Genomic DNA, 144,179 nt, shown 5'->3' with positions numbered 1-144,179 from the left:
TTCTAATGAATTTTTAAAAATAGAACCATACATTCCTTGAATTGAGGCTGTTTCATCCAGTTTCCTGTTTCCAGATAAATAACAGTCTGGGGGTAAGGGTGCTTAGAGATCTTCAGGGAAGGAGACTGCCCTGCCTAGAAGAGAATCATAGAATGTTGGAGACAGAGGAAAGCTTAGAATGGAGGATTTTAGGATACAGAATTATAGAGTGTTCACAGAATCATAGAATATTAAGGAAAGAGACTGCCCATCTAGAAGAGACAGAGTTTTAGAATGGAGAATTTTAGGGCACAGAATCATAGAGTGTTCAAGGAATCATAGATTATGGGGAAGGGAGAACATCCACCTAGAAGAGACAGATGGAATCTTAGAACAGAGCAGTTTAGGACACAGAATCATAGAGTATTCATGGAATCATAAAATGTAGGGAAGGAGATTGCCACACCAAGAAGAGAATCATAGAATGTTGGAGATAGAAGGAGCCTTAGAATGGAGGATTTTAGGGCACAGAATCATAGAGTGTTCGTGGAATCATAGAATACAGGGGAGGGAGATTGACCTACCTAGAAGAGAATCATAGAATATTAGAGACAGATTAGAATGGAGAATTTTAGGAAATAGAATAATAGAAAGTTCATGGAATCATAGAGTGTGGAGGAAGGAGACTGCTCTACTCAGAAGAGAATCACAGAAAGGTGGTGCTAGAACAAACCTTAGAATGGAGAATAGAATATTTGAGCTGGATTATCTATTCCAACCCTCTCATTTAACAGATGAGCAAAGTGAAGTTGAAAGAAAGCAAGTGACCCTCACAAGGTCTTACAGTTAGTGGAAGAAGCTAGTCAAGACTCTAGACTATCCATCTTGTGTTCTTTCTAGTACATACTTCCTGTCACAGACCTTCTGCTCGAAGGTTTCTAGTGATGACAGATTCACTATTTCCATTCTACTTTGGAACAATTCTAATTGCTAGGAAATTTGTCTCTTACTTCTAGACTAAATAAGCCTCTCTGAAAACTCCACTGGTTACTGCTGATTTTGTCTTTTGGGGCCAAGTAGAATAAGTCTATAATAAATCCTTCTATATGGAAGGAAATTGTTATGTCCTAACTAAGTCTCATCTCCAGTTCCATTAAAGGAGGCTATTAAAGAGAGCTCCCATGTCCTAGTTCCCTTTCCCCACCTGCTTCTTGTTTCATTGTCTTGGTGGTAGTTTGAAAGTCATTGGACAGTCAGGCCACTAGCTAGGATATCTAGGATGAGGGAGCAGAACTAGTGGGTATCAATCTGAGTCCTACATGCTTACTTGGCCTTCATTTTTCATCTCCTAACTTTTTCTGTAGACTCTGGAACCAGATGCCTGAGCTAGATTGGGGGAATTTTTTCCATCTCAGACCTACCTCACTGTTTCTGCAGAAGCAGATTTCCTGGGAGTCCCTGGTTTTGGGGGAAGGGTATCGTTCAGAAGCACCATAGAGGTGAGGTGGAAGAGGCTTCTGTCACTGGTCTCCAGTCTGTTTTCTCCCTGGGCTAAGCAGGTTAGCTCATTCTACATTCTGGCCCCTATTCTTCCATACTTCCCCAGACTTAACTGGTTAGGGCTGCTAGTTTCCCTAGTTAGGGATCCAGCAGAGGATAGTGTCCCAGGAGGAAGCATAGCATGACAGGCCTAGATTAGTATGCTGTGGTGGGGGGATAACTTCTAGGCTTTCTTATTAATGGCAGGCTATTATGGGTCTGGAGAGAGCCGGATAAAACTTGTTCTTTTCAGTCACCAACGACTACAGATATTAAAAAATCTGACTTTTTTTTTTTAAATCTGCAGTTAATGGCCAATTGGTTGTACATTACTAAACAGTCAGCTGGAGAGCAGCCAGAAGGGGAAGGCAGGGGAACAGCTGAACCAAGATTCATGACGAGAACACAATGTTCCTAAGAAAACAGTTGACCCTTGGAGTTCTTGGGGGGGGGGGAGCTGAAGAAGCGAGGGGTGGGATTGAATTGAAGCAGGCTCCATAATTCCATTCTCCCCGTGCCTGAGCTCTGTCCTGCTCATTCCTGACGAATCCCAACACCTTTGGAGTGACACACTAAGATGGAGATGTGAGTCTGGTAGTAGAACACTCTAAGAAGAAAGTTCAGGTGTCTCTCTTCTCTCTTAAAGCTTCCGTGGATGGGTGATGACACGTCTGACTGGGAGACTAGGACAATAACAATAGCGCATGTTCGTATAGCACTTTAAAGTTTTCAAAACACTTTCTTCACGACATTGGGGGGAATAAGGGAAATAAGAATTTATATAATGCCTGTTATGTGCCAGGCACTGTGCTAAATACTTTTACAAATATGTCTCATTTGATCCTCACAATGACCCTGTGAGGTAGGTGCTATTATTATTCCCATTTCACAGTTGAGTAAACTGAGGCAGACAGGTCAAATGACTTGCCCAGGATCTCACAAGTAATAAGTGTCTGAGACTGCATTTAAACTCATCTTCTTTCTTGACTCCAGGCTCTACTCTACCCACTGCAATACTTAGTTGAGGAAACTGAAGCAAACTGAGTGATTTGCCTAGGGTCACACAGCTAGTGAATTCTGAGGTTGGATTTATACTTAAGTCTTCCTGACTCCAGGTCTACAATTCTAGTAACTTTAGCTGCCTCTATAACAACCCTAGGAGATAGGTAGTAGAAGTTTTATTATTATTATTTTACTGGTGTGGAAACTGAGACTCAGAGACTCACTCAAGGTTACATACCTAAAGAACATTGGCTTGGAATTTGAACTCGGGTCTCCTTACTCCAAAACTAGCGATGTTGACTTTTTGCTGTACTTTCTCATGTGCCTGGCCAGAGATGGAGATGGATGCAGATGTGGAGATGAATCCAGATGTGTGGACCCATTTCCATACCTCCATGGCTCTTAGAAATAGCCGTTTCCTTATAGTTGGATTACTCCCTGGGGTTGGGCATCATAGGACTTGTAATCCCCAAAAAACATGGCCCTCAGTCATCATCTGGGGTTCCAGAAGAAATCCTCTACCTGCAATCGTCACATCTTCCCCCCTTAGAACTGAACCATGCTTATAATGCTGACCCACAGACCTTTCCACCTTATCTCACTCTTCTTGAATAAAATCAACAAGATGATATTTAACAGGCTGAAATGTAAAGATTCATCTTTGGGTTCAAAAACTCAATTGTACCAGGAAAAAATTGAAAGAGGCTTTGGTTACTTGTGTTTTAGAAGAAAAAATGGATTTTAGTAGACTAAAAACCTGAAGAAGAGTTTAAAATATTATGTGACGCTGCAACTGTCAAGTGTCCATATTATGGGAAGTAAAAACATTATTTTACAGTGTGATCAGGCCACATTTAGAATGTTCTACTCAATTTGGACATTCTCCTTCAGAAACCACAGCCTCATCTTTTCAGGCCCCAGCCTCTCTTCTCCTTTGGGTGCTCTCCCATTAACAAGGGTAGTGAAAAGAACAGTGAAAGCCCAAACCAAATCTGAGAACTAGAAAATGAGTCATGAAACTAAAAGTGAAAGGTCTTTATATGAAGGAATAGTGAAGGAACTGAGGTTTGGGCTATTGGGACTTATGACCCACTGGGGCAACTGTGTAGAAAAGAGATTAAATAGATTTGGTGTGGTTATATAATTGGGAACTGTGACCAATGGATAGGAATTAGAGTAAAGCAGATTTCAGTTGACTTTAAGGAAAGACTTTCTAACAATATGAGTTGCTTCACAATGGAATGAGCTCTTTCTAAGGCAACGAGCAGAAAATGTGTAAGCAGTCAGCCAGTCGTCAACTATTTATTAAACACAGGCCAGGCATTGTGCTTTGCACTGGGGATACAAAGACAAAAAAAACAAAAACACATTGCTGCCCTCAAGGAGCATACAGTCTGATGGAGGAACCAACATGCCACCGAATATATGCAAACAAGATACATGCAGGATAAATTGGAGATCATCTCAGAAGGAAGGCACCAGCACGAAGAGAGATCAAGAAAGGTTTCTTGTAGAAGAGGGAATTTTAGTTGTGACGTGAAGGAAGCAAGAGAAATCAGGAGGCAGAGAGAGATGAGGAGGGTAAACATTTTAGGCTTGGGAGAGAGTCAGTGAAAATGCCAGGAGTCCAGAGATGGGATAGCTTGGCTGAGTGAGTAATAGTTAGGAGGGCAGTGTCACAGGATTACAAGAGTATGTTGGGGTAAGAAAGGTGTAAAAAGACTGGAAAGGTAAAAAGGGACCAGATAATGAAGGGCTTTAAATGCCAAACAGAGGATATTTTTTATTTGATCCTGGAGGTGATAAGGAGCCACTGGGTTTGACCAAATAGGAGGATGAAATGGTCAAACCTGTAGTTTAGGAAGATCAGTTTGATAGCTGAATAAAGTATGGACTGGAATGGGGACACATTTGGGGCAGGGAGACCACCAGCAGATAATTGTAACAGTATTTCATGAGGTGAGACCCTGCACCAGAGTGGTAGCAATGTCAGAGGAGAGAAGGGGGAATATATGGAGTCACATAGGTAAAATCAATAGGACTTGGCAACCCATTGGATATGGAGGGTGAGGGAGCGAGAAATTGAGGATAGCATCTAGGTTTTGATTCTGAGTAAGTAGAAGGATGGTGGTGTCTTCAACCGTAATAGAAGATAGTAGGGTTTAGGGGGAAAGATAGTTCAGTAGACTTGTTGAATTTAAGATGTCTACAAGACATCCAGGTAAATATAGGCAGTTGGACATGCAAGTCTAGTAAAGAGAGAGATTAGGGTTGTAGAAGCAGATCTAAGAATTATCAACATATAGATGATAATTGAATCCACGTGAACCGATGAGATTATGATCACCATGTCTGTATCCCAAAGAGATTAAAGAAAAAAAAGGAAAGGGAAAAGGATCTATTTGTGCAAAAAAAAGCAGCTCTTTTTGTGGTGGCAAAGAACTGGGAATTTAGGGGATGCCCATCAATTGAGGAATAGCAAAACAAGTTGTGGTATATGATTGTGATGGAATACTACTGTGCTATAAGAAATGATGAGCAGGTAGATTTCAGAAAAAAACCCATAAAGACTTACATGAACTGATGCTGAGTGAAGTGAGCAGAACCAGGAGATCATGTACACAGTAACAGCAATACTGTGCGATGATCAACTCTGAATGACCTTTAGCTCTTCTCAGCAAAACAGTGATCCAAGACAATTCCAAAGGACTCATGATGAAACATGCTATCCATGTCCAGAGAAAGAACTAATGGAAGAAGAATTTTGGAAGCAAAATCAGTGATGTTCTCATTGGGGTGTATTACAGACCACCTGCACAGAAAGAAGAATGAATGAGATATTCGAGAAACAGATCACAGTCTTAGCACAAAGGTTTGATATAATGGTGATGAGGCATATCAGTTATCCTGACCCTGGCTGGAGCTGGCTTTATCTTCCACAAGCAGAGCATCTATTAATTTATTGGCTTGCCTTAATAACAGTTTCATCCTTCAAAAGGAGGTAGACTTTGCCAGCATGTTGGGTTGTGGGCCTTGGAGCCCCAATACCTAAATGCAGCCATTGAAAAGTTAATACATACAGAAGAGAAATTTAGCTCCTCCTGGGGAACAGTTCACTGACATGAATCCACTTTTTATTTTTTTACTAAAAAGGATTCTAGGACAGGAAAAAAATGTACTGAAACTGGAACAGGAAGAATAAAGGATAGAAATCACTGAACTTTTCCTGTGAGAGTGAGAGTGATACAACACTAGATTTTGTTGTTGAAGGGTTATGGATTTAGAATAGGAAGGAATGGGCTCTTATTTTGCTGTTATCTCCCTCCATCTGCTGGCTCCTCTCTACTAATACTGGAAGGTAGGGGATGGATGTTTATAACTCATAATACCCTTCTCATGTATTGTCATCACTCCTTAGGGCAGGCCTGCACAAACTGGGGCTGCCAAAGGATTTCAGATGTTTTCCTCTAAATTTTTCATGGGCTGCCCGAAATCCATTGTTGGGTAGTAGGTCATCTTCACAATGGGATTTAAATACTTAATCAAACAAGCCCCTTGATTTTGCTATTTCCAAGCTATCTCTGCTGCCTAAGTTTTTCTCCCTCGTATCTCTACTTCCTGTCTTCCCAGCTTCCTTCAAGACTCACCTAAAGTCCCACCTTCTACAAGAAGTATTTCCCCATCCTCCTTAACTTAAGGCCCTTTCCCTCTGTAGATTCTGTCTCTGTCTCTGTCTCTGTCTCTGTCTCTCTCTCTCTACATATATATATATATATATATACACACACACACACACATATATGTATATACACATACATACATATAAACAAAAATATCAATATATATACACACATATGCATATGTTTGTTGGGTCATTTTTCAGGGTCTGACTCTTTGTGACCCCATTTGGTGTTTTCTTAGCAAAGATACTGGAGCAGTTTGCCATTTCCTTTTCCAGCTAATTTTACACATGAGGAACTGTGACAAAGAGGGTTCAGTGACTTGCCCAGGATCCCACAGGTAGTAAGTGTCTGACGCCAAATTTGAACTTGAGTCTTCCTGACTCCAGGCCCAGTGCTCTAGCCACTGTGCCACCTAGCTGCCCTATATGCATATGTATATGTATGTATAAGTCTATGTTTATATATGCACATATGTGTTGCTTGTACACCATTGTTGCTATGTTGTCTCCTCCATTAATCTGTAAAAACCTGTGAACAAGGACGGATTTATGCCTTTCTTTATATCCACAGTGCTTGGCATAGCTTCTGCACATGAAAAGCACTTAGGAAACACCTGTTGACCTGACAAGGTCTCCAAGCTGCCCTTCTTGTTCAGAGGAAAGGACAAAGTAGCTGCTACACTTTCAGTGTCTCCCCTTCAGGAGCCCAGTTACCAAGAATGTCTTTGAAACAGGAAAACTTGTACTCACTTTCTAAGACATTGTCACTGCTTGCTCTCCCATCTGTCTCACAGCTCCATGCATTTCCCCCACAATAGAACAAATGCTTGCCCTGCCAACTGATTGTGGAAGATCCCTCATTTAGAATCACAGAACCTGAATGCTGACAGCAATGCAGAGGAGACATCCAGGCCATCTCCCTGTCCTCTAGCAAAATCATCATTCAAGACAGAGGAGATTTTCGCTTCTGTTCTTAGATCCCCTCAATGAAAGATGGTGCTGCAGCTTCCTTCAGTTATCCCTTTTCAAGACTAAGTACCCTCATGGTCAGGAAGATTTTCCTTTATATGCAATCAAAAGCCCTCTTGTTCTTCCCTCCTTAGACATAAAGAAGAAAAGTGGCTAGTTATCCTTTTTGGCATGAGAGCCCTTCTAAGCCTGGAAGGTTAGATCTATTTTCTTCTTCTTCTCAAGTAAGAGTCACCATAATTATTATCCTTGATTTTTAAAGAGGCTTCACTTTTCACAGAAGAACAAAATTTTAGGCACTTTTGAGAACTTAAAATGCTAACACAGGTAAAAGAACTATCATGCATGAATCATGAGCCTGAGAAAAAATGTACTATAGCTTACAGTTTTCCTCAGGTTCCACTCACAATGTCTGAGCTTCCATTCTAGAACAATTTTGACATGGGAATCACTTGAGATTAATCTTTCCTTGAGCATTATCTTTATTACATGAGTTGGGCTAGGTACTCTTTAAGGACCCTTCCAGCCCCAGATCTATGATCCTATGGATCTTTCCCATCTTTGAAATAGAAAGATTGCCCTCCAGAATGCTGAGGAAAGGGTTGAAGATGGAACCTTAGAGGACACTGGCTAAGTCTAAGAGTAAGAAGGGTCACTGAGGAAAACAAGGAATCATCTAAAGAAGGAGGAATGCCTTCATTCAGAAACAGAGAGAGACACAGAGATGGATGAGGACGTATAGCAAAATTGCCAATCGAGAAGTGGTGCTGCTTCAAGGAGTGTAACCTCTTGCATCAAAAAGTAATGTCATCTGTGGACTCAAGGAAGGACTTTCAGTAACCAGGGGAGGTGAGTTACCTTTTTGTTACATGTGTTTCCTCATGCTACATATGTATGCCTCACCACTATATACAAACATAGTACTCTATATTTGAGCCCACTTTTTCCCATTGACCTATGTGTTCTTGTGGGTTAATATGCACCAGACTTTGGTGGGCAATGTTTTCTATCCAGTGTTCTTACTATGCCACTTTAGAAAATGTTCTTTGCTAAAAGTTAATTGATATCTACTAGCTGATTGAAATGAAAAGCATTCCAATGGGGGCTCATAAGCAATAACTAGAAAATCTCCAACCCCTCAGGTTTACCCTGGATTCCCAAGGAGAGTATTAGTCAGGTATCCTCTGGTAATTGAGTTTATCAAAACAAGTGGGAGTTCAAAAAATAATCCTAGATAGGGTTCTACACTGTGTTTCAAAGGGTAGTGAGGACTCTGTCTCTTTTCTGTCAGGGGTGGGGAACCTGTGGGCTCGAAGCCACAGGTGGCCCTCTAGGTCCTCAAGTGCAGCCCTTTGACTGAGTCCAAATCTCACAGAACAAATCCTTTTGTTAAGGGGATCCTTTTATTGAGGGGATTTGTTGTGTGAAGTGTGAATTCAGTCAAAGAGCTGCACTAGCAGCTTGCTTTGGGCAGGCGCCTAGGCTACTTTGGGAGGCTGAAAAGTGATAGGGAAAGAAGGGAGGCAGAATTTGGAGGCAAAGAATTGTCTGTGGTTTAGAGACAGCAGAAGTCAATGCTGAGTCTATCTTACTGGTTAGGAGTTACTATCTCCATATATTCTGGAGCTGTTGACTTTGATGAAATACTTTGTTCTGTTGTTGTTGTTGGTTTTTTGTTTTGTTTTGTTTTCATAAGTAAGTAAGGATTCAAGGGTGATTATCTCTGGGATAACTCCAAGTTCCAGAAAGGGCTTCCCACATTGAAATCCAAAGCTGAGAACATCCAACTGCTATAGCAGGTTACATTGCTAGGATGGACAGTTGCTACAAGAAACAGACAGCCTTCAGTTTATAGAGATGGACCCTGGTTTATTCACATGTTAGATCATATTGTCCAAATGGGAAGTGAGATACATAAATAGCTTCAAGCTTGAATTATGTGAAATAGTACCACAAGGTTAATATGTGTGTTAAAGGTTAGTTTGTAACTGGGGAGATTTCATGAACTGATACCAAGGGATTTTACAATTTACACAATAAAAACATAAAAACAACAACTTTGTAAGACAAGAACTCTAATCAATGCAATGACCAGCCATGACTCCAAAGGACTGATGATGAAAGATGCAGCACACTTCCTAAGAGAGGGGTAATGGGCTCAAGAAGCAAAATAAAACATATTTTAAACATATATGAGGTTTACTTTTCTTGACTGTTCGTATTGTTACAAGAGTTTTCCTTTTTTTTTCCAAGGGAAAGGTAGTTGGAATAAGACTGACAAAAAACGTAAAATTTTTAAAAGATCATTGAAACATTTTTTTTGTAATGCATAGAAAAGAACAGAAGGAATCACAGACTAGTAGAACAACTTTGAAAACATGTTGAATTTTTTGTATAATTTTGAAAAAAGCAAGCTGTAAATAATAGCAATTTGTAGCTTAATGTTCTTTTTCTGTTCTATCTACATTTTCTGTACTATGTACTAATCATTTTATTTGATATTAAGTTTAGAACAAATTTCTTAAAATAAAAGTTAGTTTGTACTATGACCTTAGTCTAAAAATGTCACTATAACTATACAAAGACTGAAGCTATATAAAACTTTCATAGAAGCATGATTTATAATAGCAAAAAAAAAATGAAACTACATTTTCCCACTGATTAGAGAATGGTTAAAACTGTAGAATATTAAAATAATGAAACATTACTGTAATGTAAGAAATTATAATATGAAGAGTAGTGTTGCATAATGGATCTGGAGCAAGGAACTTCCTTGAAGTAAAAAACACTGGGTTTAAGTCCTGACACATATTGGCTGTATGACCCTGGGCCAATTACTTAATCTCTCAGTATCCCAGACAAATCTCTAAGGCTTTAAAATGCAGAACAGGTGGAGATCTGTGTGGGTAAAGGGAGTTTCCTACATTAATAAAGTCACAGTTGTGGTTCCTCCAATTCCCCACAACATACCCCATATGAAGGATACAAAAAATATGGGAAAATATATATGAAATGGTACAGAAAGACTAAAGTAGAAATATAATACACACACTGACAATATAAGCAATATACATATATTATAAATACTATTTATGTATATTTATATAACAATGATCAACATCTAGAAGGCTACAAAGAAATATAATACAGAAAGAAAAAAGATATTATCCTATCCTTTTAGCTCAGGAGCCCCCACCAGTGTACTTCCCGTTAACAATCAGCCAGTAACTAAATTAGCTTTTAGTCCAGGCATTTACTATGATGATAGAGTAAAAACGGTTGGTACAAATCATTCCCCTAAAAAGTTGAGGGCTTACTCTCCCACAAATACACATAGCATTCATGGGAAAAGTAAGCATAAACTTAGCCTACTATGGTAGCGAAACACAGGTGTAGGATATTCATGTGGCAAAATATTAATCCATAATTCCTGACACTCATGGCAGTCCTTTTTGTCTTTCTTGTAGAGTCCTCAAGTAGCTTCTTTTGGGTGCTTTTAGGGTCTGCTTCCTTCTTGAGTCAATAACCAGCACTCTTCTCTGCTGCAAGGAGTCATGCTCCTTGGAGCTGCTTCCTCCTTTGGGTGACTCTCCATGTGTGTACATAGGCATGTCTGTTCCTTGATAGATGCATTTTCATTGTTGGGTGAATAGGTGGGAAGGGAATAGACAAAATCCCCTTCCCCTTTGTTGACCTCTGGTATAGCTGTCTCTACAAAATGGTCCCAAGCCTGTAATTAATTCTTAAATTCTCACTATACAGCTATTTAAAGCTCCTAGAAATACAGTTAGATTGTGTTCTCTTCCTGACCCAAAGAGGTTCATAAATTACAACAGGATCACAAGACATAGATACTTCTTATTTACACATTAAAACCTCAGTATGTGTGAGTATATCAACTGAGAAGGAGAGAAAAAGCCCTTCCCTCACAGTAGAATGCTCCGCCTAGGAACTAGTGGACTCCTACCCCGTCATAGTCTTTAAGCAAAGGCTATATGTTGGTTCTATTGTAGAGGGAATTTTTTTCAGGTACTGTTTGGTCTAGATGGCTCTGGGGTTGATCCAACTCTGTGATTTCAAGATTCTGTGATGGTTGTATAGATGTAGATGCCAGTTATATATAAAATACTATGCATATATCAGAGTATCATCTTTGAGTCAACAGGTTTGGAAACTTTTTATAGCAAGCCTGACTGGTATTAATGTGTCTCTTTTTCACAGAAATATGTCAGTAACATTTCAGAGTTGTCATCCCTCCCTTCCACCAAAGCAATCATCATGTATTCATACTACAACAACAACAAAAAGTCCTAAATGAGAATATCATACCATATGGACTAATTAAATATGGACTAATTAACACATACTACATAAGGCCCTAATTATTTACAAGGAAATTTTTACCCCGCTTATTTTCCTGCCATGCTGCCATATTCAGCTACTCCCACCCTCTCCACCTTAAATTTTTTATATAACTTATCCCCAGTATAAATAATGCTTGCTGATGGTTTTAGATAAATGCTTTTTATCAATTTAAGGAAAAATCCTTAAAAAAAATCCTTTCAGTACTTTCAAATTTTTTTTTAATAGAAATGAGTGTTGAACTTTATCAAAAGCTTTTTCTGCATTTATTGATATAATCATGATTTTCAAAAAACTTTTATTATTGATATAATCAATTATGTTAACAGTTTTTGGTATGTTAAACCATAATTACATTCCTCACATAAATCCTGCTTGGTCATAATCTTTGTAATATATTGTTACAATCTTTTTGTTACTATTTTATTTAGGATTTTTGCATCCATATTCATTTATGAAATTGATCTGTAATTTTCTTTTTCTGCTTCTGCTCTTCCTGGTTTAGGTATCAATATCATATTTGTTTCATAAAAGGAGTTTGGTATCCTCCCTTCTTTGCTTAGTATTCCAAATAATTTATTTAATGTTGGAATTAACTTATATTTAAGTGTTTGTTCAAATTTACTTGTAAACCATCTGATCCTGGTGCTTTTTTTTTTTTGGAAGCTCATTTATGACCTGTTCAGTTTCTTTTTCTAAAATAGGTCTATTTAAATATTCTATTTCTTCATCTGCAATCTGCAATCATCTAGGCAATTTATACATTTGTAAATATTCATCCATTTCATTTAAATTGTTAAATTTACTGGCATGTAATTGGGCAAAATAACTTTATAATTGTTTTAATTTCATCTTAGTGGTATATTCACCTTTTTTATTTTTTATTCTAATGATTTGGTTTTCTTCTTTCTTTTTTTTAAAATCAAATTAACCAATTGTTTATATATTTTATTTGATTTTTTCCCCATAAAATCAACTCCTAGTTTTATTTATTAATTCAATGTTTTTTTACATCCAATTTTATTACTCTCACTTTTAATTTTTAGGATCTCCAATTTAATGTTATATTGAAGATTTTTAATTCATTCTTTTTCTAGTGCATAGGCAATTCATTAGTTAGCTCTTTCTGTATTTTATTGATGTAAGTATGATCACTGTTTTTGCTGTATCCCATAGGTTTTGATATGTTGTTTCATTATTGTCATTCTCTTTAATGAAATTATTGATTGTTTCTACGATTTGTTCTTTAACCCACTCATTCTTTAAGACTAGGTTGTTTGATCTCCAATTAGTTTTTAATCTATGTTTCCACGGTCCCTTATTAAATATAATTTTTATTGTATAGTGATCTGAAAAGGATACTTTTAATATTTCAGCAAACCTGGACTAGTTCTCAGGAGACCTAATCAGTAGCACCTGTGATGGTTTCCAGACTTCTCAATCCACAAACACCAAAGACAACTTAAAAGGTCAGTAGGAAAGTCTGTCGGACCTTAGTGAGAGAGAAGTTCCATCTGGCCCCAGTCCTGCCACAGCTATGGGGCAATGGCCGCTTCCTGAGCCCTCTGCTCACACACTGAGGGGAAATCAAGTGGCTAATCAGAGGGGGATTGCAGGGATCTCTCTGCTGGTGTGGGATTCTCTTGCTTTGCCCATGCTTGGATCTGGGTCATTGTTTTGGGTGGAGGTCCTGGGTTGAGTAAGAGTGCTGGCGTTGTAGAGCTCATAGTGCTTGTAGAGGGGGAATCCTCCTCACAGTTCCAAGGCAGAAAAGAGTGTTTGTGGTCACTAACAGACCAGAGTACAAGCCAGGAAAGGAGTAAACACTTCGCCTTTGATCATACCATCTTGGAAGAACTGAAAATTTACAGGTCCCTAGAAGTATCTCTGAAAACAGTTGCATAAAACCCCCAAAACTGAAGCAGTATATTCTTCACACTAGAAGCAGACCCTTACCTTAATGAAGAGTTTATAACTCAAGAAACTGGCCAGAATCAGGAGCAAACAGTGCAAAAAAAAAAGTCAGACTATAGAATCTTTCTTTGATGACAAAGAAGATCAAAACATACAATCAGAAGAAGATAACAAAGTCAAAGCTCCTACACCCAAAGCTTCCCAGAAAAATATGAATCAATCCCAGGCCTTGGAAGAGCTCAAAAAGAATTTTGATAAGCAAGTAAGAGAAGTAGAGGGAAAACTGGGAAGAAAAATGAGAGTGATGCAAGAAAATCATGAAAAACAAGTCAACAGCTTGCTAAAGGAGACCCCAAAAAATACTAAGGAAAATAATACCTTAAAAAATAGACTAACCTAAATGGAAAAAGAGGTCCAAAAAGCCAATGAGGAGAAGAATGCCTTAAAAAGCAGAACTGGCCAAATGGAAAAGGAAGTCCAAAAGCTCACTGAAGAAAATACTTCCTTAAAAATTAGAATGGAGCAAATGGAAGCTAATGACTTTATGAGAAATCAAGACATTGTAAAACAAAACAAAAGAATGAAAAAATAGAAGACAATTGGAAATATCTCATTGGAAAAAACAATTGACCTGGAAAACATATCCAGGAGAGATAATTTTGAAATTATTGGACTACCTGAAAGTCAGGATCAAAAAAAGAGCCTAGACAGCCTCTTTCAAGAAATTAACAAGGAAAACTGCTCTGATATTCTAGAACCAGAGGGTAAAATAGAAATTGGAAGAATCCACCAATCACCTCCTGAAAGAGATCTCCAAAGGAAAACTCCTAGGAACATTATAGCCAAATTCCAGAGTTCCCAGGTCAAGAAGAAAATATTGCAAATAGCTAAAAATGTACATGCTGTAGTGTTAGATGCATATAGGTTCAATATTGATATTATTTCATTGTCTATGGTACATTTTATCAAAATATAGTTACCCTATTTATCTCCTTTAATTAAATCTATTTTAGCCATAACTTTGTCTGAGATTATAGTTGCTGCCCCTGCCTTTTTTGCATCAGTTGAAGCATAATAAATTCCACTCCAACCCTCCATTTTAACTCTGTGTGCATCATTCTTAAATGTGTTTCTTATAAACAACATATTGTTGGATTCTGATTTTTAATCCTTTCTGCTATCCATTTTCATTTTTATGGTTGAGTTCATGCCACTTACATTCAAAGACAATAATTACTATTTGTGAATTTCCATTCATCTTATTTTTACTCACTATTTTCCTTCTCAGCCTTTTTACCCTATCCCTGTTATCTTATCATCTTCCCTTACCTTCTTGTTCCTTATTTTCCTCCCACCCTCCTCATCTTAATCTATATACCCTTCTAAAAGTCCCTCCCCCAGCTTGTCCTCCAGTTTTCTACACTTCTCCAGATGTACACATTGTTTCCTCTTCAACCCAGATGAGAATAAAGTTCCAACATTACCAGCCCTCCATCCCCACCTCTTTCCTCTGTATTAATTCTTCCTTTCATGCCCCATTTTTATGAGATAATTGCTCCTTTTTACTTTTTCCTACTCAATTTTGTTTTTTTAAAGAATCACCTAATCATATCCAACTCAGCCCCAACCTTTCTTTCAAATTACCTTAGTAATGATAACAGTTTTAAGAATACTGATAACGTTTTCACATATAATAAATATTTTGACCTTAATGAGTGCCTTATAATTAGTCTTTAATGTTCTCCTTATATCTATTCTGAACCTTTTATATATAATTTTCTATTAAGTTCTAGTCTTTTTGTTACAAATACCTGAAAGTCTTTCAGTTCATCAGATATCGAGTTTTTTTTTCATTCAGGATTATACTCAACTTTGCTGAGTAAGTTATTCTCAGATGCAACCCCAGTCCTTTTGCTCTTCAAAATATAGTGTTCCAAGACTTGTACTTTTTTAGTGTTGAAGCTGCTAGGTCTTGTGAAATCCTGACTGTATTTCTGCAGTATTTAAATTGTTTTTTTTTTCTTATTGCTTGCAATACTTTCTGCTTAACCTGAGAGTTTTGAAACTTAGCTATGACATTCCTGTAAGTTTTCCTCTTGGGATCTCTTTCAGGTAGTGAATGGTAGATTTTTTTTCTGTTTCTACTTTACCTTCTTGTTCTAAAACTTCAGGGCAATTTTCCTTAATAATTTCTTGCAATTTTATATCCAGATTCATTACTTTCATATAGTCTGACAATTGTTATATTGTCTCTCGTTGATCTGTTCTCCAGGTCAGTTGCTTTTCTAATGAGACGTTTCAGATTCTCTTCTATTTTTTCTAGTTTTACTGTTTCTTGATGTCTTATAACATCATGTGATTCCACTTGTTCAATTTTAGTTTTCAAGGAGTTATTTTTTCCATATTATTTTGTACCTCTTTTTTTCAATTGGTTAACTTTCTTTTCATAATTTTCTTGTATTGTTTTTATTTTTTTCCTAATTTTTCCTCAATTTTTCTTATTTGATTTTTTAAAATTCCTTTTTCAGTTCTTCCAAGGGCTCTTTTTAGTCTCTGTGACCATTTATGTAACTCATTTTTATTTTTATTATGTTTTATTTTATTTTTAGCAGTTTATTAATTTAATCAAAATTTAATCCTGAGTTGTGGGTAATGTTGCCATAGGCTTCAGGTCCTCCTTATTGTTATTTTCTGAATTCTGTCCAGGGGCTCAACCTCAGGGACTCCTCTCATACTCTAAGCCACAATTAGAGTCAGCCATGATGTCCCAAAAATGTTCTTGCTCTCTGCAGTATTGCACTCACTGGGCATGTGCTCAATCCTCCCCAGCCACAGCCACAGACAAACTTGCCTCCTCACAGTAGAGAAATGAAAGACTATATTTGTGGAATTTTAATACATAAGAAGCTATGGCCTTTTAGCTAGACCTCTATGCTGCTATAGCTCAGTTCTCATGGTCCTGGGGAGCGTGGTGGCTGGCTGCTCCAGACATGGAGAAGGGCTTCCGTGGCTGGCTCTGTAGCAAGCTAGAGGACAGCTCAACCTAAAGTATTGTTGAACTGCTCGAGTCTGACATCTCTGACAGCCTCTCCACCAAGAATCCCACACAGGGGTAAGAAACCTCTGCTGTCTAACTGCCCCATTTCCCCTAGGCCCTTGATCTCTTCTAGAGTGGGCCAGTAGCATTACTCTTTATGTGCCATTTCAAATTTCTAAAGAGTACATGGGAACAATACCTGGACCAGTGATACCTTCCTTGTTCTTCTGAGTAAACTTAGCTTTCCCTACATATTCCTTCTAGCATTTGACTATCTTCTTATTTTGGTGGCTTAATCTGGAGTCCCATGGTGGCAAGGAGAGAAGGAGATGGGGGTGGATGAGTGGGTGGGGAAACAGTATGCCAAAGAGTTTTTCTTCTCTGCCGCAAAGTGAAAACATCTGGAGTGAAACAAAAATGATGATAATGGTTTTCTGACAGTAGCTTGAATCATGCTTCAGTGCCTTATTTAGTTATATTCTTCAAACCCAGGATAGTATGTGACTCAGATGAATCTGTAGGGAAAAGGAAGCAAAGGGAGACCAAGTTCATTAAGAGAATTGGGGTGAGAGGTAGGATAGAGGATCAAACATGTAGGAAAGGAACAACCATCATATTTCACAGAGAGTAGATTTAAGGGATTAGATCTGGTAGATAAAATGCCAAAAGAACTATGAACTGAGGTTTGCAATATTGTACAGGAGTTAGTAACAAAAAAAAAATCCCAAAGAAAAAGAAGAGCAAGAAAACAAAATGGTTGTCTGATGAGACTTTGCAAATAGCTGAGAAAAGAAGGAAAGCAAAAGGGAAAGGAGAAAGGGAAATACAAACCCAACTGAATGCAGTATTCCAGAGAATAGCAAGGAGAGAAAATAACCAGAAAGGAACAAGATTTTCTTAAATGAGCAATGCAAAGAAATAGAAGAAAACAATAGAGTGGGGAAATGAAGATCTCTTCTAGAAAATTACAGATATCAAGTGAACATTTCATGCAAAAATGGGCATTATAAAAGAGAAAAATAGTAGGGACTTAACAGAAGTAGAAGAGATTGAGATATAGCAAGAACAAACAGAACTATATAAGAAAGATGTTAACATCATTGATAACCATGATGGTGTGGTTACTGATCTAAAGTCATACATTCTGGAGAATGAGTCAAGTGGGACTTAGGAAGCATTGCTATCAATAAGGCTAGCGGAGATGATGGGATTCCAGCAGAGCTATTTAAAATTCTAAAAGGTGATGTTGTTAAAGTGCTGCACTCAAAGATCAGTTTATGCCCCAAATCTAAAGAAGGGCAATGACAAAGGGTGTTCAGTAACCAAACAATTATGCTCATCTCATATATCAGCAAAGTTATGCTTAACATTCTACAAACTAGGCTTCAGCTACATGAGAACTGAGAATTATCAGAAGTGCAGGCAGAGGAATTAGAAATCAAATTGCCAACATTCAGTAGATTATGGAGAAAGCAAGAGAGTGCCAGAAAAACATCTACTTCTGATTCTTTGACTACACTACAGCTTCTGATTGTGTGGATCGCAACAAAATGTGGCAAGTTCTCAAAGAGACAGGAGTACAACAAGGCTGAATATTGTCACCTTATTTGTTTAAGTTATATGCAGAGTATATCATGCAAAATACCAGATTGGATGAATCAAAAGCTGGAATTAAGGTTGCTGGGACAGATAGAAATGATCTCAGATATTCAGATGATACTACTCTGATGGCAGAAAATGAAGAAGAATTAAGAAGCCTCTTGATGAGGATTGAAGAGGAGAGTACAAAAGCTGGCTTAAAGCTTAACATTAAAAAAACTGAGATCATGGCAACTCATCCTATCACTCCTGCAAAACTGAGGGAGAAGAAATGGAAGCAATGTCAGATTTTTATATTCTTGGGTTCAAAGATCACTGCAGATAATGAATGCCCTCATGAAATTAAAAGATGCTTACTCCTTGAAAGGAAAGCTATGGCAAATCTGGACAGCATACTAAAAAACAGAGAAATCACCTTGCCAACAAATGTCCTTATAGTTAAAGCTATGATTTTTCCAGTAGCAATGTATGGTTGTGAGAGTAGAACTATAAGAGAAGCTGATAGCTGCAGAATATATGCCATGAGAAAAGACTTTTAAGAGCCCCTTGGGCAGCAAAGAGCTTAAATCAGCCCATAGTTAAAGAAATTAATTCAGACTATTCATTGGGAGGACAAATACTGAAGCTGAAGCTCAAATACTTCGGCCACATAATGAGAAGATAGGACTTATTGGAAAAGACCCTGATATTGGGAAAGGTTGAAGGCAAAAGGATAAGGGGACAGCAGAGGATGAAATAGACAAATAGTCATGGAAGCAACAATCATGAACTTGGATTGACTTTAAAAGATAGTGGAGGATAGAAAGGCCTGGCATGCTATGGTCCATGGGATCAAGAAGTGTTGGATATGTTTGAACAACTGAACAACAAAAACTATAAATATTTGAAGGACCAGATAAATATAAATCTAGCCTAATACCCCTTTTGGAGATAGGTGATAAAGAAGCAAATGCCCAGTCATGGCTGTTCTGCTCCCTTCAGGGTAAAAATTCCATTCTTTCTTAGAGATGAGAGGGAAGATTCTAGAGATATCTATGTAACACATGAACAAAGTCTATATATGGAGGAGCCATAATGATCTCAAAGGAGATGAGATAATGAATGTAAAGGACTTTGTGAACTTTAAAGTACATGTAAAAGTCAGTTATTATTAGCTTATTACAATCACCAGGCCTCCAGCCTTTTATGGCACCCCTGAACTCAGGCACTATTTATGGAACAATACAGGGGTATGCTGGTAAAGGTTTAACAACTGAGCTCTCCATTAAAAAAAAAGTGTACACATACACTTTTAAATTTAATCTATTAATATTCATGTAAATCTAGACAATCAGTAAAACAATAAATTAAGCCCCAACTTTTAGCAATTGTGACTTCTGAGATATAAATGCTGACACTGAAAATTTAACAACGGGCTCTAGGTGTAGACTAGGAACCAGAGCATGAGAACATCACCTGTGATGTTGATTTAAAGTACCCCGAATGAATGTGAACAGCAAAAGAATAACTATCCCATGGGAAAACTTACGAGTGACCATGGGTCATCTCTGGCATTATGCCTTCTTTGTTCTATTTCTATATAATGCCTAGTCTGGCCTGAGGGTGGATATGGGTATCCACCATTCTCTCCGGGACTGGCCAGTGAGTAAACTCCCCCAGTTAACCTAAAAACCCTAATAAATCTACACATATAAAACCATGCTGGTGCGGTCTGCCTTATTTCTTCTGTATTTCAGTATTGTCCTCAGAGAATCTGCTACTATATAATTGGCATAATTAGGGTAGCTCTCTTATACCCACAAGCCTGTTAGACTTGGCTCTTATCATACTCCTGTTATGTATTTAGATAATGCATGGGGACACATGGAGCCTATTTAATCACTCATTCCCATTTACATACACCATGTAACATCAAAAGGTGCTCTAGGACAACTGCTAAACTCTCCCTGGCTCAGAGAGCCGGTGATTCAGCCCTTTTGTGGGTGGTATTGCTTTTGTCTTGTTTGCCTAAAGATTGATGTGTGTGTTATTTAATCAGATTAATGCATTAGCCCTATTGTATGTGAACTAGTTTGACTGATACAGCCCCAGGCCCTCAGAATATATACAGTCTAAGACTAATAAACCCAGAGATTAGTCATTACTCTGCATGCTACTTTACATTTTTGCTTGAGGATGCAGTTAAATTTAATTTCCTTGCGCCTCTGCTCCTTATTCCTCACTTAATAGGTAGATTAGAAAATTACCTCATTTCACTAATCTGACTATATTCCTGACTATGAATGACAGGGCAATCTCCTATTGGTGGCAGCTGGTTTTTTTCCTCCTAAAATGCGATAAAAGCTTGAATACTGAGGGACTTTGGAACTTCAAAAAGAATGTGAAAACTGCTACATGGTTCCATCTCAGGAAGTCACACCCCCCCCCCCCCCCCCCCCCCCGCAAACCCCACACCCCCCGTTTTCTATCCTCAAGCAAGAACAAAAAGTGCCACAAACCAAGACTGTTCCTTTTGGCATCTATTTTCCTCCTGTCTTTGTGAGTGTAAAGAATGTTTGTTATCTGCTGTCTCTATGCTTCTGCTCTTCATCTGAACTCTCTTGCACTATATTTTTGTAACAATGACTACTCTGGCCCCCACTCCTTAGGTGCTAGGTTTGTCACATTTCACTTCTCTCTCAAGGTTCTCTAATACCTTTAAGAGAGTTGAAGGGGGTCTAGTATTTTCATTTGGCTCAAGCTTCTACCTATTGGGTTTAGCCAGTTGGCAACCTGATAGTGGATTTCTAGCACCCCAGTTCCATTTAACCATGCAACAATCAGGTTAATTTATAGTTACAAAGGAATATTTACTTCAACAGTATAGCAAGAACAGACACGTATTCCCTTCAAACACCTCCAAAAATATCCTATACCCCTTTAGTCTCTGGGAAATTGAGGGGAATTAGGTTCACAGTTTAACTCAGTTTATATATAGAATTTAGTCGTACCATATTCCTAGTCCAAAGGGCCCCTACACCCACACTGAACTTTATTCCAGGCACTCTGATTTCTCAGGACTTCCCTACAGGCATGACAGCAACATGGAGCCTGGAATCCTGCTTCTAGGGTCACCTTGGCTTCAGTTTCAGAGTCTGGAGACTCCCCTCCTGGCCACTCAAACTGAAGAGGACAAACAAGACCCACCCCAGGCCCATTTTTTGGAGCCATGGGACCTAAGGGAAATGGAAAAGTTGAGGGCAAACAAGCAGTTTACCCTTGGATACCACCGGAAAGATAGAGAGTGACTATGCCTTTCTCAGTTAGATTTAATGAAGCTGTTAGTTCTAGCTATATAGCCAATGGAAATAATCTGAGTTGGGGTGCAGTACTGAATTCAAAGGAAGTATCCTTCTTCACAGAAACTGATGAATCCGTGGATGCAAGCATGGGAGAGAATATTTGGGGTATAGATGGCATGCTCATTAAATTTATAGTTGGCACAAAGGTAGGAGGGATAGGTAACATCCTGAATGACCAAGTCATCATCCAAAAGAATATTGGGGGGGGCAGCTAGGTGGCACAGTGGATAGAGTCAGGAGGACCTGAATTCAAATTTGAACTCAGACACTTGACACTTACTAGCTGTGTGACCATGGGCAAGTCAGTTAACCCTGATTGCCTCATCAAAAAACAAAACAAAACAAACAACAAACAACAAAAGAATATTGGCAGGCTTAGAGCATTGGACTAAATCTATGATGGTATGATTCAATAGGGATAAATGTAAATAAATTCTTACACTTGGTTACAAAAAAGCCACCTCCATAAACATAGGATGGGAGAGGCACAGAGAGACAGCAATTGCTCTGAAAAGGATTTGAGGCTTTTAGTGGATTGCAGGCTCAATATTCCACCGGACGGCAGTAAGATATAGCAGCCAGGAAAAGCTAATGAAATCTTGGGCTATATTAGAAGAGACAGCTGCCAGTAATAGGTAGGTAATGAGAGGCTTGCTTCAAGAGAGACAGTGGGTGCCCCCTCCTTGGACTATACTTGTATAATTCACATACAGTACAGTTGACTGCTTGTCAGGTGTGTTATAGGTACTCCTTTTGTATGGTTTGTACTTTGTACTATATGGTCACAGAGAATCCTTCCAAATCTCAAATCTTATGCTTCTATGATTCTGTGAATTCAGAAGATTTACAAAGACTGATGAGGAAGCATATGTCTCCTATCTTGCCAGGGAGATGGTGTACAATAGCTACAAAATGTAACCTATTCTGTCACATATGCAAAAATCTTTGTTTTGCTCAACTGAAAATTTTTTTAAAGGAGACTGCAAACAAAGGGTAGGAGGAGTCTTAGGGAAGTGACAAGGACATATGAAGGAAAAAGCATCAATAAAACATGTTTTTGTGTGTGTGTGAAAAAAGGACAAATCGTGAAGAATGAGAGGTGTTGTGAGATGAACAAATGGTTCATTTTCAGGAAAAAAAAGTGATTTTCAGAAACAGTAGATCAATGAATTCAACAACAAAGCTGTACAATGGATTATTAGATAGATGATTTGTAAGCCCTTAGAAAAGGAAGCAGTGATCACTACTAGTTAACATAAATATTCATGAAGAACAACTTATGCTGTGGAAGAAACAGGTATGGAGTTTCTTCAGGACATGTCTACTAAGTGATCTTAATATACAAGGTGTCCCAAAAGTAATAGTGCAGTTTTATACATTAACACTATCCTCCTGACATTTGTTCTAATTAAGTATTCCAGGAAGTTTGTCAGAATGGCCCAAATCTTGAAACAGTATAGCCAGCTCTGATAACAATCCCAAAGAAGGTACTCGGGCTTGGTTTGTGGATAAATATTTATATCACTTTTTAAAAAGATTAATAATTAGGTTTTTTTCTAAATTTGATTTCCAAATTCTCTCCCTTTCTTCAGCTCCTCCCTCTCCCATTCAGAAGGCAAGCAACATGATATCTATTATACGTGTGAAGTTATGTAAAACATTTCTATATTAACCATGCTGCAAAAAAAAGGGGAGGCAGAAGTGAAGAGTTATGTTTCAAACTGCACTCAAAGTTCATCAGTTCTCTCTCTAGAGGTGGATAGCATTTTTCATCATGAATCCTTTGAAATTGTCTTGGGTCATTGCATTGTTCAGAGTAGCTAAGTCTTTCACAGTTGATCATTGTTTCAAAATTGTATTACCATGTACTATGTTCTGGTTCTGCTGACTTCACTTAGCATCAGTTCATATAGGGGATAAATAATTTAAACTTATATAGAAAACCCTTGGGGCAGCTAGGTGGTACATTAGATAGAGCACCAGCCCTGCAGTGAAGAAGACACGAGTTCAAATGCAGCCTCAGATATATAGCATTTACTGGCTGTGTGACTCTGGGCAAGTCACTTAACCCCAACTGCCTGAAAGAAAGGAAGAAAGAAAGAAAGAAAGAAAGAAAGAAAGAAAGAAAGAAAGAAAGAAAGAAAGAAAGAAAGAAAGAAAGAAAGAAAACCCCTGTGGGAAGCCTCCATGACTTTCTAGATTTGATAAGACCCTTCATCATGAATCTCCTGGCTATGGGCTGTGTAGCAATGCTAATAGAATGTTAGTAGTAAAAAGATGAGACTTTGCTTTCATGGGAAGCTTGGGGACCAGTAAAAGAACTTTCCCTTTCCCCAATTCTATACAGCCTACTCTTCTTCTCTTATTCAATTCTGGGCCCAACTTGTCCATCTGTGTCCCAGTTCATATCAATACATATTGATATCTCATTTTATGTTATTAAGATCTGTATTCTAAGGTCCTTTTGAACTATACCATTCTACATTTAAGTAGTGCTTCTGAAGGAACCAAAGGGATCTCGACCCTGAACTTTCCCATGCAACCCAGTCCTTGGAGGTGGCCTGATGCATCTGGTTTATCCCAGTGTACCTAGATACTCAAAAATCCTTTTCACTGCCCTTTCACTATGGCTCTCCGACCACTTAATTCCCTTCCATTGTCTGCACCTTGCCCACCACTCCTTAATTCCATCTAGATCTTCTGTCTTTTCTTGTATGTAAGTACCAATCTTAACCCCATTAAACTAGGAACTCTGCAGGATCCTATTGGCAATACAAAAGCAAAGATTCACTTGGAATCTTGCCCTCCTAACCAACATTATAATAAAATCTCGCTACTCTAACTGAAAGAAGGCTTGAGTGGTCAAAGTCTTTCGAGGCAGATCCCCTGTACCTTTGCATTTTGAGGTTCCCAGCACCCCAAACTGCAACACTTCCAGCTCATTAGAATCCACTCTTGCATTTTATATTCCGTGTCCTAATATTTTGTTCTACTAATCTATGTTTCAAGCCAGTTTTCAGGTCTTAAATTCCACATTCTAATAATCTATCTTCTAAGGATGCTTTGAGGTATTATTATTAGAATATTCTATGTTCTAACAGTAGCACTTCCAGCTCAAATATTTTGTCCTAACATCTTATGTTCTAATATTCTAGAGCTTGTTACAGCTTGAACATTATGTATTCTAATAATTTATATTTTGAGGTCCTTCCAATTCCAACATTCTAGTATTCTATTTTCTAAGGGTGCTCTCAGCTGTTATAGTCTCTCTTCAAATATTCTATTTTCTAAGGCTGCTTCCAGTTCTCACATTCTAAATTCTAACAATCTGCGTTCTAAAGGTGCTCCTAGTTTTAAGAGTACCTTTCCCACTCTATATTCTGTTTTCTAAGGCTGTTCCCAGCTCTAGAACCTTCAGAAATTAATTGTTGCATTAGGAAAAGAAATGGAGTTTAGAGGGAATCTAGAAGAGCAGCAGTCGTGGTAGATCACTATTTTATTTACTTTGTTTCCCTGATACTCATTGCAGGAGAAGGGAACAAAGATAACGAAGTTGTAACACATTACCCAGCCAAGGCTTAGTTGGGTACCTTGAGGGGGGTGGGGGAGGAGGAAGGGGCGGACAAAACTCAGTACGCATGCGCGACACTCCCGACGAAATCTGGTACGCATGCGCAGCGCACCTGCGCTGCCGCTGGCTCTTCTCTCCTTCCGGGCGGGTACTGGTTTCCGGCTCTCCGCTTCCAGCTAGCGCGCCTGCGCCCTAAAGTCTCATCGCCTTTTCCCGCCTTCATTCCCAGTTCCGGGGGGCTCCGGAACTGAAGTTGTTGTGGTTTAGGTCCCCGCTCGGAAGAGACGGAGGGGAGACCCTCGCGCGCAGCGCAAGATGTCGTGGTCCGGGAATAAGGTAGAGTGAGTCCGGGGCCTGGAGAGACCCTTGGCCGCGACGCTCACTCAGGGCTGCGGCGGACGCGAACAGGGGGCGGGCGGGAGGGTCAGGATGCTCCCAGCGCTGGAGCGTCCCTTCTGACCAGGGTCCCGGGAACGTCTGTTCATCTACCCCAGAGCACAGTCCTAGGCTCCGGGGTGGGGGTGGAGGGATGTGCTAGGCAGTGGAAAGTTCTGGCCTCAGTGTCCCATCTTTCTAATGAGGTGGGGCTAGAGCCGGGGCTCCTAGTCCGTTTTGTGACTAGGACCACCTTCTCACTCATTCATTCAGTCAACAAGCGTTTATGAAGAGCCTACTATGTGACGTGCCAGGCTTTGTACACAAAGAGAGGCTCAAGAATGGCCTGCCCCGAGGGAGCTCACTCTCTAACTGTGTAGACCACAGGCAAACAACTCTACATAACGGCCTAAAATGGAGACAATCAATAGGATGTGTTTAAATGCACCAAATAAGTAGAATTACAAAGAAAGCCAGTTATCTTGAAATGTAGCACATTAAAATGTATTGGAAATAAAATACATTTTATTGAAATAGAATTTGAAATGCAATTATATCGAAATATGAAGTGTGTTCTGTTGAAATAGAATTGAAATGATTATATTGAAATATAAGTGAAATATGTTAAATATATTCTGTTGAAATATGATTATACTGAAGCATATTGAAAGAGAATTGAAATAGGTTATGTAATTATTATATTGAAATGTAAAGTATTTAATATAAAAAACAAGATCACAGACTCCTGCTTTAGAATCCCCAGAAGATGATCCCTAAGGCCCCTTCCAGCTCTCACTTCATGCAGCTCACAGTCTGATGGTCTGTGCTAAACCCAGCGTTTCTTCTGCCTGCAGGAGGAATGTGGCCAGATTTTCTGATAGAGGAAGGTCCTGGGGGATGCTTAGTTTACATTAGAAAAGATGGAAGAGGTAGGGGTAGGGGAGGCGGGGAGAGAAACATAACCTAATTGCTTTAAAGTACAGCCAAAAACTCCCAGGATTTGGAGTCAGAAAATCTGTCTTTGAAAGGTAACTCTGCCACTAGCCAGTGTGACTTTGTTCAAATCACGTCACCTCTCTTGGCCTTAGTTTCCTCATCTGTAAAAATGAGGAGGTTGACCTAGGTCACATGCTTCCATTTTGAAATCTTGTGATCCAAATAGGTCTCCGGAACAGTAGGGATCAGAATTGTTCTCTTTGGCATCAAAGGACAGAACCAGGTCTAAAGAATGTAAACTGCTGAGAGGTAGATTTTGACATGAGATAAGGAAAAACTTCCTGATAAAAATGGAATGGGGTGCCTTAGTGATAATGAATTCCCCCTCATTGAAAGTTAAACCACCAAGTGAAGGCTGAATAACAATCACTTTGGGGGGATATTGTGAAGATGATTTGTGTATGATTTGGTTTAGATAGTTTCTGACATCCCTTCCAACCCTGAATCTTACTGATTCTACCCAAGACCATAGTATTTTTTTCTCCTTTTTTGGTTCAGAATTAGCTGTTTACCATTCCATATGCTCTAAATGTATCTTGAATGTACCTAGTTATTTACCTTTTTTTCTCCATTAGAATGTGAGTTTCTTGAGAGTGAGAAACTACCTTTTCCCTTGTAGAAAGCGAGTGCTTTTAATAAAATGCTCATTGATTAATGGTGTTTAGAATGGGTGTCAGTAGGAAAGTCTAGATGCCTTTTCACATGATATTCCCATAGAAAAAATGGAATGGGAAAAAAAATTATCTCAGAACCTACTTTTTGTTTTTTTAAAATAAGAAATACAAGAGTATATCCACTTAATGCAGCATTTTCTGCCAAGGGACCCAGGAGAAACTCATGCTCTATACCTTTTGTCTAAAAGCTCTAATAATGACTCAGAGGGCTTGAGTGGATGGCACTTGTCAGTCCCTTCAGAGTCACTTTGCCACTGTAGTTGGGTTTATACAGTCTCAGAAACATAGAATGTTGCAGTTGGAAGGGACTTTTTAGTTTCCGAGTCCCACTCATTTTCCCCCTTTGATGAGACACTTAGGGTTCATTCATTAAACATTTATTAAATTCTTACAGTGTGCAAATCACTGGCTTGGAGCTGGTATGCAAAGATGGCTGTCTAGATTGTCAAGGAACTGATGGTCTAATGGATGAGGGGAGAGGAAACGAATACAAATAATCATGTGTTGTCAGTCCTATTCAGCCCTCACTTCTCTTCCTTCACAAGGGGGCAGCTAGGTGGTGAAGTGGATAGAGCACTGGGCTGGGAATCAGGAAGACTCATCTTCCTGAGTTCAAATCTGGCCTCAGACACTTACTAGCTGGGTGACCCCTGGTGTCCTCATCTGTAAAATGAGCTGGAACAGGAAAGAGGAAACCACTCCAGGATCTTTGCCAAGAAAACCCCAAAAGGGGTCACAAAAAGTTGGACACAATTAAACAACAATTTCTGTCCTGACCTCCAATCTCACGTATTAAACTGCCTCTTGGAAATCTCGAACTCGATGTAGCTTAGGTATCTTAAATTCAACATGTTCAAAATTGAACGCATTAGCTTTCCCTCAGAACCTATCCCTCTTCCAAACTTTTCTATCACTATCTTTCAGTCACTCAGCTCAGTCACAACTTTAGTTCAGGCCTTCATCACCTGCTGGACTATTTTAATAGCTTCCTAATTGGTCTGTACGTTAAGTCTCCACATATCTGCAAAGCAATTTTCCTAAGGTGGTCTGACCGCTTTACCCATATGAATGAAATCTTAGATCTGGAGTCCTAAAATTAGAATTTTAAAAAAGATGACTTTTTAGATAGATTTCTGAAAATGTCAGGATTATTATGGCTTCTCTGTGATAAAGATAAAAATATCAAGAGTTTGTGTCTTTGTGTTCATTGTCTTTAGAATGGCATTACAGGTTTGGGAGTGAAATAAGCAATATGCAGATTTCTTTTAATGGGCTTAGTTGTATGCAGCTGGACATTTCTAATACCTTTTGGTATTTTCCCACCAGGCAGCTGTAGTGCTGTGCCTAGATGTGAGCTTTAACATGATCAACTCGTTTCCTGGTGAGGAGTCTTCATTTGAACAAGCCAAGAAGGTGATGACCGTGTTTTTGCAGCGACAGGTAACTATAGCATTGTTTTCTACACTGGTACACATACTTAGAATACCAGATAAACACAGAAATATTGTTAAGGGGTCAGTTATGGAGAAGGCTAAGTCCACCTTACTTTAACTTTTTCAAAATGATTTTGAAATTAATTATCTTACATAATCCTCCTAACAGCCCTGTGAGGTAGTAAGCAGACTGAATTACGGACATAGTTTTAGCTTTTTTACCCCTTTGAAATCCAAATAAAACAACTTTAGTAATTAAATGGTTGAGGGAATTTTTTTTAGGTTCTGGCTATGGTGGTTTTTTTTATTTTTTGTTTTCACATCCCTTCTGAATACTAGTTCATAGTGAGAATTATAGGATCTGGGTAATTTGAAAACTACTCAATGTGTTTTTTCTTAGACTTGTACTGATGTTTAGGTTGGAGCCAAAATTAACTTATAATCTCAGTGGAATAAAGATATTGCCATCTAGCCTAATACTCTGCTGCCAGCATAGGACTTTGAGACCTTGCTGTAGGAACGGATGTGGTTATCGTCCCCTCTGACATCAACCCTAAAGGTTAGGTTGAGCACATATTAAAAACTGCATTTTACAAATCTACTGTATAATTTAGTGCCGTAATTTTTTTTTCTTCAGGTGTTTGCTGAGAGCAAAGATGAAATTGCTTTAGTTCTTTTTGGTACGGATACCACTAAGAATGACCTTGCCACTGAGGATCAGTATCAGAATATTACTGTGCACAGACACCTAATGCTACCAGATTTTGAATTGTTGGAAGACATTCAAAATTCAATTCAGCCAGGCTCTAGACAAGCTGACTGTATCCTTTTTTCGCCCACAAGAGGACTTTGCTGTAATCTTCAAGAGTAGAAAGCTGGGGGGGTGAGGTGGTTGCTGTTGAAGTCGTGGCTCAGTGTGAAGGGGCTTTTGGTTTTGAGGACAGTGCTGGTAATGGAAAGGGTCCAATGGAGAGAGCTCACTTTGGAGTCCCAGGAGGACCAGGGTGCACATTCCAGTGTTGGTTCCACTGCGTGTGTAATCCTGGCACTTAGGAGTACAGATCAGAATTGGAAGGGACCTCAGAGGAAATCCAGTCTGACCCCCACATTTTATAGATGAGGAACATCAGATGCCAGAAATGCCAAGTGTCTCACAGAAGGAGAATTTAAGCTCAACTTCTGACTTCAAAGCAGTGATCTTTACATGATGCTATGAAGAACTAGACTTGTGGGTCTTAGTTTCCTCAAAAATAAGGATTTTTGAACTGGAGACCTGAGTTCTCTTCTTGTTCTGGGTATACAATCCTGCATTGTTTATAATATTTGTCTCCTCACGTGCTAATAATACATAGGTTGGGAAATTAAGAGGCACAGGGGAAGGACCAAGGCAGTGAGAGAAGGCTGAAGGGAGAGAAAAGGATGTATTTTGGAGGTATCTCCTGTTAGATCTCTCCTAGGCTTTTTCTAATGAGTATGGCCCTTATTGCAGTAAAGAGTAACTCTGATGCCGTATTTTATATTTTCCTGGGTCTTCGACTGGTTATCTTATAAGAGCATCTTTTGTTAATTCCAAAAACACAATTGCTTTTGTGTTTCCTAAACCATCAGCAAGAGGAATTGTAGTACAGTGGATAAAGAGCTGCCTCCCTGTCCTCTCAGAATCATGAAGAACTGAGTCCAAGTCCCAGCTCTAACCTATACTAGCTCATGCCCCTGGGAAAGTTACTTGACTTTTCAGTGCCCCCAGGACACTCTAAAACTATAAATCACAGAATGGTTGAAGATCTGCCTAGGTAAAGGAAATTTCCTCACTGGGAGTATCTGCTGCTAATGAAATCACAAGTCTAAACCAGAAAACCTCTTCTCAGTAATGTTATGCTTCATCACTGGGAGGTGCTGTTGCACTGTTAGTGATAAGCAAGGACTGCTGCTGTCTGGTAATAATGTTCTTATTCGGTAGAATCTGCAGTATTCAGGAAAGAGAAGTTCTTTAAACTTAGGTTGTTTCCATAGTTTTCCACTTGGTGAGTAAAATAGATCAGATCAGCATCAGACTTACATAACCTTGAGAAGTTTTCCTGTGATCTTTGAAAAAGAAAGTATATTATTAGACCTCAATAGAAAGGCATGTAGACATAATGCAAAGCACATTTGGATCCACTGATCATCAAATCATAACTTCTAAAACACTATTCTTAGGTAAAATCCAGGGTTTGCTGCCTGTTGTAATGGGGATTTGTTGGCCCCTCCAAACTAGTGTTGATAAATACCGTAATCCATCCAGCTCTGTATACATTTTGTACATCCCCGCAATAGAATGTGATCTCCTTAAGGCATAGTAGAGACTGTTTCCCTTCTATCTGTGGATCCTCAGTACTTGCCTGGCTCGTGGGCGCTTAGTAAGAGCTTGTTAATTGACTGATGTCATTTTCAAAAGGATATTTCCTAAAAAGATGAGCATCTAGGTAGAGCGGTGGATATAGTGCTGGGCCTTGGGTCAGGAAGACCTGAGTTCAAATCCTGCCTCAGACACTAGCAGTGTGACCCTGGGCAAGTCACCTAATCTTATTGGCCTTAGTTGCCTTATCTGTACAATGGAGATAGTGATAACATTTACTTTCCAAGGTTGTGAGGATCAAATGAGCTAATATTTGTGAAATAATTAGCATAGTGCCTAGCACATAGTGCTTTATAAATGTTAGCTATTATTATTATGTTGTCATCATCAACATGCTAGTTTTGTTAACAACTAATTGTAAATGAGCCATCTATAAATGGTTTTTTGGGGAGGACCTTTTGGTCTCAGTTTACTCCTTCTAGGCTTTAAAGGGGTCTTTCTTTTACTGTTTTGGAATGTGGCTTACAAGTCCATGTGTATGTACCCTGCCCATATATTTAGCCTTTTTTTTTCCCAGGCTCTTTTAAAAAGTGTTGTTGTTTTTTTTAAAGACTGTTCTCATATGGCTGCCTTCCTGTCCTTTTAACAACCATTTCTGAAACCTTTTCCAATTGTTTTTCTATGGAAGTGTGGCAAACTGGATTGTGTGCAGTATTTCAGCTTTGGAAACACTGCAGTTTTGAATAAAGGATTTTCTGTTTTATTGAATTGAACTGGATGTGTTATGTTGTGAAAGAGGCTGCCCTACGTGACTGTCATAGCAAAACTCATTTCAAAGCCAGGGGTCTGTAAGTGGTAGCACTTTGACATTGGACCATGAATAGTGAGGTAGTGAAGTGGACAGAACTTCAATCACTTAACAGGTGTGTGACATTGGGAAAGCTATTCAACCTCTCCCAGCCTCAGTTTCCTTATCTGTAAAATGGGGATAATAATAGTATCGCCCTCACAATGTTGTTGTGAGGATCAATTGACAAATGTAAGGAACTTTTTAAACCTAGCTTAAGCACTATGTAAATGTAAGCTATAACTATATAACTCAGGCTGGGAAATTACTGGGAAATGGTTGTATATTTTCAGGTTAAAGCAATTGCTTGGTAATGCCTCTTTCCCTTAACTAAATTAGTCCTTGATGCTCTCGTTGTGTGCATGGATGTGATACAAAAGGAAACCATGTAAGTATTGCATCCAAGGAGAATTGGGAAAATCATCGGCAAGTATTTTAAGTCTTTTATAGCAGCGTGGCACTTAATTCTTTGTTAACCAAGGAGCATGACTGGGTTAGCTCTTGGTAAAGTTCACCAAAACTCCATTGGCTACTTCATTACAAGGTGTATTCAGTATTTAATTTGTTAAGGTTAGAGGACTCCAGAGCCAAGGAGAGTATCCCAGACACATGAAACTTTTGGCTTAACTGTTGCCTTCTAGCTTAACACATTATTGTTAACAAGCCGTATCAGTAAATGTTGTGATTCAGGTACACACCAGAGGATGGTAGTGTGATGTGTAGGAAAGAAGATGGTATTGAGACTGGGGAGATTTCACCTCTACCACTTGATATCTCAGGGTCTAAGTTTCTTTATTAATAAAATGAGGAGGTTGATATCTCTTGCAGATTTAAAGTTTCATAGCCCATGTTCACTGTGGCCAAATCCATTTCATGCCTTGAGACGTTGATGAATTGATTTTTTTTTTTTGCTTTTTGCTTTTTGGTGAGGTGATCCGGGTTAAGTGACTTGCCCAGGGTCACACAGCTAGTAAGTGTTAAGTGTCTGAGACACTGAATTTGAACTCGGGTCCTCCTGACTCTAAGGCCAGAGCTGTATTCACTGTACCACCTAGCTGCCCCGATGAATCGATTTTTGCAATTAATTCTAAGGGATACCATTATTTTCATTCTTTACCTGGCCACAGAAACTCTTATTTCCATAGAAAGACAAAATGGAAGATTTTCTTTCCTACCTGGATACTGTGTAACTTTAGTTGGAAGCACCAGAAATAGGTTTACAGAATGGATTCACTTCTGACACATATTCCTGGGGAACTGTGGCTTTTGGGAGGAAGCTAAGAGATCTCAGTCACATTGACTATATCTCTTATTAAGTGGAAATTGGAACAGTATTTAAGGCATATAATCTCTTCTTAGACACCCAGGAACTTCCTCCGGTTTGTCAGAAAGGATACTTTACTGGGGATTCACTTAAGAACCACTGTTATATACCTTTAAAAATCATCAGAACTATTAAAACCATATTAATTTACTTTTGATTTACTTCTTTGGTCTCTTAGTGGCACAATTTCTCCCAGTCACTTTCCTAATAACATAAGTAATGTTTTCCTAATAAAATAATTTTCTCTTTTCTAGTGGAAAGAAGTTTGAGAGGAAACATATTGAAGTGTTCACTGATCTGAGTAGCCCCTTCAGCAAAGACCAGCTGGACATTATCGTCAGTAACTTGAAGCAGTCTGACATCTCCCTTCAGTTCTTGTAAGAGCGTGAGTCTAACATATCAAGCTAAAACTTGTCCTTGGAGAAGTCTCATGATATAGGAATAAGATGGTAAATCCAAGGAATATAAATCCTTCCCATAGTCCTCCATTCCATTCATCCACTCCTGCTGCTTCTGTATGAGGAGCTGGCATGTGACATATTTACCATCCTTTGGAATAAGCCAAGAGCCAGACGAGATCTTGTGAGAGACTGTCTAGTCCATCTTCCTTATTTCATGTAAGCATGTCGTGCGGAGAGATTAACTCTCTTTTGGAAACATTTCTCAGGAATGCTGTTTAAGAAAGAAAATTTCCAGACATGTTGAAGCCATGGAAAAACAGGTTTTGGAGAATTTTTTCCAATGAAAAACAATAAAGGAGGCTATGGGATGGTTCTGGAGAGAAAGAGACATTTTGGGGGAAAATTGTAATGCCTCTAATATTTTTTAAAATTTTGTTTCTAGTTCTAAAGTTTAGGAAAATAAAAATGTATTGTATGATTTGCTTTACTAATATAGTTATACTATCATTTCAGAGAAATAAATGAAGACGTAAGAGGGAAAAAAAAAGACAACAAGTAAATTAAGAGGAAAAATATTTTTCTCCTACCCCTCAGTTTTGAGGAGGCATTCAAATGATGCCTCAAAGCAGTAGTACTCAAAGTGTGGTCTTTGGACTCCTGAAGGTCCCTGAGACCTCTCATGGATTCCAGATGGTAAAAACTATTTTCATAATAATAGCAAAATGTTCCTTGCCTATTAAAATTTTTTCCCTTTTCCTACTGCATAACCATGAGGTTGGATTTTCTTTATATACTTCAGTCATAGCAATATATTGCAACAAATTGAATGCACAAGTAGCTTCGAGAATCTAGCTCCTTTCTGTTAAGCCAGATATTAAAGAAATTTGGAAAAATATGAAAAATAATTCTATTTTCATTGTTTTTTGTTTTAGAAAGTTATTTTTTTTGAAAAAAGTGTCATTTATGTTTGCATGTAATGGATTTGTTATTCTAAAATTTATTAATATTTTAAAGTTTTATCAATTTTAATTTCTGATATGCTAAATGCCAATAACTGTCACCAACATGAACAAGAGCTCTTTGGGGTCTGCTATAATTTTTGAGAGTATAAAGGGGCCCTCAATGATTTTTAAGAGCGTAAAAGGCTCTTGAAACCAAAAACTTTGAGAACTGTTGTCTTAGAGCAGGCCTGTACAACCTGCCGCCTGCGGGCTCCTTGCTTGTGGCTTGCCAAAGTGGCTCGTGGGCCGCAGGTTGTGCAGGCCTGCCTTTGAGGAACAAAAGAGATTTCTGTCTCAGGCATCTATAATCTCTTGTATCATAATAATTATAATGATTAAAACTCACATTTGTATGGTGTAGTGCTTTAACAAAAAATTATTTTATAATACTCTTCTGTTAAATAACTTACTTATTCTTGACCTTTCTGGTGAAAAGAGGTCCAAGAGATTGGATTGTTGGAATCTCCTGGAGACCCCTGCATTTGTGGAGAAGTGCTCTCCACCTATAGTGGTATGGTAACCTCCTCAGTGGCTGCCCTGTGTGACTGAGGGCTTATCTTCTATAGCTTTCTTAAGAGTAGTGAGGATAGTCTTATTCTTATAGGTTTGTAAAATAATAGTTGGAAAAAACTCTTCGAGAATTTATTGCAGAGAAATGAAGTGCTGTTGAAATAACATTTTTCTTTTCATTGAGTACAAATTTGCCTGGCATTTCAAGGACTCCACTTGGCTTCTCTTTCCTGTTGGTGATCTGAGAGTGCTTTTAAGGAGTCTAAACCTTCTGTCAAAATCATCTTTATTTTAAAAAAAATTTATTTAAACATTTATCGAGTACTTATTACTTGCATAGTACATCTAATTAAGGTGACCAAAAAAACTCTATTACATGTAGGCTTTAGTTTTATCGGAGAGGCAATAAAAGTTTACACTTATTTAGAGTATTAAAGCTTACAAAACATTTTCCTCACAGTAACTCTGTTCAGTATTACAGAATCTGAGAGTTGGGAGGCAACTCAAAGGCCATATTATCCAACTGTAACTGACCAACAATCTCTTTACAACATCCCTAGCAACTGGTCATTTAAATGTTTATTTTATTTTACTTTGTTTTAAAAATTTTTAAATAAATATTTTTATTTAGACTATAACAATCTTCAATGAACATTTCCATTTGCAAAGGACAGATAAGGAGGATTTCATATAAAACTATGAATGTACTAAGTACAGCTTATTTTTTTAAAGAACCTATGAGAGTATGCCATAAATGTGGCAGGCCTGTGCTTCATTCATTCTTTTCTCTCCTTTTGCTATTTCGTCTGAAGCACAATGTAACGTTTTTGGGGGAATTTAATTTAATTTTGAAACAACAGGTATTTCCCAAAAAAAATCCCCCCACAAATTCTGTACAAAGTATATTCTCTCAAAAAGAAAGTTATTGATTATTAACAGAAAAGAGGCCTGTGTCCTGTAACTTTTGACCATGTTTTATTGATATTAACTTTGGTGTTTGACTAGAGTTTTGTTGACTTCATTTGCTATTTCTGTTTACATCGTTGTGGTCATTTTACTTATATTTTTTTTCTTGCTTTAGTTTCTACCCATAACTAATAAGAATAATGATGTAACTTTATTTTTTTTTAATTTTTAAAATTTTTTTATTAATAAATTTATTTATTTTTAGTTTTCAACGTTTACTTCCACAAGATTTTGAGTTCCAAATTTTCACCCCATCTCACCCCTCCCCCCACTCCAAGATGGTATTCATTCTGAATACCCCTTCCCCTAGTCTGCCCTCTCTTCTATCTCTTCCCCCCCTTCTCTTATCCCCTTTCCCTTCTAATTTCTCATAGGGCAGGATAGATTTCTGTACCCCATTTCCTGTATTTATTTCCCAGTTGCATGTGAAAACATTTTTTTTTAAACATGTGTTTTTGAAACTTTGGGTTCCAAATTTTCTCCCTTCCTCCCTCCCCACCCACCCTCATTGAAAAGGCGAGCAACTCAATATAGGTTATATACATGTGCAGTTATACAAAACACTTCCATAGCAGACATGCTGTGAAAAACTAACTCTATTTCCCTTAATCCTATCCTGCCCCCCCCATTTATTCTAGTCTTTCTTTTGACCCTGTTCCTCCTCAGAAGTATTTGCTTCTGATTACTCCCTTTCCCAGTCTGCCCTCTCTATCATCCCACTACTCTCTTGTCCCCCCCAACCTGTTTTTCTGTAGGGTAAGATAGATTTCCATACCCACTTGAGTGTGTATGTTATTGCCTCCTTAAGTCAAATCCTATGAGAATAAGATTCACTCATTCCCTTTCACCTTCTCGTTTCCCCTCCACTATAAGAGCCTTTTCTTTTTTGTTTTTTTTTTTTGTGAGATAATTTACTCCCTTCTACCTCTCCCTTTCTCCTTCTCCTAGTATAATTCTCTCTCACCCCTTAATTTTATTCTCCAGATGTGACCCCTTCATCTTCAACTCACCTTGTGCCCTGTATCTATTTATCTATATATCTATATCTATGTATGTATACACATACATACATATAATTTTTTCCCTCCAACTACCCTAATACTGACAAAGGTCTCATGAGTTACAAATATCATCTTTCCATGCAGGAATGTAAACAGGTCAACCTTAATAAGTCTCTTATGATATCTCTTTCCTGTTTACCTCTTCATGTTCCACTTGAGTCTTGTATTGGAAAGTCAGATTTTCTATTCAGCTCTGATCTTTTCATCAAGAATGCTTGAAAGTCCTCTATTTCACTGAATTACCATTTTTCACCCTGAAGGATTATACTCAGTTTTGCTGGGTAGGTGATTCTTGGTTGTAATACTATCTCCTTGGCCCTCCGGAATATCATACTTCATGCCCTCCAGTCCCTTAATGGAGAAGCTGCTAAATCTTGTGTTATCCTGATTGTGTTTCCATAATACTTGAATTGTTTCTTTCTGTCTGCTTGTAATATTTTCTCCTTGACCTGGGAACTCTGGAATTTGGCTACAATATTCCTAGGAGTTTTCCTTTGGGGATCTCTTTCAGGAGGAGATGGGTGGATTCTTTCAATTTGTATTTTGTCCTCTGGTTCTAAAATATGAGGGCAGTTTTCCTTGATAATTTCTTGGAAGATGATGTCTAGGCTCTTTTTTTGATCATGGCTTTCAGATAGTCCAATAATTTTTAAATTCTCTCTCCTGGATCTATTTTCCAGGTCAGTTGTTTTTCCAATGAGATATTTCACATTGTTTTCTAATTTTTCATTCTTTTGGATTTGTTTTACAGTGTCTTAATGTCTCATAAAGTCACTAGCTTCCAATTGCTGTATTCTAATATTTAAGGAATCTTCAGTAAGCTTTTGGACTTCCTTTTCCATTTGGCCAGTTTTGCTTTTTAGGACATTCTTCTCCTCATTGACTTTTTGGACCTCTTTTGCCATTTGGGTTAGGCTATTTTTTAAGGTGTTATTTTCTTCAGTATTTTTTTGGGTCTCCTTTAGCAGGCTGTTGATTTGTTTTTCATGATTTTCTTGCATCACTCTCATTTCTCTTCCCAGTTTTTCCTCTACTTCTCTTACTTGCTTCTCAGAATCCCTTCTGAGCTCCTCCAAGGCCTGGGACTGATTCATATTTTTCTTGGAAGTTTTGGATGTAGGAGCTTTGACTTTGTTGTCTTCTTCTGGTTGTATGTTTTGATCTTCTTTGTCACCAAAGTAAGATAATATAGTCTGACTCTTTTTACACTGCATACTCATGATCCCAGCCAATTACTTGAGTTATAAACTCTTTGTTAAAATAAGAGTCTGCTTCCAGTGTGGAGAATGTACTGTCCTAAGCTTCAGGGGGTTTGTACAGCTGTTTTCAGGGATACTTCTAGGTAAATTTTCATTTCTTCCAAGGTGTTATGATAAGGGGCAAGGTGTTTCCTCTCCACCGCCACAACAAGCTCCACCACGCCAGCACTCCTCCTCGCCCCAGGACCACCCCTCAGAACTGTGACCCAGATCCAAGCACGGGCAAAGCAAGACAGTCCTGCCTCAGCACTGGCAAAGAGATCCTTGCAATCCCCCTCTGATCAACCACTCGATTCCCCCTCAGTCTGTGGGCCAGAAGCTTAGGAGGCAGCCACCGCCCTAGGGCTGCACTCTGGCTTCTCTCTCTCACCGCAGTCACAGACTTTTCCCACTGACCTTCTAAGTTGTCTTTGAAGTTCATGGGTTGAGAAGTTTGGAAACCACCACAACTGCCTGCAATTCAGTTCTCTGAGGCCTGTTCCAGGTTTGCTGAGGCCTGTGGGCCCAAGTCGAACTGCACTCCTCTCCCTGCCTGGCGTGATATACCTTTCTGATCAATCATCCAGGTTGTCTTGAGCTGGAAATTTGTTTCACTCTGTCTTTTTGTGGGTTCTGCTGCTTTAGAATTTGTTTAAAGTCATTTTTTACAGGATTTTGGAGGGGTTTGGGGGAGAACTCAAGCAAGTCACTGCTTTCACTCTGCCATCTTGGCTCTGCCCCTCTGCAACTTTAAAAATACTGTGCTGGATGTCTAGTTCATGTGAGCTGATTTGAAAGGTTGATGGTAAAATGTGTGTGGGAGGTACATGTTTGGGCTTATTGAGAGATCACTAACCCCAGCCCCAGCAAATCCAGGTCTAACTTTGGTTTCATTTGATTTATATACGTGGACTAAAATTGCTGTTCAAGAATAGAATTGTATATTGTCTATTGATAGAAATGAGCCTGTTTTTATGCAGGAGTTCTGTTTTTATGGATATAACAGTAATCAATACTGTTATTTGCCTTACAGTCTTCCTTTTCCAGTTGACGGAGAAGATGGGGCTGGGGATACAGGTGACAGAAGTTTTCACTCTGAGAGTCACAAACCATCTGTTCTGCAGAAAGGACTCACTGACCAGCAGAGAGAAGGTGTTTGCGTGGTGAAGGATATGATGGTGTCACTGGATGAGGAAGATGGTCTAAATGAGATTTACTCCTTCAGGTAAGGGAAGGAAGAGCCTTGATGGCAAGTACTTAAGATCTGGATTTGTCTCCATGACTTTTTTTTGTCATTATTTGAGCCATAAGTTTTATTTCCTGATCTTTTCAAAAAAAAAAGAGGTATTATATGCTTTCAAATTTGTGAGAAACTTCTGGATGGCGAGAATAGATCCTCTGTTTCTTTGGATCATCTGTTTTAATTGAGTTTGGAGATGTGTGGGTATCATAGCTTTAATGAATCAGACCATGAGGCAAAAAGATATTGTCTCCCTTTCCTTCCTATTTACCTCCAGTGCTTGTCTTAGTCCTTTCTCTTTGGTGTGCTCACCTAAAATGACTGTGGATATGGAAAGTGGTACCAAATATTAGATCCTATATGCTTTTCTAATACAATCCTCACATATTAAATGTCACATCTTTTTGTCAATTGATGTAGTGATTTGAATGTTTGCAGGCTCCATAATAGTGTTTTTTTAAACTTTTATGGTTTTTAGACTACTTTGGGCAGGTAAAAGATCTGGTAGAACCACCTCCAACTCTACTTTCATCCATAATTGCAAAGAAGCATAACTAATGGTAAGCATAATACTGCTTTTGCTGAAAGACATTTCATTGAGTGACAGCATAAGAAAATTGTAAATATCCAAAACAAAGATTTTGACACATACCAAAATAATTTTCAAAGACCTAGAATCAGTGGTGTGATGGCAACTGTGCACTTAGCACAGTCCCTGGCACATAGAACACACTTAATAAATGTTTATTGAATTTCATTGAACAAATTTCTCTCTGAAGAAAGTTGGATGTGTAGGACACACACACAATGTACGTATTGTTGAAATTTTCTCTATCACATTCTTAATTCTAGACCATCAACAAAACAATAAATCAAGTCCAGATTTGTAGTATTTGCCAATTTCCAAGATGTAAATGCTCTCACTGAAAATTTAACAGTTGGCTTCCACAAGTGGGATTGAACTGGTTCCAACATACCCCTCACTGGAATTCTCTAAGATCTACTGTTGTTTTTTTTTTTTTAATAAAGAAAAGGAAATTCCCCCAAATGAAAAAATTTTCTGAACCTTTGTTGTTAAATCTTTTTAAGTTATTTTAAAATGCATGCTACTAATGGTATCAAACCTGATTTAAAAAAAAAAAGTCTTACTTTCTGATTGCTTTTATTCAGTCAATCAACAAGCTCTATTACTTAAAGCTCTACTACATGCCAAGCTCTGGGCAAAGTGCTGGTGCTGTAGATACAAAGAATGCAATGATCTCTGCCGTCAAGGAGCTTATGTTCTGAAACTAACAAAACTACAGATGTCTTACTTAGCCTGCAGTAGGTCATTTGTTATCTAGAAGTGTTTTGTAATGAGGAGCACAATATTGTGCCTTGTGCATATCACCCTAAGAAAGGCAGGGAGGCTAAAGAGAGAGTTTCTATTAGGGTTGTGACTCCCTAGGATCTACTGGTAGTCCATGCCACAGTGGGGATTCTAGACTCAAGCCCTTCTGTGCTAATCCACTGACTGTTAATACATATTTTCCTTCCCCTGTTTCCCCACCAGTCCGTCCTGGAGACCTCTACATCAGTCAAGAGCTTAGGCTTAACTCCATATGAAAAACATTTGCAAGAGTTTTAATTCTAGTGTCACTCTGGGGTCTCAGGTCTGCTATGGCATAAGTATCCCCAAGGGTTTTGATCTTAGAGTCAGCCCCAGGAAATAGCTCTGATGTGGCTCTAGAATGGAATCTCCTTTCCTCAGGTTATTGACAGGACTGAGAACCTGCTGTCCAGGGTGCCAGCCATTTGCCTGTTTGTTTTACATGTCAGATAGTTCTTCATTCCCTCTCTAGATAAATAGCTTACGTCATTTCACCTCTTTCTGTGTCAGTTTTCAGTTTTAACACTGTGTGTATTTGGCCATTTATTCCCTCGTCTCATCACTTATTGAGGGAGCTGCACAGATAGAGATCTTGTCACTAGCTCTCCTGTGTCTTATGAAATTACTGGATAAAGGCCCCCATGGTAGAATGCAGCTAATTCCTTCCTTTTTGGGGAAATTGAGTGGCCCCTTTTCTTGTTTTGTTTTTCCATGGTTTAGTAAATAACTTGTAACTCTTGCCTGATAGAATTATAAATATTCTTGTCTTGTACCCCAAGGCCACATGTGCATTACTACTCATCCCATCCCATCCCATTTCCTCTCCCCCGCCCCCTTATTTAACTGCACACAGGCAGTAAAACATCAGACTTTTTATTTACAAGACTTTGAGTTAATTGAATCATAGGGTTATGCTACTTTTATGGGTAGAGGGGCAGTACCCAATGCTTTAATTATGTAAAGATTGGTTGGAGGCAGCTATTTTAGTACAATATCCCCACAACATATCCTATTTGTTTTCTGGGACCTTTCTTTCCTTCCTCATTCCACCACATCATGTCTCTGTTTTAACTCACATGTAATCATGTGAAGAAAAATTATAGGAAAGGGCTGGATCAGGGAAGAGAGAGTGAGGTCAGTCAAGACATTCAGTTCCTTCTCCCCCTAAGCCAATCTCTCTCATTTCCTGGCTCTTTCCCACCCAGTGGCTATTGTTTTCCTGCTTCCTCCTGCTATTCTTCTGTTTATTACAAACAAAATACACTACTTATTCTCAGTGCATTTTCCAGAATAAGTTAAATTACTTTGTTTGCTTTCAAGTATCACATGGTTGTCTTTATTACTCTTTTTTTTTCTCCCCATCACTTAGTGAGAGTCTAAGGCAGCTGTGTGTCTTTAAGAAAATTGAAAAGAGACCCATGCCCTGGCCTTGCCAACTGACCATTGGCTCTAATCTGTCTATAAGGATTGTGGCCTACAAGTCAGTAAGTAACAGAAATAGAATGTTCAAAGAAATGATACTGTGCTTATCCTATGGTAGATGTAACTATTCATGTATACTTAATTGGCTATTCACATGTGAATTATTTCTTCCTTTGCTGACTCTACTCTTGCTGCCTCACTTTTGGACATCTCTTTATTAAAAATATTGAGGGTGGGCGTTCTCTCTGTAGCTGTTGGGTAAAAGACTTGGTGGGGAAGGGCTCACGTTTGTTCAAGTGAAGTTTGTGTTGAGAATAACACAATAATGTAACAATGCATAATAAATATAATATAATATAAATAATAATAAATAAACAATAAAATAGCAGTCCTTTTTTGGCTATTCACATTCTTTCTATATCTGTGTAGATAATTTAGACCTGCTGAGGGTCCCAGAATTGAGAGCAGTGAAGGACCTCAGAGACCATGTAGTTCATCAATCTTTTCATTTCTCAAATGAGAAAACTGAGGCTTCATGGAGTTTACTGACTTTCCCCATGGTTACGTGGGGAGTAAATAAGAGAACTAAGATTTGAACCCAAGACTTTTGATGCCAAACCCAGCTTTATTTGGGGAACATCAAGGTCAGCGTGGCTGGTGGGTAGAATTTGTAAAGAAGAGCAGCGGAAAATAATGTTGGGGAGTTATTGATGTATTCCTTACTTCAGGGCAGGGCTTTTTCTTCCTTTTTATTTTTTTTTGGGGGGGGGCAATAATTAAAATCATGCAACTAATAAAGTTTACATGTGTCTTGGAAAGTTATTGGTATGATACTTAGCAGAAAATCTTATCAATTTATTTTGGCTTCTCAGCAAGAAGAGTTTTTCCATGGTTTAATAAATAACTTGTAACTCTTGCTTGATAGAATTATAAATATTCTTGTCTTGTACCCCAAGGCCACATGTGCATTACTACTCATCCCATCCCATCCCATTTCCTCTCCCCCGCCCCCTTATTTAACTGCACACAGGCAGTAAAACATCAGACCTTTTATTTACAAGACTTTGAGTTAATTGAATCATAGGGTTATGCTACTTTTATGGGTAGAGTCCTTTGGACTTGGACAAATTTAACAGAAAATAAAGAAAAAGTAATAATAATAATTGCTAGCACTTCTAGAGCGATTAAAGCTTTACATCGATTATCTCATTTGATCCCCACAGTAATCCAGTGAGGCAGGTGTTATTGTCAGTGCCATTTTACAAATAAAGAAACAGGTTGAGAGAGGTTCAATGACTTGCCCAGGGTCACATAGCCAAGACAGGATTCAAGCTAAGCCTTCATGGCTTTTAAGTGTAGTGTGCTTTGTCCACTGTACCGTAGAGTCTCCTTAACAAGACCAAATGGACAGATCCAATGATTTTTGGTTTTTTCTTGCTGAAGATGAGAGGAAGAAGGTGGATATCTCCTTACATTGCTTAGTAAAAGAAAAAGGAACTTCTTAACCAAAAGTAAAAACCTGTGTGTATCTGTTAGTGTACCTATATACATATGTATATGTATATATCTTAGCTGAATTTAAGTATATTTTAATTAATATTCCTATCTAGCTTCTTACTGATAAAAATGATCTTATCTGCTAGTGCTTTTTTTGTGTTTATCTTAGAAAGGGGGAAAGGACATTGGTGAAACAGTTCCCTCAACTGATTGTCTTCGAGAGCAAGAAAGCTATTGGCATCTGTCACCACAACGTGATTTTCTTAAAAGAACTGACAATTTAATATGAAAGGAGAAAAGAAAGTCATAACTTGTGCTGTTTCACTGTCTGTTTTAAAGAAAGGCATGATGGATCTAGAATATGATGGGAGATAGCCTGTTCCTAGAGAAAACAATAGATTTACTTGAAACATTTCTTTCCTTATTAATTACACAGGTTTAATTTTTCATATATCAAAGTGCCTTGCCTCCATAACGTAATGTTGCAAATTTTGGAAATTTAGAAAACTTTGGAGACTGGTTGAATGAGAGTGTCAACTCAGCAAGCATTGATCAGACATTTGTTATGCGCCAGGCAGGGCCGCTGAGGGGCACAGTGAATAGAGCACTGAGCCTCGAGTCAGGACGACTCATCTTACTGATTTCAAATCTGGCCTCAGACACTTATTAGCTGTGTGACCTTGGGCAAGTAACTTAACCCTGTTTGCCTCAGTTACTCATCTGTAAAATGAGCTGGAGAAGGAAATGGCAAACCACTCCAGTGTCTTTGCCAAGAAAATCCCAAAATGGGGTCATGAAGAGTCATGACTGAAACAACTGAACAGCAACAAAATGTGCCAGATACTGCACTAAGCACTGGAGATACAAAGAAAGGCAAAAATAGTCCTTGCCCTTGAGGAGATCACAATCTAATGGAGGAGACAACATGTAGAAAACTATGTACAAACAAGGCATGCATGGATAACTGGCAGGTAATCTCAAAAGGGAGGCACTAGCATGAAGTGGAATTGGGAAAGGATTCTTGCTTGAAACCTGAAGGAAGCCAGGAAGTCTAGGAGACCGAGGCAGGGAGGAAGAGTATTCTAGGCTTGAGGTAGAGCCATTAAAGGTAAAGGTAGTTGGGAGAGGTAGTGTCGTGTGTGAGGAGCAGTGAGGAGGCTGGCGTAGTTGGATCTCAGAGTACTTAGAGGCGAGTTAAATCTAAGAAGCCAGGAAAAATAGGAAGAAGTCAGGATATGAAGGGTTTTAAAAGCCATAGGAGTTTATGTTCGATGCTAGAGATCATAGAGAGTCACTGGCCTTTATTGAGTAGGGGAGTGACATGATCAGATCTGCAGTTTAAGAAGATCACTTTGATAGTTTAGCTTATTGGAAGATAGACCGGAGTGGGGAGACACGAGGCAGGAAAACCCACCAGAAGGGTATTGCAATAGTTCAAGCATGAGATGATGAGAGCCTTTACTAGGGTGATAGCAGTATGAGAGGAGAGAAGGGGGAAAATAAAAGAGTCATTGCAATGATAGAATCCACAGGACTTGGCAACAGAACAGCTGTGGTGAGGGAGAGAGAGTGAAGAGCTGATGATACCTAAGTTGCAAGCCTGGGTAACTGGGAGAATGGTAATGCCCTTGACAAATAATATAAAAGTTATTAGGAAGAGGGCAGGTTTTGGGGAGAAAGATAATGAGATCAGGTTTGGACACATTGAGTTTGAGGTATCTAAAGCACACCTATTTGAAATATCCAAGAGAAGTTGGTGATGTGAGAATGGAAGTCAGGAAAGAGGTTAGGGCTGAATAAATAGATCTGAAAATCATCTCCACAGCATGGGAGCTGATGAGATCACCAAGCAAAATAATACAGAAGGTGAAGCGAATAGGACCCAGGACAGAGCCTTTGGGGGAAACTCATGGTTAGTGGTCATGACCTGGGTGACAGAGAACAAGGGGTCAGACAGGTAGGAGAGAACAGTGTCAAAAAAAACCTAGCGAGAAGAGAGCTTCAGGAAGAAGGCAGTGATCCACTGTGTCACAAGCTTACAGGAGAGGTCAGGAAAGATGAAAATTGAAAAAGAGGCCATCAGATTTAGCAATTAAGAGATCGTTGGTAACTGTGGAGAGAGAAGATTCAATTGAATGATGAAGTCGGAAACCACATTGTACAGGGTTAAGAGCATAAGCGGAAAGGAATTTGGATGGAGGCAGTGATTGTAAGGGAGGAGAGTTATGGGATGATAATGGAGGTAGTTGGATCAAGTGAAGTTTTTTTGAGGATGGGGAAGACATGGACGTGTTTGTAGGCAGCAGGAAAGCAGACAGTGTAGGGATAAAAAGTAGTGAGAGTAATAATGGTAAAGGGACACAATATGGTGGAGAAAATGGGATAGAATTGGGATCTCTTTTGCATGTAGAATGGTGTACCAGTGATTAAAAATAGAAAGTAAAGTCAGAAGTAGTAGCAAGTTTGGGGAAAAGAATAGTATAGATTCATCAGATTTAGGAATTCCAGAGTTTGGGGAAGCAAGAAAATAAGTCACATTTAAAAGAGATATTAATGTATTGGCACATTGTAAAATCTGCAAATTGTTGATACAGTGAGAGGGCTCCTCTGAATTCACCTGCTTTTCTGCCTTTTAAATCTCAGCTATAATATTGCTCTAATGTAAATTTCTGTCTGTGGTTATTTGGAAGTTTTGAAATGACTCTGATACATATTTAAACATGTTTTCTGATTGGAAGAAATTTATTTCTTTATATTGAGAAATCAAACATACTTGTTGAAAAATGTTTCCTTAAGTCAGTCACCTAGGTTGATGTATCTTCATTTGCAATCTTGATGGTTAAATTGTTTCTGCCCTTTCACATAAGTGGCTCAACACAGGCTAGTCTCTTAGTCTTCTTACTTTCTGCACTATCATAATAGAAAGGCTGCTTGATTTTATAAAGTCCTTTTGAGCTAGGCTGTAGCTTGGCTCTTAAGTGAAGTAATTTCTGTTTTGAAGCAAAGTCTGATCCATAATAATTTCCTTACAAACTTAGAATGTTTTTTTTATTTGTTCTAAGCCCTCCTGTTTCTATTTTTTTAATGTTTTGTTTGTTTTTAATATCCAAAGAAAGATTTCCAGAGTGCAGAAGTCTTAGTAATCTTTATGTCAGTTCATGTAGAGGCTTTATTTTTTGAGTATTTCTGAGGATCAACGACACAGGCTCTGTTCCAGTCTCTCCTTACTGACTTGTTGAATAGAAAGTGGCTGTCCCCCTTAAGGGCCCTAGACCTGGAAGTAAAGTATACCTATTGATAATTACACATTCAGCACCATTGGAGAGCACTGAAAAGGCAGAAGAGGTATGCTCTACCCACATATATTGTAATTGTCAGTGCCTTTGTACTGGCTTTCCCTCATGCCTAGGATGCACATGTACCTCACTTCCTCTACTTTTTAAAATCTCTTATTTTCTTTAGAACTCTGCTCAGAGGTAATCTTCTACCTGAAACCTTAACTGTTTGCTCAGACTGCTGGTGACCTCCTTCCTCCCATTAAGTTACCTTATATGTGTTTTGCATATCTTTATTTTTTTCATAAAAGTTGGCTTTCCTGGTAGACTGTAAGTTCCTTAAGGGCAAGAGCTGTTTCATTTTTTGACTATATAATCCCTAGTCCCTAGCACAGAGTTTGACTCAAACGAGGCCCTTCATAAATACCTGTTGGTTGATTGATGATAGAATGAATTTTAGTTGCCTCTGACACCTCCTCTCTTACATGTGTCAGTAAATGAAATAGCAAAGACTTGGTCTGACCATTTCTGGAAGAGCTGCCTTTGACCCAGAGATCCCAGTGCTAGATGTGTACCTCAAAAGCGTGAAAGGGAAAAAGATGCCATATATGTAGCAAAATATTCAGAGCAGTACTTTTTGTAGTAGCAAAGAACTAAAACAGAGCAAATGCCCATTGATTGGGGAATGGCTAAATACATTGTATTATGAGTGTAATGGAACAAGATAAAGAATTTGAAGAAGCAAAGGAAAATTTATATGAACTGGTACAGAGGAAAGGGAGTACCAGTCAGGAAACCATTATACACAGTAACTACAGTGGTGTACAGAGAAAGAATAACAACCACAAAAAAAAACCCCAATGAAATTAGTTACTGCATAATTATAATAATCAGCCTTGACCCCAGAAAAGAGTTGAGAAAATATACCTCACTCTTTTCTTGTCAGCGGTGGTAAAGCTTATGGCCGTAGAACATTGTATATACTATCAGACATGCTTATATGCATTTGTTATTTGTTACATAAATTTGTTGAATCAACTTTTTTTATCCTTTGTTAGCTCATTGGGTAGGAGAGGGAGAAGAATATATTTGGAATCATGATGTAAAAACAAAATGTGTCACTTAAAAAGATAAAATACTAAACAAAAACAAACAAAAACCAGAAACAGGTTACTTGAGAAGTTATTTTGGATTGTGTTTGGGAACCAAAGAGAAGGCTCTAGACATGCTTCTTATAAGGATCGAAACTGCTAGATTTTGAAGACTTAATAAATCCTCACTCATTTCTGCTTTTCTTTTGGAAATAAGGTTACTCAGGAGAAAGTAAAAAAACATTGGACAGTGGTAGATGCTAGAACTCTAAGGAAAGAAGATATTCAAAAGGAAACAGTTTACTGCTTAAATGATGATGATGAGACTGAAGTCCAGAAAGAAGACACTATCCAAGGTATGTGGCTGCTGCCTTTTCCCTCATCATGCCAAGTTGGATCAATATTTTTCAACTCTGCCTAAAGCAGGTTTTATTCAGTGGGGTGTGAGGCAGGTTAGGATTTATATTATGAGAAGTGAATGACTTGAAATGCAGCATTGCATCCTTCAGTGGGCTTTTAAAGCAGTCTGCTCCTCTGAGTTATGAGGGTGTAGAAATTTGAAATGAGAGCTTACCAGGCCATTCAGCCCATCCCTTAGGTCCTGGATTGCATGACTTGAAGTATATTCTGATGTTCTATTTTCCTGACTTTACATGCCCAAGGAATGGATTTCATACTCAGTTTATTTTAAATTTTGAGACTCACTAGCTAAGAGAATGCTTGCATTCATGAGACTTACATAGCTTTTGGCTTAACTTTCTTTTTCTCTTCTATGGTGAATGTTTCTTGTAAGTAGTTTTCTGTGGTTTCACTTCCTGTCACATTGCTTCCTAAGTTAGTTTGAGGGACAATGAAAATCATTTACTTTGATTTAGTGTTTTATATTTGCTAGGATCCTCAGAATCATATTTATCAGTCCCCATTTGGTGTTATATATCCATCTAATGGAGAGTAACTCTGACCTAACCCTTGCCTTAGAGACCAAGAAAGTCAGGATGACATTTAAGTGCTAAAATTGCTAGATCCTAAATGAATGCTTAAGACAGAGATATGGTTTTTAGATCAGTTGTCACTCTACATTGTACAAAATTCCATATTTGTTTATAAACTAAAAAAAAACAAAAAAAAATTTATCTGTGCTCCTAGGGACCTGTGTCATTGACTTTTTCTTCCTCCTGCCTGGCCATAGAGCCCAATTTTGCCATTCTACAACTATCTATTGCTGACTAATGTTTCCTCATGTGGGGTCCAACAGCAGAAAGTCCCATTGCAACTCTCTTTCTTACCATTTTATTGCTGTCAACTGTCATATCTCTGTCCCCACCCCCCAAACCTCCTAACTTCAGATGGAGAGAATGGAGGGTAGGTGAGTCCATGCAGAGGACAAATAAGTATATATTTTTGAGGGTGTCCTTTACTCCTTGACATGTGGAATACACCCCCCCCCCAAAAAAAGATATAGAGCTACTTATTTGATCTTTAAGTAGGTTAGCCAAAAATTGTAAGATGATCCTTATTTGAATGTTTGGGTTCCTGTTAAAGTTAGAGATTAACTGATGACACGTGGAAAAATTAGAAAACCATTTTGCTTAGACATTAGTATCATGAGTTATGTTTCTTAGCTAGATTTTTGAGTTTTTTTAGATTTTAGTCCTTAGTTTTGTTAGGTTACTAAAGACATTTCATGGAGCCAGGAACTTCTTTTTAATTAAAAAAATATGACAGCAATAAGAGAGTGATAATAGCAGTCACTGTGATAATACACTCTACCTCTAGACATCGAGTTATCTTGTTTCTTATTATTGAGCTATTCCTGCTGTTCATTTCTCCATCCAAAGCCAAAAGCCTCTTATTATGGTGACTCTGCTCTCTTCCACCAGTAGTGATAAAAGAAGGGCAATAACTAGAAATCATAAGCCTGTTTTTATGAAGCTGACATAAGTAATTAAAAAGAAAAAAAAAGTATGTATCCTCACTCCAGGAAAAAAAAAAGAGTGTAGATTATCAGTTGAATTGTTGAAAAAAGAAGGTTTTAGATTTTTTTCTTTCAGGTATCTGGCAATCTATAGTATTTGTTTTTAAAACATTATTCTATAAATTTCGTACAGACATCTTCTGTGATATGTATCTCCTGATTTATGTAGAATTGTATTTCTGTTACTTTGTTTATAAATCATACTTGTCCTGTAGTCAGCTGAGGCTTATCTTTGAAGTATAACTTCACGTATTTTTTGCTTCTTTGCTTTTCTTTCGGTCTGGTAGTCATTAGGGTAACTAACCATATTATAGAAGGTGCTACTCAAGAAGTAGGACTGGTTTTTTTAATGGTCTGTAGAATATGTATGCTGTTTGTGGTGAGTATATATGTGTTTTCTTTTTTTCTTAGTCATAGGGGAAAGTAAATTGATTTAAATTCCAGAAAGCAGAATATAGAGGCTAGCTCTGGGGTATGTAAACTTTTGTTAATATATGCATAGAACTAAATTCAGTTTTGAAAACTGTAGCGTCATATGCCTACCAGACGCTCTTTTCTTCTTCTCCAGGGTTCCGCTATGGGAGTGATATTGTTCCTTTCTCTAAAGTGGATGAGGAGCAAATGAAGTACAAAACAGAAGGAAAATGCTTCTCTGTTTTGGGATTCTGTAGGTCTTCTCAGGTGCAGTATTTTTCCCACATTTGTGTGCAAAGCAAGTATAAGCTGTTTTCCTAACTACTCATCGAGAGGTTATACCTTGATACATGGGCACTTTAGTCTTCCTCTAATGCCTCATTGGGGCATAGAAATGACCCTGGATTCTTTTGTCCTATCAAACTGGAGAGTCAGATTACAAACCCTTCTACATGGCACAAGTGATTCCGTCTTATCTTCCTCTGCACATTGTCCCTTCTGCCATTCCCACTCTTTCTCTAATCTTTAGTCTTTCCCTTTCTGATAACATATGCTCAATTCAAAGACCAGAGAGCCCACTGGGTCATGAATTGTAGAATTAAGCCAGCCCATACTTACTCTTTATCCCTCTAACACAGAGTTACAAGATATGAAGTTGGTCCAGGAATAACATGTTTTTAGGCAGCCTCTGTTGGTACAGAGATTGGTATCCTCGACATATGAGGAAGGCCCCTAATATATTTGGTGGGTTCCTTGTGGTGAACTTATAGACAGGAGGAGGTGCTAATATGCATCAGTAGTGGGAGTTCCTTACCTGCTACCCCCAGAGGGACCTGACAGATATATCCATGGAATTAATAACCAGATAAGCACTAAAGAGATGTGTGATTAATAAATTTATTCATAAGTGTAAGTATTCCTTTTCCTTATATACCCTAGCTAAAACCCATAACCTTTGAACATGAAAAAAATTAGTTTGGCTTAAAAAATATCCAAAAGTTAGTAAGCATTTTAGGAAAATTCAAAGTTCTGCGTAAACCTACATGGTTTACTTAGACAAATAGCCATCAGATACATCATTGCAATTATGTTTCAGTGAGGACTAGGGAGTATTTTATTGATCTGGAAGAGTCTTGTGTGTGTATCTGCAAGCCTGATTTGCACAGAAATATGAGTTCTGCTGAAGTGTGTATAATATCCTGATGGTGAGAAAGTTTGCAGTGAACCAGATCCAGCACCATTCAGTGTTCTTTTCCTTGGAGATCATTAGAAACCTAACCCAAATACGTGACTTATTCTTCCAGCAAGAACAGACACATTTTGTGTGTGTATTGGTGATTCCCAGATCTGTCTTTGAAACTCTCTAGATTGTGTTCAGTTAGTTCAAGGGATATTGTGAAACTCTGAAAGCAAAATTAATTTTATTTCACTTTCACATATATATTTATATACATAAATATGTATATATATGTAAAAGTAAAATAAAATATATATTTTAAAATATATAAATTTTAAATATATAAATAAAATATACATATGCTACCATTTTTATTAGGATATTAGGGTTGCAAAATCAAATGGCAAAAGAACCAACCCTAATTAACTCAGTTAGTTGAGAATTTCTTATCTTTGAACTAGTTGAAATAAAATTCACTTTTAAACTACTTAGGAAGAAAAAGTTTGCCAGGCAAACAAATAACATAGGCATTTGATTGGGCAGAATATTTAACCATCTTGAAATGTCTTTAAGTCCCTTAATAGCATATGGAGATGTACTCTATTGATTATAAATGAGTCCTATCAAAATCCTATCAAAGAAAAGATCTGTATTTGGCAGTACTTCAGCATTTAGTTTTAACTGTCGTGAGTACACTAGACAACAGCATTGCCCAATATGCTTCCAGGTTTAATTTATGAATGTAGAGCCTGGGAAAAGAAGAGGAGACAGAGGATGGAATATTGAGTAAGACCTGGGAAGTAGTTTTGTTGCCTCCATATCTTTTTCTTTTCTCTCTTCTTCTCCATCAATCGCTATTTCAACCATTGCTCTAACCATCTAGTGGGGTTTGATAATTCAGAGCAAGGCTTCATCTTCTTCCAGTCACGCTTCCTTATCACCCCCATTACTGAGAAATGTTCTTTGTTGACCATTACCACTTCAGGAATCTCCCTCATTCAGTCCAAATTTATCACCCAGTTAAGATTTTGGTGGTTGTTATCTACCAACTGCCACAACATTTTCTTTCCTTCTTCAGTGAGTTGAGTGCCTGGCTCACAGTCTTTATCTGTACCTCAACTCCTTATCTTATCCTAGGGGATTTTAATGTACATGTTAATATTCCTTCAAATACTCTAACTTCCCAGTTCCTCAGCCTGTTCCCAGAACCTGTACCTCCATCTCAGCTACAGACAGATGGTGATACCCTTAATTTTTGCCCACATCCAAAGGTGTTCTTCCATGTTCATGAATTCTGAAATTCCTTTATCTTTATTAGTTAAAGATTTATTAAATACCCACTATGTGCAAAGGCACTGTGTTAAGCATTGAGGATACAGAAAAAGATAAAAGACAGTCCCTGTCATTAAGGAATTCAATCTAATATGGGACTTAACATGCAAACAACTATGTACAAACAAACTATATACAGGATAAATATGAAATAATTAACAGAGAAAAGACAGTATAATTAAGAGGGATTGGGAAAGACTTTCTATGGAAGGTAGGATTTTAGCTGTGACTTGAAGGAAGCCAGGGAGCATAGATGAGGAAGGAAAGCATTCCAGGCATAGAAGAAGGCCAAGGAAAATACCTGGAGTGAAATTACATGTAATGTCTTGTTCAAGGAATAGCAAGGAAGCCAGTGTCCCTTAGAAGCCTATGTAGTGGGGAGTAAGATGTAAAAAGACTGGAAAAGTGGGGTAAGGAGGCTAGATTTTGAAGGGCTTTGAATATCAGAGGATTTTGTATGTGATCCTGGAGGTGATAGGGAGTCACTGGAATTTACTGAGTAGTGTGAGGAGGTGGAGGTGAGATGGCTGAACTTGGACTTTAGGAATATCACTTTGGCACAGCTGAAGGAAAGATGGACTAGAGTGGGGAGTTATGGCAGGCAGACCAACCAGCAGACTATTGTAATAGTCTCGGTGTGAAGAGAGAAGAGGTCTTATTCAAGAAATGTTGCAAAGGTGAAATGAATAGGCCTTGGCTTCTAATTGGATATGGGGGGAGAGGTAATGAAGAGTTGAGGATGATACCTAGGTTGTGAACCTGGGGGACTGGGAGGATGGTGGCTCCCTTAGTAGTAATAGGGAAGTTTGGAAGGTGGGAGAATTTTGGGGGAAAAATAATGAATTCAGTTTTGGACATGTTGAGTTTAAGATATCTACAGGCCATCCAGTTCAATATGTGTAATAGTTGGAGATGTAAGACTTAAGTCAGTGGATAGATTAGGCCTGAATAAGTGGATTTGAGAATCATCAGCATGAAGATGATAATTAAATCTGTGGGAGCTTACTGAGATCACCAAGTGAAGTAGTATAGAGGGAGAAAAGAAGGGGACCCAGTAGAGAGAGCCCACAGGCTGTGGATGTGTCCTGGGTGAAGATCAGGCAAAGGAGAGTGAGGAGTGGTCAGATAGGTAGGAGGAGAAGCAGGAGAGAGCAGTGTCAAGAAAACCGAGAGAGAAGAGAGTCTCAGATTGGAGAGAGTGATCAACGGTGTCACAGGCTGTAGAGAGATCAGTGAGAATGAGGACTGAGAAGAGGCCATTGCATTTGACAATTAAGAGATCATTAGTAACTTTGGAGAGGAGCAGTTTCAGTAGAATATTGAAGTCAATATTCTACTGAATATTGTGCACACATTGCGCACAATATTCTACTAAATATTGCGGGCTAGAGAGTATAGGAAGAGGAGAGGAAATAGAGGCATCTATTGTATATAGCCTTCTTAAGGAGTTTAGCAATACAAGGCACAAAAGATGTGGGAAAATAATGGGAATGGAAGGATCAAGTGAGAGTTTTTTGAGGATGATGGAGACATGGGCATGTTTTTATATAGTAGGGAAGCTGCCAGTAGACAGGGAGAGATTGAAAATAAGAGAGAGCGGGCATGGGCAGTTTGCTGGAGGAAACAGATAGAATGAGGTCGCTTGGCAAGAATGGGTTCTCTTTGGCAAGAAAGGCCACCTTTTCATGTGAGACAATGATGCAGGAGACAGTGACAGAATGAGGTGAGAAGGGGAGAAGGGGAGGCCTCAAGTTGAATGGTCTCAATTTTTTTGGTAAAATATGAGGCAAGATTCTTAGCAGAAAGGGTGGAAGTAGGGGGCAGCTAGGTGGCACGGTAGATAGAACACCAGCCCTGGATTCAAGAGAACCTGAGTTCAGATCCAGCCCCACATACATAACACTTAATAGCTGTGTGACCCTGGGCAAGTCACTTAACCCCATTGCGTAGCCAAAAAAAAAAAAAAAAAAGGGTGGAAGGAAGAGGAGCCATGGGAGATTGGAGGAGGGATTGAAAAAGTTTGGAAGGAGCCATTGTGGAGAGTGGAAGAAGAGGGCACTTTTGGCAATCTGATCATCATCTCTTGTTATTCTACCTTTCCCGCTGCCTTACAACCCCTAACTAGTTTGTCTGAATCTTTAAAAATCTTGACGTAAACGTACCATGCCCTAAAGCAATTATCCTGTATCCTGTAGGGTTATTTGACCTGCCTACTGTGAAGGGGTTATTGGGTAACACAGTGTTGGGAGTCAGTCGTATTGTTACCACAAATGTTGGGATGTGTGCATTGATGTCAGACTAGGACTTCATGGCCGTGTCACAGAGGTAGGAGGAAACACTCTGATAGAGTTTTACTGAGAGATTCAATCAGAAGTTACCTCAGAAGATGCCTCCAAGTATGAGATGGAAGCTGATTGCAAATAACGCAACTGTGGGAAGGCAGTTTTAGTTCATAGATTGGTGGCTCAATTCTAGCTTTTCTGGGTACCTACCTTTCAACAGATGTGGATTTCCAAACAAGATTGTGAAGGAGGAGGAAAACAATGTGTAGAAAAGAAATGCCCTTGAAGCCAGTACTGAAAAAACTGTACCCTTCTCTATAATCCCTTAATGTTTCATAGCTTTAGTATTCTCAGGAATAAAAATGAATGGCTTTTGTAGAATGTTTATACATTATTGCATACTTCAGTTTCCATTTAACAAATTTTAAAACCTTTAACTGGCCATATAACTTAAAATGAGTTTTTGCCTTCTTTATAAAGTTATTACTTTAATGCTATAAGCAATTTATATGCTTATATAATGCTATAAGCATTTTATAATTTTGTATAAATATCTATTTTCTTTAAATGTTTTTCTTCCAATAAATTACTTTCAACCCTCTGATTAGTTTACTGATTTTTAAATCATTGGTAGAATTGATTTTTACTGACTATTAAAACTTACTCCCTATACCTTTAGCTCATAGTTGCAGAACTAAATAATAAAGGTTTCTATCCATTAAATAAAAAATAAAACACACACACACACACACACCCCTACCTCACCTTTCCTGCCACACTCCCAGAAAGAGTCACGTAGACATCTTACTTATTTCTCAGCCCTTTCAAGGATTATGAAAACTGTTGCCTTCTAACCCCACTATTCAAATGAAAATGATCTCTCTAAGGTTATCAACAATCTTTTAGCTGCTAAGCCAGTGGCTTTTTCTTAGTCCTCATCTTCCTTTAGCTTCTTTTTAGCTTTGACACTGTTGACCACCCCATCTCCTAGACCCTCTCTTTTTTCCTTTTCTTTGGCGACACTGCTTCCTCTTGGTTCTCCTACTTGTCTGATGACCCTTCAGTATCCCTTGCTGGATTATCATCCATCTGACACCTTGGCTTATGTATTTCCTAGGATTCTATCCTTGACCCTCTTTCCTCCTCTGGTCTCCTTTGCTTCTGTGAGATTAAGCATCATCTCTATGTAGATGATCTTTGGATTTATATATCCATTTCTTTCTATCCTGAACTCCAGCCCTCCATCATTATTAAATATCTTCTGGATGTCCTGGATATTATTTTTTTGGTTAACATTCTATTTGATGGAAGTAATGTGAATAGAATTTCTTGGTGACATACCCAGTATGGTTAATGTACAAGGTCTCTATTTCATTTGCTTTAGATCAAAACCACATTTCCCCCAACTTTGTCCTTGCAGGTACACAGGAAATTCTTCATGGGAAACCAAGTTCTAAAAGTGTTCGCTGCAAAAGATGATGAGGTGAGATAACCTTAAATCTTTGGACCATAAAATAAATTTAGGTGTCATTTTGTGAAAATGATGTCCTAATTAAAAAAAAAAAACAACTCTGTCTTTCCTAATACCTTTGGGAAATCTGTATGACCTTTGATTATCAAAATGGCAAAATTATAAATGGCTTCTGTTATGGCATCAGCACAGACACTGAACATACAGAATCATAGATTTGTCAGAGTTAGAATGAAGAAGTTGGCATAATCTCTTATGTCTTTCTAGTTCTTAATAGTTTATTATTCTGAAAAGAATGAGCGTTTCTAGGGGAAATGCTAAAAGCAACTATATTTCTTTTTAAAAATTTATTTATGAATACAGAGTTTTAGGTCTCTATTTGGATGATTAAGCACTTTAAGGTTTACAAAGCACTATTGCAAGTACAATTGCTTAGTTTGCATAGTACACCTACTCTGTGCCTGGTACATAGTAGACATTTAATAAATATTGATTGATTGATTACTAGTATTATCATCCACAATTTATACTGAGAAAAGTAACTCAAAGGGGCCACTTGATTTGTCCAATAAGACTATAAAACTGAGATGTTAGAATTGGGAATTGAAGCAAGAATTTTTTTTCTTGCTCTGCTTCCAGGGATCTTTTACCTACATAATGCCACTAGAAAAAGCTTTGGGGAAATGTAGTGTTTTCCTTTCCTTGAAGCATAGCAATGTAGTGGACAGAACCTTAGACTTAGAAAGATCAGGGTTTGGATCCTGCTGCAAACCATGGAGTACGCATATAATCTCTCTGACTCTTGGTTGTCTTCACTCGTTGAACTGGAGTAAAAGTACTTTTACTATCTTGGCCAATGGGTATAGTGTGGGAAAGGGAGTTTTGAAAACTTTGAAGTGCTTTGTGCCTGTAGGCAAGTCATTAGTTTCTTTGGGACTCATTTCCCTCATTTATAAAATGTTGTGGTTGCACTTCATGACCTCTGAGGTCCCTTCCAGATCTCTGTCTATGGTCCTGGGAGAATTTTCATGTTAGTCACTTCCAGAGAGTCTTCTGTCAGAGTAGGAGTTCTGTGATTCTGTGATGTACTAGGATTAGGTTAAAATGATTCAGACCAAGATTTAAAGGGGTATTATAATGATGGAAAAGGAAATTTGGTCCATAAAGAAAAAAATTTCTAAAGGTATAATTTCAGAAATTGCCCTTCCCTCAGGATCCTGCCCTTGAGTCTCGATTCTTGTGTGACTTTGGGCAAATAGCTTCTCTTCTTTTGATCTCATTTTTTTCATGTGCAGAATGTCAGTGTTCTCTTAGATGGCCTATGAAGTCCCTTCCAACTCCCACTCCTTTGGCATTGGCACAGGCCAATAAAAGGCAACACAGGGTAGTTCTGAGACTGTTTCCTTTTGCTATTTCTTATTTTTTGATGCTGATGTGAGAATGAGAAGACGTAAAGTGACAAACCTTATATCTTGGGACAAGTGCTCAAGAACTTGTGGTTCTCTCTTCCCAGGCAGCAGCAGTGGCACTCTCCTCCTTGATTCATGCATTGGATGAATTAGACATGGTAGCCATCATCCGGTATGCCTATGACAGAAGATCTAATCCCCAGGTTGGCGTAGCTTTTCCTTTTATCAAGCAAGCTTATGAGGTAATAGTTAAATTAATACTCTGGCCAATGCTATTCTGTCTTGACCTCCTAAAGAGAAAAAATTTGTATATAGTACTTAAGATATAAAGTGTATTTTTAGAAATTAAATTGGATCAATGAAGTTAGTAACACTTCATTATGTTTCCTGTTTATGCTGTAATTTCTCTGTGAAATAGGGAAAATACTGTATTCCTGATAGTACATCATAAAAATTTTACAAAGATGTATCTGAAAGTTTTGTGGGCTAATTAAGTGTCTTCAGTTCTTTTTTTTAACCAATAGTTATCAAGAATTCATATTTTTTTCTCCCTCCCCTTCCCCATCCACTGAAAAAAGGATAGAAAGAAATACAAGACCCCCTGTATCACATAAACATAGTCAAGCAAAACAAATTCCCACATTAGTCATGTCCAAGAAAATGTTTATTTTGCCTGTTAGTTTATCATCTCTGACATGAGGTGGGCAGCATTCTCATCAGTCCTTGGGAATTAGGGCTGATCCTTTTTACAATATTGATGTTAAAGTATGAATTATTTTTTTCTGATTTTGCTTACTTTACTTTGTACCAGTTCATACAACTCTTTCTGTTTCTTCTTGAAATTGTCTTTTTCTTCTTTTCATAAAGCACAGTAGAATTCCATTACATTCATATACCAAAGTTTATTAAGCTGTTTGCCAATAGAGGAGCACCCTTTTATTTTACATTTTTTTTGTCACCATAAAAAGTGCTGTAAATATTTTTGTCCACGTAGGACTTTTACCTTTTTCTTTGATCACTTTAGGAAATTAGCCTAGCAGTGATATTGCTAGGTCAAAGGGCATGTACTATTTAGTAAGTTTCGGGCATGATTCCAAATTATTTTTCAGAATGGTTGGATCCTTTTACAGTTGTACCAGCAATGCATCAAATTATCTGTTTTCCCACTGTCCATCTCACATTTGTCTTTTTTTTTTTTTTTTGGTCATTTTTGCTAATCAAATAGGCATGAGGTAGAACTTCTGAATTGCTTTAATTTGCATTTCTTTTATTATTAGCGATTTGGAGCATTTTTTGTCATATAGCTATAGATAGCTTGGCAGTTCTTAAGAACTGCCTATTCTTATCTTTAGACCATTTAGCAATTGGAGACTGGCTCTTCTTCTTATAAATTTTGAATCATTCCCTATATATCTTGGAAATGAGACTGTTAGCAGACAAATTTGCCCCAAAGATTTTTTTCCTCTGTTAACTCTTTCACTTTTATTCTGTATTGGATTTGTTTGTGAAAAAGTCTTAGTTGTATGTAATCATTAGCATTGGTCTCTTACTTGCCAAATCTGATGGTCTCTTCTCAGGCCTCATCTTTCTTGACTGCTCAGAAGCCTTGGATACTGTCAGTCACCCTCTTCCCTTATGTACTCTCTCCAGATTTTTGTGACTCTGTTCCCTTCCTCCCACCTGTTGGACCATTATTTCTCTGTCTCTTTTGCTACATCTTCCTCCAGGTCACACCCACTAACTTTCCTGGGCTCTCTTCTCTTTATCTACCTAGAGAGAAGTTAGGTCTAAGAATTAACTCCCATGGATTCAATTATCATCTCTATTCAGATGATTCTCAGATCTATTTATCCATCCCTGACCTCTCTCCTGGCCTCCAGGCTCACATTTCCAGCTGCCTTTTGGACATCTGGATGTCCTGTAGGCATCTCAAACTGAGTACCAAAATTGAACTCAGTGCTTTTCCTCACAGTACCACTGTCCTGCTAGTCAGACTAACCCATGCTCACAACTTAGTCTGCATATTCAATTCATTCCCATTTACCCCACATGTCCAGTCTGCCTCCTTCTGTCCTGAAGTACCCTGCTGGGTTCTGGGGAAAGTGCAAAGTTAGATAAGTTACAATCCTTACCCCCGTGGACCTTACTGTCTGGTTAGGAGAAAAGTTAACATATATCAATAATTGTAAGTAAAAGCAAACACATAATCAGTGTGTTAGAGATACAAAATAATAGGCTATATGAGGTGCCAATAGTAACAATAATAATGATAGTAGCTAGCATTTATATAGCACTTACTAAGTGCCAGGCACTGTGCCAGTTAAACTCCTTTGATCCTCACGATAACCCTGGGAGGTGAGGCTATTATTTTCCATATTACAGATGAGGAAACTGAAGCAAAGAGAGGTTAATTGACTTGTCCAGGATCACAGAGCTTGTGACTTGCCCAGGGTCACCATAGCTAGTAAGTGTATGAGGCCACATTTGAACTCAGGTTTTCCTGACTCCAGGCCCAGCACTCCACTAGGCCACTAGCTGCCTTTTCCTTTTAAAAAGGAAGTAGTTCAAAGCTCATAAAAGACTGTAGTTATGAAGAGCTAATGACAGAAGGCAATAAATACACACATCTGGTATTCCATAGTGGCGATTTCTCCTATACTTCCATACAGACACCTGCATCATCATCATCATCATCATCATCATCATCATCATCATAGCTAACTACTATGTGTAAGGCACAGTGCTATGAACTTTACAATCATAATCTCATTTGGTCCTCACAACAACTCTGGGAGGTAGATGTTATTAATATTCCCATTTTATAGATGTTAACAGGCAAAGAGAAGTTAAGTGACTTTCCCAGGGTCACTCAGCCAGTAAGCGGCTGAGGCCAGATTTGATTAAATTCTTCCTTACTCCAGGTAAGGAAGTTATAGTTGAACTCCAGTCTTCCTGACTCCAGGCCCAGTGCTCTGTGCATTGTGCGGCCACCTCGATATGCAAAGGCAGGAGGAGGTAGTGTTTGAAGTGGGCTTTCAGGGAATTCAGCAGCAAAATAAGGAAGGAGGAGTGTATTCCTGGAACAGGAAACAGCATAATCACTTATCTATGAGGACAGAACCTGTCTTACTCTTCTCCCACTTTTTCTTTTCCTCCTTGCTCCTGGTTTATACCTAACGTTAATACTTCACTGCCATCCTTTTAGCTCCCTGGTTGCCACTAATAAACTACCTGAAGGGTTTGAAAAAGCTAATAAATTTCCCAAAGTGAACAGTTAATTAATAGGTAACAGTTTCAGACTTTTGTGTATTTATAGAGTACTTTTGTAGTTGGCCTTGCATTGCTTTATGTTTTGTTGTAAATCTTTTCTCCTTGAGCTCCTAAGTAGCCTTGCAATCCACACACTTGGAGTAAGTGACCTTGCCTCTTAGTTCAGTGTCAAGATTGAGATCTATCAGGAATTCCCTCTTCTCTCCTCAGAATTTCTCAGTATTGTTATCTGTTATGTCCTGTATTCTTCCTGTCTGAGAAGTATCCTTACTCCTCAATAAGGTCTGTTCCTTGCTTGTTCCCTTGATCCCATCCTCTTTCATCCTATCCAGGGCCTTTTTCAACTGTCATTTCCTCTCATTCATTTTCATTTTATCCTTCTCTTGGCTCCTTTCTATCTTCTGACAAACATTTTTAGGTTTTTCCCAATTTAAAAAAAAAACCTTCCCTCCTTCACTCTTCTGTGTCAGTATGCTGCCACATCTCTCTGTCATTTTACCTCTTAACTTTGTAACAGGTGTGTATAGAATGTCTCCGATTTGTGGTCAAGCACAAAACAGACCCTGTTTTCAAGGAGATGACAATCTAATGAGGGAGACAACACGTAAATATCTTACAGACAGGATGAATTGAGGGAAGGTTCAGGGGGAAGGCATTAAGATTAAGGAGGTCTTGGAAAGGCAGAAGCCTGCACAAGATGGGACTTTAGCTGAATCTTGAAGGAAGCTTGGGAAGCTAAGAGGCTGAGATGAGGAAGGAGAGGGTTCCAGTCATTTGGGAGACCCCTAGTGAAAATGCAGGAACTTGGAGATGGAGGATCAAGTGTGAGGAAGAGCAAGTAGCCCCGGGTCACTGGTTTCAGAGCACATGGAGAGGAAGAGGGTGTAAGGAAACTGGAAAGAGGTAAGGGATCAGATTATTGAGGGCTTTAAAAAGCAGAGGATTTTATATTTGATCTTAGAGGTATAAATGAATAGAGGGTGATACAGTCAGACTTGTGCTGAAGAAGGTAGATAAGTTTGAAAGCTAAGTTAAAGATGGACCAGAGGGGGGAAGGAAGGAAGCAAGCAAGAAAATAAGCATTTATTAATTGCCTACTATGTATTGGGCACTGGGCTAAAAGCTTTACAAGTATTATCTCATTTGATCCTCACAGTTATATGTGAGGTAGATTCTCTTGTTGTCCTTATTTTACAGTTGAAGAAACTGAATAGAAGTTTCACACGTGTTTTTTGAGTTGAGTATTAGGGTCATAAGAGAACAGGTAATATTATTCAATTTTACAAATAGAAATGATGACTGGTCAGTCAGAATGAGATATATTGTATGCTTTATTATTTTTACAGTCTGTTTGCTAAAGCACTCTCATGTTTGAAATACTACCTGGGCTATCTTACATTTCATGCAGATGACACTTTGCTGTCCTCTCAAGGAAGCCCCTTCTGGCCATTGGAAGGTCATGGTGCCCAGGATTCCAGCCATGAGGACTTTCCTGACTCTCAAGTGTGTTGTGAGAGTCCAATTGTCATGTTTTTGAAGTATTTCTGTGATATTATTTTTTAAAAAAAAATTCATTCAGCATTCAGCAAGAGTACAATACTTTGCTTGGCGTGTCCTGTATGTGTAGCAGCCTGGTTTGCTCTGTCTGTGTGTTGCAATGCTTTTACAGTATGAGTGAGGGTTAGCAACACTCTTCCCCACCAGCTAGTTGCTTCTTCTCATCCCTTTTCTTTCTATTACAGTGCTTGGTATATATACAGCTGCCCTACATGGAAGACTTAAGACAATACCTGTTTTCCTCCTTGAGAAAAAATAAGAAGTATACTCCTACGGGTATGTGAGTTTCTCCTTTCATTCATTAAATAACTCTAAACACCAAGTGTTTTTAGGAAATCTTAGGAAAACTTGTTTGTATGTAGGCTTACTGCTTTGAAGTGAGAGGTTAAGAATCACACAGGTCTCTAGAGATTACACTTTTCATTTGCCTCTAAATGTGGATTTCTCTAGGTCAGGAGGAAGCATGGTAAAAGGCAGCGTGTATAGAATGCTGTACCTGGAGTAAGGAAGAATTTAATCAAGTCTGGCCTCAGCCGCTTACTGGCTGAGTGACCCTGGGAAAGTCACTTAACTTCTCTTTGCCTGTTAACTTCTATAAAATGGGAATATTAGTAACATCTACCTCCCAGAGTTGTTGTGAGGACCAAATGAGATTATGATTGTAAAGTTCATAGCACTGTGCCTTACACATAGTAGTTAGCTATGCTGATGCTGATGATGATGATGATGATGATGATGATGATGATGATGATGATGCAGGTGTCTGTATGGAAGTATAGGAGAAATCGCCACTATGGAATACCAGATGTGTGTATTTATTGCCTTCTGTCATTAGCTCTTCATAACTACAGTCTTTTATGAGCTTTGAACTACTTCCTTTTTAAAAGGAAAAGGCAGCTAATGGCCTAGTGGAGTGCTGGGCCTGGAGTCAGGAAAACCTGAGTTCAAATGTGGCCTCATACACTTACTAGCTATGTGACCCTGGGCAAGTCACTTAACCCTGTCAACCTCAGTTTCCTTGTCTGTGAAATAGGGATAATAATGGCACCTACCTTACAAGGTTATTGTGAAGATCAAATGAGAAATATTTATAAAGTGCTTAGTTTAGTGCCTGACCTGTAATAGGTGCTATAGAAATGCTTTCCCTAGAAGGAGAATTTTGTAGAGAGAGCATTTAAATGGATTTCAGTTTATTCATTGCCACAACCCTTTTGGTGTCCCAGTATCTGAAGCATCCAGGATCATTTGACCTGTCGATCTTTTGTCCTATGAATTGACTTCTTTTTTTCTCTTCCTTTTATGAAAACTGAATTATTAAGGCCACTTGGCATTTATTAAGAATGACTAAGTATGAATATATAGTGCCTAGCAAGGTGGCAGGACCTTATGGTAAAAGAAGTGAGACAAAGTGAAAGGAATGTTCTATATGAAAATAGAAATATTGTTTACCACCAAGTTCTCTTTATCTCTGAGTCCTTGGCATAGTGGTAGCGCTGTCATTTAAAAGATTAAACATTAGCTTGCTCTGAAAAGTCACCATAGGCCAGAAGAGCAGCCCAGACATTATATTAGTAAAGGGGTCTGGACATGGTGGTACAAACCTGTAATCCCTGTTACTGGGAGAGACTGAGACTGAAGGATATCTTGAGCTCGAGAGTTATGAACTGCAGTGAGCTGAATCTTTCAGGTGCTCATATTAAGTTTGACATCAATATAGTGAACCTTCAGAAATAGGCAGCCACTGGGTTACCTAACAAGGGATAAACTGGCCAAGCTCAGAAAATGGAGCCAGTCAAAATTCATGTGCCTATCCTAGTGGGACCAGGCCCATGAGTAGCCCTGTACTTGTAGCCTAGGTGATTTGGGGACACCCAGTCTCAAAAAAATAAAAAAGGAGGGAAGCAAGAGGGAGAAAGGAATGCAGGGAGGGGGAGGGGAGAAACAAAAATGCTTCTTGTTAAGTAAATAGATATTTAGCTCCATTTTACAGTAACTCTGCCAAGAGAACTTGAGAAACAAAAACAGTAGTTTTCGGTAACTCTTTACTCTTTTGTACTTTCTGATTAGTGACTGGTAATGCCCAAGAACCACTGTTTTTTGTGAATGCCCCAGACTGGACCAGACCAGACCAAGCTGGGAATCACAGATGCATGTAACCATTTAACCAGAAGTATTTTTATGTAGAATCCTTTTGTATATTTTGTTTTGGGCTGACCCATTTGGAAGGGAAAAGCCCAAAAGATTGATAGAAATGAGTCAGCAGGTATTTTTTTTATTTTTTTTAATTTTTAATTTTTTTTTAACATGTATTTTTAAAACTTTGGGTTACAAATTTTCTCCCTTCCTCCTTCCCCACCCAGCCTCATTGAAAAGGCAAGCATCTCTACAGGTTATAGATGTGTAGTCATGCAAAACACTTCCATAGTAGTCATATTGTGAAAAACTAAGTGTATTTGTCTTCATCCTATCCTACCCCCCATTTATTCTATTCTCTCTTTTGATCCTGTCCCTCCTCAGAAGTGTTTGCTTCTGATTATCCCCTCCCCCAATCTGCCCTCCCTTCTATCAACCCCTTGCTGTCTTGTTCCATTCCCCTTTTATTTTCCTGTAGGGTAAGATAGATTTTCATACCCAATTGTGTATGTTATTCCCTCCTTAAGCCAAATCCTATGAGAATAAGATTCACTCATTCCCTCTCACCTTCCCCCATTTTCCCTCCACTGTAAAAGCCTTTTCTTGTCTGTTTCATGTGAGATAATTTACCCCATTCTACTTCTCCCTTTCTCCTTCTCCCAGTATAATCCTCTCTCATCCCTTAGTTTTATTTTCCAGATATCACCCCTTCATCTTCACCTCACCCTGTGCCCTCTATCTATCTATTTATCTATCTATACATACATACATACATATAATTTTTTCCTTCCTAATACTGACAAAGGATTCATGAGTTACAAATATCATCTTTACATGCAAGCATGTAAACAGTTCAACCTTAATAAGTCTGTTATGATTTCTCTTTCCTGTTTACCTCTTCCATGTTTCACTTGAGTCTTGTATTTGAAAGTCAGATTTTCTATTCATCTCTAGTCTTTTCCTCAGGAATGCTTGAAAGTCCCCTATTTCATTGAATGATCATTTTTTACCCTGAAGGATTATACTCAGTTTTGCTGGGTAGGTGATTCTTGGTTGTAATCCTGTCTCCTTGGCCCTCCGGAATATCATACTCCATGCCTTCCGGTCCCTTAATGTAGAAGCTGCTAAATCTTGTGTTATCCTGATTGTGTTTCCACAATACTTGAATTGTTTCTTTCTGGCTGCCTGCAATATTTTCTCCTTGATCTGAGAATTCTAGAATTTGACTACAATATTCCTAGTTTCATTTGGGGATTTCTTTCAGGAGGTGATTGGTAGATTCTTTCAATTTCTATTTTGTCCTCTGGTTCTAAAATATCAGGGCAGTTTTCCTTGATAATTTCTTGAAAGATGATGTCTAGGCTCTTTTTTTGATCATGGCTTTCAGATAGTCCAATAATTTTTAAGTTCTCTCTCCTGGATCTATTTTCCAGGTCAGTTGTTTTTCCAATGAGATATTTCACATTCTCTTCCATTTTTTCATTCTTTTGGATTAGTTTTACAGTGCCTTGATTTCTCAGATAGTCACTAGCTTCCATTTGCTCCATTCTAATTTTTAAGTAAGTATTTTCTTCAGTAAGCTTTTGGACTTCTTTTTCCATTTGGCCAATTTTGCTTTTTAAGGCATTCTTCTCCTCATTGGCCTTTTGGAGCTCTTTTGCCATTTGGGTTAGGCTATTTTTAAGGTGTTTTTTTCTTCAGTATTTTTTGGGGTCTCCTTTAGCATCACTCTCAATTTTTCCTCTACTTCTCTTACTTGCTTCTCCAAATCCCTTTTGAGCTCTTCCATGGCCTGGGACCAATTCATATTTTTCTTGGAGGCTTTGGATATAGGAGCTTTGGCTTTGTTGTCATCTTCTGGTTGTATGTTTTGATCTTCTTTGTCACCAAGGTAAGATAATATAGTCTGACTCTTTGCACTGCTTGCTCATGATCTCGGCCAATTACTTGAGTTATAAACTCTTTATTAAGGTAGGGGTCTGTTTCCAGTGTGGAGAATGTACTGTCTCAAGCTTCAGGAGTTTTGTGCAGCTGTTTTCAGAGATACTTCTAGGGACCTGTAAATTTTCAGTTCTTCCAAGGTGCTATGATCAAAGGCGAGGTGTTTACTCCTTTCCTGTCCTATGCTCTGGTCTGTGAGTGACCACAAGCAATCTTTTCTGTCTTGGAACTGAGGAGGATTTCCTCTCCAGAGCCACTACAAGCTCCACCATGCCAGCGCTCCTCCTTGCCCCAGGACCGCTACCCGAAACTGTGACCCAGATCCAAGCACAGGCAAAGCAAGAGAATCCTGCACCAGCAGAGAGATCCCTGCAATCCTTCTTTGATCAGCCACTTGATTCCCCCTCAGTCTGTGGGCCTGAAGCTCAGGAGGCAGCCGCTGCCCCAGGGCCAAGCTCAGGGAATGGGGCTGGGACCCCAAGCTTCTCTCTCATTGAAAAAACAGACTTTCCCCCCCTGACCTTGTAAGTTGTCTTTGGCGTTCGTAGGTTGAGAAGTCTGGAAACCGCCACAGCTGCCTGTGATTCAGTCCTCTGAGGCCTGCTCCAGGTTCGCTACAGCCTGCATGCCCACACCGTATACTTTTCTGATCAACCATCCAGGTTGTCTTGGGCTGGAAATTTGTTTCACTTTGTCTTTTTGTGGGTTCTGCTGCTTTAGAATTTGTTTAGAGCCATTTTTTATAGGTATTTGGAGGGGTTTGGGGGAGAGCTCAGGCAAGTCACTGCTTTTACTCTGCCATCTTGGCTGCACCCCTCCAAGATCCAGCGGGTATTTATTAAGCACCTTTTCTATCTAAGGCAGTGTGGCAGGTGCTGGGTTTTGATGAAGTTTACGAAAGACTTATCACATCACTAGAACGTGTGTTAACTAAGCATTTCTGTCTCTAGCTCATTGAAGACACTGACTTATGAATGGACTCTTTCCAGAGTTGGATTCCATCTGAATGTATGCTAGTGACTACTAAAATAAAAACTCCTTGTGATGTGCTATAATGACATTAGTGTTACAAGTAGAAGAGAACAAAGAAGAAATTTAGTGAACTAAAACAGAATAATTGTTTTTATTCTGTCTCTTTGTGCTTGATTTCAGAGGCTCAGCTGTCTGCAGTTGATGCTTTGATTGACTCCATGAGCTTGGTTAACAAAGATGATGATGAGGACACCATTGAAGACATGTTTCAAACCTCTAAAATTCCAAATCCCCAGTTTCAGAGGTTGTTTCAGGTGAGAAACCAACCCAAGGCCTTGGCTTTTTTATCTGTGTAATGGGGATTGTATCATCTGATCTTCCCATTCCACAGGGCTATTGTAAATCACTCACCTAGAATTGTAGAAATGCCTGTCTGCCAAGTACCGTACTAGGCTCTGGAGATACAGAGACAAAAGCAAAACAGCCTTTGTCCCCAAGGAGCTCACATTCCATGGGAGACAACCTGTAACTATGCAGGCAGGGACTTCATTGTGATTTCATTGGCAGAAGGAATTTCCAGATGAAGAAATTCCCTTGACTGATACATATCAGTACCTTCTCCAAAATTTCTAGTCTTAGTGAGTTGCCTTGAGCACTGAGAGGCTAAGGGACTTTTTGTATAAGTGTGTACAAAATAAATACAGGGTAATTTGCTAAGGGCAGAGATTGTGAGGAAGGCACTAGCAGCTGGAGGAGATCAGGAAAAGCTTCAGTTAGGAAATTGTGCTTGAGCTGAGGTTGAAGGAAACAAAGGATTCTGAAATGCCAGGATAAAGAAGGAGGAACATTCAGGGCATGGAATCAGCTATTGCAAAGTCCAGAAATAATAGAGGGTGTGTCTTGTGGTTGAAAAATAGTGTGTCAATCTGGCTGGACCATTGAAAGCATGAAGATGAATGAAATACAGACTGTGCAGATTATGAATGGAAATAGGAGGCTGGAAGGTTTTGAAGGACTTTAAATGACAAGCATAAGAGGTTCTCTTTGATCCTAGAGGCATTAGAAGTTAATGGAATTTATTGTGATAAGTTATCAGTAATAACATGATGAGACCCTCTCATAGGAAAATCACCTTGGTAGCTGTGTGGAGGATGGACTGGGGCAGGGAGACTGATTAGGTTTGTACAATAGTCCAAAGAAAAAGTGGCAGCCATGGGAGTGAAGAGGTATAAGCAGACACATTGGCAACTGATGAAATGTGGGGTGAGGAAAAGGGAGAAGTCGATGACCTTAAGATTGCTAACCTGAATAACTGGAAAGATGGTGGTGCCTTGACAGAAACTGGGAAGAGAGAAAACTCAGAAGAACCAAAGCAAGAAACATTAGTATATCTCTCTTGAAGAGAAGTAGCCAAGCCTTTTCTCTTAAGTGTGTTTAACAAAAAGGTAATTCCTTTTATACCTAGGGTCTCCTGGTTTTTTCCTTGCCATTTTCCTGTGAATAATACGGTTCCTTGCTTTCTACATCCGAAGAAAAGAAGACATTTTAGTGAAATGTATTACAGTAATATCTGTTAACAAAGAAGATCTGATCTAGTAACACTTCTTTGTTAGAAACTTCTTAATTGAAGGTGAAAATTCAATAAACATTTCAATTCAGTTTAACAAACAGTACCTATTAGTGCACGGCCCTGTAGTAAGTACTGGGGTGTGCTCCGGTGTCAAAAAAAAAAAGTAATTTCAGCATCAAAATCATTAAATACATTAAATAACAATGTTACATCAGATGTGTAAAATCTGTGCTTGTGAGTCTAAGGTACAATGATTGGAAAGGACAGTTGTGCAGTTTAAAATTAAAGGAGAGAACCAATCAGCTCAAGAAGTGGTGGAAAGAAATGCTTCAGGGCAGAAGGAATTTATGTACTAGAAGAAGCCAGTGACATAGGGATGTAGACTTCTTTTCCCCTAGGTACTCAAGAAAGGATTAAGTATATATAACAGCCTCAGTGGGGTAGGCTCGTGCTGGTGAAGGAAGTAAGAGAGTAGCCTGGAAGGCATAAAGCCATGTACTAGCCCTGCTTAAAGCATCATTAAAACAACATACTTGCCCTTCTTAAGAGTTCTTTCAGTGATCCATGATGAAAAAATGCTGTCTACCTCCAGAGAGAGAACTGATGAACTGCGTGCAAATTGAAGTATAATTTACTCACTTTCTTTATTTTTCTTGCTTTTTTTTTTTTTTTAGGCAATTGGGGGTTAAGTGACTTGCCCAGGGTCACACAGCTATTAAGTGTCAAGTGTTGGTCTGAGGCCGGATCTGAACTCAGGTCCTCCTGACTTCAGGGCCAGTGCTCTATCCACTGCGCCACCTAGCTGCCCCATTTTTCTTGCTTTTTTGTTTTTGTTTTTGGTGACATGGCTAATATTGAATATATTTTGTATGATTTCACATGTGTCATTGATATATTGCTTGCCTTCTCAGTAGGTGGGGGAAGGGTAAGGGCAAGGGAGAGAATTTGGACCTCAAAGTTAAAAATAAAGGAACACTAAAAATAAATAATATATATTTTTTAAAAAGTTCCTTCAATTCCCCCTAAAATGACCATATCAGATATACCTTGAGGGCCAAGTTTAATTCCAGGGTGCCCAGCTCCTTTTCGTCCCAAATTTCAGTAGTTGTTTGCTGATAATCTGAAATTTTGTTTAAGAATGGAAAGTCATATAGATAAATATGACATATAAATATGACATAAGCCATATAGATAAAAAGTTTAAGATGGTAAGGCCTGGCTAAGGTAGCTCTTTAAAACAGGAGTTTTTACTCTTTAGTCTGTAAATTTAAAAAAAAAATTTTGATAACTATTTTAATATAAATTGTTTCCTTTGTAATCCTGTATATTTTATTTTATGAATTTAAGACATTATTCTTGACAGAGGTGGAGCCAAGATGACAGAGAAGAGGCAGGGACTTGTCTGACTTCTCCCAAATTCACCTCCAAACAACTTTAAATAGTACCTCAAAACAAATTCTGGAGTGGCAGAACCCACAAAAGGATAAAGTGAAACAATTTTCCAGCCCAAGACGACTTAGAAGGACCGCAGGAAAGGTCTGTCTTGCTTGGATAAAAGGGGAGCACAGACCAGCACAGGCAATGTCTAGGTAAGCCATCAGGAAGCCCCTACCCCCAGCATAGGTCAGCAACTGAGGCCCTCTGCACCCCTGGTGAGTCAGGCCAGTTACCAGGGCCCTGGCCCCTGGCAAAAGAACCTTGGGACAGTGCCCCGGATATCCTAGGAGCAGAGCTCAACTTTAAAAGTCACAAAATAGACTGGAAAATGAAAGAAAAACAAAACAAAACAAAAACCAAAAACCCTGACTGTAGAAAGCTACTATGGCAACAGGGAAGATCAAAATAAAAACTCAGAAGAGGACAAAAATCTCAAAATGCCTAGTTGTGAAGCCTCAAAGAGAAATATGAATTTGTCTCAGGCCCAAAAAGAACTCCTGGAAGAACTCAAAAAGGATTTTAAAAATCAAATAAGAAGCCTATATCAGATTGTGTGCAGTCTTGGAGAGGGCAGTAGGGAGGGAAGGAGAGAAAAATTTAAAACTCAAAAGCTTAGGAAGTGGTTGTTGATAATTCAAAATAAATTAATAAAAAAAATCAAATAAGAGAGGTAGAAGAAAAATTGGGAGAAGAAATGAGAATTATGCAAGATAATCATGGAAAAAGAATCAAAGCTTGGTAAAGGAAGTACAAAGAATGGAAAAAGGTATACAAAAATTCACTGAAGAAAAGAACTTAAAAAGTAGTTCTCCAAATGGAAAAGGAGGTACAAAAGCTAACTGAAGAAAATATTACTTGAAAATCAGAATGGGTCAAGTGGAAGCTAATGACTTTGATTCGTCACGAAACCATGAAATAAAATCAAAAGAATGAAAAATAGAAGAAAATATGAAATATCTCATTGGAGAAACAGCTGACATGGAAAATACATCCAGGAGAGACAATTTAAGAATTATTAGACTACCTGAAAGCCATTATCAAAAAGAGAACTTGGACAACATCTTTCAAGAAATTATTAAGGAAACTGCCCTGATATCCTAGAACCAGAATAGAAATTGAAAGAATCCACCAATCTCCTCCTGAAAGAGTTCCCAAAATGGAAATTCCTAGGAGTATTATAACTAAATTCCAGAACTCTCAGGTCAAGGAGAAAATACTGAAAGCAGCCAGAAAGAAACAATTCTAATATCAAAGACCCGTAGTCAAGATTACATAGGATTTAGCAGCTTCTACGTTAAAGGAGTGGAGGGCTTGCAATATGATATTCCAGAAAGCAAAACATTGGTGAAGAGGGACAGGGTGGAAGGAGAGAGAGAGAGAAACACGGAAAATAAGATGGAGGGAAATACAGTTAGTAATCATAACTGAATGTGAATGGGATGAACTCTCCCATAAGATGAAAGCTAAGAGAGTGGATTAAAAACCAGAATGCTAAAATGTGTTGTTTATAAGAAAAACATTTGAAGCAGAGAGACATGCACAGAGTAAAGGTAAAAGGCAGGAGTGGAATATATTATGCTTTAGCTGAAGTTAAAAAAAACAAACAAAAGCAAAGATAACAATTGTGATTTCAGACAAAGCGAAAATAGATCTATTTAAAAGAGATAAGAAAACCATATCTTTCTAAAAAGTACCATAGACAATGAAGTAATATCAGTACTTAACATATATGTAACAACTGGTATAGAATCCAAATTTTTAGAGAAGTTAAATGAGTTACAGGAGGAAATAGTAAAACTGCTAGGGGAGGGACCTCTACTTTCCCCTCTCAGAACTAGATAAATCTAACCACAAAGTAAACAAGTTAAGGAGGTGAATAGAATTTTAGAAAATTTAGGTATAATAGACCTCTGGAGAAAATTGAATGGGGAGAGAAAGAAAGATACCTTTTTCTCAGCAGTGCATGTTACCTACACAAAAATTTACCGTGTATTAGGACATTAAAAACCTCACAATCAAATGCAGAAAGGCAAAAATGTTAAATGTATCCTTTTATAGATCATGAAGCAATAAAAATTACATTTAATTAAGGGCCATGGAAAGATGGATTAAAAATTACTTGGAAACCAGTCTAATACTGAAGAATGAGTGGGTCAAAGAACAAATCATAGAAACAATAATTTTATCAAAGAGAATGATGACAATGAGACAACAAACCAAAATTTATGGGATGCAGCCAAAGCAGTTCTTAGGGGAAATTTTGTATCTCTGAACACTTACATTAAAAAAATAGAGAAAGAACAGATTAATGAATTGGACATAAAAATTTTAAAAGAAAAAGAACAAATTTAAAAGCCCCAATTAAATACCAAATGGGAAATCCTGAAAAATCAAAGGAGAGATTAATAAAATTGAAAGTAAGAAAACCATTGAATTAATAAATAAAACTGGGAGCTGGTTTTATGGGGAAAAAAAGAGCAATGAAATAGATAAACCATTAGTCAATTTGATTTAAAAAAAAAAAAACAAACAAATTGCCAGTATCAAAAATGATCAGGGTGAATTCACCACTGATAAAGAGGAAATTAATGCAATTATTAGGAGCTCTTTTGCCCAATTATATGCTAACATCTAACAATCTAAGTGAAATGGATGAATATTTACAAAAATATATAAATTGCCTAGATTAATAGAAGAAGAAATAGAATATTTAAATAGTCGTATCTTAGAGAAAGAAAATGAACAAGCCATCATTGAGTTTCCTAGAAAAAAAGAACCAGATGGGTTCACAAGTGAATGCTAAATATTTAAAGAACAATTAATTCTAGTACTGTATAAACTATTTGGAAAAATAGGCAGAGTCTTACCAAATTCCTTTTATGACACAAATATGGTGCTGATATCTAAACCAGGAAGAGCAAAAACAAAGAAAACTATAGACTCATTTTCCTAATGGATATTGATGCAAAAAAATTTAAATAAAATACTAGCAAAGAAATTGCAGCAATATATTTCAAAGATCATACACTATGATCACATGGGATATACTGGGAGTGCAAGGTTCATCCAATATTAGGAAAACTATCAGCATCGTTGACCATATCAATAAAAAAAAGTGATTATCTCAGCACATGCAGAAAAAGCTTTTGATAAAATACAACACTCATTTCTATTAAAAACACTGAGAAACAAGAATGGTGCTTTCCTTAAAATGATAAGTAGCATCTATCTAAAATCATCAGCAAGCATTATCTGTAATGGGAATGAACTAGAAGCCTTCCCCATAAGATCAAGGGTGAAGCAAAGATGCCCATTATCACCACTGTTATTCAATATTTTGCTAGAAATTCTGGCTATAACAATAAATGAAGAAAAAGAAATTGAAGGAATTAGAAAAGGCAGTGAGGAAACAAAATTATCACTCTTTGTAGATAATATGATGGTATACTTAGAGAATCCTAAAGAATCAACTAAAAACTAGTTGAAATAATTAACAACTTTACAAGGTTGAAGGATATGAAATAAACCCACAAAGTCATCAACATTTCTATATATTACCAACAAAGTCCAGGAGGAAGAGATAAAAAGACAAATTCCTTTTAAAATAACAGTAGACAGTATAAAATACTTGGGAGCCTACCTGCTAAGACAAAACCAGGAACTATATGAACACAATTACAAAAACTTTTCACACAAATAAAGTCAAATCTAAATAATTGGAAAAATATCGGTTGCTTACGAGTAGGCCAAGCCAACATAATAAAAATGACAATTCTACGTAAATTAATTTACTTATTCAGCACCATACCAATCAAACTACCAAAACATTTTATAGAGCTAGAAAATAATCATAAAATTCATCTGAAAGAACAAAAGTTCAAGAATATCAAGGTAATGAATGAAAACAAATATGAAGGAAGGTGGCCTAGCTGTACTAGATCTCAAACTGTATTATAAAGCTGGAATCATCAAAATTGCCAGGTACTGGCTAAGAAATAGAATGGATCAGTGGAATGGAATAAGTACATAAGGCACAGTAGTAAATGACCTTAGTAATATAATGTTTGATAAACCCAAAGACCCCAACTTTTGAGACAGGGATTCACTATTTGACAAAAACTGCTGGGAAAACTGGAAAACAATATGACAGAAACTAGGTATAGACCAACATCTTACATTATATTCCAATATAAGTTCTAAATGAGTACGTGATTTAAACATAAAGATGATACCATAGCCAAATTAGGAGAACAAGGAATAGTTTACCTGTCATATCTATTGGAAAGAGAAGAATTTATGACCAACAAAAAATAGAGAGCATTACTAGATGTAAGATGGTCAATTTTGCTTATATTAAAATAAAGTCTTTGCATAAATAAAACCAATACAGTCAAGATTCGAAGGAAAACAGAAACCTGAGAAACAATCTTTACAGCAAGTGTTTCTGATAAAGGCCTCATTTCTCAAATATAAGAGAATTGAGTCAAATTTATAATATTACAAGTCATTCCCCAATTTTGGTAAATGGCCAAAGGATATGAACAGGCAGTTTTCAGATGAAGAAATCAAAGCAATCTATAGTCATATGAAAAAATTCTCTACACCATTGATTACAGAAATCCAAATTAAAACAACTCTGATGAACCACCTCACACTTATCAGATTGGCTAATATGACAAAAAAAGGAAGATAATAGATGGTGAAGGGGATATGGAAAAATTGGGATACTAATGCTCTGTTGGTGGATTTGTGAACTGATCCAACCACTCTGGAGAGCAGTTTGGAACTGTGCCCAAAGGCCACCCAAATTGTGTATTCCTTTTTGATCCAGCAATACCACTAGTAGGTCTGTATCCCAAAGAGATTTTTTTTGTTAATTTATTTTGATTTATCAATAATCACTTCTATAAGCTTTTGAGTTTTAAATTTTTCTCCCCCTCCCTCTCCAAGACAGCGCGCAATCTGATATAAGCTATATGTATACATTCCTATTAAACATTTTCACATTAGTGATGTTGTAAGTAAGAATTAGAACCAATAGGAGGAACCACCAGAAGAAGGAAACAAAACACAACAGAAGAAAAAAAAATAGCAAATAGTATGCTTTGATCTGCATTCAAACTCCATAGTTCTTTCTTTGGTTGTGGATAGCATTGTATTGCTGAGAAGGATTAAGTCTATCAATATTGATCATCGCACAATGTGGCAGTTACTGAATATAAAGTTCTCCTGGTTCTGCTCACTTCACTCAGCATCTGACCATACAAGTCTTTCCAGGTTTATCTGAAGTCTGCCTGCTCATCATTTCTTACAGCACAATAGTATTCCATCACATTCATATACCACAACTTGCTCAGCCATTCCCCAATTGATGGGCATCCTCTCAATTTCCAATTCTTTGCCACCACAAAAAAGCTGCTATAAATATTTTTGTACATGTGGGTCCTTTTCCCCCCAAAGAGATTTTTTAAAAGAGGAAAAGGACCTATCTGTACGAAAATATTTATATCAGCTCTTTTTGAATTGGGAAAGAATTGGAAATTGAAGAGCTGCTCATCAATTGTTTAATGGCTCACCAAGTTGTGGTATATGATTGTAATGGAATACTACTGTCCTCTAAGAAGTGATGAGCAGGCAGACTTCAGAAAAACCTGGGATGACTTATCTGATGCAAAGTGAGGTGGCAAATATTCTCTGTTGAGACTTAGATTATTAGAGTTTCTTCAGAACCTTTTGAGGTAGTATTTTGGGAGAGGATACTATAACATTGGGGATTGAAGTGAAGGCTATGAACTAGGATGATGTTTTTAAGCCCTGAGAGTCTGTGTCATTTTCGTTTTATAATTAAGATTATGCCCTGTGGTCATTGATATTTAAGAAACGTATGGAGGAATTAAAGAGGAAAGAAGAGAAGTTAAATTCTGAGACAAGAAGAAGATAGATGTTGATTAGCTGTCTTGGGAAGAGGAAGCAACATGTAAAATTTCAAGAGAATATTAGCACTTTGCTCCCGTTTCAAGAGTAGCTTAGGCAATGGGGTGTTTATTCTTGGATGCTCTTGATTATTTTAGCTTTATTGACCTTTGGAGTGGGAGGGGGCAGGAGTACATAACAAATTACCTATACTATAGGGGAAAAGATGCCTGGGGGAATATTCTTCAGATACATTTTATTATTTAAACACTTATTTATAATTGCGAGACGTTCTTGTTTCCAATTTATGCTGATGTTTTTTACTGCTTTAAGATAGAGATGGTTAGGGGCAGCTAGGTGGCACAGTGGATTGCTGGCCCTAAAGTCAGGAAGACCTGAGTTCAAATCCGGCCTCAGACCATTCACGTGACACTTGCTAGCTGTGTGACCCTGGGCAAGTCACTTAACACCAATTGCCTTAAAAAAAAAAGTAGAGATGGTTAGTAGGTAGCCTCGTATCCCAGCCCTATTTTGAAACTTCTCACCATCACAAGTATAAACAATGGCCAAGAGGGCTGTGATTTTTCTCTTCAATTTTTTTTTAGTTGGTGGCTTATCTGTTTGTTTATTCAGAATAGAGTGCTAACTTTTATAGGCAAACAATAGTACACACACAACTAAGGACTGATGCTACTTACCAAAACATGTGCCCAGTAATCACAGATATGGGCCTGGGGATGTTAGTCACATGAGCACTAAAGAACCTGATTTGAAATGAGCCTGGGATACTGCTTCCTACTACCTGCATCAACTCCCAGTGGCCTAGGAAATAGGGATAATACTAGTAACTACTCAATTAAAAAATAATAATTTTATGGATACATTTTGATTTTGCATCATTAAAATTTCTCCCAATATCTCATCTCCCAGAGAAGCATCCCATACAAGAAATAATACTTTTAAACGAAGAAAAGGGGGAAGAAGAGGGGAAAACAGCTAGCAGAACCAATCATTGAAATAGAAGTCTGAAAATATGTATAATGTTCCACACCCATGAACCTCCTCCTTCTCATATCTTTTTTGGGGGACCATGCTTGTTTATAATTTTGCAGCATTCACTTTCAATTGTTTTATAGAGGTTGTTAAGTATTTTTTTTATGTCATTTGCATATGTTGTGAAATATGATGGTTTTTGGGAGTTCTAGATTGAGAATCCCTGCTTGAAGGTAGACATGAATTGTCTGGTGGTTGTTGAAGTGTGAACTGAACGCTCTCTAATTTTCCTCAACAGTGTCTGCTACATAGAGCTTTACACCCCAGTGATCCTCTGCCCCCAATCCAGCAACATATCTGGGACATGCTTGATCCCCCTGAGGACGTGACAGCTAAGTGCCAAGCCCCTCTCTCCAAAATAAAGACTCTCTTCCCTCTGACTGAAGCCATCAGGAAAAGGGATCAAATAACAGCTCAGGATGTCTTCCAAGATAAGTAAGTCATTTGGTTGGTGCTGTCATTGTTTTAATAATTCATTCCAGATTATAGTTGATAGGGATGGTAACAGATCGACACTGAAAAATTGAAGTGCTGAAAATATGCCTGAAAAATTGGAATGTTCCACATAAAAAGTCCTTTTAGGACTTAAATAGACTATCCTAGCTAAAATGTTGACATCCATCTCACCATCATTGGTTTGTACGGTTCAGTTAACTCTTAACTCACCGTGCATGGTTCATCCCTAGTGATCCAAAGCCATGACCTCATGCTGTGTATGTCTGGGCTCTGAGTTTGCCTGTCTGGCATCAGTGTTCCTTGGCTGCTGGAAGAACTAGTAACCTCTGAGTCTCAGATTACAGCCAGATTCCACGTCTCTGCCTTAGACTATGTCGTATCCGAAGCAGCTGCTTGACCTTGCTTTTAGAAGTAGTTTTCTCTATTTCTGTGTGACATGTGATGTGAATTATTGGTGTATAATAGAGAAGCAGAGATCAGACTTATGGGTGTCCCTCTAAGGCGTCCTAAGTTGTACTTTTTCTTTTAACTTTGGGGGTATTGAGTGTTACATGGACCCTTTTGGTTGAGAGGGTAGATATCAGGAAAAGACGCACTCTCCCAAGGTCAGGGGGAGAAAAGTATAAAAGGAGGATGAAAAATGTGGTCTATCCCTAGCAATTTTTACAAGTGTCACAAGGATGTATTAATCGTGTCATTAATGAGAAGCTCATAGTTCGCAGAGAGCAAAAAGTCAGATACAGTAATATATTTCTTTGAGCCTGTCAGTAGCTTTTAAGAGGCTACCCCCACCAGCACCACCACCTTATCAAACTGTTTAGACTTCTGATAGTTTCTATTTAGTAAAGTAAATCAGCAGGGTATGTTTTAGACCATCTCAAAATGATTGTCTATCTAATAAATTCATTTGTTTCTCTAGGGCCTCGATGAACAGATTATTGGCAGTCTTTTCCAGAGTTAGGTGTACTGTCTGGCATGCTACATTTCTTTAGGCGTCACACTAGGACCTAGATATTTCTTTTATCCTTTCCCTCCAAATCTTTTCTCTACTTTCCACTGATCAAGTGAAACTTATTGGTCACCCCCCACCCCAACCAAAGAAGAGTTGATTCTTTTTTCCTGGGCAATTTACAAAAATCCTAGGGTTTTGACAGTTTTTTGTAAATTATTTTTCATGTTAATATAGAAATCTTTGTATTTTCTTAGGAGTTTTTGTAGTTAATTCAGTTGAGTTAACCAGAGTAGAAATAGTTACAGAATGTTAGAGTCTGTGCTGCACATGCCACAAAACACACAAAAGATGCAGTTTCCTCCCACAAGATGCCAGTATTTCTCACCGTTTATTCTTATCATGATCTCTTTTCTGTGTAAGACCTTTTAATGGGAATATATTTTCCTTGTGCAGCCCTCTGAATTTAATATTTGGGGCTAGTTGAATGAAATGCTGATTCCTTTCCTTCCCAAGACCACCTAACTTAGCTTCATTTCAGTCATGTGTTTGATTAATCTGAGAGAGTGTGTTTTATAAATTTTAAAGCTTCAGTTTGTGATTTTTATTACTTTCTGGTATTGTTAGAAAGAAATGGGCCTTTTCCTCTTCCTTCTTTGATTAAAATGTAAATTAGTTACTTTAAAAAAAACCCTACCTACCCAAAACACTGTTAGTGCAGTGCTTTGATTACACCTTCTGATCTTCCTGTACCATTCCCTCTTGAGAAAACTCATATGCTTGTATTCTTGTTCTCTGCTCATTTTCAGAGCTGTTGTTTGGCTACATTTCCTGAATGAATGTCAGAGAATTTTCACATGCATGTGTGCACTCTACCTCTCTCTCTCTTTCTTTCCTTCTTTCTTTCTCTCTCTCTCTCTCTCTCTCTCTCTGAAGCACTTCAACAATCATTCATTCAACAAGAATTTGTTTATTGAATGTCTATTATGAACGAGGACCTGTGCCAGGTACTATGGAAGATACAGTCGTAGACTTATAGAATATTAGAGCTGAAAATGACTTTGAACATAGTCCAATCTCTTTCTTATTTAGATGGGAAAATTGAGACCCAGAGAGACAAGTAACTTACCCAAGGTCACACAGGCAGTAAATGGCATAGTTGAGTCTTCTAACTCCAAGTCCCATGCTCTTTCCTCTCCATCTTGATGTATGCCCTAAAGGAATTTATAATTAGCAGCTCATATAATTTCATCCTAATTAACTATTGAGTCATCCATCATGAAAGGAAAAACTGACCAACAATAGCATGTTTATCTATCAATATTAGTTGTGCTATACATGTTCAGTTAGTTGACACCTAGGATGGGTCAATATTTAATAAGTATGTGTGAAGTGTTTTGTTTTGTTTTGTTTTGTTTTTGAAGCCCAGTGTTTTATAGAAGTGCCAAGAGTCTTTGAGTATTTTTTTCTTTGTGTTTGTCTCTGTACCTTATATTGTTATTTTTCACCCTCTTAGAAAGAACTGGTACTCTCAGGGATACTTTTCTTTTTCTTCCCATCTTAAATCATTTTCTAGTTCTAAAATCAAGCCTAAATATCTCCTTAGGAAAGAGCGTGATACGGAGGATATGGCTAAAAGCACTGGGCTGGAGCTCATAGGGTTTTTTCCCTCAATTCTTTTCTTCTGTGATCCTGGTCAAATCATGTCCTGCTCCTGACACTCAGTTTGTCCTTATCTCAGCAATGGAGACTTAGACTACTTAACTCACAGGGTTGTTGTGAAGACTAGATACTCACATATTTTAAATCCTTTCTGTCAGCAAAACTCTATACAATATGTAAAGCAATATTATTATTAACATCAATACCAATAATAATGTCTTTTGGAATTTGTGATGTTCATACAGGTCATCATGGATCCTAGGATCCCATGGATCCATCTTTTGTTTATTTCAAAAAGTTAGAAGACAACTAGAATACTCTTCAGTACTATAGATCTAGTAACTTATTAAAAGTTACTGTATTAATAATCTGAAAAAGTAAAAATTCCTCTTCTTTACTTACAGTGTGAATATGATTGTCCTTGAGGAAAAAAATACCATTTATTGAACTTGGCTTTCAGTCAGGATATCTAGGTTCTGGTCATGGTTTCACCACAGTATGATCTTGAGTAATTCATATTTCCCCCTTTACCGCCACTCAGCATTTCCAAGTGTAAAAGGACTTGCTAATTAATCTTTGTCCTTCCCTACCTCAGAAATCCTGGATGGTATTGTTAAATTCTGTCTCCTCTGTAAAGCTTTTTTCCAATCTCTCTAGGGATCCCTCCCTCACTTCTAGAATAGGCTTTCTTAACTTAGAGTACATGGACCTTTAGGAGGTCCATCCACTTGGATAAGCAAAAATGACCTCTTTATTTTCACTCACTTCCAACTGAACTTTAATGTTTCCTTCAATTATGAATGTAGGCAACAAAACTGATTCTGAGGAGGGATCCCTAGGCTTCTGCCTACTGTTAAAGGGGCTCAGAACATCAAATAGGTTTAAAAACTCTTGTTCTAAACTCTGTACTCTTCTTATGCATTCTCTTCTAGTATGTGATATATTTGTGCATTTAATGTCTCATCAGCTCTGCTGTATTATAAATTTCTTGAGGGTAGACTAACCATGTTTAATTTATGTTTGTATGCTTTACAGCACCTGACAGTGTGTTCATTATAGCTGCTTAATAATTGTTTATTGAATGACTATAAAATGGTTTGACTTAGAGTTTACGAAATATTTCATGGCTATTTATTAAATTTTATCAACCAAATTGTGAGACGGTCAGGTGACAATATCATTTGTATTTTCACCTTTTTTTCCCAAAGTCAAACTATTCTGTAGTCATCGAATGGATACTTTATGTTTATTGATTATATTCTTATTAATATTAATTCACACTTAGGTGGTGATTTGATGTTGACAAATTGTTTCCTCCACAATTCTTTAAGGTAGATAGTACAAGCTGTAACAAGATTACCATTTTACAAAAGATGAGGAGATGTAAAATTTTCCTAAGACTAAGCCATGATATGAACTCAGGCCTTGCCAACTCCCAACTTAGTGCTTTCTCCAATGTAATATATTTATACTTGGGTTTCATGTAGTTATTTTCACCCGAGGAGGAAGGAGGATTGGTATGCCCTATTATAGCCCTATCACGCCCCCCAGTCTCTCCTCACCCTATTGTCTCCTCACCCTCATTTCTTCTGATTTCTACTTGTTATTCCAAATTCTGGAAAGGATAAAGCTGTTCTGATTTTAATCCCCCTATTTGGCCATAAGAGGTGACTCATTATTTAAATGTCAGTGACTTGCTTTCCTAGTGGCCATTGTGTTATTTTTCAGATTACCACTTTTCTGTATCTCTTTGTTAGTTTAGTTTTTAACTCCAGCTTGGGGTTTTGATGACAGTATGTTGTTTACAAATACTATAGTTTAGTTACTGATTACGGTTCTCATCCAGCCATTTCTGACAGTAAACTTTATACCAGATTGAATTTGTTCACTGGGATAAAAAAAAAATCTCGTATTTATGTGCTCAGCAGCAGAAAAGAGATTATGGGCAATGTCTTTGGATTTTATTTTCACTTGTTATTGACTGGAACTTCTCTTTCTTTAAGATGTGCTATTAAAAGCATACGTGTTGCTTGTAGGATTTTTCATCTTAGTATAAAGTTACTTTAAAGATCATGTTAGAATCTAACCTAAAATTGTATTTAGGTTTGGAAAAGAAAAATTATAAGTTCCTTTTTGAAAATGATTTTTAATAGCTTAAAGCCTCTATGAGAGTGTTCTTGCATATTTAATTGAGGTTTGTCCAGCAAGTTTTAACAGCTTTAAGTAAAAGTTTATAAAGCTCTCATATCTGCTAATAGAGAGGATAGTTATTATACATAAAGGTCTTCTGTGTAGAAATATCTAATAGCTATCAATTCTGAAATAGGAACTAGCAAATTATATCTGAAAGGTAATGGATTCCTTACTTAAAGTTAAGTTTCTATTACCTGGGCTTGCATTTTCATCTTTATAAGGGAGTCTTGATGTGAATGCTAATGGCAGTGACTATACTCCTGGGACACAAAGCCAGGGTTGCTGCAACCTGGCAGCTGGGGAGGTGGATTGGGTAGGAAGAAGGCCCTTGTGCAGCTGCCTCTCTGTGATGGTTGGCAGAATAATTTTGTACATTTCCTGCCAGCAGTTATTCTTTTAAAGACAAAAGTAGAAAACCCAGATAACCAGTTTGTTTATTTCTTTCCTAGTCATGAAGATGGCCCTGTGTCTAAAAAAGCCAAAACCAAGGAAGAGGAAGGCAACTTTAGTATCTCCAGCCTGGCTGAGGGCAGCATTACCAGTGTAAGAAAGTCTTGACCCATTTTGTTGCAGGTCTCTCAGTTCTAATAGCCTTATCATTGGCAAATCACCTGCTCTCTTCTCATTCTTCACCTTTTAAAATACAAAAAAAAAAATACCCTGCTTCTATCCTTCCTTCTTCTCTTTTCTTCTTTTTAATAAATATAGTCAGAAAATTATCTGTACAACACATTTATCTGCTTGGAAGGGTGACTTTTAGTATTGGAGATTATTCTTGCTAGGGGAGGGAATTAGAGTCTGGATTACTCTGTCCAGAGCAAAATATCATCGGTCTCATTTTCCAGCATACAAAGAATTCTTAAGCAAAATGACAGTTGCCATGCCGCGACTTTTTCTAAAACACGTCATTAGTTCAGGATTCCTGAAAGTGGAGGTTTTCCATGTTTAATGAGAGAGTACTTGGTGTTTGAAGATACAGCCTTTGGGTTAGTGGGCATTAGGAATAGAGATGAAAGGAAGCTTCCTAAAGAGAAAGAAGTAGGAGCTAGTACTTACTATTCTCTTGAGAAGAAAGAAAAGAACAGACACATAAAAACAGTGAGAATAGTAGACATTCTATAGTGCTTGCATTGACTAAAGAAAGAGAAAAATTGGCAGCGAAAATGAGAATGTTCTTGAGTATTTATAGTATATCGTGAACCATTTCTGCTTTAATTTGTGTACTATTGGGTCATTTTGGAAAATTTTTTTAGGAAATAATATTGTCACTTCTTAACTTCAAGGATAGCCAGTACCAGTAAAAATTAATGTATAGTATGTAATGATTATAAAAAATGAAAATTTATGTGCAATTTATGAATGTAGATTCACTTTTACTCCTATTGTGAAGGGAAAAAATGCTAGACCTTATCTCTCTGAGAGTTTGTCCTTCTGTTCTTTTAGAATAATAGCTACAAAAGTAAACTAGAAACTTTCCTTCAACACCATGTAGTAAAAATTTATCTGCTGGAGAACCAAGCTGGGCACTCCACCCTGCATCCCATTCTGTGGGCTGAGTGGTTCCTATTCATCATTAAGGCTGAGAGCTAAGATAAAGGAACATAGGCATGATCTCAAAGTACCATAAGCTGTGGAGAGGCGTGGGTTTTCAATTTGGTGGCCCTCCAAGTGTCTATACAGTACATTTTTTGACATTTCCTCTTTAGGAAAATGTCCAGGTTCAGCATGGCCAAACACTTTCCCAGAGTTTCAGTTGCAAATGTCAACACATGTCATCTCCCAAAAGCAGGCATGTAAAGCAATGGTGTCAAACTCAGAAATGAGGGCCACTTAACTGTCATCAGGATCCCTGTGGGCTGCTTACTGACATTTTAAAATGTAATGTTTTCTGTGCTTTATTGTATTTTTATTTGTTTTGTTAGATATTTCCCGTTTATATTTTAATCTGGTTTGAGCCACACTCAGGAGTATTGTGGTCAACATAAGATCCGCAGGACATTTGTTTGACATCTGATTTAGAGCATCACATGATCTTTGCCCTATGCCTCAGTCTGCAGAGCGTCTTATTCCTAATTGTCTGGGTGCTGGGACGAGTAAGCAATCTGTGCTGCTTAGTCTTGGAGCTGAGCTGAGCCAGTCGGTTGCTTGAGTTGCAAGTGCCTCTGAGCCGTGTGGAAAGACAACCAGCTGATACAAAGGCAGTTAAATGGAAGCCCAGACTGTAGGATACTGGCCGTATAACACTTCTGACTTTTGAACAGGGCCATGAAAAAGAAAATGAATGGAAAGACCTTTTTCTGTCTTCAATTTCACAAGAGCAAATGAACCATATTAAGCTATGTGTTTTGCCTGGGGTGATGCCAGGAAGAGAAGGAAATTGGTCTGAGATGCCATTGTCTATGGATGTTTTTTAGGTTGGCAGCGTGAACCCAGCTGAAAACTTCCGTGTCCTAGTGAGACGAAAGAATGCCAACTTCAAGGAAGGTGAGTGGAGGCATCCCATCTGTTTTACATTATAGAGTAGATATTTAATGGCATTAAAAGATTTAAAATTTTGACTGGGAGCAAGATTGAATTGTGATGTTTCATGTAGCACTTCTCTGTAAGGATCTCAAAGATTGTCCCTCATTAGACATACTTTATAACTAGCAAACAGGGGAACTCCCAGAAGCTGCTGTGTACTAAGTATTTGTTGATGAGTCACCGTATTAATACAAATTATGGACCAGAACTTTGGAACATTCAATTCAGTTTCCACCAGAGTCCTTTGGAGTCTTCAACTTGTCACTTGATAGTCCCCTGGAAACTTGGAATGATACAGAATAGCACCAAGATGGTTTCTGTGACAGTTCTGGAAGCAGGTACTTTTTGACTTAATTCTGATGATTTGAAATTAGGAGAACCAGTTTAGTTTCACCCAGTGGGGTCGAATTCAAATAGAAATAGAAACCACTAATCCTGTACATAAAGATCCATGTGTGTTGCACACTTAGTTTTAAAACTTAGTATTATCTATGTTTTATTTATTTATTTAGTTAAATATTTCCCAATTACATTTTGATCTGGTTTAGGCCCTACTTGGGAGTGTTGTATGTTTGACACCTAATTTAATTCCTTAGTCCTGCCTTAGAGTGGATTTGAAACCAAAGCCCCCCTCATCTTGTCTTCCTCCCAGAACTGAGCTATATTATCCTTAGAATTCTTCAGACCAGGTATGATCTAGAGATTTCTGTCTTCCTGTACTGATAACCAGCTCATTCTCCAGATGTAGCCTGGGTGAGATGTAGGTAAATAGCTTTTCCTCTCACTGCTTTCAATCTCATGCTGAGCTACCCTCTACAGATAGTTGTTCATCATCATTGCAGGCTGGGGTTCATGGTAGCATTGTGTTCAGCTGTGCCCCATAGGGTCAGCCTTTTCTGTTCATTGTGTGGGTGTGGGTGTGGGTGGGTGTGTTCTCTTCTTAGCTCTCTCAATTTATTTAACACACCCAGAAGCTTATTTTCTCTTTAGTTGTTGTATAGCACCTAGCTTATCAAAATCAGTGTTAGTGATTATTTTGTTTCTCATGGCCAGGCATGCCATTATGATATTATCCAGAGGCTATCATGACCAGCTGAGTCTCACAGATAGCATGAAGTCTCTTGAGTCCGATCTTGTTTTTGGTACAGGATCCAGAGGCTGACCCAACCGAGAAGACTCTGATGCCAATTCCATCATGATACTAACCTTAGGAATCTTGGCAAACACTCAGAATTCTTCTTGTAGGTTGTGTAAAAATGGAGATAAGTGCATTTATGTCAGTTTCTAGCACTTTTATTTATAGTTGCTGTAAAAGAGAACATTTGAGTTTTAGCTCTTAGTTAAATATTACAGTGGATCTCTGATTTGTCTATGTGGATACTACATCCAAAGGTACAGATTACAGCCATCCATACCTTCTCATCCTATGTGACTCTTACCCATGTCTTTTCTTATATTTTCCGCAGGGGGTACCCCCAATGTGCTGAGTATCTTCTTTTAGGTCTTTTAACATTAGGTGGATACCAGGCTGTCTGTTATCCTTGCTCTTCTGTGATCAGCCCACCTCCTGTCATATATCTCTTTGATTATGCCAATCACATAGTTCATCATTAGTAATATGCATTGACCTATGTATGCCCACCTTGCATCTCTGTATTGCCCTTTGGGTGACTTGCAATTTTGATTCTTTGTAGATTGTGGTATTCAATGAGTCTCACTATATAACATCATCAGAAAAATATTGATGTTAAAAAAGTGAGTTTTTATTTCAAAGAGAAACTTGAAGTTGTTGAGTCATTTCAGTCATGTCCAACTCTTCGTGACCCTATTTGGGGTTTTCTTGACAAAGATATGGGAGTGGTTTGTCATTTACTTCTCCAGCTCATTTTATTTATTCATTTTTTATTTTTTTATTTTTAGGCAGTTGGGGTTAAGTGACTTGCCCAGGGTCACACAGCTAGTAAGTGTCAAGTGTTTGGTCTGAGACCGGATTTGAACTCAGGTCCTCCTGACTTCAGGGCTGGTGCTCTATTCACTGCACCACCTAGCTGCCCCACCAGCTCATTTTAAAGATGAGGAAACTGAGGCAAACAGTTAAGTGACTTGCGCAGGGTCATACAGCTAATAAGTGTCTGAGGTCAGATTGGTACTCAGGGAGATGAATCTTCCTGACTTAAGGCCTGGCACTCTATCCACTGCGCCACCTAGCTGCACCAACATTGTTGGATACAGTTTCCCAAATGCAAATCACTCTGCTATTTTTCCTGCTCTGTTCTGGACCCAGCTCGTTGTCCATCTGTAGAGTCTGTCTAAGATATATATCTTGGGTGTGTGTGTGTGTGTGTGTGTGTGTGTGTGTGTGTGTGTGTGTGTATGTGTGTGTAGATCTAGATATATAGGTATGGATATATATCTAAGATATGTATGTGTATATGCACATGCTTATACACATAACACATCTAGATATTTATATATTTATATCTATCTATCCATCTATCCTGATAGGTGATCTTAACAGGCTAGACATTACGCTTTCTTCATCCATTTGGTTTTTCCTATGTGACTTGTTAAGATGCGCTCTTATGAGTAATTATGACTATCATTTGAAAGGCTCTGCAATATGCTGGGACTTGATACAGCCAGCATAATATTGTCTGGCAATAGGAGCGGATAGACAAAACTAAATTCAAATAGAAAAGATAGTTTGAATTTTGAAATAAGTAGTACTTTCCAAAGGCTATGATGAGAGAAATATAGTAAGGTTCATATGCACTTCTCCTGTCTTCAAGGATGGACAGAGGACATTTTGGGTAATGCATTGTGCTAAAACTAGTTTCACTGGAAGCAGGAATTATGGAGGAAAGAACAGAGTCACTACAGTAAAAGGCCAGTGAACTAGGTTGTCTTCTCTGTTTAGAGGGAAGTAGGACATGCTTGGCCTTTAATCATGAGATGTTTACTTTTTTTGATTGAAAAGTTACAGGACCTCCTTAACCTGTTTTGTATTAAAAGGTTTATTTCACTCTCCAGAAACCAAACCACATAAAAGTTGGTGCAATGAGTATGTTTGGTTAGCTGGTCTGATTCATGATTGCCCCCATACCCGTACCCAATTATACCTCATTCCTAAGCATCCTGAGTTTTGTTTTGTTTTTTTTTTGTTTTTGTTTTTGTTTTGTTTTTTCAGAAGGTTAACTATATTTGTATGGCAGCTTTCTAGATCCTACCAAATTACTAATCTTGCTCTAATGGAATTGATTCTGTCTAAGAGTGAGTCAGAGTTGTGTCATGTCCTCTCAGAATCAGGCAGTCTTCTCTTAGCTGTATCTTTGTAAATTGTCATCATCATCATTATCAGTATGAACATACGTAAGTCTTATTTCTCTGTTGTGATGAGAGATATGAAGTATGTGAGTCAGCAACTCCGAAGGAATTCTAGTCTCAATATATGTAATTGCTTTCACCTCTGCCTTACCTAGCCTTTTATCAGAATTTCTCATTAGCAGTAATATGGTACTTAATGAATGTTTTTTATTAAATGAATGAATGAACTTATTGGCCAAAAGCTCATCAGTGAAAGAGAGAAGTTGTGTTCCTGAAGACTAACCCCCATACTTCATAGTGAACCTTGGATAATTGAGACCTTTCCATATTTGTTAGAGATCTATTCAGTGTGTGACATTTGTGTAAAATAGTATGGAAGTTTTATCTGGTGTAGAGAAGACAGAATCTGTGCCTCATATAACTTAACTTGATTCAGTTCTATAGTCACTTCTTAAAGTCCTTATCCATCTTATCATGTGCAGAATATTGTGCTAGATGTTGTGCAAAATACCACACTCAGATAAGACATTGATCCTGCCTTCTCTGAAGATGACAGGTACACAGCAAAGCAATAAGACAAAATAGAGAATGATAAGTACATAGGAAAGGTTCACAATACTATCCATGTGGAAGAAATGATTTCTAGGGGAATCAAGGAAGGTTTCATGAAGATGGTAGCACCTTTACTTAGCCCTGAAGGATGAGCAAAATTTCAGCAGGTTATGGTGGGCAGCGGGGGTATGGGTCACTTAATTGCAGGTCTTTGGGACAGCATCAGCCAAAGCATAGAGCTAGGAACAGGTGGGGCAAGTTTGGGAAGACTCAGTTTGAAGGAGTGCAGGGAATGTAAACTGGTGATGATGATACTGATAATATCTCCCTCACAGGGTTGCTGTGATGATCAAATAAGAAGTATATAAAACACTTCAAAACCCTTCAAGCAAAGTGTCATGTCAGTTATTTTCTTTTTGTGAAGGGCATGGGTCTGGGTTTGTGGTTTCATTGGTATGGGCAATAGAACTTTCCTCTACCGATGAAGAGGGACACTTGTTCTGCAACGTGGAGTCTTAGAGAATTGCCTGGGGATACTGAGAATTTAAGTGACTTGGCCAGGGTCACACATCCAGTACTGTAGTTGTCAAAGGCAGAATTTTAAGAAGTTGGGTCTCACTGGCTCAGACGCCAGTTCTCTGTCCACTTTACCATACTGTGTCTGAAAAAAAATTGTTTGGAACCAAATTGTGGAGGGCTTTGAATGCTAGGGTAAGGGATTTGAACTCTCTCTGGCAGGAAATGAGAAGCCCTTGAAGGTTTTGGAGGAGGAAAGTGACAGTCAGGACTGGGTACCAGAGAAAGTGGCAGGCATTTATGTGTAGCATGAAGTGTGAGGTATAATGGAATCAGGGAAAATAGGATAAGCTATTATAATGGGACTGGCCAAGGGGCAGTTATGGAGGTAGAATGGACAAGGGAACCGCACCTATCGTAGGAAAATTCTTTGATCTACCATAGATCTTACTTGTTTGTTTTAAATTAAAGCTAGTTGTTCATTACTCTACCATTCTCAGGCTTTTTTTTTTTTTAAACATAGCTCCCCGTTCTTTAGAGACCATATAGGGAGTGTTTTCCCTTGAAAATTCCTTTAATTATGGTTACATGTAGCCCCCATGGAAACCAAGAAGTATCACTCCTCTTCCGTGTTTTCTGATGAGTTTGAGCCATAGTAGCTGAATTAGTAAAGGGTGGGGACAGAGAGAAGGAGGTGCAACCCTTAGAACACAGTCACTATCACAGTCAAGACTCTTTCTCAGGCAGCCAGAGTCTGTATTTAGAGAATGATTGCAGTAGGCCCAGAGAGTGAGAGTAGTGCCAATGGACCTAAAGGTTTTTCATGGAGTATGTCTACAGCTGTACTCAGAAGTCAGTGGCAGACTAATTGAGATGACAAAAAACACATATAATAGCAAGAAATAGCAAGAAAATCCATGAGATTGGAAGGTGTGAGTCAGTAACCTGTGTTGTGCCTCTTGGGATATTTGAGCTTAGTTTTCTCTGGTTCTGTAAGACCTTATGGAAAAAAGTGAGTTATATATCTTAAAGGTTGTAAGGGGGTGTCGTTTGAGGGGTGGGATTCTGGAAGAAGTATGAAGGGACAGAGTGGACAAAGGGTTAGAGCAGGGAAGTGACCTGAAGAGAAGAAATTCAGATGATTATAATAACGAAAAATAAAATAGCTCATTGAAGCCAACTGGGTAATTTGCTTAATACTTAATCTCTCCATTAGCACAGATGTAGCAGTACTAACTGGGACATACTGTCTCTATTAGAGGCCTTGGGTTTGCTTTCCAAAGCCATAAATCCACAGAGTGGATTAGTTTGATTGTATCCACAAAACATAGAGGGTTCTGCTACAAGATACTGCTTTCCTCCTATGTTTTTCTAACTGGCTCTGCTCTGTGTGACATTAGGTATGTATCATCCTGCCACTTGTAACCTCGTTTTCTAGATCTTCTAATCTTATGTGGACAGTCAGAGATGGACAGATGTTTTTAGAAGATCTAGAAATGGTAAGAGAACATAGCATTTAGCTGTCTTAACACAAGTTTGGTTACTTCAGAAATGACTAAATTAAGGTCTATAAGTTGCATTGAGGATCTTGAAAGAAAGATATTAAAATCACTTATCAAATAGCCTTGTTAGGCCCATGAGAGTTTTTAAAGTTCATTACTTACTTAACATGATATTTATATGTAAATGTATACGAATAGGGAGTACTTAATAATCCTTTGTTACCCTCTTACTCCAATCATTGTTATAAGCCATCATATTGGGAGGCTGAGTCCCAGAGTAATTAGAATCATAGCATTTCAGATTTGGAAGGAGCCTCCGAGGCCAAAGTAGTCTAGCTTATACCTAAATAGAAGTCCTTTTGAGAACTTTCTCAACAAATGTTCATCCAGTCTCTACTTGCAAACCCCTGTCACGTACCCTAAAATATAACCTCAAAAAGCTGCTGTAACATAGTTGGTCTTATCCACATGTGAGCAAGCCCAGGGTACAAAGGGATCCTGCTGTAATTGTGTTCTTAATGCTCCTTCAAAATAATTTCAGTAAGAGGGCAGATAGAGAAGCAGGTAAATTATGTATTCCTGCTGATAATTCTCTTAGGAATAGATGCATTTAAAAGTGATACTATACTTTCCCCTGAACCTGTCATTCTTGAAAATATTGATTGAAAATCAGCTTCAGATAATGAAATAAGATTGTGCAATTCACATTTACTTGTGAGGTTAAACACATCTAACTTTGATCAAGTAGCAAATAATTGTAAAGCAAAGAAGACCTCAGGTAGGTAACCTACCCCCAGTTGTAGAAAGTTTGTAAGAGAGGTTAGATCAAAATTCTCTAGGGCTGATCTCTTATCTTCTTTTGGATTTCATTTCTTTGGCTATGTCATTTCTTCACATGACACAAAGGATAGCAGCACTATACAGAAATCGTAATTATAATTTGAAAAAAAAAAGAGTATCCATGCAGGCAATTAAGATGATGTTAAGTTATATGAGTGTGGCACCAATGAACAATATTAAAAGCAATAGAGTTAATAGCATATTGAAATTTGGTCGTCTCTAAAAAAAAAGTCCATTCTTACATGAGCCTGAAAAACCTTTCTAATTAATGGGAAACTATGTATCAGAAAATCTTTAATTACAGAGTAAAGCTGTAGCAAAATGTAGTCTAGATATCCCTTACGAAAGAGAGACCACTGGTACTATGTAAATAAAAGCATGTTTTCTGTACTCAGTGTTCTCAAGAATCACACCATGTACTCATATGTTCTTTGAAGCATTAAAGGTAGGTTGATAAATAATAAAACTATAGTCTTATTTTATACCAACACTTTATTTTCTTGTAATGTGTTATAATCTTGCTAGTTTTAAACATGTTTAGAATTTGTTAAAAAAGGAAACCCCACCACCACAGACTCCCACCATCTTCCACACCCCCTAAAATGTAAAACTCACGCAAATTTCAGGGACTGACATCAGAGTCATTTAGAAAAGAAAGAACTTGTTCTGTTCCACATTAAAAATGTCTGTTGATAACCCTGCGTTGAAGAGCGTGTGTGATCTCAGTTGTACAGCCCTATCCGCTCCACTGAAAACACTGGTTTTGCCCTGAAATTATCTTTATCATTTAGTGCTAGGCAGAAAAACATCATAGGAATACAGACAAACCAGTCACACAGTTCAGTCTAAGAGATTTCACACTTACAGTGAGTGCTAATGATCTTGGCTTACAAGCCAAACGGGGGAGGAAGTACCTTCATTACTGAAGTTCAATGTGTTCTCCCCACCTCCTACAAAGTGTGACTGTGATGCTGCCTTATGTTATAGATCCTTGTTGTATGGTATTGTCCCCACTCCATTGCCACACTGAGGTCAGAAGTTCTTTAGTCTCCCTGATTGAAAATGACCTGAGGACTTGTTCCATGGACCCAGCTGGATAAAGAAAAAAAACTGATTTGAGATTGTGCTGATGGGCCAAACTGCTTAAATTAAACTTAAATTAAATTAAAATTAAATCAATTACTTCCACTGACTGCTCATGGCAAATAGAATAAGCTGGAACTCTCAACTAATGAAGACGTCTAAGAAAAGATGTTGGGCTTTTGTTAAAATAGTCACTAATCAGCTAAAACGTTCAGGAGGATCCTAGAAGCATCTCAGAGTCCTACTTGGAAGCAATAAAAGTATTTCATTTCTCCCCCTCCAAAATGCAAGCCAAAGGGAGGAAAATATGCTGACATAGAAATAGCAAAAGTAATTTGATAGTTAATCCCATACGTTAGATCCACATATGTCTATATGAAGAGCTAAAGGAAACAAAATGTACTTGCTTCCTTTGCCAGAGAAAGAAACCACTTTTTAGACTCAAGCCACAAAGGCTGTTCCAATAGGAGATGAGAATGTTGTAGGGACTTCTTTGAGAGCAGGAGAGAACTTTGCTTTTGGAAGTTCCATCGGGAAAATTTGGGAGCCTTCTGGGAGGGTCATAAGTTTGATAAGTATGTGAGATTAAAGGCTCCAATTTAGTTATTTGTCTGTACAAAGGGCAACTAGGTGGTACAGTGGATGGAGTGCCAGCCCTTGAGTCAAGAAGAATCATCTTCCTGAATTCATGTCTGGCCTCAGACAATTACTACCTGTGTGACCCTGGGCAAGCCACTTAACCTTGTTTACCTCAGTTTCCTCATCTGTAAAATGAGCTGGAGAAGGAAATGGCAAACCACTCCAGTGTCTTTGTTAAGAAAACCCCAGAGGCAGCTAGGTGGCGCAGTGAATAGAACTCTGGCCTTGGAGTCAGGAGGACCTGAGTTCAAATACAGCCCCAGACACTTAACACTTGCTAGCTGTGTCACCCTGGGCAAGTCACTTAACACCAATCACCTCACCAAAAAAAAAAAAAGAGAAGAAAACCCCAAAAGGGATCATGAAGAGTTGTACATGACTGAAAAAAAGTATACAGAGTCTGTGTGATCCTAAAAAATTCTAAATAGTTCATCTCCTTATTTCTTACAGTGAGCTTCTGCTAGAACACTTGGTCCTACCATTCCCATACTTCCATTGTAAGAATTTGGGAGTCAGAATCTATGCAGAGACTTTAATTTCTGCTCTAACCTTTCTGTTCTAGTAGTGTTCTCCTTTTGGACTCTAGTGGAAATTGTAAAAAAAAGTTTACTGTCTTAATTATTCTTTTAATAGAAAATCTCCAGTGTCTCCTTTCTCTTTGTGGGAAATTTTTGCTCCTCCAAAGATGGTTTCTTGGCAAATCATAGCTATTGCTGTCTCAGATGAGGGATTGGAAACTAGATTTCTTGGGCTATAGAGGTCTTTAGAATATAACAATTTAGCATATCCACCTATCCTATATCCAGTAATACACAAATCAATAAGAAAGACTTGAATGGCTATTTCTTCTGGTTGAGTTCTTTTCTACTTTTCCTGATGAAGCAACATAGCCCATTACTCAAATGGACACATGTTTAAAGTAAAGGCATTTAAGTAATGGAACTTTTTTTTTTTTAAATAAATTCAGGTATGTAATTTGTTGGTCTTTTGTGTCGCAAGGATTGCATTCTAGTTCAGGTGTCTCTGCCCCATGGAAAGAGCCTGTTTATACAACCAAATAACAAGCTTATCAAATACAGAAAAATTTGGGATAATTTCAAGAATACATAAGTTTACAAATATAATTAATAGTGTACAGTTAGAATTATTTTGTATTCTAGTGGCAGTGTGTTATATAAAATTCTTGAGTGTTTTGCTGATTTGAAGAATCACGTATGCTACTGCTTTTTAGATTCACCATTCCAGCTTTCTTTTTGTTTTTTTATACCATATTCTTTACAACATTTTTTCTTTTGGCAGAGCTGGGGGTGGGGGTGGGGGTGTGAAGGTGTTTACTATTGATTTATTTTATGCTCTGAGAAGGGAAATGCTCATCAAAGGTGTTGCATTGAATTATCTCAGACATTACACTGTTCTTCCTCCTGTAGCCAGGTAGTGGCATACTAAGTCAACTGAGACTTCTAGATCATTCTCTTAACTTTATAAATTTTTAGGGAAGTCAGTGACCTAAACCAAGAATAAGATGTGTCTTTACCCTCCCCAAATTCATTTGGGCTATCTGCCTAGATCCAGAAGAAATAACATGATTTCTAAAGTCCTTTTTAACCTCTAGATTTTGAAACAAACAGTGAACAGAACAAAAGAAGTGTATGTTACACAAAGTATAAAACAAAAGGGTAACAAATATGATGAGAGTAGGAAATAAGAAGAGCTATAAAATGGCAGTACTACTGTGATTCTCTGCCTGAGTGCTAATCCACAAATGACACCTCCTGTCATTAATCAGTAAATTAACTTTACCAGTATTAAAATTGTAAGTTTTTGTTACTAGTCAGATCCAAGTCCTTTGACACATTATCTGACTTTTTACAATCCAAGAAAGATGTAAAATCATATAACTCTAGAACTTGGAGATTTCTATTCCATTTCTCACATCAACTTTACAAATATCTGGAGTGAATTTCTTCAGTGTTAAATAACTGTCAAAAGGTTCTTCTTTATAGCTAGCCTGATTTACACCAAATTCCTCTTGTGAAGGCCTCTGTGGAGATAAGAGATAAGTTTTTCACAACATCTGCTACATGGGAGACTTTTGTTAGATGATATTTATTAAAGCTCTTAGACTTCTTTAGTCCACAGAATTTTAAAAGTTCTTTAAATCTTTCAGGTATCTCATTTTATTCTAGTCTTTTAATCAAGTTTGTGGCTTTTCTGTGAATACCATCTCCAGGCTGTCCACATCAATTAATTTCAATCCCTCAAACATTTATTGAACAAAAACAAAACTTGTGTATAATTAAGTAAATACCAAATATACACAAAGGAATTTCAAGAGGGAGAAATACTAATAACTGGATGAGGGATTAGGAAAGCCCTCCTGTAAGATATGGTACCTGAGCTATATGTTAAGTGAAAAGAGTGATTCCACAGGGTAAAGGTGAGGAGGGAGTGCATTCTAAGCAGTCAAAAACATTTGAGGGGCAGCTAGGTGATGCAGTGGATAGAGCTCCAGCCTTGGAGTCAGGAGGACCTGAGTTCAAAACTGGCCTCAAACACTTGACACTTACTAACTGTGTGACACTGGGCAAGTCACTTAACCCCATTGTCTAGCCAAAAAAAAAAAACATTTGAGCAAAGATGTGGAGATGGGAGGAGGAATTTTGTCTATGGCAAACAGCTCTGGGCCTATTTGTTTTGAACAAAGAATGTGTGTGTGTGTTTGGAGGAGTGAGGTAATATGAAATAAAATTAGAAAGATAGGTGGGAGCTAGATTGTGGAGGACTTTAAATGACAAACTGAGGCTTATATTGTGTCCCATGCCTTTTCTTTGCCATCTTGGCACCTCCTCGGTTTGTGCGTTCTTTTGTTTTTTTGCAAAAAGTGAAGTTACCTCTTCCTCAGAGACAGGAGTTAGGGAAGAGAGGATGAATTTTTAGAGGGGTTTTGAGCAAGGAAGATGAAGGAGTTAACAGTTATTGACCTCACTATTCCATTTGGGAGGTTAAGGGCCTTGAGGATTGAAAGAGCTGTTTTGGGAGTAATGTAGTCGATCAGAGAAGACTAAAAGGATTGTCATGCAGCAGTGAAGGTTCCACTGAGATTAGATGTCATGGATTTGTAATGGACCCATTTGGCACTGCATTGTTTGGCTGCTTGAAAGAAAGGCAGATGGTGAAGCTGATCCAAGGAAGAGAATTGGCAGGACATTGTCAAAATCAGACATTGCTCATGTATTTTCTATTTGATTTTACTCTGTGAGTGATTTTATTCTATACGTTTGATCCTATACTTTATTTCACTCTGTAATTGATTCTATTCTGTAACTGCATTCTGTGTAATAACCTAAGTCTCTTCTTTGTCTCTGAGTGAAGCTCATGAGTGCAAAGCTCAGCCACCCTCTCAGAGCTAGATGTGAAAGTTTTAAGCTTTCTTGAAACTACTGTTAAAGAAAAACTCTGAGCTAAGGGAAGTCATTCCTGGCAAAGGAATCCTCGTCTTCTCTCATGACTTCAGCTCCTGAGAAAACTGCATGATGTTTGTCTGTTATCCTTGGGCACAAACAAAATTGACCTTGTCCCATCTTTAGCCTCATCCTTGCCAATTAAAGGTGGTTTTATCTAATTCTCAGATACCTATGAGTCTGCATCTCCTAGTCTGTAGTCAGTGACTGCAGGATGCAGCTGGGCCTCATAAATTCATAAAGCATTCCTTTGAGACAAGGAGAGGTAGTCATCTGCCCACATGTTCATGCCCATCTTCCTTAATGTAATCAACTATGATCCCTCAACCCTATGATGTTACTAATTCTGTTATCAATTATATGATTTCTCTTGTGTCCTTTGTTCTATGCTTATAAAAATGAGCTGCGTCTTCAAATCTGGGTCTTTGGATGGAAACTGAGGCAAGCCATAGACCTGCTTCATTGGCTGGTAGTGCCCCTGCTAGCAAACCATATGCTTGCTCAGAGAAACGTGCCTTGGTTTACCCTTTTGTTAAATTTCACTCACAACAATATGACTGTGGTGTGGCAAAGGAGTCAAGGGCAGAGGTCATCATATAGTGGAATTGTACAACTATAAGATCAAGACTCTAAATAAAAGAAAGTGCAGCAAGAGCAGGAATGATAGAGAGACTGGAGGTTGTAGGGCCTAGAATTAAGGTTTGGAGTGAGGCAAAGGATAAGATGTGAATAGAGGAGATTATGTTGGGAATTTTAAAGTTTAGCATCATGGAGGTGGCTCCATCAAAGGTGATGGCTAGATCTTAGGTATTATGACTATTCCTGTGGTGTTTGAGGAGTTGTAGGTCTCAGGAGTTGAGGAGACATTAACTTATATATTGAAGCCCCCAAGTTTGAGGGCAGGGATCAGGTTGGAGAGAGAAACTTGAACCAAGTATTGAGCTCTTTGAGAAAAGAAGGAAAGTGACCTGGACTCAGTAAGTCAATAAATGTTTACTAAGTGCCTGCGTGAGTGAGCTCTGGGGCTACAAAGAAATATAAAAGATGGTTCCTGTTCTCAAGGAGCTCACAGTCTTAATGAGGGAGAGAATATGCAAGCAACTATGTATAGATGAACTATATACAAAATATGTTGGAAATAATCAACAGAGGGAAGGCACTAGCTGTAGGGGAGATCAGGAAAAACTTCCTGTAGAAAATGAGATTTTAGCTGGGGTTTGAAAGAAGCCATAGAAACTTGGAGGCAGACATGAGAAGGGAAAACATTCTAGGCATGAGAGACAGCCAGTAAAAATGCCTAGAGTCAGGAGATGGAAGAGGAAGATCAGGGGGACCAATGTCACTGAATTGCAGAGTACGTGGTGGGGGTGTAAGATATAAGGAGACTGGGGGAGGGGTGTAGGGAATGAAGAGCTTTGAATGCCAAACAAGATTTTTAATTTAATCCTGAAGGTGATAGGGAGCCACTAGAATTTGGTGGGGAGGGGGTGACATGGGCAGCCCTGTGTTTTAAGAGGATCTCTTTGACAGTTGAGTGGAGGATGGACTGGAGTGGGTACAGACCAGAGGCAGGCAGACCAACCAGCAGGCTGTTGAAATAGTCCAAATGTGAGGTACATCAGGGTAGTGGCACTGTCAGAGAAAAGAAAGTCATACGTAAGAGATGTTATGAAGATAAAATTAACAGACCTTGGCAAGAGAGTAGGTATTGGAAGTAAGAGCTGAGAGTTGAGGATGACACCTAGTTTGCAAGCCTGGGTGACTAGGAGGATAGTGGTACCCTTAACAGAAATATGGAAGTTTGGAAGGGAGAGTTTTTTTGGGAAAGGTAATAAGTTCAATTTTAGTCATGTTGAGTTCTGGAAGTGTATAGGATATCCAGTTTTAGATGTCTAATAGACAATTGGAAGGGTGAGACTAGAGGTCAGCGGAAAGGTTAAGGCTGAATTAGTAGATTTGAGAATCATCAACATAGAGATGATAATTGGATCCATGGGGACTGATGAGATCATCAAGTGAAGTAGTATAGAGAGAAAAGAGAAGAGTGCCCAGGACATAGCACTGTGGTACACCAGTGATTATCAGGCATGACCTGGATGAGGTTCCAGCAAAGGGGGCTTAAGATGGGGTAGTGTCAAGAAGAGGACCACCCAGCATTTCATGCCCTCATCAGAGAAAGTGCTCTGCTGTATGAGCAAAGCAGAATTGAAGTAGCTCAAAAGAAACTCGAGATGCGGAAACTTAGAGAATCTACCTCAAATGTTCACGTGGACTATTTGTGCCTGACCTGTGGTAGAGCATTCCAAGCTTGTTTTGGTCTGATCAGCCACAGTCGGACACATTTTAACTTGACTCTAACATAGTGATGTCATTTTGGTCCTCTTTGAGAACAAAGAACAGCAACCACCACCCCCTCTATCAAAGAGAAGAGGGTGATTGACAATGTCACAGGCTGCAGAAAGGTCAGGAAGAATGAAAATTGAGAAATATTATTAGGTATGGCAATTAAGAGATCATCAGTAGCTTTGGAGAGAGTAGTTTCCATTGAATTATGAGGTCAGGGGCCAGACTAAAGAAAGTTAAGAAAAGTGAGAGGAAAGGAAATGAAGGCACCTATTGTAGACAGTCTTCTTAATGAGTGCAGCTACAAAAGGCAAGAGAGATAGGGGATGGGTGGATAAAAGAGAATTTTTGGAGATTGAGAGAGACATGGGTGTGTTTGTAAGCGGTAGGGAAGCAGCCATTATTAAATAGGGAGAGATTGAAGATAAGTGGGAAAGTAAGGACAATAAAAGGAGGAATTTTTTGCAGGGGAAGACAGAATGGAATTGGATCACCTGTGCATGTAGAGGAGTTTGCCTTAGCAGGAGTTTTCCTTGTGAGACACGGGAGAGTACTGGGTGATATGAAATGAGGAGGACGAGGGGAGAAAGGGAGCTCTTGGAAGACATTTTCAGTATTTCGTTTTCTTGGTTTTTTGTTTGTTTTTTGTAAAATATAAGGCAGAGTTCCTGGCTGAAAGGGTGGGAGCAGAGGGAACTGTAGGAAGTTTGATGAGAGATGAAAAGGTTTGGAAAAACCACTGTAGTGAGTTTGATAGTGTATTAATTAGGAAGGTATGAAAGGATTTCCTTGTAGCAGTGAGGACCCAGTTGAAGTTATGTAACATAAATGTGTAGTGGACCGCATCAGCATATTTTTATGTTTTCTTTTTCTCTAGCCTTGTTCAGCAGCATGTGAGTAGGCTAGTAGATCAATCATATAGATCAAAGATTCTTAATCTGGGGTCTATGAACTTTTTAAAAATGTTTTATTAACTATTTCAGAATCATAGGTTTACATAATCTTATTTTATGAATTTAAAAACATTATTCTGAGAAGGGACCCATAGGCTTCACTATTCTGCGAAAGGGATCTATGACAGAAAAAGATTTAGAACTCCTGATATAGGTGGTGGGGTTAAACCTCAAAGTTGGAGAGATAAAGGGTCTAAAAGAGTAGTGAGAAGTAATAAGTATGCTAATTCCTCCTTTGGGCCTGCTGTGTCAAGGGACATGTGGGAGTGAGCAACTAGCATTAGAAGAAGGGTGGCCAGGGGTTCATTGTCTTCTGGAGAGAGCCAGGTTTCAGTGAGCACAAGGAGCGTAAAAAGATACAGGATGAAGGGAAGTTTTTAAATGATCGGTTTTGAGTTTGAGAAGTTTCCATGTAAAGGGGAATGGAGAAAGACAGGAACTGTGGAATGGTAGGATTGGGCAAACATCCAGAGAAAGGGAGTTCTTAACTTGGGAAATAGCAGTTCTCACTTGCTGTGTTTAGGACAGCAGGAAGTAACCCTAGGTGCCAGCCTGTGAGGTCCTGTGGTCACAGGGAGGGGCTCAGTGAAGACATCTGGGTTAGGGCCTAGATTAAATTTACACATTACACCCTCTCAGTGGTTCCTTTCCAAGGTGGAACACATAGAGAGTGGACTTCAGACAATCAGCAAGAATCTGGTTAGTGCTAAACACTAGGGCTACAGAGACAAAGGCACAGCAGTCCTTTCCGTAGTATGCTGTTAATAAATGTTCATTGATTTCTGTAGATGGAGTAGTGTGCAAATTGAGACAAGGGAAAAGAATTAAACTTATTGGCATAAAGTAAACCTTAGATAGTTTTACATCATTGTAAAAGCTTTTAATGTGTAATACATCTTTATCTTTCCTCTGCATTATTCACTTGTTATGGTTTAGCATTGGCTTCACAAGACTTTGTCATGTATTTTTTAATTCATTATAAAACCACCTTATTATCACATTGAATATTAAGTGTACCTTTGACAGGTCAACAAGCATTTATTAAATGCTCACCATGTGCCAGGCACTGTTAATTAGCTGCAAATACAAACAAAGGCAAAAACCAGTCCCTGTTCTCAAGGTGTTCATAGTCTAATGGAGGAGGCAACATAGACCAGATCGATTAGACATCATTTCGGAAAAAAGGCACAAAGATTAGCGAGACCTAAGAAAGACTTCTTACAGAAGGTAGAACTTTAACTGAGACTTGAAGGAAGCTGGCAGAGATGAAAAGGAAGAGAGTTCCAGGCATGAAGAATAGCCCATGAAAACGCAGGGAGTCAGGAGATGGAGTGTCTGTCATGTGCAAGGAATAACGAGGAGGTCCGTCTCACTGCATTACAGAATGTGGAGAAAGCTGTTAAAAGATTGGAAAGGGGGGAAGGGGCAAATATTTCTGTGTCTAGCCTTGATTATAGCCCATAGAGAATGGAGATATTTAAATCGGGCAAATTCTCAGGTTCAAGTCTTTTGAATCATGTTCATTTCCATCTCAGGAATTAATTTCTTTCTTTTTTAAATATATTTTTAAATTTATTTTGTTAAATATTTCCCAGTTGCATGTAAAAAAATTTAATAATCATTTTTAGTAGGAACTAAAAATTTTTAGTTCCAAAACCTCTCTCCCAGCTCCCCCTCCTTAAGGTGAAGGCAAACAATTTGTTATTACTTATGCATGTGAAATCATGCAAAACACATTTCCATATTAGCCATGTTGCAGAAGAAAACAGGTAAAAAAAAATAAAACAAGAAAAATAAAGTAAAAAAATATACATTAATTTGCATCCAGAGTTCATTAGTTCTCTCTCTGGAGCATTTTTCATCATGGATCCTTTGGAATTATCTTGGATCCTTGCTTTGATCAGAGTAGCCATATCTTTCACAGTTGATCATCATTAATAATATTGCAGTTACTGTATACAGTGTTCTGGTTCTGCTTATTACACTTTGCAGAAGTTCATATAAGTCTTCCTAGATTTTTCTGAAAGCATCTTGTTTATCATTTCTTGTAGGGGGAGGAAGTAGGCAGGACAGAAAGGCCTTTTGCAGAAGATGACTTTTAAGCTTAATCTTGAAGGAAACCAGGTATCAGAGATGCAGAGGTGAAGAAGGGGAGCCTTCTAAGCTTGAGTATCAGCCAGTACAAAGACATGAAGATGAGTGTGAAACAAACACGTTAGTGTGAGGAACAGTGGGAAGGCTTGGAAGGCTCGGCCTTTGAATCTGTGGAGGGGTGTAATGTGTAAAAAGTCTGGAAAGGTAGGAACCAGATTGGGAAGAATTTTAAATGCCTGACCGCACTGGAGTTCATTGAGTAGAGTGGTGACATATTCAGAAGTGCATGTTAGGAAAATCACTTTGGCAGCTGCATGGAGGATGGATTGGAGTAGGGATTTGATGTGGGGAGATCAATTAGCAGTCTGTTGTAGTAATCTGGGAAAGAGGTAACAAGGGCCTTAATTGAAGTGATAACTATATGAATGTAGATAGGTCAACAATAGATCAATAGATGTTGAGATAGATATGACCAATAGATGTTGAGATAGATATAACAAGATTTGGTCCCTAAGTGGATTTGCAACATGTCCCAATAATCTTAGGGCATCGTTAAGTTTTAATAGCTTAATAGGATAAGTGAGAATGAGTTGAGAATGACAGGTCTGTTCCCCTGTTGGCATTCTGTCTGTTGTCTGAAGCTATAGTGTGGTAGCACTAGGCCTTCTCTTGAGGGTCCCATCTTCTGGCTCTAGGCGTAGTATGTGAGACCTGATTGGAGCAGCACTAGGCTTTTGTCTAAGTTCTCAGACTTTTGATTTTAAACATAGTGTCTGAACTAATTTTTTTTCACTAGCATTCAACTAAAACAGGATCCTGAATAGAAGTCAACATTTGAGAGTCCATTTTCAAGACAGATTTCACAAGCTGGTTAGCAATTATAATGTGATGGGTTGTTCACTCTATTCCAAAGAATCTTCATCAGTGATTTTTGTTGGAGAATATTCCTTAATCTTCTGAGTCCCTTAGCTCCTTCCTTCATGAATAGCCAAGCCTGTTAGCTCAGAAACTTGCAATTTGACTGACAGTGACTACAGGACCTGTAGATGAATAGGGGAGGAAGACTGAACAACGAGTAAGCTAAAAACAAAACAAAACAGGAATCTCCCCTGTGCACTCTCTGACTCCACTTGTCTTCAATTCAGCAAATAATTAGTAAGTAATGATTATATGTCTGACAGTGTAATACATTCTAGGAGATGCAAAAGATATATAATATTGTCCTCAAGGAACTTACAGTAATCTCCTTAATTCTTCCATTCTCCACTCATTTATTTAGTAATGGCAGCAGAAACTGAATCCTTGAACCGTCTGCCTCACCACTTGTCTCTCTCTAGAGAATTACTTATATCATAGTAGATATGTCTGTGTTATAGTTTGCCTTCTTGACTCAGTATCCAGTTTTAGTTGATACTATTGACCCATCGTCACTGAGTCCTAGTAAACTTTTCCTTCTCTGATCTTCATTGCTTCCTAACCCTTGTGATCACAAGGTGTTGTCCTTACATGTGGGGCTCTTAGAATTAAGCCATACCCAAATTCATAAACTATTATTTTTATTTTATTATTTTGCTCCTTCAGTTCTCAAGATCCATTATGCTTAATTCAAGCAGAAAAGGAGAAACTCACTTTTGTCTTGAGGCTATATCAGTGGAGTATTTAAGAAATCCAGAGAGGAATAAGGAAAATAGGGAAGGAAAGGGCCTTTGAGTACTAACACAAGGTTTCTTAGAGATTCCTTCGGCTACCATAGGTTCAATTATCATCTTTCAAAAATGACTCCCAAATCTTTTTGACCAGTTTCCATCTCTCTTTAGAACTCAAGTCACACATTACCAACCACCCTTTAGGTATCTTTGCCTGCCTGTTCCATGGTCATTTTGAACTCAGCATGTCCACAACATAACCCATTATCTTTCATCCTAAACTTCTCAAATCAGTGATTTACAGAGCACTACCACTGGTTAGTCCACAAACACCTTTTGAACATTCGTTGTGTACCAGGCCCTGAGGACACCAAGACAAACATGACATAGTCCTCGCCCTCAGGGTAGTCGTATTTGGGGGATGGAGGGGAACAATGTGAGCATTTGTGAAAAAATACAGACTATATACAAAACTAATTTAGAGTAGTTTTGGGAAGAAGACACTAGCAGCTAGAGGGATCAGGAAGGGTCACCTGTAGAATGTGATGCTTGGATTCTTGAAGTGAAAGTGAGGAGATAAGTACATCCCAGGCATGGAAGGCTGCCTGGGCAATGGCATGACGATTAAAGATGGAATGTCCTGTGAGAGGAACATCAAGGGAAGTTTGTCTCAGTAGGAGAGTATGGAAAAAGGCGTGATACGTATTGAGGCTGGAAAGGTTGTTTGGGACCATCTTAAATGCCAAACAGAAGCTTATGTTTTATCTTGTACCATTGAGAGCGGCTGCAATTAATTGAGGAAAGGAGTGATAATGTCAGACCATTTTTAAGGAAAATCACTTTGGCAGGTTTATAAGGAGTAGATTGAAAGGGGAAAGACGTCAAACAAGAGACCTTGCTGAGAGGTCTCCTCAGGAGGTTGGGAGGTTATTATAGTAGGACATTTGAGAGTTGAGGAGGGCCTGAATTTGGGTGGTGGTTGTCTAGGGTGGAGAGTTGGACACGGATGTACAGAATGATGTGGAGTTAGAGTGTGCAGTCAAGTAAGACAGGTTGCAAACCTGAGTGACTAGAAGGATGGCGAAGGTCTTAACGGAAGTAGTAGTTTCAGGTAGGGATAGGTAATGAGTTCTGGTTTGGGCCTTTTGAATTTGAGATATCTTGAGGGTCGGGGACATGAGCATTTATATAGTGCCTACTATGTGGCAGGAACTAAGTGCTTTACAAATACTATCTCATTTGATCCTCACAGAAACCCTTTAATGTAGGTACAGCATAGATGTGACTGTATTAAGAAAGGACAAACCAAGAAACTGCTAAAATTTGTGGAAAACTTTCTTTCTCTGTTCTCTATGGAATGCCTGTTCCATAGGCAACAAACTTGCCTTCAACTTAAATCTTTTTCCCTTTCTACTTCTTCCGTTTTCTGGCTCTCACAGAGACCTGGCTCCATCCTGATGACAAAGCCCTGGTTTCCCTTTGTAAGTACTGACTGCATTTTTCACTCCCCTCCCACCTCCCATTGGTTGAGGAGAAGAGTTGGAATACTCTTTGCTTCTTATTGTTACTTCTAGTTTTTTCCTCTAACATCATCATTCAGTAATCTCTCCTCCTCTGAGGTTCACTCAGTCCATATCTACTACCTATTCAGAACTCTGGTAGCTGTTGTCTACTGTCCTCTAGGACACTCCCCTTAATGAGTTTGGTACTTTGCTCAGTTTTTCCTTCTTCATTCCTGCCCTCATACTAGGAGACTTGCCAGCATACATATTAATACTCTCTCAAGACCTCACAGTTGCTCAGTTTACTCATTTCCCATGAGCTACTCCTCTACGCCACCCCAGCTACGCACAAAGATGGTTATACACTTGATCTTGACTTCACTCACAGATGTTCCACTTCTGTCTTTATGAACTCTATAATTCCCTTATCTGATCACAATCTATTTTCATTCTTTCTGCCCTACAACCCCCAAACTCTGTTCTTGGTACACATTGTGACCTCCAGTGTCTTGATTTCTCAGTTCTCACTCAGGATCCTGGCACTATCTATACTCTCTTTCCTTCCTCATTTTGACCCCTTGGTGAACCAGGGTTCTTAAGTCTCCTGCTCCCTTATTGTATCACTGATCTTGCCCTGAAAGCCTCAGCTTTCAATCACTCCACCATCCAGTGCCTTTGCCGCTATATACATGCTATTGAAAAAGGGGAAAAAAATCAGGAAACCATGCTGTGTCCATTACAAATTTCAAACGTTTTACAAAACCTCATCTGGGTCCTCACTGCTGCCAGGCAATCCTTTTGTACTTTGATTAATATACCACCTCTCTCACCACAAGACTCTAGAGTCCAGACCTGTTTGTTCCTCCTCAAATCTCCTATAACGTCCCCCTCCCACTACCTTCTCTGCTGAGAATCTTGCTTCATATTCTACCCCCCCGCCAAAAAAAAAAAATTTGAGGCCATTCACTTTGTCTTGGATTCTTTTCTATTTTTCCTCTGTACTGTTTCACTTGATGATCTCATTAGCTCCCATGGATTCAATTATCATCTCTCTGCTGATGATTCTCAGACCTGCTTATCCAGCCCTAATTTCTCCGCTGACCTCTAGTCTCACATATCCACCTGCTTATTGGGCATCTTGAATTGGATGTCCTATAGACAACTTAAACTCAACATGTCAAAAGCCAAACTCATTGTCCCCTCCCTCAACCCTCCTCTTTTTATAAGTTCCTGATTAAAGTTGAAGGCACTACCATCCTTCCAGTCACCCAGGCTCACAACTTAGGTGTCATCCTCTAGTCTTTACTCTCACTCCCAATATCTAGTCTGTTGCCAAGTGAATACATACCCTTCTCTGACACTGCTGCCACCTTGGTGTAGGCCGTCGTCACTTTATGCCTAGACTATTGCAATATCCGTCTGGTGGTCAGCTTGCCTCATCCTTACAAACTCCATTCCACCTTCAACTTTGGCTGTCAAGGCACAAATCTGACCACATCACCTTTCTCTCTCCTTTCTCCCCACCCCCCATTTAGTACACTCTGGTGGCTGGCCCCCTGTCACCTCCAGGATCAAATATCAAATCCTCTGGTGTTCAAATCCTTTCATAACTGTCCTCACACACACACCTTTCCAGTCTTCTTACACTTTACACACATACATGCTCACTCTGCAATCTAATGACACTAGTCTTCTTGCTCTTCCTCAAACACGACACTTTATCTCCTAACTCCGGCATTTTTACTGGCTGTCTTCTCACACCTGGAATGCTCTCCCTCCTCCTCTCCACCTCCTGGCTTCCTTCAAGCCCCAGCTAAAATCCCACCTTTTACAGGAAGCTTTTTCTGATCCCTTTTAATGCTAGTGCCTTCCCTCTACTGATTATTTCCAATTTATCCTGAAAATAACTTGTTTGTACATAGTTATTTACATATTGTCTCCCCTACTAGATTGTGAGCTCCTTGAGAGCAGGCACTGTCTTTTGCCTTTCTTTATATCCTCAGTGCTTGGTACAGTACCTCGCACAGAGTAAGTGCTTAATAAATGTTTATTGACTGACTGAACGACTCCAGGACAGATTCTTGGGAGAACACTCTCAGTAAGGCAGTGTGATGCGGATTATGAACAATCGACTCATAAGGAGTATTCACACAAGTTTGGGAAGAAAGACCAAGTATCACGAAAGCCCAGGGAGAGAGTGTAATCAGGAAGTAACAGTGTCAAATGCAGAAAGGTCAGGAAGGACAAGGATTGAAAAAATGCCATCAGATGTGACAACTAAGAGAGATCACTGGTAACTTTAGAAAGAGCATTCCACTTGAATGATGAGTGAGATCAGATGTTAATCTGCAAAGGGCTAAGAAGTGAGTGAGGGAAAGGAGAGGATGTAGAGGCAATGAGCATAGACAGTTTTTTCTGGGAGTTTCATTGTGAAATAAGGATAGACATAATATGATAGTTGGAGGGGTTGGTAGGATCTAGTTAGGATTTTGAAGGATGGTGGGACTTGAGTATGTTTGTAGGCAGCAGGGAAGGAACCAGAAATAAGGAAAAATGGATGATTAGAGAGAAAGAGAGGAGTGTGGCAGTTCATATCTTTAGAGCCAACCTTGACTTTTCTCCCTCAGCTGCCTTCCACCACCAGTTAATTGCTACTGTTGATTCTTCTTCCAAACCCATATACTTATGTCTTAGTTCACGCTCTTATCACTTCTCATCTGGATTCCTGCCACAGTTTCCTGTTTGGTTTCCCTGTTTCTAGTTTTTCCTCTCTCCCATGCATCCTCCATATAGCTACCAAAATAATCTTCCTAAAGCATGTCATTCCCCCCATTCAAAAATCTACAGTGGCAGCCCATAGATTCTAGGAGAAATGATACTGACTCCTTTCCAGTCTTGTTTTGTATTATTCTCCTTAGGGAACTCTACATTGGTCAAGCTTTGATGTTCCCCATATTTAATCTTTAATATCCCACCTCCTGCTTTTGCAGATTGTCCCCTACCCCTGTACTTGAAATGCATTCTCTCCTCACTCCATTATTTAGACATAAAAAATTTTGCCGAAGGTCAACCCGGGTGCCACCTTCTTCAAGAATCCTTAACAGATTCTCCTGGGAGTTAGAGCTTTCTCCTTCCTCCAGATATTTTGTGCTTACTTTTTGATCAAATGCAAAAGTATATGTACACTATTGATTAGAGAAGTGCAAATTAAAACAATTCTGAGATACCACTTCACACCTATCAGATTGGCCAATATGACAAAAAAGGAAAATAATAAATGTTGAAGGGAATGTGGGAAAACTAGGACACTAATGCTCTATTGGTGGAGCTGTAAACTGATCAGCCATTCTGGAGAGCAATTTGGAAGTATGCCAGAAGGGCAACCAAACAGTGCATACCCTTTCATCCAGCAATACCACTGCTAGGTCTGTATCCCAAAGGAATTAAAAAAAGGGGGAAGGGGTGGTGGGGAAGAACCTAGTTGTACAAAAATATTTGTAGCAGCTCTTTTTCTGGTAGCTAAGAATTGGAAATTGAGTGGATGGCCATCAGTTGGCCAAGTTGTGGTGTATGATTGCAATGGAATATTATTGTGCTATAAAAAATGATAAACAGGAATGATTTCAGAAAAACCTGGAAAGGCTTACATGCACTGATGCAAAATGAAGTGAGCAGAACCAGGAGAACATTGTACACAGTAACAGCAACATTGTACGAGGATCAGCTGTGAATGATTTAGCTATTCTTAGCAATGCAGTGATCTAAGACAATCCTGAAGGACTCATGATGAAAAAATTTCTGTCTCTAGAGAAAGAATTGATGTTATCTGAATACAGATTGAAGCATTCTATTTTTCATTTTCTTTTTTTTTGTTGTTGTTCATGTCTTCTTGTACCACGTGTCTAATATGGAAATGTTTTACATAGATTGCACACATATAACCTATATCAGATTGCTTACCATCTCAGGGAAGGGGAAGGGAGGAAGGAAGGATAGAATTTGGAACTCAAAACTTTTTTTAAAAAAATGTTAAAATTTGTTTTTACATGTAATTGGGAAAATGTTATTTAAAAAAACAGTGTGTGTAACATAAAGCACTTTGCCAACCTTCAAGTGCTATGTATTAGTTGTTATTATTAATAGTATCATTGTTTTTTAATAATAGTTAACTGTTAAAGTGCTATTTATGTTAGCTACTATAGTAGTAGTATTTCTGTTTACTTATTTGCTTGCATACCTCATCTCCTTGTAGAATGTAAACTTCTTGAAGGCAGGGACTTGTTTTTGTCTTTGCCTTTCTAGTGTGTGCATAGCACAGTTTCCTGCAAATAGTAGGCATTTAATTTTTGTTAAATAAATTATGAATGAAACAAAATTTTTTCAAAATCTCTGGAACTGTTATTTCTTTTTAATATTGAAGAATACTCTTGTCACATTAGAGACATTGCATGTGCTCTTTCTCCCCTTCTAATGTTTGCAAAAGCATATCCAGCCAATGCCCTGGTTCCCTCATGAGTGAGAAATCTGACTTATCACTCACTAGTATCTCTTCAAGTGATACATGGATTTTAATTCCATTCAATTACCAGCTTTTAATTAGATTCCATTGCCAAGTTAGGAATATACTCCAGAATGCTTTATTCCAAGTGCACTGTTATTAAAACCTACGTAGTTCCTCTAGTTTCTTCTTTCTGCCTGGTTTGATAATGTCCATTCTAAAATTATGATCAATAGCAGGGGTAAAATAACTATTTATTGCTTTATTTATTGGTGTCATCTTTCATTCTGCTTTCTACCCATTTTCTGTCTGAAATTTCTTGTAGGTGATAGGTTTCTTTTTCACCTCTGTTTCTGTTTTCAGTGATTATGATCTGTAATTCTGTAGCTGGAAGTTACCTCAAAAGGCTATTATTAAGTCTGTTGTCTCATGTCTAGGCAAGCTTCACACAAACTAATCAGAGAAATTAGTATCTCACTTAGTAAAAGTTGTTTTTTTTTTAATTTTAATTTTTGTTTTTTAACTTTTCCTTTAGCTACTGAAGTTTAACCCAACTGTACTGTTCTGCAATTTAATCCTTCTCCTCTGGAGATCAAGATTAGGAAAGCCAGAGAGTTAATGTCCTTTAGACGTTGCTGGGCTGCTGTACACTCATTAAATATTAACTAATGAACAGATGAGCTTCAAGTTCTCCATGGTCTGTTCTCTGATGTTTTAATGGTTAAATAGAATGAACTGGTAAGAAATTAGAGAGGAAACCATTCTGTCTGGTAACACTTCCTTTAAGTTGGAACTGAAGGCTTTCCAGCTCTTCTGAGGATAGACATACTGTTGTGCCTAGAGACCTTCAGATGAGAAATTGTGTTAACGCAGAAGGAAAACCTCTTCTTACAGGGTGAACTCAGTGACCAATGGGTTACCTGAATAAAGCTTGTGCCCTCTCTTAGAGGAAACGTCCAAGTTGTGCATTGGTTAAACTCAAGAAGTGACCCACAATATCATTCCTCCTATGACTTCAAAATTGGATAAACGGTAAAATCAGACAACAAAATAAAGTGAGGGAGAACTCATAGTGTGCAGGAATGGGCTCTGACAATAAAGACTGCATCTACTCTTCTCTTAGTGCCTGGGGTTTTAATTTAACACATCAATGAAAAGGCAGCATTTAAAAGAGGGGAAAACACCCAGCAGCACTTGCTTTTATTAGTGCAATTTGTAAGAAATTACAGCATTTAATGAGAAAATCGTTAAGCATGAAAAAATGGGCTGTGACTTAACTTGTGGAGCTTAAATGGTGAGGTTTTAATTGACTTTGTTAGTTATTGGTAAGAAGAAACAATGATGATAATAATAATACACAAAACTGTGAGTGCTTCCATCCAGTTGAGGTGGTCAGCACTTTATCTGCCTTGGTTCATTTTCCTTTTCCACCAACTATGCATATTATCTGTCTGGAATACTCCATCTGTCTGAAGGCCACTGACGTTGCCTCTTGCAGAGAGGGAGGGTAGGCAGTTGTAAGCTGATATACAAGGAGGCTTTAGCCTCACAGTTCAGCAGAACATTTTTAAAGATGAGGGCTGGGTATTCCTATGTCTACTTTCCTGTCAAGTTGAAGCTAATAAGGGAAGGTGAGTGGTGTGAACAGCATCCTGTATACAATAAAGCTCATGGCTTTTTCTGGCACTCTGGTCTTAGTATTCTATACATGATAATCCATTTTGTTCTGTTTTGTTTTTGAAGACCTGGGACCTCCTCTCTGCATGCTCTTACCCAGTGATGTCATCAGCTCCCATGAGTTCATCTCCATACAGATGACTTCCAGGTCTATGAGTCCCAGTCTCTCTTCACTAGCTGCCTTTTTGACATTTGAAACTGGATGTCCTGGAGGCATCTTAAATTCTAACATATCCAAAACTGAATTAATTATTCTCCCCACCTCCCAGTGCTCCCCTCTTCCCAACTTCCCTATTTCTATTGAAGGTACCACCATCTTTCTAGTAAGTTAGGTCCACATCCTCAGGGTCATCTGTGACTCTTCCCTGTACTTCATGCCTCACACTGAGTTGTCAAGCTTTGTTGATTCTACTTCCGTATCATTTTTCACATCTGTCTCCCCACTTGCCTAGCCATCAGCCTGGTCCAGGCTTTCGTCATCTCTTGCCTGGACTATTGCAACAGCGTTTGAATTGGTCTCCCTGATTCCAGCCTCTCCCCTTGACAATTCATCGTCCACTTAGCTGCCAGTTTGATGTTCCTAAAACACCATGCCATTTCCCCTCTCAAGAAGCTCCCTCTTGTCTCAGAGATAAATTACATAGTCTGTTTAGAATTTTAAAGCTCTTCACCATCTGATTCCAGACTACTTTTCCAGGCATATTACATATGACACTTCTTCATGGACTCTTCATTCCAGTTCAGCTAGTCCACTTGCTGTTTCCCATTCATGATATTCCATCTCCCATTTCAGGACTTTGGCAGAGTCTGTCCCCCACGTTTGTAATGAACTGCCTCTTCCCTTCTGCCCTGTAGCTTCCTTCAGTCCTTAAATCCAGTACTAGCTCTTATATAAGGTCTTTCCTAATCATTTCAGTCAGTCACTAGTGCCAGTTCTCTAGAAATTGTTGTGTATTCACTTTTCATATATTTTGGACTGACCTGTCTGCCTGTTTTCCCCCAGTGGATTAAGAGCTTCTTGAAGCCAGGAGCTGTTTCATTTATCTATCACTTGTGACTAATACAGTATGTGGAAGGTGCTTAATAAATGCCTGTTGGACAAATAAATGGAATGGATACAGATAGGAGGTCTGGAAGATAGGCCCTTGTTCCTGCTGTTGTTTTGGGGTGAAAGCATCTACTTTTCATACCTTGGTTCTCAGAAATGACTTCTCCACTTACTGTACTTATTTTCACATACGTTCTATCCAATTGTGCTGTCAATGTTTGTGAATATTTTCTCTTTTGGAACTGCAGGAAAGGGATATGTAAATAGAAACATGCATACGATAAATTCTGAAATCGTCTCCCTATGTGAAATTATGCCAAAAAAAAAACCACCAGGCTTGTGGGGAAAATGAAGCTGGGGCATGACACTCAAGAACTTCATCACTGACACATCAAAAAAGACAAGAAACTAATAAAAATGGTGGGAAGTGCCATTGAAACAGACATTTTAAATGGCTAAGAATTAGATAAATACTACAGTAAATAGTGGTGGTGTCCAAGGTGTCAGGCTTCTGCTTCATCAGCACTCCAGCCTGGGATGGCAGAACCAGTGGTTTCAGACAAGAGGATGACCTCGCTGGCTGCAACTCTGGGATGGTCGGGCAGGGGCACTGGCAGACAGTGGAGGGGATGGTAGAGTTCTTGAGTGTGTCCCAGCCCTCCTCTGCCCAGATCTTCTACTGCGCTGGAGAATACATGATAAATATGGCACTTTACCACACAAAAGACCTATCATTCGCTTGTAGGAACAGGCATTGGAAAGGTGACTGCCATTTGTGAGTTATTGTGAAGTTTTGTAGTTGTCTATGTTCTCGCTTTTTCTTGTGACAAAGCCTCACATAAACAACCATGAAATTTGTTTTTATGCTCCACTTGTTTCCCAATATATCAATCATGTTACAACAAATTTGCATTTTCAAAATGAGCATTGCAGCTGAACTGACTGTACATAAGGAAAACTCCCATCATTCACAGAATCCACTGTGTATAAGAATAGGACCGTGTTAGTGGAAATGCCATTTTTAAGTAAAAATAACTGATAAAAGATTTGAAAGTTATTTATAAGGTCTCTATGTGATTTTCTAATACGTAATCTGAGTTCCTTAATAAGAGCAGAGAGAGTACAGATAATCCTTCTTCCCACTTTTATTTGATTCGTACAGCTGTCTGATATTCCTCAAGGTTGAGCCTTTTACTCCTTTGCACAAGAAACGACAGTGGCTCCTTATTGCCTTTCTGTTTAATTTTTAGTCCATTGTGATTTGGCTTCGACTTCTGTTTCTAAATGGATTTCACATGGTTCTTCATCTTGGGATCCACATTCTACCTAACAGGCCTGTTGGCTGTTCCCTCTATGTGACATCCCATCTCCTCCCTTCATGCCTTGCACAGGCTGCCCCTGTGCCTGTAGTTCTGCCTCTTTACCTCCTTTGCTCCTCCTACATGTGACCTTTTTACTCTTCACCACCCCTGATATTACCTTCTCTTACTTTGTGTATTTTTTGACTTATCTGTGTACATGTTTTTTTTCTTCCAGTAGAATGTAAGTATTTTAAAGTTGAGGACTACATGACTTGCATATAGCAAGCATTTAATAAATGTTTGTTGAATTCACATAAAGGAGAAGAAATTCTCCTCAAATATTATTATTTTCTGACTTTGGAGAAATCCATTTTTATGAAATCATTTCAGTCCTAAGCTATTCTATAAAATAGAATTTATCTCTCTTTGTATAACACCATGTCTGGATATATTAATTATTGTGCAACATATATCAATATGTGAACATATTAGGCACTCATTTTCATTCATTGTACCAGAACAGAAGCAGCACTTTTATGATCAGACTTTGTTTTGGTTGGATTTGTTGACATGATGCCTGTTATTTCACAGCACCAGGTAAAATATAGCATTTGCATATTTCTAGCACAATGCAAACTTTAAAACAGTGATTTTAATTTAGCATTTGTGTTTGTTAATAGGTGTCAGACAATTGGCTACCTGTTTATGGTTTTTCAGGTGGATGATTTGCTCGTTTTAATTAGACATCTGTTTCCATTTCTTCTATAACAACAGTAGCATTGGTAGTAGTAGACGTAGCTGACAAAACTGGCCTTTTTATAATTGGCTTAATTAATTGATGTCATTTAAAAAAGACATTTAAGTGTTTAATATTTTTAGTTTAATTAATTTATTTTTAATATTATTTTTTAAAATGAAAATTTATTGTCCTTGGCATTTAAAGATGATGGAACTGCTTGTGTCAGTTTTCTTCATTGTTCATCTCTCTGTAGTTTGCACTTTGTAAACAACTAAACTTACGCATTTAGCCCTGAGCTGGAAGGAACTGAAGTTGGATATCTTGTGTGACGCCTGGCTTCAGAGAGGTGGCGCAAGATGCCTTTGATGGGCCATGATGTGGGTCAGGTGTAGTCAACCTTCTGGTTTACTGGACCCTACAGACAGTAAAATCACCTAATAAATTGTTTCCCCTTATTACATTGAAAGCATCTTGTTAGCTTAGAACAGAGGCGGACAGTTTCATTTAAAAAGCAAGGCAAAGTCAGAGACAGATTAAGTACATGACCTGTCCAGGAGTGCTGGTATGTGGTGAGGTGCAGCTATCTTAGTATGACTTTTTTCTAGCATTATAGCCATTTCTCTGGGGAAAGAATATGGAATGTGCTTGCCTTTGTGAGAAACTGTTTTGAAGATAACAATAAGGATTTAGCACTTTTCATGTTATTTGTTGCTTCTGAGAGTAGCATAAACATTTTAAGCATCACACTCTTGGTGTTTGTGTCTCAAGGCTAATTTTGTGTATCAACATCTATACTCATTCAAGATGGTGAATTAATATCTGATGCATAGATGAAAAATGGAAAACTACAGATGAGACATTTTCCAAGAGACTTCTTAAGATAAATGATGGCACTTCAGCTAACTTAGTGCCCTGAGATTGATAGCTATTCCACTGATCATTTTTCTGGATTAACTCCTAAAGGGAATTATTGAATCACTGGCTAATTTTGAAGTCCATTATGGTGAAGTATAATTGTGGCTGTGATTCACTGGGTGTAAAGACCGACAGGGACTGTTCCCTAGGCCTATGATGTGAATGAAAGCCAAGGGAAATACACTAATGATGAATGGCTCTTCATGTGAAAAAAAGTAAAAACGTAAGCCAGCTAAAGCTGAATATTATTTTTGGCTGCCATCTGTTTTCTTATACCTTTATTAGAACTGGGAGTGAAATGTGAAATACCACTAAACTATGGAAGAGAAATCTCCTATCTTTATTCATTTCTGATATTTTGATATGTCAAAGCATCATCCATCACAGATCTTCCTCGGTGTCATAATAGTTTGTTATATTCAGCAAACCAAAACATAGTCTCTAGACACTATGGGAGCCCAATCTTCAGCCATGTAACTGTATATTCCTAGTGGGATGGAATCCAGTGCTTTTTATTTCTCTGACACATAAGATTAAAAACAAGTTTATCTCACTACTTTTCCGAAAGCTATAGAAAAAAAGCAATGTAAATCCAGTAAGTAGATATGAAAAACAGCAGTACGTATTATCCCCATGTAAAGAAACGAGTCTAAAAGGGATCACAAAGACCTTGATCTGAAAATATAGGTTGGATCCCCTGGTTCCACTTAGCTTTTTCACAAAATTTCTGTTAATAGGATCTTATAGGGTGTGTGTGTATGTCTGTATGTGTGTGTGTGTTTTAATCTGGTTTTCTTACTTTTGAGCCTTCTCTTTAGTTGCATTAGGTCCCCACATAACTTGGAGGTTATTGAGTTAAGTATCTCTCAGAGGCATTTTTGTATTTTGTATTATGAGTTGTATTTGCACCACAGTTTCTCAAAGTAGGGAATCTCTTCACCCCTTTGTAAGAGAAGCCAGGGACCCTAAATCTGTGCAGTTATGTTCTCTGAACTCTTCTGGAAGTTCTTAGTTGTGTCCAGTGTTCTAATGTTGAATGAACTGAATATCAAGGAGTATGAGAGAGTGCTGTCCTATGTGGTTGGTGTGGAAGATAGCAAATATTTTCATTACTTGATCTTTTCATGCTGTAGAAGAGAGATAACCTCAGCCAATAGGAGCATTTTGGTGATGGTTTTCTGTTCTGCTTACTAATCAAGGCTGTGTTCCTTGGTAACCTTACTAAAAGAGATTCAACTGAACATGCATTCTTTCTTTGGAACTGAAGATAGACATTAATTCACAGCTTCAGGATGAATTGGTTAAGTTTTTTGAAGTCACAGGCCTTTCCATTGATCCCTCAACTTGTTTATAGTGAACAGGCAGGTGAAAAAGAGGAAATAGTTTATAGAATTTTTTTCTCTATCCCAAGCTGATGTACTAGAAATAAAATTTATCTTTTCACACACACTCAAGGGGTCTTTAAAAAGTGTTTGAAATTGGATTTCTTATTTTTCAGAAGGCATAGATCAGTGCACAAGCTATTGTTGTTGGCGGTGTCTTGACCTTAAAGTTTTATTAAGAGTGTCATTGGTGTCCTCTTACAATGTATGTGCTCTTTCTTAGTCACAAAAGTTCTAAGTTGAGGAAGTGATTTGGGGAACTGTTCATCTTGGAATTTTTCAGTCATTCAGCATTAATTACCAAACAGCAAAGAAAGCATCTGTAGGGATAAATGATGAAAGATTTATTTTAGAGCATGAGCCTCCAAGAATTGTGATCCCACATGATATCTGATTGGATGGTCTTGTTTTAGTTCTGCTCAGCCAATCAAGATCCCTGGTGGTTCTTATGTGTCTTATGTGTCTGTCCTCCTATTTTTGATGGCTCTTCCTTCAAAAGTCTAGTTTATTTCTTGTTTGGCAGCCTCAACTTACAGACCATTTTTCAGCCATTGACCCCCTTGGAAACTAAAACATGTGAAGCTTTCTCAGGATGGTTGTCACTGCTGGTCACCAGTTGGGGTTATATTCACATTTGTTTTTAGTTGAAAGTGCAGGAGTATAGAATAGCACCATGCAGAATATAGGAGTATAGAATAGCACTCAGGCCAGCCTGAGTGTACAGTGTGATTTAATCAGCAACATCTCTAAATATATAAAGTAATTATATTTAATTAGTGAAGAATGGAAGCAAGCATTGCTTAAATGGTCTTAGAACATGTTACCAAAGAAAATTCAGTTCTGGATCTAATCATACTTCTTAGACCAGATATATTTTGTATTATGAGTTCATCTAAAAATGAGACCTTGGAATGGCCCAGATGACCACTAAATTCTAAAGTAGTCCTAGTAAAAATTAATGATGCAGAGGTTTCTGTACCAAAAAGGAACCGTTAGCTATAATCAGACCCATCCTGAGCATTGAATACCAGTGAGTATTATAGATAGTGATGAGGGGTTTGTATGTAAACTGCTGAATTCTTAGGAATGAATTTTATATGTATTACCTACCCCCAAAAGGAGCTTATTTGTTGTATATTATGACCATGAAAGGCTTGAAAAGTAACATGAACACAGGGAAGTGACCACTCTTCCTTATCTTTCAGTAAGCTGCCAGTTGATACACCACATTGACCAGTTTTTGGAGACCAAAGGGCTACAGTACTATATGAAGAGCCTTAACTGCATCAAAGCATTCAGAGAGGAAGCAATTCAGGTAGCCGAAGTCTTTTTTTTTTTTTTTCTCTTGGCTGGGGCCCAGACCTTTCCAAGACCCAAGGACAGTGTTAAAGGGTAGAGATATATAGAACGGCCCGAAGATCAGTAAAACATGCTTGTCTTTGGAATAGCCACTCCTTTTCTCATCCCTGGTGAATGACAGGACAGGACCAGAGGGCAGAGAAGAAGCCATTGATTTACTAGTAGTGTCACTTTCAAGGGGAAGGACAGAATGAATGGTTAAAATGTTATATTCTCAGTAAGTTATCATATCCTCTTCCTAAGGAGATGAACATTTCAAGCTGTGAAGACACAATCTTCATTGTAAAAAGGGACTGTATTTTGTGACTGGATAGAAGAGATGCAGCAGTGTGAAGTGTTTTAATAGTAATCTGGGAAAACAAGAGTTGGCTGTGCAGGCTCAGGATTAAAACTGAGAAAAATTGGGGCAGCTAGGTGGCTCAGTGGTTAGAGCACCAGTTTTGGATTCAGGAGGACCTGAGTTCAAATCCCCGCCTCAGACACATAACACTTACTAGCTGTGTGACCCTGGGCAAGTCACTTAACCCCATTGCCTAATCCCCACCCCACCCCACCCCCAAAAAAGAAAGAAAAACTGAGAAAAATTAATGGGGAAAAAATGTTTTTGTCTTTTGTTCCTCCCCCCTTTATCAGAAGGAAAGCAAGCTAATACAAGAAATCAGATCATCATACAAGGCAAAAATATATTCTCTGATAAACAGGCCTTGTCTTTTTTGGTTTAGATACCTAAAAAGATTGTACAGTCAAAAAAAATGGAGAAAATTTGCTATGACCAGTATAGAATAAAACAGATTCAGAAGCCAAAAACCTCAGTATATTAGCAGAAATATAACAAGGCTTTCCTTGTAATTTCTAAAATTACATAAATTACATAAGCAAGATTTCTAGGGCATAGGCTACATGCAAAAAGCACTGTACAAGATACATGACCCTGCTCAAAGAGTTTTCCAGACAGATTGTCCCTTGGCATTACTATTTTTATTATTGTTGTTGTTATTGTTATTATCATTATTATTATTAGTGTTACTGAATATTGTAGCTAAAAAATCAGAAACAGGAATATTTTGTGTTTCCTTTTTCTTTCCCTTTCCCCACTAAAGTTGTCAGAAGAACAGATCTTTAACAATTTCCTGCAAGCGCTGCGAGACAAAGTGGAAGATAAAGCCCTGAATGACTTCTGGGATATCGTTGTTCAAGGTAAAGAGGCATTTTATGTTTCCTCCAGCCAGGTGGGTTGTTTTAAATATAAGTGGTCAATTGAATGAGTCATATTATGTGGGGATCTGTTGGCTTCCCATTTAGATTTAAGAAATGCCCGGGATTCAGTACACCTGAAGCTGCTGAACTATTGTAAGAAACATAACTTAAGTGATTAAACATACTTTACATTTTGTCCTTCCCTTACTGCCAATCATGTCCTGCCTTCTATTCCTGTTCTTAGTCAACTTAAAGTATGCAAGCCTACGCCAAGCATCACTCCACTCTCTTCTGAGACATAGAGATACCAAGATGCACAAAGCCAGACACAAGAGAGAAGGGAAATGTATTGATCTCTTTTAGGCCTGTTGTAAAATTTCCATTCGGCCCATTGCCTGATTTCCTTTAGACCTACCCTCATTTTTATCAGGTTCCAGTTGCAGTGTTTATTTACTAAAATTTCAATTTATTTTCTGAAAGCATATATTTTGAAAGGAGCTGATATTGGCTAGGGTACTCACTCATTCATAATAAGAACTGGAAATTATTTTCAACTTTGTTCTTTTTGTACAACTTATTTGTGGAGGGAGTTGAACATATCTATTCACCTTGAAATAGAACTTCATCATACAGGCAGTCATTTCTTTGACAGTTAATTTTTCAGTTCTTTTAACTTCTGCATTGGGGAGCAAAAGTAATTAGAATAAGTAAGTGAATGGGCATAATGAGAGAGAGATGGAGAGAGAAGATTTATATAGGACCTTTTGGTTTGCAAAGTACTTTGAAAACATTACCTCATTTTATCCTCTCAGCAATCCTGGGGAGGTAGGTGCTCTTATCCCCATTTTACAGATGAGGAAATTGAGGTAATCAGAGGTGAAGTGACTTACCTAGGGTCCCATAGCTAGTAAGTGTCTGAGCCTGGATTTGAACTACAGTCTTCCTGATTCCAGGTCTTGGGCCATACCCTGTGTCACCTAATGCCTATAATAATTATAGCTAGCATTTATATAACATTTTAAGGTTCACAAAGAGCTTATAAATATTATCTCATTTGGAAATATGAGTATTATCTCGTTTTATTTAATCCAGATCATCTGTATGTCTTTGCAGCAGACCATAGATCCAATAAATATTTGTCATATACTTGTAGCATGTTGAGTCCCTGGACAAAAAAGTACAGAAATTACTTGATCCCCTGATCTTCTGAGAGCAGCCATTCTTTTGAGACAAAACACATAACCATCACCATTTCTAATAGCATATGGATTAAACCAGCATGTACTTCAGTGAGTACCTCCTACACCAGCTACTTAAGAATGGAGAAAATCATGGAAGGACTAAGAATTGAGAAAAGAGGTCTTCTCCATTTGAATTGATCTCCCCAAACTTAGTCGATATACTCTGCTGAAATAGTTAGAGTTTATATGTGACACGCATATGGGTATCTTGCCCTCCTGCCTTTTTTATAATATGTTCATAAGCAAGATTTCTAGGGCATAGGCTACATGCAAAAAGCACTGTACAAGATACATGACCCTGCTCAAAGAGTTTTCCAGACAGATTGTCCCTTGGCATTACTATTTTTATTATTGTTGTTGTTATTGTTATTATCATTATTATTATTAGTGTTACTGAATATTGTAGTTCTAAATCTGGGAGGGGAAAGGACAGTGGACAGGACTAGTTTGTTGTAATTCCTGGGACTTTACCATGTGGCTTCTTTTTTTTTTAGATGGGATCACTCTGATCACAAAAGATGAATCTCCAGGGAGCTCTGTAACAGCTGAGGAAGCCAAAACGGTATGGGTAAATCACTGTGTCTTTGGTCACTGGGTGATCGAGGGGGCGACATTCAAGAGGAGGGTCTTCCTTAACTAAATAAGCATTTCTGTTCTGCAGTCAGCCGGTAGGCACTCAGTAGTTCCAAGGTTCCCATAGGAGAAACTAAAGTTGTCTAGATTCCCGTACTTCGAGTTTGTTTCTTAACACTCTTTAATGCTGTTGAAAGGGAAGAGGCTAATGTGACCAGACCATGGACTATTAGCTGACACCTTAGCCGTAACCCTGATGAAAGTCAAAGTATATCTTGCCCATGACAAGAAATTTTTAAAAGGAAAGAAAGATAATAAAAGCATTTAAACAAAACCAACCTATTTATCAACCGAGTCTGACAGTGTATGCAGTGTACATTTAAAGAACAGAGGTGATATCTATTTTTGTGGAGCTTACCAATGAGGTAGAACTCCCCAAGATCTTCTCAAACAGAGGTACCTGTGAGGGATGCCCTGAGGATCAGTTGTTCATTTAGTCCACCCTCTGTGGACAAATGTCTTTACTGGGCACTTTGGGGAATTTTAGAAGCAAGACAAGCTGTGTACCGTGTCCTAAAAAAGAGGATAGAAACCAAGATGTCTGGTCATTCACATAGAGTGTATTCTTGGGTTTGTTATTTACTCTCTTAAAACCACTGTCTGCTGGTGGTTCCTCCTATTGGTTCTAATTCTTACTTACAACATCACTAATGTGAAAATATGTTTAATAGGAATGTTCATGTAGAGCCTATAACAGATTGCATGCCATCCTGGGGAGAGAAGGGGAGAAAAATTTAAAACTCAAAAGCTTATGGAAGTGATTGTTGATAAATCAAAATAAATTAATTAAAAATAAAACACTATGTCTGTCTGGAGGAGCATCTCTCGCCTCTTTGAAATGTGATGTGGATTTATTTATCTATTTTTAAGAGCTGCTAAGATAAGGTAGATCAAGAAGACTGTTAATTAAACAGAAGTGCTACAGAGAGGAGTTTCAAGCTGCATGTCCAAGTGTGAGGCTGTGTCCTTAATTCTCATTTAAATTGTCTAAAAATGTTGAATTTTAAGAGAACGTCGAGAAATTTGCATATCTTTGAATAGAGGCAGAAGGGGTATGGCACAGTGGACCAAAAAGGATGGATTCACACAGTAGAATTTCAAGTGAAACAGCACTGTCCTAGCTCAGATAGTTTGTTATTTGTTGCATAGCTTTCACGGGTTTCTCTGTACTTGACCAAAGAATATTTGCTCTCAGAGATTTATTACATTGTAATAGGAATAGTGTGAAAGTTTAAATGAATTGCCCAAAGTTACAAAACCAGTTAGAGGGAGAGCCAAGACTAGAACTCGGTTCTCCTGACTCCCAGGCCATTGCCCTTTCCACAATACTACATTGCCTATATTTATCTATAATTCTGATTGATTTATCTTCATTCAAGCATGTCTTACCTTCAGGGTTATCTGAGAATTCTTCATTAGTGAAGGAGAAAAGGGAAATAGAATGTTTTTATTACTATAGGACTGTCTTTTTCCCAAGAAACTTTATCCTTGTTGTTAAAAGTTAACTGGCTTTGAAAACTTCAACTGTTGATTTTAGGAGGTATTAGGTGAGGGTACTGTGAATGGGAACTAATAAATAGGACTAGGCAGGAATGCTCAATGAGACTTTGGCTCATGGAGGCTCACTCCCTAGAATACTGCAGGAAATTCATGATTCAGCTTATCTTCAAAACCAGAGTAGGAAAGTATAATTATTTTTAAATATTCATTTAAATTCCCTTCAAAGCAAGAGTTGAGTTTGATCATCTCCCAAATAATCAATTAAAGGAAAATGACTTCATAGAGAGATTGAAGGGTAATCCTCACAATTAATTTAAATTCTTCCTGATTTTTTGTTTTAATTAAATTAATTAAAGAAAACAGGTTATCAAATTCTTACTTTTAAATAATGGCGATTTAAGGGGAAATAAATTTCCCCAAGAGGTTCATTTTTAATAAATAAAAAAAAGTTAAATTATAACTTGGCATTCATGCACCATCCAAAGGGGAACTGGCTCCCTCCACCCTATTCCAGAAATGAAGAGTAAATATTTTATACTTTGTGTGGAGAGACAAAATGATGTTTTGGTAACTGCTATGACATGTTGACTCATTTCTTAATATTTCTTTTAAGTTTGCTATTTCTCATCTAATTTTCTGAGGCTCAAGTATCACATTTGAATTATTATCACAGATTGTCAATAAAATCAATAAAGGCTAAAGCCTTTCAACCAAATTTTTACTATTATCTGTTGTTATTGTTTAGGATTTCATTAGCACTTGATATTCAGAAAAGTTCATTTTTTCAGTATTTATTAAAAACCTTATTTATTAATTGTCATCTAATTTTTACTTGGAAACTTCTAAGAGAAGTGTAATATCCAAAATGAATCAGATAATAGTCTTTATGTAGCTTGTGAGTACCTAACTAGGGTTGTACCTCATCTGCAGTGTTACATTCATGTTTGGGTACCACATTTTAGGAAGGGCATTGGCTAATTGTGGAAAGGTGACCAGGACAGGTGACTCAGGGTCATGTCATATAAAGATCATCTGAAGGAACTATGGATGTTTAGCCTGGAGAAAAGAACAAGAGGTGACGTTATAGCTTCCTGCAAATATATAAAGGACTGCCACTTTCTGCATCACCCCAGAGGCCAGTACTAGAAACTGTGGATGAAAATTGCAAAGGGTACAATTTAGGCTTCACAGAATCAGAGTTGGAAATGACCTCAGAAGTTCCATGAGTCTCATTTGTACCTGTATTGGAATCCCAACTCCCAACTACTTTCTGAGGGTGCTTGTTCCTTTTGGAGTGACTTCAACAGACAAGGGATTTTTCCTTACATTCAATTATTGTAAATGTGTTATTTATTTTTAGCATTCATTTTTTTAAAAACTTTTGAGTTTTAAATTCTTCCCTACTCCTCTCTCACCCATTGAGAAGGCAAGAAATGTGACATCAGTTATTCATGTGAAATCATGTAAGAGATATTTCCATATTAGCCATGTTGTGAAGAAAAACTCAAGAAAAACGAAGTGACAAAAATTATGCTGCTATATGAAGACTTTATTCATTCTTTCTGTGGAGGAGGATAGCATTTTTCATCTAAGTCCTTTGGAGTCTTAGATCATTGCATTTCTGAAACTAGCTAAGTCTTGCAGAGCTGATGCTTGTACAGTATTGCTGTTCCTGTGTACTATGTTCTTCTGGTTCTGCTCACTTCACTTTGTTGCATCAATTCATGTAAGTCTTCCAGATTTTTCTGAAACCATCCTGCTAAGGATTTCAGTATTATTCCATCACAAAAATCATACACCAGAGCTTGTTTAGCAATTCCCTGATTGATGGGCGTTCCTTTGATTTCCCATTCTTAGCCACCACGAAAAGAGCTGTTCTAAGTATTTTTGTACACATAGGTCCTGTTTTCCTTTTTTTTAATGTCTTTGGTATATAGACCTAGCAATGGGATTGCTGGATCAAAGGGTACTGCCCTTTGGACGTAGTTCCAAATTGTTCTTCAGAACAGTTGGATCAGTTCACAACTCCATCAACAGTACATTAATGTCTTAGTTTTCCCACATCCCCTCCAATAATCATTTTCCTTTTTTGTCCTATTAGCCAATTTGATAGGTTGTATCTCAGAGTTGTTTTAATTTGCATTTCTCTAATCAATAGTAATTTGTAGCACTTTTTTATATAATTGTAGATAGCTTTGATTTCTTTTTCTGAAAACCGCCTGTTCATGTCCTTTGATCATTTATCATGTGGACAATGACTTGTATTTTTATAAATATGTCTCAGTTCTCTTGAGAAATGAGGTCTTTATCAGAGGTAGTTGCAAAAATTTTCCCCCAGTTTTCTGCTTTCTTTTTAACTTTAATTGTATTGGTTTTGTTTGTGTAAAAACTTTTAAATTTTATATAATCAAAATTATCTATTTTATACTTTATAATGCTCTCTATCTTCTTTGGTCCTAAATTCTTTCCTTTTCCATAGATCTGACAAATAAACTACTCTGTGCTCTCTCTCTCTCTCTCTCTCTCTCTCTCTCTATCCCCCTCTCTCTCTCTTTCTCTCTTTTTTAGGCAATTGGGGTTAAGTGACTTGCCCAGGGTCACACAGCTAGTAAGTGTCAAGTGTTTGGTCTGAGGCCTTATTTGAACTCAGGTCCTCCTGACTTCAGGGCTGGTGCTCTATCCACTGTGCATCTAGCTGCCCCTTCATGTTCTCTTAATTTGCTTGTGGTATCACCCTTTTTGTGTAAATTGTGTACCCATTTTGACTTACCTTGGTATATGGTGTGAAATATTGGTCTATACCTGGTTTCTGCCATATTCTTTTCCAGTATTCCTAAAAGTTTTTGTTAAATGAGTTTTTGTTTCAAAAGCTTCAATCTTTGGGTTTATCATATACTGGATTGCTATGGTCATTTACATATAATGTAATATGTACCTAATCTATTCCACTGATCCACCATTCTATTTCTTAGCCAGTACTAGATTGTTTTGATAATTACCATTTTATAATGTTGCTTGAAATTTGGTACAGCTAGACCACATTCCTTCATGTTTTTTTTTTTCCATTGATTCCCTTGATATCCTTGACCTTTTGTTCTTCCAGATGAATAAAATAAATTTTTGGAAGTTTGATTGGTTTAACTAGTTTTTTAGTTGATTCTCTAAATGAATCATTCCCTTTTGAATTCTCTAATTTGATTCTCTAAATGAATCATTACCCTTTGATCCAGCAATTCCACTGCTTCTGTTTTATGGGTGAGTTCATCGCATTCACATTCACAATTATGCTTACTGTGTATTTTCCTCCTTCCTATTTTTTTCCTGTCTGTTCTCTCTCTCTTTTTACTCTGTTAAAAGTCTGCCTATATTTGAATTGTTTCTTTCTGAATTCATCGTATCATCTGTGAAGAGTGATAATTTTGTTTCCTTGTCACCTAAACTAATTCCTTCAATTTCTTATTCTTAGAGTCTTACTACTATAACTAGCATTTCTAGTACAGTATGGAATAGTAATGATGATAATGGACATCATTGTTTTACCCCTGATCTTACTGGGAAGTTCTAGTTTATCCCCATCATAGATAATGCTTGCTGATGGTTTTAGATGGATAATACTTATCATTTTAAGGAAAGCTCCATTTATTCCTGTGCTTTTGAGTGTTTTTAATAGGAATGAGTATTGTATTTTGTCATAAGTTCTTTCTGCATCTGTTAAGGTAATCATGTGGTTTTTTTGTTGGTTTTGTTATTGATATGGTTAGTTATGCTAATAGTTTTCTTAATATTGAGCCAGCCATGAGTTCCTGCTATAAATTCCACATGGTCATAGTTTATGATCTTTGTGATATATTGCTGTAATCTCCATGCCAGTATTTTCTAGATATATATGTTGTTCCCTCTTTAACCTATTCCCAAAGAGAATAAGGTTCCAGCACTATTCACCCTTCCCTTATTCATCTTTTTCTGTATCAGTTTTTCCTTTTATGCCTCATTTTTTAAATCAAATTAACCAGTGATTTATCTGTTTTATTGGATTTTTTTTCCTTATAAAACTACCTCCTAGTTTTATTTATTAGTTTAGAGATTTTTTTTTCCTTCAGTTTTTTTTTTTCATCTCTCTTTTGATTTTCAGGATTTCCATTTTGGTGTTGCATTGAGGATTTTTAATTTGTTTTTCTAGTTTATTTACTTGCATACCCAATTGATTGACTTGCTCTTTCTCTATTGTATTGACGTGAGCATTTTTCCCGTAAATCCTGCTTTGACTTCATCCCACAAATTTTGATGCGTTGTCTAATTTTGTCATTCTCTTTAATGAAATTACTTATTGTTTCTATAACTTGTTCTTTGACACACTTATTCTTTAGAATTAGATTATTTTATTTTTAATCTATATTTCCATCTGTGGCCCTTTATTGAATATAATTTTTATTTTATTATGGTCTGGAAAAGATGCATTTAATATTTCTGCTTTTCTGCATTTGATTATGAGGTTTTGTGCTCTAATACATGATCAGTTTTTGTGAAGGTACCATGTACCACTGAGAAAAAGGTATACTCCTTTCTATTCCCATTCAGTTTTCTTCAGAGATCTATCATATCTAACTTTTCTAAAATTCTATTCATCTCCTTAACTTCTTAATTATAGTATTTTTAGATTATCTAGTTCTGAGAAGAGAAAGTTGAGGCTCTCCAGTAGTATAGTTTTGTTGTCTATTTTCTCTTCTGACTCACTTAACTTTTCTTTTAAGAATTTGGATACTATGTCATTTATTGCATATATGACTAGTATTGATATTAGTTCATTATCTGTGGTACCTTTTAGTTTCTCTGCTTATCTCTTTTAATTAGACCAATTTTTGAAAGTGTGTTTCTTGTAAAAAAACATATTGTTGGATTTTTGTTTCTAATCCATTCTATCTGCTTCTGTTTTATGGGTGAGTTCATCACATTCACATTCACAATTGTGCTTACTGTGTATTTTCCTCCATCCTATTTTTTTCCTATCCGTTCCCTCTCTCTTTTTACTCTGTTAAAAGTCTGCCTATATTTGAATTGTTTGTATCTGACTGCTTGCAGTATTTTTCTCCTTGACCTGGGAGTTCTGAAATTTGGATTTAAGTGAGACTGAGTTGCATGAAGTTGTCAGCCTTATTGTCTTCTAGAGTCATTGAAGTCCAATGGCAAGGCAAAAGTCAGGATTACTGATGACGGTTCTGGATGCAGTGGATGACCTTGGCATCTTTGATGTCCGACCAGAAGTACTTCACAGTGCCTACTTGTGCTAACTTCATGACAATTGGAACAAAACCACCCATTCTGCCGGGGGAAGTTTTCACACGCTTGAAGTAGACATTCCCCTAACTTAACAATGGGTTTGAGACCCCTTGGTTACCCTCAATCATGTTTAGCCCATCTACCAAAATCGTTTACCAGGGTTTGGCTGCTGCACATGCTACAACTTCTTGGAGCCAGAGTTGGGAGTTGGGTAAATCAGATGGACACCAGAGATACTAGTCTTCCCTGAACACCCTATGCCCCTTTCAAATATTCTTATGGACTATTTGTGCCCAACCTGTGGTAAAGCCTTCCAAATTCATATTGGTCTGATCAGCCACAGTCAGACACACTGTGCCTTGACCTCAACATAGTTAGGTCATTTTGGTCCTCTTTGAGAACGAAGGACAACAGTCAACCGACTAATTCTTAAATTATCTCTTCTTGATCTAGTTTCCAAATCAGTTTTTCCAATGAGATATTTCACATTTTCTTTTTTTTATTCTGTCTACTACTTATTACCTATTAATATCCTTAGTGAAAATGCCTGTGATGTGTGCATATATGATTCTCCTATGGATCTTATATAGACAGGAAAATCCTAAAGATTTTTATATACACTACTTACCTATAGGACTATGTGGTTAGTAGTTGTGATATTCCCTTAGACACTTTTTGGCAGCTGTGTGGAGCATGGATTGGAAAGGAGAGGGGATGTAATCAAAAAGGGCAGTTAGGAGATCATTGCAGTAGTAGCAGCATGTAGTGGCTGTTCGAGAGATATTGTCAAAGTAGAGTTAACAAGACTTAGAAACTGAATGTGAGAGGTGAGGGCAAGGGAAAGACCAAGGATGATTCTGCCTTTACAGACTTAAGTGAATGGGAAGATGTTCCATGAATGGGAAGATGTTCCATTAATGGAAAGAGGAGCTCTTTGAGCAAATTCAGGTGTAGGGCACAAGATGAAGAGTACTGCTTCGAATAGCATGCATTGGAGATGATAATGAGACATCCAGAAAGAGTATCTAGTAAACAGAGGCTAGTGTGGGCAGGCACACATCTGTGCTTTAGGAGCATCAGCTTGCCAGCTGTGTGGAGGTTGGACTGGAGAGAAGAGACACTGGAGGCGGAGGCAGGGAGAGGCAGTCAGTCGGCATGGGCAGACTTTGATCGCTGCGTGGGCAATGGACTGGAGACAGGGAGAACAACCAGAAGGCTATTGCAGTTGTCCAGGCGTGAGATGCCAGGGGTCAGGACCAGTGTGAGACAGCTGGTGGCACAATGGACAGAGCACTAGACCTGGCATCAAGAAGAACCGAGTTCAAATTCAGTCTCAGATGCTTAACTAGCTGTGTAACCTTGAGTTAGTCACGTAACCTCTGTTTGCCTTTGTTTCTTCAACTGTGAGAATGGGGATACTGACAATAACAGCACCTTCCTCACAGGGTCTTTGGAAGGATCAAACGCGATAACATTTGTAAGAAGTGCTCAACATAGTGCCCTGGCACATAGCAGGTGTTACTTAAATGCTTATTCCCTTCCCTGCTGTCAGAGGAGAGAGGGAGCATATACATGAGATTTTTGAGACGATAGAATTGACAGGACTTGGCAACAATTGGATGGGAGGTGGTGCTGTGAGGAGTAGGGGATAACACCAAGGGTGCAAGCCTGAGTAACAGGGAGGATTGTAGTACCCTCAGAAATAATAGGCAAGTCTGAAAGAGGCAAAAGTTTGGGGAAAACACGAGTTCATTTTTTGGACATGTTGAGTTCAAGATGTCCAGTAGGCAGTTGGAGATGCAAGCATGGCAGTTAGGAGAGAGGCTCAGGCTGGCTCAATAGAACTGAAAGGCATTTGCATAGAGATGATAGCAGCTGAATCCGGGTGCTCATCAGATCACTAAGCAAATTACCATAGAAGCAGAAGAGAAGAGGACCCCAGGACGCTCTCTACACTTCCCATCATCCGTGGTGAGTGCAAGATCAAACAAAGGAGACGCTGAGGGAACAGTCAGACAGATGAGAGCAGAATCTTAAAACCCTGGAGAGAAGAGAGTGTCCTGGAGAAGGGGCTGAGCAACAGTGTCCAAGGCTGCTGAGGTCCAGAAGGATGGGGAGTGAGAAAAGGCCTTGGGTCTCTAGTAATTTTGGAAGGAGGGCCTGAGTCAAGGTGATCTCTGTGTGACTGGAGAGAAGAGGACAGCTAAGAGCTATGTTGTCCGTGGGATTTGGCACCTGATTGGATGGGGTGGGCAGGGCAGATTGCAGAGATGACAGTAGTGAGAATAGCTGGTGTTTATATAGCTTTGGCTCTGGATCTGTTACCTCATTTTATCCTAACAATAACCTGTGAAGTAGGTGCTGTTACTTATCCCCATTTTTCGTTTGAGAGAGGTTTAGTGACTTGCCCAGAGTCACACAGCTAATAACTGTAAGAAGTACTTGAAGCAGGATTTGAACTCAGGCCTTCCTGACTCCAGGTCCATTCCTTTTACCCACTGTGCCACCTAGCTGCCTGAATAAAGAGAGAAGGATAACTCCAATGTTACAAGCCTGGGTGACTAGGAGGAATCCCTAGGAAGGTGCCTGGGCAGAGGTAGGGAAGTTAGGACAAGGCTGGATTTGGTGAGGGAAGGCATGAGATGATCAGCAGGCCCAGGCTGCACTTGAGGGAGGTCCTGATGATGAGAGCGAAGGAGTGATCACTAGGCAGGTTCCCCTAGTAAAAGAGGCACAAGCTACATACAGAACAAATAGCAACAAGCACCGGGATGAGGAGGGTAGGGAGGGAAGGCTTCCTGCGGAAGGCGGGATTTTGGTCGGGACTTAAAGGAAGCCAGGGAAGAGATCATCGGGGGAGTGGAGGAGCGAGAGCTGGAGAAGCTGTGTGGAGTGGTGAGGCGTGAGAAGACTGGCAAGGTGGGAGGGGGCCGGTTATGAGGGACTTTGAATGCCAAGCAGGCTTTTGTGTTCTATCCTGGGGGTGATGTAGAGCCACTGGAGTTTGTTCAGGGGGGCGACTGACATGATCAGATTTGCCCTTTAGGAAAATCGCTTTAGGCTGAGTGGAGGACAGATTGGAGTGGGGCTGACCCCCCACCAGCTATCGCAGTAATCTAGGCATGAGGCGATGAGGGCCTGCATCAGAGGGGTGGAGGGGAGGGGAGCATATTCAGGAGATGCTGCAGAAGTGACACCAGCCAAAACGGGGGGTCAGCAGTGTTTGGAGGGGAATCCCAGAGGTGGCCTGTGGCCGTGTAATCATTTGCTGAAGGTGTCGTAAAAATCATACTTTATGCACTTAACTTTTCCTGAGTTATCTGCTCTCTTCTAGCGATGAGTGACCATGGACATTCTTAAACACTCATCAAGCTGTTTGACCTCTCTGAGCCCCAGTTTTCTCACCTGTAAAATGAAAGCACTGGACTAGGTGATCCTCTCAGGCCCCTTCCAGCTGTCAACCTTATTATCTTTTGAATGGAAAATAAATAAGCAAGGAGAATTCAGTTGTAGGAAAGGATTAAAGCTGGGGAGCTTAGAGGGAGGGGAATGGGGACATAGAGATCAGGTGGGGAAAAAGATAGTAGAAACCCATCCGGGGCAGCAGAGGGGAAGGAAATTACCACAAATCACAAGAGCCACCTCTAGACTGTGACTCCCAATATTCATTTCTAATTTCATCCCCCAAAATATGAGCTTGAAAATCGCCCTGACCAGAGAGGTGCTGATGGCAGTTCTCTCCCTTGGTCACTTCTTACTATAGTTATAGTGGTAAAAAAAAAAATCCAGACCAGAGAAATATTTAGCAGTATTTAGCAGCAGCACTGATGCTACTGCTTTTGTTGATGTCTTGGGTGCTAGAAGCCTTGGCCAGTTCTGTATTGTTGTATCTATCTAAGCCCCTGTAGTGGACAGCATCTTTGATTAAGATGGACATTGGACGCTTGAGAAGGCAGCAGGCTCCTGGCCATTGGCTGTCATGGCACATGTAGCAACCCTACCCCCACTACACAGATGCAGTGGCGCTAAGCAAGTGGAGTCTGACATGGGCAACAAAGCAGTCCACACACGTGTTGTGTGTGCTTGTCTGCCATTGCTAATTGTGGAAGCCCTTGTTCGGCTCCCAGGAGCCTCGGAGATCTTCAGAACACAGATGAATTGTTAACTTCCCTACCACACTCCCTCTCTCTGGTGAGATGATGACCTACAGAGGACATGAGTAAAACCCTGTCCAATGCTGAGCATAAGCAGAATGCATGCAGACACACACTGTCCTTCAGAACGCTTTCATACATCTGTATGTTACCCTGTAAGAACTTCCTAATGGAGACTCGTGCTTCCAATAGCAGCTGTCTGAGGAGCAAACCAAGGTCAACTCATCTCTGTTTTCCGATTTTAGAGACTCTTAGCACTGGATGGTAACTTAGATTTTTCTGCCTTTGGATAAGATTGCATTCCAACCACGTTTGAAAGATAGCTGCCTACTCTTTTCTTAAAGATCTTCAGAGGAGGAAACGGAATCCTTTTTTGATAACAAGACAGTAATTGTTGGAAAGGGAGTGAAGCTAGTGAGGGGTGAGCTCTAAAAATAGGAGTTGGTCCTTTGCAAATCCTTTACTTTCCAAGTGCATTGCAAAGAGAGAATGAGCAGCGATGAGAGTTGACTTTTATTCCATTGTACTGTGTTCAGATTATCTGTTCTTTTTATTGAGAAAACAGGCCCATCACTATATTCCCTGCTAGAACTGTATCCTCCCCATCACTGTGCAGACTGGCAATTACTTGCAGTTAAGAGCTTGGAGGATGGGGAATGATATTTTGAAGATATCAGCTTTGCCAGAGGCTTTGGGAAGGATAATGGATGGCAGCTTAGCTTTTAGACATAATTTGCTTACGCAGAAATGCAAAGTGGATCTTGTCAGGAAAATCAATTGCAGATGTTCAGTGCTTGATGGAAATGAAACTTTCTGTTTGCTGCTGTGTGCTTCTCCCTGGAAAATTAGCCCAGGCTCCAAGAAGCATTACTCATATTTAATTTTATATACAATGGTCATCCTGAACAAGCAGACTTGTCTTAAGATCCATTCTTTCATTTCATTTTGAGGCTTGCTTTGGTAGTTGGGAGGAGACTGGGAAATAGAACTGCAGAAGGGTAACAATGGCATAAAACCCACAAAGCTTTTGTATTAATAAGTATTTTTAAAGCCCTTACTGTGTGCCTAGCACCTAAGTGATAAGAAAGTTACAACAGAACTATTAGACACAAAACTTACATGTGAAATTTATAATTTGGTTACGAAGATAATGATTCTAAAGCCAAATGTCTGAACTGAGCTGGTGCATAGGTCATACATTTATGGCCAGCAGAGGTTTTTGGTAGTGGTTGTTTTCTCTCTTTTAGCTGAACATTTCTGATGTAAGTTAATGATAGTGAGTGGGAGAGGAAGAACAGAAGAAGATGTGGCCTTAAAAGTGATGAGCTTAAAGAGAGTAAATACAAATCCTTATTTGGAAATTACAGAGCAGATCACATGGTCAGATACATAAACCATATGCAAATGAATGTTTGGCCCTCTTATTTCATTCACCTGATTGGGACCTTTGGGAAATCCTAATCACAGTTTTAAATTGGGTTAAGAATATAATACCTACCCAGTATTTCTTTGACTTCCCCTGGTACCACTGGTTCCCAGTCTCAGGTCAAGACCCAAATTAGTTGTCAGTGGCTTCACAGTTTCTCTCACTTAGCAGCCGGACTTGTTAAAGGAGGGAAATCAGTAACAGGAAGAAGAAAAACTCGCTCTGGAACCAGTATGAGAGCACAACGGTAACATTGACAAAGCTTGTAATCCCTTCTCCTCCACCTTCCCCCAGCAATAGCATCCTGACAGTGGATCAGATAATCACCAACTCCTTGGGTGCCATGCTCCATCTTTACTTTCTGGCCTCCCAGAAAGCAAGGGGGGTAGAAGGAGGAGGAGGGTAGGAGATGGAGGAAGTATGGGAGAATGGTACAGTCAAGAGATGCTAGAGCATAGAACAGCATAAAGGCTTGTTTTTATATTTTGTTTTGCCAGAGTGACAAAAAACTCCAGATATTTGCTACTTTCTTTAGGTTTTTTTTTTTCTTTAATAGGGTTGCAAAACCTCAGTTTTATCCAGTTTAAGTGTCAAATCGAAACAAGATTGGGAGCCACTGTCTTATAAAAACAAACAGTAAGAACCATGTGAGCAGTTGAGGCCGTATTTTGATGCTAGAAGGCAGTGGAAACATTTCTATTCTGTCCTCAACTTATGTAAAGCACAGAAACCTTTTGAAAGATGGAGAGATATAGACATCTGCAGCTGAACCAGAAAGCTAGGACTGACATGAAATCTTTTTTGTTTTTTTCCCTCTCCATTTTGTGTGGAGGCAACTGTATGAGAACATCACTGGATGGGGGAGGCAGTCTCGCTAAATTAATTTTCTGTGTACACTGTCATTGAGAGAATGAGTCACAAGGCAAGTGGGGCTTTCTCCCTCTGCCCCTTTCTTTTTTGGATAGGGGAAAAAAAAGCAACTGCTGAGGATACCAGTACTTTTCCACCCTCTTAAATTATTTAGAATTGACTGTTCACTGTGCTACTAGATCATCCCACAGGATTGTGGCATTATAGATGATGAAACATAGCTCTTAGTACAGTTATCTTACAGTCTAAAGAGGGACAGGATGAATATGGAACAAAAATGGTCTAGTCACTACCATGGGGGACCTGACCAGTCCTTTCCCTTTGTAGATCTCTGAACCTCGGTCTGGTGCCTTGGTCTGCCCCAGAACTTCTGATTCTTTTTAGGTTTGTCTGTCTGGCCTTATTGGAGTACCAGGGGCAATCTGGTAACATCTGTGAATCCCTTCTCAGAATAATATAGTTATCACAATGCTTTTAGAAACCAAGTTTATGAACCCCAAGTTAAGAACCCTTGCTTAAGAGATTGTCTTGTCCATCCTAATAATTGTAACCACTTTTCCAGCACACCTGACGCTGAAAATTTTCAGACAAGGAAATTACCCAGTTTCCTATGGTAACTCTTTCTTATTTTTCATGCCTTTTGAAGGCTCATAGAATCATAGATTTAAAGCTGGGAGGGACTGAAAAGGTCATCTAGTCCAGTTTCCCCCCCCCCCCATTTTACAGATAAGGAAACTGAATCCCAAGGAGGTTGTGACTTTCCCACGGTTACAGAGGTGGTAAGTATCAGAGGCAGAATTTGAACTTGGGTCCTGTGACTTCAAAACCAGTACTCATTCCACTCTACCTTAGTTTTTTCCTTTTATCTTATTTCTGCACCCCTCCCCCCCATCCTGTCTTAAATAAAGATGAAGAATTTATGCTCTCTACCTTACATGACAATCCATCGGAGACTTGAAGATCATCCTTATGCTCTCTTCAGAAGAGCTCAAACCAAGTTTTGGCTTTTCTTTTTTTTTCATATTCTTCACAGTCTTAATGGAATTGAGGTCATGAGTATCATCCCTAGTTTGTACAGGTGGAAAGTGATATAGCAGACAGATCAAAAGAATTGCTTAGGGAAGATAGAGGATTGGATATTAAATCATATTTACCATTGCAAAAGTCAAAGGCGTTGGCCCTGTCCCATTCACAAACGCTCTGCAATTCCACACACTTCCAACACACATGGACCATTCTGTATACGTTATTCTGTAAGAGTCTTATTTGCTCCGATTACCCATTCTTTGTATATTTATTTGTTAACAAGTCAAGTCCACAGGAATTTATATTAATTACTGCTGCTTGCCAGGCACTGTGCTAAGCATTGGGAATACAAAAAGAGGCAAAAGACAATCCCTGTTCTCAAGGATGTCATGTTCTAATGAGGAAGATAGTGGGAAGTCCGATCTGTACAAACAAGCTATATATAGGACAAATTGGAGATTATCAGCAGAGGGAAAAGGCACTAAGATTAAGGAGGACTGGGAAAGATTTCTTGCAGAAGATGGGACTTCGCTGACCCTTGAAGGAAGTGAGGTGGTAGACATGAGGAAAGAAAGCACCTTAGGCATGGGAGACAGCCAGCGAAAACACAGGAAGTCAGCAGATGGACGTCAAGTACAGGAAACAGCAAGGGGGACCATGCTTCTGGATCCCAGGGTGGAGAGGGATAAGATGTGAGAAAATGAGAAGGGTAGGAAGGGCTTTAAAAGCCAAATAGAAGAGTTTATATTTGATCCTGAAGATAATAGGAAGATTGAATGGGGGACTTCATGGTCAGACTGGTTCTTAGGAAGATCACTTTGACAGCTGCATGGAGGATAGATTGGAGTGGGGAGAGACTTGAGGCAAGCATTGCAGTAGTCCAGGTGTGAGGTGATGAGGGCCTGCACCAGAGGAGTGACAGTGTCAGAGGAGAGAAAGAGACTTAGAAGGCCTTCAAAGGCAAGAATTATAGGCAGGAGTTCTCTGAACCTATAGGTCCTCAGTAAATGTTGTTGACTGACTTAACAAGCCCTTTCAATCACTTTGGAGTCCTTTCCCTCAAAGACGCCTCTACCTTAATACATGCTGTTGAATCCCAGATAACTTTTTTCAAAATCCTCAGTTACATGGGGAATAGATAGGTCAAGATAATATTATACCTCTTCTGGAGGCTTTAAAACGGAATGCTATTAGAGTAGGTGTTTCTGAATATATGAAGAGAAGCAGAACTCTCCTTTACAGCCAGAGAGAGATAGAGAACAACACTTCAGTAATTTAATTGTCTTTATATCCACAGTTTCTGGCCCCAAAGGAAAAACCAGCCGAAGTCATGGATGTAGCAGAAGAAGGAGGAGATGTGGATGACTTAGTAAGTATTGGAAACATAGACTGGGCACTTGGATGACTGAAATTGCCTCAGCTGTGAAGAGAGCCAGGGAAGCCACTTGTCAGACTTATTTCTTCTTTACATTTGAGTTTCCTACACGATGGAGTCCCCCTACATGACTTACTCGGGTCCATTATAAATTTAATCAGATAGGTAATTTCATAATGGCACGTGCTGGGTTCTGTGGTTTCAGTTTTGTTATTTACAAAGATTAATCCTCCCATTCAAAGGGCTAAAAGAGAGCCAGGGATACTATTCCTTTGATAACAAAATTGGATCATTTACTGAAATTGCACTTAACCAAAAATGAGATATACACATAGCAATTTGTGTGGGTTTACAAATAAAAACCATTTTTAAAAGCCTAATTTTTAACTGTTCTCTGTCAGCCCAGTACAAACAAACAGGGCTCATTCTGGCCTTGATCACCCTCCAATGTTGATGATTGTAAGCACTAAAGTGATGATGGTTGTGTCTCTAGCTTTCCCATCTGAAAACTTCCTTCCTCTAGACCGGTAGCAGCAGCCACCTGCTGAAGGCTGCATCTTGTGATTTCAGTTTTTATCGTAAGAAGCTCTCTTCTCTCTTAAGTTCTCTAATGAAGCAATTCCACAAAAGTCTCACACAGGTGTGAAGTTGTTTAAGGTTTTCAGTAGACTGTGTATACATGTGCATCGTGTGTAGATTTGTGCAACCATTTTTGTGAAGCTGTTCCTACCTGGCGTCCCTTTCACCTTCCAAAACCTCCCTTGTTCACAGAAGCAACACTGGGAATGGTAGCTTGACTCGCTTCTAAATTCTTTCTTTTTTGTTTTATAGCTGGACATGATGTAGGCCATGGAAAAGAACATGAGAACAGAAGAGCATTGTGGTGGCTGCAGGGCCTGAGGAAGACCCCACAAAGGGTCTTCTAGGGGAGGCGACCAGGAAGCCATTCCAAGAGGGACCTGCAGTTCTGACAATGACCTAGAGATTCCAGGCCAGAGGCTGAACTACATATCAATGTTTTCTATGTGAGTCAGTGAGTTATTTTCTTAAGCTACAGAAAATGTACCTGCAGAGGTGATACGTGGATACTGAGAGACGATGCCCATTCTCTTCTCAGTGTTCTGATCTTTATCATTTACTACTGATATTGGAACATTATTAAAATATCCTGTTAAGTTCCAAGTGAACAGATGCCATTCTTGACATTCTTGATCACCTAGGTTGTGCATGTATCATTGTTGTGAGGACAACCAAAATAAAGTCATTTTCCTCAGCTACTACTAGTATTTTTACCCTGAGGCATGCGTGACCTTCAGTGAGTTTTAGCAATCTCCACTTGGTGGTAAGGTAGCTTCAGGAAAAGTTACCATCCTGATTGTCCAAGATGATTTACCATGTACAGTGGTCATTGAAGAGATTTGTTTTCATGCTGAATGCAAACTTATGCCTTCTGGGCTAAATGGAACCTTAGGAGCATCTGTTTTCATCCTTTTTTTGCAGATGCAGAAATCGAGGCCCAGAGGGCTAAAGTGACATTCCTGAGGTCAAAAAGCAGAAACTAAAACTCAGGTCTCCTGATTCGGTGTGCTAAAATCATGAGAGACTGGTTCCTACCCCTCCCGTGGACCTCATCTCATCACTAATGTACTTTTCCAATGCAGAAACCAAAAAAACCTCACTTTTCAAGGAATCAGAAGACCTGAGTTCATGTCCTTGATCTGAAGTTTACCAGGCAAGCACTGACCCTTCTGGGCCTCCTGGAATCACCCCCAAGCTGTGCACATGAACCTGACTCCCCCCCAACCTTGAGAGTCTTGCCCATGGTCACCGGGTGATGGCCACACCCAAGTCTTTGGCCTCTAAGTTCAGCATTTATTCCATTGTACATCACTGCTGCAGTTGCCTTGTCTAAACTAGGTAATTACTGAGGTCGCTTTTATTTCTAAATACAGTAAACCAAAGTGATAATAGACCACACAGGACTAACAGAAATTTTGTTTTTCTGTTGGTTTCTCAACATTCCTTTCCCTTCTGCCTCCTGCTGAGATTCTCCTCCTGTGTCTCCTGAGACAAGAAACTGTCAGAGTAGTCATTCTTCATCCTCACTTTTCCTCTTCTCTCCATCAGTTCTGACACCTCCATACTCAGGACCCTGGACCTTGGGGTGCTGTGCCATCCTTTTCAGCTTCCCCAAAATGCTTATGCTGCCATCTGCTCTGTGATCTTAAGGCAAAAGTCATAAGTGACACGCTTGAACCCTTCCTGTGGATCACAGCTCATTACTGATGTTATGCAGCAGAATCCTTTAGTGCGGAGAAGTTACAAGGTAGATGCCAAAAGAGGACGTTGTGAAGAGCGCTTGACATTGAGGGGAATGAGTGGTTCCATTTGGAATTCTAGGTCAGCTTGTGTCTTACATTATTGGCACATGATTTACGTTGCTTTTTTGAAATAATACCAAGGAAAAGATGCCATTGTCTTACTAATTATATAATTCCTGCTGCACGTTTGTATTTTGATGGAACCTGAAAAAGTTCCTAGAAACAGAAAGGCAAAGGTGAGGCTTTGGAAACATAGTTCCTGCAAGTAGAGACAGATGCTCTCTTTGTTTTGTAACGATATGAATTTCCAAGTGGAATAAGCTGCCAAGTTCAATTAAACATTTATTAAGTTCCATCTTTGTGCTAGGAGCAAAAGAGCTTATAGTCTACTGGAATATACAACATGTAAATAGATAAGTAACTGCAAGATAATTTAGTGAGAGGGACAAAGAATGGGAGGGTGAAGGAGAGAGAACACTGACAACTTGGAGGTTGAGGAAAGGCTCCACGTAGGAACTGATACCTAAAATCAGCCTTGAAAGAACAAAGGATTCCAAGAAGTGTTGAGGAGGGAGTGTATTGCAGGCACAGAGAATGGCTTATGTGGAATGTTAAATTTGGGGAATAGAAACTAGACCAGAACCTTAAGAAATTGACCACTTAGACTTTGTGATGGGTCAAATGAGGAAAGTAGGTGTAGTCTGACATGCACACTAGAATTTTGAATGGTTAACTTCCAAGGGTTCTGAGAGAAAAAAAAGATAAAAAAGGTTCTGAGAGGTAGGAACCCATAGGCTATCACTCCACAGGGGAAGTCAGCCTAGGAGGGGTAGGAAGCTCTCAACAAATAAATACCAAAGGCAAAGAAACAATTCTGATGAGGTAGAAAAGGGGCAGGAGCTTGTATAGACAGCGGTAGGGAATTCACCAACCAACAGGTATTCGTTCTCTCTCCCTCTCCTTTATTTTATTTTATTTTATTTTATTGCATTGGACCAGGCTTATGATTTCATTGGTGTAGGGAACTCCTTAGTGAGGAAACCCTTTCTCTCAGTAGAGGCCAGCACCTGCGTCTCATCTTACAGTCCTAGAAAGTTGCCTGGGGCGTTGAGAGGTTAAGTTACTTGACCAAGTCACATAGGCAGTATATATGTATGTACTGGGTTCCTGGGGCTAGTACCAAGGGTTGGAGAACCCCTCCCACTCCCCAACAGTAAACAACTAATGCCTTTTGCATAAATAGGGATGTCATCATTGTCCCTGAGCTACTAAAAGGTGACAGCAAAACTCAACCCCTAACCTATGTATATTCCAGTGCAATTGAATGAACTCTACAGTGGGCTGGATCGCGGGTGGGTAGTGAGCGAGCACTCAAAGTATAAATGCTGCTCTTGGCTCCTTCTCCAGGTGAAGGGCACACTCGTCCAAGCCTGTAAGTATTTTTCTGGTCCTGAGCCAGCCTTTTCCAAGCCAACACAAGTCCTGTGTCTGTGGGGAGATGGCAGCAGGTCTTCAGGAGTGATGTAATTTCAGACAACAACAACAACATGCAGTGAAGATTCCCCGCTGCTGATGTCAGTCCTTATCTTTGAGGCCACTTGCTTTTTAATTGTTCAACATTTAGAAGTGCCTCGGCTTGTGCACAATCTTCTCTGAGTGTTAATTGGCCAGAGCACATGAGTCTAGCTTGTAGACGGTCTGTTCTGTACTCGTGATTGGCCTCAGGTGTAGGTACCTATTTGGAGTAAAGCCGATGATGGGCTGGTTGTCATGACCTAAGGATGATTATACCATAGTGGCATTAGGAGATGGTTGGTTATCTCAAAATGAGCAGTCTACTCAGCTTGGATACTTACAAGTATAGTAAGAATGACCTTGGAAGGAGCCACTGTTACCCTAGAGTTGGAGGGGTGGAGCAGAGAACAAAATATTTTGCAGAAGTTAGAAGAAAAGGGGGGAAAAATCTGTTTCACTTTTGACGTGCAAATTTATGAGGCAGTGCTTCAAACAACATGCAAACAAAAAAAAAGATTATAATAATTTATATTTAATACAAAATTTATATTTGGGAAAGGAGTTTCCCCAAAGGGTATTGCCACATGCAGTTTACAGTAGAAAATAAGTAATAACCATGTAGTATGTGTGTATTGCCCATGTAGGTTATGTGTGTGTCCACATAGATTTGTCTAAATGTGTGGTTCATGGGAAGACTTTGATAGACATCTTGGGAATCTTGCTCATCTTTCTCCAAAAGAGATTTTGATTCTTGCCTGGATAGGAGCAGAAGGTGCCATGAGGTCAGCTAATTCTGCTCTCCTTAGAGGAACGTCCCCTTCCCCCTTGTGCCCATATTGGTAGTATAAAAGAAATGATTTTTTTTCCTGAAGTTTAAGACGCTTTCCTGGTCAGTATCCTTTAAAGAGCAATGGATGCCCGAAGCTTTACAACTTTCTGTAAAATGCTTGCTCCACAAAAGACCATCACAAATTGTGAATAGTTAGCAAACCTATTTATCCAAGCAGATAGCAAACAACAATTAGAAGTTACTAGAATTAGATTAGAACATACCAGCCAATAATTCACAGAGTGAATAAGCTCTCCCACTGAGAGTGAGATATCTCAGCTCAAGTGAGAGAGAATCCCCAATAATAACCAAAGGGAAATTCCCTAAAGTCTCTCGGGAAATGGGCTGGAAATCAGAGAAATTTTTAGCAAACTAGCTTTCCCCTACATGTATGCCTTCCAGAACCTGTTTTCTTTCTCTGAATTTCTCCCCAAAGTGGATCTAGAACCCTGTGTCTTCCCTCAAAGAAAGAAGAATGTTTCCCCTCTCATTCTTTCCACCAGTGAGAAGAACCTTATTATGGAAATCTAGGCTTGACCCTGGTTACATTCACAATATCAACAGTAACAACAATAATACAAGCTTAATCCATCACTTAACCTCATATTTACAGGTAGGAATTCATATATCAATAGCACTTCCAGCTGCAAGGTGGGTCACAGTCAAAAAGAGGTACTGACTAATGAAAGGGCACCATGGACAATGTGTCAGAGGCAGAATTTGAACCCAGATCTCCCTGACTCAGACATGTGCTGAGTATAGAGGCAAGGGCACATATTAGAGGATGAATATAGTCATGTCAATCCTTGTAAGATTAGTCAGGATAAGCAAAGGCTTTTGAGGAAAAACTCAGAACAACAAAAAAGGTTTTTTTGTTTTTAGGTCAATCTAGAGAAAAGAGGAGGATCAAAGAAGTTTTAAGACTACTTTTCAGGGTACATAGGATAATGATAACTAACCAATGAGAGAAGGCAGAACTGGTCAGAGGAAACATAGTACAGTGAACTCTGGAATCAAAAGGACCTGGTTTTAAATCTCACGTCTTTAAATTACTACTTTTGTGTCCTCGGGTTCCTCATCTGTAAAAAAAAAATAAGAGGGTAGGATTAGATAGCTTCTGAGGCCCTAAGTGTTATGATCCTGTGAATGACACGTTTGGGTACTGAAAGAACCATCATATACAATCACTGAGCCACTGTCAGTAACCTTGAGAATGGGAGCAATGCCCATTTTCCTTAGGATTGAAGAAAGGTGGATGACCCCGTTCTCAGAAAGTGGAAGATAATGAAATCTGCCAACTACAGGCCAGTGACCTTGACTTTTAGTACTAACAAAATTCTACAGTGCATTAAAAGCATTAGTAATAAACATTGTCAGCATGGGCTTTGTCACGACTATACCTATGTCAGAGCTTTCCTTGTTTACAGGGGAGCAGACACTGGAGTAACACAACAACCAGCCATTCAGAAGGATTTTGAAGCCCAGGGCTGCTTGACGTGCCAGTGATCCTCTGCAAGCTGAATTTGGAGATGCCTGTAGCTTCCAGAAACTACAGAACCAGCCTTGGCTGGCTCAAAGACAACCTTGAGACCTTGCTTGGGACTTTGTAAACATCCTGCTTCCTGACTTATTGTGTCCACAGATATCTTCTCCTTTAACCCCCACTCCCTTCCCAAAAGCCTCTAAAAACTATTAATAT

At 38.6% G+C, this 144,179-nt stretch overlaps 1 protein-coding gene and 1 long non-coding RNA gene across 2 annotated transcripts in view; both read left to right on the top strand.

Annotated features, from left to right (window-relative positions):
- Positions 1 to 25,154: 25,154 nt before the first annotated feature.
- On the top strand, positions 25,155 to 139,088 carry XRCC5 (X-ray repair cross complementing 5). Its single transcript, XM_027873620.1, has 21 exons — positions 25,155 to 25,331; positions 28,367 to 28,480; positions 29,111 to 29,294; positions 31,998 to 32,046; positions 33,237 to 33,359; positions 39,193 to 39,384; positions 42,138 to 42,252; positions 48,271 to 48,409; positions 50,597 to 50,709; positions 56,654 to 56,716; positions 58,218 to 58,355; positions 63,126 to 63,216; positions 68,167 to 68,300; positions 78,198 to 78,394; positions 83,669 to 83,762; positions 85,634 to 85,703; positions 118,963 to 119,072; positions 120,217 to 120,313; positions 122,049 to 122,116; positions 137,738 to 137,809; positions 138,647 to 139,088. Exons 1-21 carry the CDS (start codon positions 25,311 to 25,313, stop codon positions 138,659 to 138,661), a joined length of 2,199 nt encoding a protein of 732 aa, XP_027729421.1. The 5' UTR covers positions 25,155 to 25,310; the 3' UTR covers positions 138,662 to 139,088.
- A 3,192-nt stretch (positions 139,089 to 142,280) lies between these two features.
- LOC114051346 overlaps positions 142,281 to 144,179 on the top strand; it is a 1,993-nt gene continuing 94 nt past the window's right edge. The window contains exons 1-2 of the long non-coding RNA XR_003570140.1: positions 142,281 to 143,093; positions 143,908 to 144,179. The exon at positions 143,908 to 144,179 is cut by the window's right edge and continues 94 nt beyond it. This is a non-coding gene — a long non-coding RNA (uncharacterized LOC114051346). The remainder of the gene's footprint in view (positions 143,094 to 143,907) is intronic.

This window comes from Vombatus ursinus, unplaced genomic scaffold (genome assembly GCF_900497805.2).
Source record: "Vombatus ursinus unplaced genomic scaffold, bare-nosed wombat genome assembly UNPS02014802.1, whole genome shotgun sequence".
Lineage (NCBI taxonomy): Eukaryota > Metazoa > Chordata > Mammalia > Diprotodontia > Vombatidae > Vombatus > Vombatus ursinus.
Note: the sequence above shows the minus strand (reverse complement) of the source record. Positions and strands in the feature narration are given on the sequence as shown.

Coding starts and splice junctions, on each gene's coding strand:
- XRCC5 (XM_027873620.1), top strand. CDS start 25,311: ATGTCGTGGTCCGGGAATAAG. Junction 50,710..56,653: donor GATTCTGTAGGTCTTCTCAG/GTGCAGTATTTT, acceptor TTGTCCTTGCAG/GTACACAGGAAATTCTTCAT. Junction 119,073..120,216: donor TCAGAGAGGAAGCAATTCAG/GTAGCCGAAGTC, acceptor TCCCCACTAAAG/TTGTCAGAAGAACAGATCTT.